This window comes from Pholcus phalangioides, unplaced genomic scaffold, assembly GCF_987345545.1.
Source record: "Pholcus phalangioides strain wild (caught in Gottingen) unplaced genomic scaffold, Ppha-v1.0 ptg000004l_1, whole genome shotgun sequence".
In the NCBI taxonomy this organism is placed as follows: Eukaryota; Metazoa; Arthropoda; class Arachnida; order Araneae; family Pholcidae; genus Pholcus; species Pholcus phalangioides.
Window position 1 is genome coordinate 17028248 of NW_028301597.1, and position 127435 is coordinate 17155682.

Below are 127435 nucleotides of genomic sequence, written 5' to 3' on the forward strand. Positions count from 1 at the left end.
GGAATTTTTAGGGACAATTAGGGATTTTTGTGATTTTCGTAAAAATTCGGGAGATTTAAGAACTTTTTGGGAGATCGAGCGATGAAGATAAAATTCGGGAGACTTGGCAGCCATTAAATGGCTATCAGCGCTTTATGTTATTGGGGTTGAAACTGGAAGCTGTTTCTTTTCCCACCAAATGTAAGTTTCAGGGGAAAAAAATTTTCACAAATATTTCCCATTCCAGAAGAAAAGGGTTTCTTTCAGGGAAAATTGCGGCCCCCTAAATTTTGCGGCCCGGTGCGACTGCACCTTTCGCACCTGCCTAAGTCCAGGCCTGCCACCCCCCTCTTACTCCTACGGATTTACGGACAGCCCTGCAGGATTCATGGTATCAATTACCTCCAGTACTACTTCAGACATTAGTCGAGTCCATGCCACGTCGTGTTGCGGCACTTCTGCGGGCTCGCGGGGGCCCTACACAATATTAGGCAGGTTTACCAGTTTTTTTGGCTCTTCAGTGTATGTGCTACAAGCTCCCTTTGAAGAGTAGACATTTTTTCCAAAACCCATAGTAAAAAATGTAAACAGGTGCGTCCACCCTCCCCCTTCAAAGGGTTATTTTATATTGAGTTTACATATTTACTTTCATCGGACGTTTTTATTTAGGAAATTATCTCGCAACATCTTCGTTATCATCAATGTTATCCCCTCCCCAAGGGGGCTCGTGACCAACACTTTGGAAACCACTGTATCAAGGTAATTGAGGTGAAGAAAAGAAAAGCTAAAAAGCTATATGCCCTAAAGCAGTGATTTCAAACGTGGGCGTTAACGTCCCCTTGGGGACGATGGAATGTTCCGGGGGGAGGGGTAATTGAAGCTACGGGTATAACATAGGATTCTATGGGTTAGATTAAGTTGGAAGTGATGGGAGAAAAATATTTCTGAAGAAGGGGGCTATGTGACAAAAAAGGTTGAAAACTATGTCCTAAAGCAAGTCGTATCTTAAGAGCGGCAAAATTTCTAGGACCGGCCCTGACCAAAGGTATATGCCCTAAAGCAGAATGTTTCACATGGTTCTGGAAGGATCCCTCATCTGACTGGGAAAAAAGTTCCCATTCATAGTGTTTTCTACACTTTTCCTAAAATTCTTCCCGAGATAGTTCTGTGACACCTCAATTGCTCTTCGGCATACGTCGCAGTTTTTTGGCGTATTCTGCTTTGGAGGCTATATGGTACTAGTAGACTAAAACTGGGGGGGGGGGGGTGTTGGTTGTGTGTACATAGTATAAAATAAGATTTTCAGTGCGTGCATGTGTACCTACCTCTCTCATCTTTCTATAAATTCTCATTTATTCAATTTTGAAGCTGTCCGTTTTAGCTTCCGTTCAGTATTTGCCTTTTGTATAGCGTTCCTTGGTGTTTTAAACACTTATCTTTACATTTTGGGCAGAAGTTGGAAACTAATCAAACGATTCGGCTTATTTTATTTATGTATACAATATTGTTGGCCCTATGCCTATACAAGAGAATGCGGTTGAATGAGACGTAGATATTGTTTGATATTGTGCAAAAAAACTATTGATAGTGGGGGAGTTGACAATAGAACTGGGAAGTTTGTTCCATTAATCGAGGAAAAAATGTCATTGTGGCAATGTATTCAAAGCAGTCAGTTGGAAGCAAAAATAGGTAAGAGGATTTCGGCTAGCGAACGTGATTCCGGAACGAATCGGGCCCGTAACTGGGCTGGGGCAACCGGGGCACTGTTCCAGGGCTCCGAACCAAATGAGGGCTGCCACAAAATGTACATTTATATAATAACCCTTTCAAGGCTTCCCCAGGACCCGATAATGCACGCTACCGTCCTGGAACGAACCATCTGTGTTAGCCGAGGTGTTTCGTGTTCTAGTAGGTGCTGTCATCTGTCTTCGATATTTGAACTGAATATGGTAGATGCTCCCGATTTTTTTAAATACATATATTTTTAATGGAAGTACAAGTCTTGAAACTTTGAGGTTCCGAATAATTCGAGGTGCTTGAAATTTTCACAATTCCTTTTCAAAACCCATCGTTCGCAAACTTGTTATATTTTGTGTAATTTTCTCCGTGAACGCAAGTAATTAATTCCATTAAGAAGTTCTTGATCCCTAGACTAGAGTCTCCAAGCTAGAATTTTACATGGGTCCCTATATAGTAAATTTATAGTGTAAAAAAATAGCATTCACATATCGCACCCCCAATCAGCCACTTTTATGCAGAATCCATGGGTCTTATGCAGAGTCCAAAGGCAATTGTAATAAACTAAGGGCCTTTCACACGGAGCGGATGCGTTTCCGGAAGAAGTTTTAAACAATGATTTACAAATGGAGCCTTTCACACGATGCGGTCAGGAACTCGGAAGTGTACGTCAGGATCCGGATGGCGTCCGCACATGTGAAAACTTGGTGCAGGCTCCGCACAAACATATTTTGTACATTAGGTTAAATGAAGGATATTCACACAACGCGGGTCCAGGTGGTACTAGCCCGGTAGAATGAAGTCAACTTTCATGTTTTGTAGATGGCTGATCGTCAATTGCGTCAACTGACATGCGAAAAAAGTTGAACTTGTCACTGTCCTCCCTAAGCTTGCCATAAATATCCTTAAAAACATCATATGATGGTCTCTGTTCATTAATAGGAACACATACATCTACCCCTCCGTTTCCTTATGTGATAAAGGAGATATGTTATAGCACAACCGTAACTTTCTTTTGCCCATACTTTACAATTTTATACCTAATGTAATAAAATAAAAGTTAAGAAAAACTAAATACACTTTTACCAAACAAAGCTATCCACGTACGGCGTTCACTATGTGGAAACAAAATCGGACTTGATAAGATGCGGGCGAAACGTCCGCAAATCATAGGCTGGGTGGGTGGGGCACGATGTCAATTCACCTATACGTATATGCATTCGATTAGTCTACTTTACCTTTGATGCTGGGGGGGGGGGGGGGGTGTGCAATGTCCCACGTTTTTTAGGCAATTCTTTTATTTCTCACACTGATGAAAAAAAATACCCACCCCTTAAAATTTTGCAAAGGAATGAAATTACTATCCACAGAAATATTTTTTAGCATCAGAAGAGACTGTGCAACTACTTTCTAATTGTGTTTTTGGGTGTCTGTATTAAAAGTTAACATTAATAACTATACAACCCCTTGCAACATGAATGACATACATATATCTGAGGTCTACACGTCATGAATACTTTTTCTAGTTAGAAGTATGCCTCTAGGATCATTGGTTCACCAGTAAAATTGGTTAATAGCTTTGCACCCTCTATATAAGTGTAAATTCTGAAGAAAAAAATTGCAGAGCAATGCAGTTGGATTTAATGAAAAAATATATAAAAATTTTGGGATGTATTTTTACAAATGGCTGCAGTAACAAACATTTAAGCACATGAGAAATTTTGTTTCTACAATAAATGAAGGGTATAAAATTCATAAAACTAAAGGAATTGGTATCGTTTGCAAAAAAGTAATTCTCACGAGGGGGGGGGGATTATTTGTTTTATACAGAAAAGAAATTTAGTTCTAATTTTTGTCGATAGAGAGCAATTCAAGAAAGCAAATCACAGGAAATATGCAAATCAGATTACTATAAAATGGAGAGCGTGGGATTAAAAGCTCATTTCCTGCATCTGGCGCTCGCATAAGGTTTTCATTGTATTGCTAACAATGGTGGATAAAGCACAACTGGTGAGGTTCTACCTCAATAATATAACGAGAGCTCATGTAATGACATAGTAAAGCCAGCAAATGGGTAGAAGAAATAGTTTAGTTAATGGAGCTCTCCAAAATTGCTATTAACAATAAGTGGCTTTGGCACAGACTTTGACCAGTCATGTAAAATTTGATTTTTGTTTACTTAGATGCCTTTTCATGTCACCACTCTTCCCTATTGAACATTACAATAAGCAAGTGATAATGTCTTAGTAAATGAAATAGAAATTTCTCAAGAACTGTTTTGTGAAAAGTTTTTTTTCACTGGCAACTGGGGTTTACATTAATGTATTTGCCATCTGTGGGTGAGTTTATACAATTTTTCTTTTTGCTGCTTTCTTCCTTGATCTGTCAAATTTTTCAAACAACTCATTCCCTTAATTTGCAGCTCTGAGCGACAGTCCAGCTATAAATACATAGCTGACTGAGACAATATTGAAAATATGTGTATGTTGCAAATGAAATAAAATCTGGAATAAACAAAAAAGTGTGAATGCTAAAAAAATTTTACACTTTGTCAACAAAACTTTATTTCACGTACGCCACACAAATTAATCATTCCATTGGCCACAAGAAATGCTAAAGATTCTCATCATCATCAATATAAATCAAATCATATTTTCACGATACATTATGAGAGCGGGAGACTGTGCATAACCTATAGAAACAATCATTCACCAAAAAAATAAAACACTTTCTCAGATTCACTGAATTTTTCCCCCCCTTTCTCGAACTTTGCTATAGAAACTTATTGTCTTTGCCAAAACGGTGTTTGCATAAGTTATGGAAGACATGACCCAATTCATTCTTCATCTGCTTTGCACTATGAAGTCTACAATCGAACACAGACATAGCAGGGGAGGGATACAATGTCTTGCTACTTCCATACTCAACGCATTGGAATGAATGACCTTTTTTTTTTTGTTAGTCATCGAATTTGACTTCTACCCGACAAACTGGACAGGTATGATTAATCTGCAAGATACATGAACACAAATTAAAATCACATAATATACAGTACTTATATGCATGTACAATAGTCGCCACTTATTACAATCACAGATAATGTTATCATTTGGTCTTTGTTATCACCTTTGCAAAGTATGGAAGAGACCTATTTCATAACATAGGAAGAAATTTGTTTCTATTCATAGGATTTCAGTTTGTTATCAATTTTTTATGTTTTTTTATGCATTCTGGAGCAAAATTTTGAACCAGGCTAATTTTTTTTTAAAGTTATCATCAACCTACAGAACAAGGGTGTTCAATCTTCAGGAGAGAGAACTGCTTCACTGATTTGAAAACATGTCACACACCACTTAAGTGATCTAGAACTGTACCACAAGTCTTTTAAGTGCTCCGTAAATGTACTGCAAGCAGCTGGAGTGAGACGCTACTGTGCTGCAGTGGGTACCTTGTGATCTGTAAATTTTTTACAAGTTACTTAAAAGATATAGAAATGTGTCACGGTACACTTAAGTGATCTGAAACATCACTGATCATTTAAGTGAGCTGTAAATGCCATAGGACACTTAAATTCTCTGAAACTGTGCCACAAGTCACTCAAGTTATCTGAAGGGGATAGAACAAAAATAAATATAGAACAGGTAGAGAGTAAATATAGAACAGGTCACTTAAGTAATGAGGAACAACATCAGGGGTCACTTAAGTGATATGAGAATGTGCCACAGGACACTCAAGTGACCTGCAAAAAAAAAAAAAAAATATGCCACTTAGTTCATTTTTAAAAAAGTTAGGTTTATATTGCAAAAATAGTCAGTCATAGTCATGTGCCACATCGAATGACTTTGGGACCGCATTTGTCCCACGAGTCATGGGTTGAGCATGCATGATGTAGAAGGCGAGGACATGTACATGTAACCAGTCCTTTGTTAACAAGCATTTTTGTACTTTGTTCACAATGTCTCAATCTGGTCATAACAGCCACTATGATCCATCCATATATATATCCGTTTCTCTCAATAAAGTGGAGGCAAATGGTTGACTAGATACACATTAGTTCTTTCAAAAAGACTTTCTCAAGGAATCTATGAAACACATTTGAAGGGACATTAAATAGTTCTATTTTATCTCCTCACAATGGCTTAATTAAAAATAGATATCTTAGCTTCAGGGAAAATTTCTCATTTTAGAACAGTATGATAAGTTACTGAAAAGAGTCACAGAATACAGCAACTTGCTTGAACATTTTGCAACTTGTTTTGTTTAGAAACATAAATGAGCTGTCCTGTTTCCTCATATGAAACAGAACGTATGGTCATCTGATTTGTATCCGAGTTTGTTTCAGATACAGTTATCAATCAGATTATTGTTATCAGAAACCTAAAGACCCGATGCCATCACATTATGCGGCGTGCCTTATACCTAATAAGACTATTCTTGCAACTAACCTACTCCAACTTGGAGACTGATATCACGTTATACATCACCATCTCAGAGAAAACTGAAAAATGCAAATAAACTTGCCCAACGCTTTCTGTGACTCATGATTTTTGGTAACAGAAGATAGACTGGATTTGCTGACATACCGATGAATAAGTCAGCAATAAAAACCAATATCTATAAGTGGGGTTCTCACTCTTTCCATCTGTGTGGTGCCCCCTTTCCCTAATCAACACTTATCTGTGGCTCCCCAGAGAGTTTAACAAATGATCTCTTCGAAAAACCTTTGTCAGCGCCATTGCTCTGAAGCACACAGTTTGAGAACCCCTGATCTATGGTATGTCATAAAAAAGAACTGATTTTAATTAGTACAAAATCCCATGCTTTTAAAAAAAATTAATATGCACCAAGTAGCTAAAAAAAAATGCAACATGTTACAGGCCTCAAACAAAGTATTTTTTAAAAGTATGTTTTTTCACTTTGCTTAGGTGCTGATTCCTAGACTCAAAAAATCTGTTGTTTGTCATGTGATGGGAGACATTCTGCTGCCGAAAAAAACGTCATACAAATCAAAGGGAAACTGGATTTTTAGGGTGACTATATGACCTTTTTTTTCTTGGGACATTCCCATATTTTCCTGTAATTTTGGTCCTTCCAACTTTTTTTTCATAAAAATTTTGTATTCACATTCTTTTCCACGTTTTCAACAAAGCCTACTTGAATTTTTATTCTTCACTGAAATCAAGCTGATTATTATGACTGAATAATAATAAATCTTACATATTTGTCACTAATTTTTTTTTCTTTTTTTTCACGAATTCTTATCTACTTTGATTTCTCACCATTGGCAGGTTGTTTTTTTTTAGAGATCTTAGCAATAATAGGAAACTTTGGAATCATATTTGACAACTGACTATTTTTCTCAAGAAAATATTGGGAGTTTTTAATAAATATGAAAAATTGAAAGACTCCGGTTTCCAACCAGATTTTGATAAAGCTACACAATCAGAAGCATTGGCACCTATGTGTTGGGCTGAACTGGGTCAAAAAAACTGTTAAGTAAAATAAAATAAAAAGTTAGTCATTGAACTTAGACTGCTGAAACTGGCTGGCAAAGCATTACAGGCATTATTCAGACAATTGGATCACTAAAACTTTTCTATCCTCCTTAGAACTTCTTTCTTCCCAAATCAAATTAAATTTATAGCAAGAGATTTAAATTAAACTTTAAACGAAATTGTAAGCTTTGTGTTCTTCAAAAGGAGAAGTTAATAGGTTAAATGGCATTGAGAACAATGTATCAGTTTAAGAGCTCTAGAATGCTTTCAGAAAGTAGATGGAAATAAAAATGCAAATATACATTATTGCTAGTTTAGGAATTATTTTGAGAAAAAAGAAATATGAAACTTCGCTGAATAAATACACTCACAATGGTGGAAAGAGAAGAGATTATGTTGTTTGTGGAAGTGCCAATTGTTTTACATGAAAAAGTCTATTTCATGTTTACCCTGTGATCCATTCAATCATATTGAGGTTTAAAAAAAATTCTCCAATTCAATCACAGATGTCTTCATGAAGAACAGTTTGGGAACCACTGGCTTAATGTAATTTATTTATAAGTAATGAAATAGATATTTTCTCTAGAAACAAGTGTTAGCCAAGATTCTGATACAAGTTTTCTAAATCAGTGTTTTCAATCTTTTTACACCTGCAGACTAGCAGAAATGTGGGAAATATTTTGCAGTCCGGCGAAATATAGATAAAAACAATTTTCAGACAGGCAAAAGATTAAGGATTAAGAAATTATGGACCAGCAAAACTAAATACGGAAAAATAATTTATAGATAGCAAAAGATAAAGTATAAAGGAGGAAGAATTTATAGATTAGCCGAACAGAAAAATAACAAATTTAGAGACAGTATTTCATGTTTTATGCATGGAATTATATTGGGGCTACATAGATTGGACAATTTTTTTTTTTTTGCAAACCAGCAGACAATGCCCATGGACGGTGCCGGTCTGTGGACCAGCAGTTGAAGAACACTGTCCTACATAATAAATAACTTTCTCCCTGTGCTCTTATAAGTATGAATACTACAAAAGTAGTCTCTTCTGACATTTAGAACATAATTTAGCTAAAAAATACAAATTTTGAGAAAATAAGAACTTTTTGAGCTATTGAAAAACACAAATAATCATACGATTAATTCAAAATACAGGGCGATTCAGAAAGAAATCAGATTTTTAAATTATATATATATTTTTTAATTAAAAACACAGTATTACTAAGCAATACAATCAATGATGTTAGTGTTTTTTATAAAGCTCTTTTGATTAAGTAGAATGGCGTATACAGTAGACTCTGAATTATCTGGCCTAATGTGGAGAAAGGGCAGGCCAAATAACAGAAAAGATGGATAGGTCAGAGTTCTATAAATACAGTCCCCCCCCCCCCCCAAAGCAGATGTTTTGCTATGTTCTGCAACGGAACTTCAGCTGACTGAAAATGTTCTGCAGCAAAAATTCTCATACACATAATAGCGTTTTTCTACACTTTTCTTAAAATTCTTCCAGACTGTTCTGCAACAGCACTGGTTGTTCTGCGACGTACGTCACACATTTCGGCACATTCTGCTTTGGGGCAGTCCTCTCTACCCAGCTGGTAACAAAAAAAATTTCATACGAAAGCCCGCTCTTATTCACATTTTCTGACCTCAAAGTACAGACAAGTATTGAATAAATGCTTGTTACGCACTTCTGAGCTTTTCCGTTTTAAAAATTTACTACAGAAAAAAGGAGTTCAAGAATAAAAATATTGCACATATTTCAAGATTAACTTTCGAATGTCTTAACTTAATTGCCAGAAACAAAATCATATGCACCATATAGCTTTTTTTACGGATCCCTGTGAGATCATTTTCATTTACTATTACAGTAGACTCTCGATAATACAAGGTAGAGAGAGAGAGAGATGGGACAGAGACCACCTCAGATAATCAAAAAACTCAAATTATCCAAAAAACAACTAAAAAAATACTTTCAATTTTTGTTTTACTGAAAATAAAAGACAAGCAAAAGCAATATCAGCATAATTACTGTATTTTTATTCTTGAATAACATATAGATTCATAGAATGTGTTTAAAAAAGTGAAGAATGTGAAAGGGTGCAAAGATGAGGAAGTAATTGAGAAGAGCTGGGAATGGGATTGATAGTGAACGACACTGAGATGCTGAAAGCTTTCAACTGCCTTTCCAATGATTTTACGCAAGCAATTTGAGGAAAATACCATTGTCATTGTCCACATAGTTTTAATTTTAGCTGGTCAAAATCAGTTTTATTCCATTATTTCTTAATGAATAGTTTATCATAGAGCTGCCATAGTATCATGCCACCCTCTTCTCGCAACAGGCACAACTAGTAGAGAGCAAGATATTGGGAAAAGGGGTCTAGTGCCCCGGGCATAGAGTTTACTGTTTTTCCATTCCAAATTAGAGGGAGGGAGGCACCAAAATAGACTCTGGCCTATGGTGACAGAGCAAATTTTTGTTTCTTGTTGCAGCTCTAACAGCAGGGTCTACAACTACTAGCCCATTTAAATTCACCTAATTATCACTTGATTATCTCATTATTTATTGATTATTATAATAAAATAAACATAATAGTAGAAACATTTCAAATTATTACTAAATCCACTTCAAGACGATGTTTGACTACATCAGGATAGCTAAAACCCAGGCCCGTCATTTAGGGCCCCCCCCCCCCCAGCTTTTGAAAATACACTAAAAATGGTACATATATATATACATTGTGTATACAATATGTCCATTCAAGAAAGTCTGATATTTTATTACACAAGTTACCCATTACAGAGCTGAGAACTTTTTTTTTTTTTTTTTTTTTTTTAACCGAGCACAACTCAGGTCTATCGCCATAGGCAATTTTCTACCTAGTGAGTTGTGCCGGAAGTGTAAGTGTGTGTACCTAACAGTCTGAGTGCGTATCTAGTGTTGTGTATGATTTTTCAGTGCTGCCATCTATATCTCAGAAGTGAAGTGAGTGATGTGTAGTGACTGAATATTTGTACTGTTTGTAGGTCTGTTGCTCTCTGTGGCGAGACATTTTAACGGGGAGATCGGCTCGCATTTGCGCCTCGAAGTTGGGAACCACAGAAAACCAACTTCAGCCGACCACCACTGTGGCGACGGTGGGGCTCGAACCCGGGTCCCCGCGATGCGAGTCCGTCACTATGACCACTCGACCACCACAGCGGCCAGAGCTGAGAACTGCTTAGTCCCTCTCAAACTGAAATTACTGCACAATACATACATACTATGTAGTATTTCTGGGGAAAAAAATTATAAGGAAGTTCGGCTCTTGGAAGGAAAAAAATAGAGGGGGGGGGGGTCTCTCAAGAAGTGAGGAAAATCGAAAACTTTGAGTGACTCCGATTATCTGGAAATATTAATTTTTTGGGATCAGATTTTCGAGACTCGTGCAGTGGTTATCAACATTTTTTGAATGGTGGAACCTTTTTTGATGTATAATTTCTATGGCAGAGTCCCGTAGGCCTATTTTTTCATTAATTTATCCATTACTGATTTATTTTTACTATCTAAAAATCATTATATTCTTTTTCAAATTCACTCTTTCTTTTCGAGTGGCAGCAGAGCCCCTGGAAAGTGCACATGGAGCCCCAAGGGCTCTGCGGAGCACCGGTTGAAAACCACTGCTCTAGTGTATTGCATGAAGGACACATTTAGTGTTGTGAAATTGTAATTTACTCCTTCAAATTTTTGATATGAAAATTATAAAAAACAACACATTTTGGATTTAATGGGGAGGCAGAATTGGCCTTCACTATCTTTGGTGTCTTGACCTTCACGAAAGAGGATCCACTACATCTAAAAGGTTGGAAAACACTTCTATACAATACAAGTACACACACTTTCAGTGAACAAAACATTGTAAAATGTGGCTGTTCTTAGAAAATTACTTAAACTTATTTTATGTTCATTGGTAAATGATTGCACAAATGTGAAAAGGTAATATTTAAATTTTATTAATGTATTATTGTTTTAAAACTAGGCCTGATGGTACATACAAAGGTCAATAGTTGACAGTCTATTGCAGTTAGCAGAAAACTGTGTTCTTCTGTTTGCATTATGTCAGTCAGTAATCATATCATCATTATTTGTGTCTCTCAGTATACTGTTTGGCATGCGTTGAGGTAACAAATGTGAGGAAACAAAACCTTAGAAATCATATAAATTACCTAGGATAATAAGGACCAAAACCTAGCAGTGAGTTAAATATTACAGCGGCTATAGAATTCTGCTTTCATTTGAAAGAGGCTATGAAAGATGGTGGCAGACAATTTTAGCATTTGACTTCCATTAGAACACGTTTTTATAAGAATTTTTATATCACCTTGGTATTATACATATAAGTAAGGGAAGTCATATTGAATATTTGTAAGAAAACTGTAATATCCCCTTTATATTTATGCATGTTTATCAATTTACATTAATTTAAAAAATATATACAGTAAAACATTGGTGAGTTGTCACGCTAATAAGTCATCCCTCGTTTAAGTCGTCATTTTAGTTCGGTCTTGTCTGGCTTCTGTAGATAACAATGTTATTAAACCCTTGGTTACTTGTCACTAATCTCAGTAACTTGTCACTATGGGAAAGTTGGGGAGAGGAATGGATGATTTCTATGGTTTCCTTCGAAGAAAAAGCTTGATACAACACTATTGAATGTTCAAAAGTGACCACAAAAGCCTTATATACCGAAACGGAACAGCTCAAACAAAGATAGTGGAGCAGAGGAAGTTAATTTTTCGACTAAAAAGATAGAAGTTCTTGAAACATTTGGGGGACTGTTTGAGCTAGACATAATTATCAATTTAAACAAAATATCTTTGTTGATAAACTCTCTATATTTTTTTTCCAGTTGAGAAGGCTCTCTAATATATGTTTTGCCCTGCCCAGAGACCCCCCTCCCCCAAGTCAAAATTTGGTCCAGTGTTCGAAATTAGTAGCATATTCATATAGTTCATGTAGTAGTTCATATTTGTAGCATGAAACTACTTATAAAAAATTCAAATCACTGAAATGGTGTCATGCACACATAAAACTAATGTGCATTAAACTGTGTTGTAGAGAAATGCTAACAATTCTAACATTTGCTCTGATTAGTGTAAATAAAAAAAAAATACTGGTATAAATCCAAAATTTACCAGTGTATTTAACTATGATAGTGAGTTGAATACTAAAATGTTTAAAAAGTTAAAAAATTGTTTTGTCTTTTATTATCTATAAATTTTATTAACATTGTAGTTCTAATTCATATTTTCACAATGATAATATTCATATTATCACAATGGTGTATTATTTTAAATTTATAATAATATTTTAAATTTATAAACATTGAAACTGACGGCACTCCGTTTAAGTTGTCACTCCGCTTAAACCATCATAATTTCTGGATAACTTGACTTATCGAGGTTTTACTGTATATCATTTTGAAACCAGAGGTCAATCATTTCTTAATCACCCTGTACTGTACTTAGGTTCTTATTAGACATCAAAACATGCACATTTCAAAAATTCAATGGATAAACCAATTTACAGTATTTATATTCCTTAAAAAGTACCATAGAAGAACATGGGAGCAGGGAGTTTTTCGAAATATAACTCTGTAAACATAAAATTAGAATAGTCACACAAGACTTACTTTTAGCCAAGGATCTATGCAAGGAGTATGAAATTCGTGAAAACATGGCAGTATTCGTAGCACATCACCGTTTTCATAGTCACACAGGCAAACCTGACATTCCTTATTGAGATCTGTTCTTTTGTGAACAATTTCGTCACAAGCTTGACTCGTTGAGGCACCTGATCCACCACTGTAAAACTTCCTAGTTGGAAGTCTATTGATTTCAGCTTTATGGAGACCTCTCGGTATGACATCTCCAACTGCTTCTGTGAGGTTCATCAAAGTCTTCATGGAGCAGAAACACAATCAAATAATTCACATAATTAGAAACTAGTATACAATTATTTAGTGCAGCAGTACATGAACTATGAGTGCTAAAACTCCAACTAGTATCAAACTCATATGATAATCTATTTTACCTCATAATCTGTCTCGTCATGAGAATAGGTTGGACCCAACCCCAATACTCTAGCAAATTGCCACATCCATGGATCACCAACACTGTGAGTGAATTGGAAACTTCTGGCATTTCTTCTCCGTCTAACAGCATCTGGCTAAAATTATAAAACAAGTGAAGTCAAGATGATGTAACCAAAAAAGATGACACACCATGTTTAAGATAAATTAACATTTATGGGAATGCACATTGAATAAAATTTGTAAGCACTTGAATGACGTTAAGACACACACTCAAACTGCACAGTCAGCAGAACTGTAAAAATTCTAACTCTATAAACTTGCAATGATTTGCATTTTGTTTTATGTGATCACACATGAAATGACCAGATTTACCCAGAAATATGTGAAGACACTGACTATATGATTATAAACTGAACAAATGGTGGTTCTATTTTGCCCCCTCCACACACACGCATATTATGGGATTATGCATAATCTTCAGCAAACAGAACAAACCTTACCCTCCGAGAGTTCTAGAAAAACTAATTCTACATTGTGCACTGCCTCAAGATCATCGATAAAGCCTTGGATGGGGTCACCAAAAGAATCCTCAATTCTGCTTGGAGAAAACTGTGGGTTGATTGCATCATTTAACTTTGCAGGGTTAGCTCATGAACAGAAGACACTATTTGCCGAAGATATTATGTCCTTGGGGAAAACACCAGACAGGTGGCAAATTAGGATAACATTCAAGAGCTAGTGGAGGATCATTACCATGAGTTGACACAGATGGACTGATGGATCTTCATTGCGTGCAAAAGCTTATGAATGGAACTCGTCTGAGAAAGAGAGAAATGAAAAGGAATCCTTTATTTCAAATGAAATTAGATCGGATGTGCAAAATAGGGCAAGTCATGAAAAATGTTATAGAAAAGTACCACCCAAGTAAAAGTATAGCAATTTGTTAGCAATGAATCTATCCAACCACAAAATTTCTCATACTTTCACACAGTCTAAAACAAGGTAAAAATAAGCATTGCATTGGTTTCTTTTTCAAAAACTCACAGAAAAAAATGGTGAGCCAGCAAATAACAATTAATCTTCCATTGTTTAGAGTGGGTAATTTGCAAAATTATGTTGTATGTTTACTTTATGGCGTTATTGTATTATTTATTATTGCATTATTGATTACGTTCAATTTGTATCAGTTATTTCATGCGAATAAATAATGACGGAATGAATTATATGAGTTTCGATTATGTCAGATGGAGAAATTTGATTTGATATACGAGTGATTTCAATTACAAGCATGTCGGGGGAACAAATTGTGCTTGCAAAGCAAAGTTTCACTGTACTTATATTTGCACTTTCCATTGTATTGTTCGATAACTAAGTTGAAACAAAGTCTAACAGATCTGATCTTGTGTAAAATGTTTCCCACAAATTGAGCGCCCTCAGCACCTATTTGAAAAAGTCTTTCTGAAGAGAGCAGAAAGACCATCAACATGATACAAAACATCAAAATTCAAGCATTTATTGTCTTCACTTCAAAATATGGAAGACAGATGGCAACAGCAGCAAGAACACCAAAAACAAGGACAACAATGACAATGTGTGTTAGGAGCCCACACCTATACCCAGAACACTCATTGTGGTGTGTACCGATTTGTTAGAAATTCTGCAGAGAATGTGTATGAGGTGCATGTGGCAATTACTACTACTACTACTACTGTCAAATAGTAGCATTAACCAAGTTCCACTAGGTACAGTTGAATCCTGATTTAACAAATCAGAAAAAAATCAACAATTTTGTTTGTTAAAGAGAGGAAATCACTAATAGGTAAAGATGTTCTCAATCTAAAACTATCAAAAAGTAATTTTTTGAAAAAAATTGATGTGTGAGGGTTTCATTATAAGGTGAAGATATATTGTTTAGTAAAATTCAATTGCAAAAGTCACCATGCTTGATGGCATGCCAGTTCTTCCTCTTCGCATGCGTCTGGAACTTGAAGGATGAGTGACTTGCATAATTCCAGGAACAGGTGGTGGTGGTTGTGGCAGATTTATCATTGGAACCCTGGGTCCTACATAATTATGGTCCATCCTATCAGGTCCTACAAAGTTGTGATCTACGCCACTGTGTTCTGCAGAATATGGACTTTCAGGAGGAGGGAATGGAACTGTTACCAGTGTATGCGGTAGATCGATAGCAGGACTGTCAGCATCACTTTCAGGCATATGCAGGAATGTTGGAAGTGCATTTGCCTCAGCATCAAATTCAGCCTGAAAAATATATTCTCTATTAATACAAAATTCTCTATTAATATTTCCAATACTGAAAATTTAATAAGTTTCACTGATTAAATAAAAATCAAAGATTCAATATTTTCTATGGAAGATAATTTGAAGAATATAGTTGTCATGCAACTTTCTTCCCGTTTCTAAAACAAAATATCTACCATATAGCTATTGTGACTCCATAATAAATATTTCTAAAAAAACTCAGAACCCGAAGCCATATCACTAGCTAGACTGTCCAGGAATTGCAGTAGATAGACCCAGCCAGAGGCATATGCAGGGAGGGGGATGTAAGTGGGCTTGTGCCACCCCAAGCCAACCAAAAATTAAAAGAAAAAAATTAATATGTGAAAAAATTAAAAAATTTTGGAAGAAAATCTCTTTTATATAGTATTTCAACCAATTTCTGTTAATTCAAATGCTTTTCGAAGGGTGCTAACAAAGTTTCTCTAGAAAAAATTTTGTGGCCCCTTCCAAAAAATGCTACAAACATCCCTGGACTTATCTAAAGTTTCACTATAAGTACAGTCAATTTGTGAAGTCAAACTGTGATACCACAAATATCTATTTAAGTCAGTTTTCACTTGTTCCAGAACTTTTCCGGTATTTTACTGTTAAAATTTCCCATTAACTCAAAGTTTTCGGGAATGAGAGAAATTTTAAAAATAGTACTTGGCAATATAGGATTTAGCATTTAACAATAGAATTCAGTAGATTCATTTGTCTGCTTGAAAAAAGTGAATGACTTTCTCACAGAAGGACGAAAAAATAGCACTTTTCAACAGAAAATAATCTTGTATAAACTTTATTTAATTTGTTTCATTTATATGCATATCCTGTCTTTATCCGTTTCCATAATACAGTATGAACATCTATAGTTTATTTCTAAATCTTCTCATTCAATAATTGAATACGATTCAATCAGAATAACTTATCTTTTTGATACTTTTGATACACTTTTCTTCGCGTTCTCCTAAAGTCATTCTTCTGCTTTTTCGAGGCTTAGCTCGTCCTGGACTGGAGTATGCTGTAAGGTTTTGGAGACCATACCTACAGAGGGACATAGACTTGATTGAAGGGGTGCAGAGAAGAGCTACGCGTGTCCTTATTGGCACACAGGGCTTGAGTTATGAAGAGAGACTTCATTTTTTGAATATGTTTACATTGGATGAACGCAGGTGTCGAGGAGATATGATCGAAGTGTTCAAAATTTTCAATGGGATGGATAGGATGGACCATGAACTTTTAGTACACCGCCAATCGACTGCTTTTACAAGGGGACACCAGTATCGATTGGTGAGGGACAATGCAAGGTTATGGTGTCGCAGGGAATTTTTCTCTAATAGGGTTGTTAATAAATGGAATAGCTTACCCCCGGAGGTAGTAATTTGTAACACAATTGGCACGTTTAAAAAGAAACACGATAAACAGGTTGGGGTAAATCGAGAAGCTCTATCCATTCTTAGAATAAGACAACCATAAGTATTCTTTATGGGCGTTGTATAATATTTTATCATGTGTATATATTGTTTATAATTTGCGTTAATTGCATTTTTAATTGAGTTGCTGTATTTTTGAAATATATGACATCCATATTTTTATGGGCATCTTTTTATCAGCCACCTCACTGCGCATTTTGCCTGTTGTGGCGTTGTATTTGTATTTCTTTATCTCCAGTAGTTTGACATGTTTTACCAAAAACAATATTCGTAAATAACACTGTAAAGATTTCAAAATCTAACTTTACCTCACTCTGAAATTGAAATTACCAATAAATTGAAGATTTTTGTCTGCCACTACATGATTTATGAAGATTTGACCGATTTCATACCTTGCTCTGCACACACGCTCTCTATAACCCACTACTATTTCACCAAACACTAACTCTGGCCATATCGCTATATTACAATTTACTGCCATTAACGAGTTGGGTTAGAAATGAAGGTGCCATGTATCGGTGGTCACCTCAAGCTTGTTAAGGAAAATATCTATATTCTTTCCCCGGATTGAACCTGAGACCTGACAGCAACCTTCACTGTGGTAGACAAGCATCTTACCACACCAGCTGGGCTCAAGCTCCCTAACTGATGTTTGTCCTTACCACCTACCTGGCTGCAAAGAAATTCTGGCAAGAACAACCCTCACATCTAATTATACAGTAAAACTTTATTTACCTCAGTTTTTATCAAACGAGCCATTTACTAACTGAAGCATGTAGCAAGAGTAAGACCAAATTCGAACAGTCGTGTTCCTTCCTTTCAGCATAAAGCACAACTGGTAAGAAGAAACCAGTCGAATAGATGTGATTTGAAAATATTTTTTACATAACTATTACATTTACCATTATGAATCATAGTTTGGTTTCTATTTTTTCATAAATAAACTTACTGGCGATCGACAAACGTAGTAAAAAAAAGTATGAACCTTTGAAATTTTGAAACAAAAATTTTTTTTTCAGATACAACCTATACAAATTATACTCAGTTACACTATTTAGCAACTTATTTAACAACAAAATATTTTCTAAACAAATTTTTGCCCACAAACTGTCTTTTTTTAATAATAATTTTTGTCGCACCACAGTCATTTTCTGCACACGAGGGCTAATTAGACCGGGACCTACAATTTATTGCAGATTCCGAATGGCAGGCTTGCTTTTATACTCATCGAGAGGTTGGTGCGCTAACCCCTCGATGGGGGAACTCCCTGAAATAGGTTTTTTTTTGGTTTTTTTTAATGTAAAATCAAATACTTAGTTGTACTAGGGCTGGACAAACCAGGAAAAAAAATTATATGCCAGTTAAATTTCATAGGAACACAGCATAAGCGAATGAAGTAGCTGGTTTAATAAATTCTGTGACTTTCAGCTACGAGTATAATAACACTGTCATCCTCAGAATAAAATTCAAGTCACAAATAAAAATCTAACTTCCCATAACAATCTGTTTAGTCACTATGGTAATGAGGTGCCAGGATACTTGCAGCTCTTGTTATGAGCTGCACAAAATTTTTATTAGCAAGACATTTTTTAGGAAACATGACATCTATAATGCACTGCTGTGGGTGCTACAAAATTAGTTATTTCCATATAGACAATTCCCCCCCCCCCTTAAACAATAGATTCTAATAATTATTTTCATTTTGTTACCGATAAGAGGTTACAACCTGCAACATTCGTGCATATCTCTCATCCTCTTCAACTTGTCTCACTTGCTCTACTGGATCAGGAGATGCAGATTGGGCTGTCTGCGCATTTGATAACGAATTACATCCTGAGCCACAAATTACTCGTCTTTGAGCTAACAGAGATGGAAATACTTCACATTTATGAAAAAGTTACCGAGAAAGTAAAACTCATAAGTAAAAATTTCAACAAACTCAACTACCAATACACAGCAGGTGTTTACACATATTCAGTCATATATTCATGAATTTAAATTTTAAAAAACCATGGTCATACATTATGCAAGAAGTGAAAAATAATCTGCCACTGAAAATTTTGCTTGTTGTGTAAAATTTTTTATTGGTACAGTTGACGCTCATTTTTACGAACTTGTGCAGACTTGATAATTAGTTTGTAAAATTGAGAGTTCGTCAATGGGAGGCAAAAAATGCTGTAAATAAAAAATGATTTAATCATTCACTTTTATTGATGAATTTAAAATAATCACTTATTTTTGTTTGCTACATCACAACATTTCGGTAAATAGAAAATTCTATGGAATTTGATGTAGGATAACATATCATGCAAGCACGAATCTTGTTTCTCTGAACTATTTTAGGAAAGGTGAAATACTGTGGAACCACTTGCATTAGAAATTTAGAAATTATTTTTTGCTGTTCTTAGACTAGAGTACCCAATGTACTTTTTGAAATCCCTATTTCTGTAAAACTTTACACATTAATTATTTTCAAAAACTCCCCCCCCCCCCCCATTATAAAGCACAATCTTTTTCTATTTTGTTGACATTACGAAGAGAAAAGTAGGTGATCAGCAGTTAGTCAAAACAGAGTTTGATCGACTCTACACTCAGAAATGACATTATCAATAAGCTTATGTATCATTCAATTTCCCGAACCACCGGTTTATCGAATCAATGTAAAAATAATGAATTACGTTGTCAACACATCTTCACTTCATTGTCACCACCGTCAAAAATCAAACACTCCTTCCTGGCGATTGTTCGTAAAGCACCTGCATGTTTGTGATGACAAAAATTGATGGAAAAAACACTCTACCTCTTCCTTTATTTTCTCTTAAGAAACATAAAAAGTCCAAATTGACTTTCTTTACTACAGTCGACGCTTGTTATAACAACCTCATGTTAAAGTAACCATTCCATTACAACGACTGGTAGGGTAAGTCCCAAATGGTTTCACAGAACAACTATCATATATGTTTACTTTCAATATAACGACCCTCCCAATATAACGTCAGTTTTTGACACGACGAGAGGGGGGGTCAATATATCGAGAATTGACTATATTACTTTTTGTTCAAATTACTTTTGGTTACAACGAACTCAACTCAGAGGCAGCTGGAAGAGTAAAATGGGGAAAAACGGTAGAAGAAACATGACTCATGTTTTTTCCATCATTTTTTCCCATTTTACAAACTCATGATGAGTTCGTGAAATAGGGAGTCAATAGAAATGAGAGTTTGTGAAATAGAGAGTCAATAGAAATGAGAGTTCGTAAAATAGAGCTGATTTTAACATTACAGCATGCTGTTCGGGACAGACAACCAGTTCATAAAATGAAGCTGAGTGACCTTCAGACTTTTAATACAAGTTCTTTCAAAATGCCAATCAACTATACTTGAATGGAATGTGAAGAACTGTACAAAAGGAATTGTACAAGGAATGAAAGGAAATTCTGCTTGAGATTTACAAAACCTTGAAATTATAGATATGTACACTTGAGAAATCAGAAAAACTGGTACACAAAAAACTGTCGAATGAGCATGCGGTTGTAAAAGCCTGCAAGAGGGACCATTGTACAGTTTGAATGCTGACACTTGCCGATACCCAAACATTGAACTCTGTAAAGATTGAAAGAAAAGATTGAAATCTGTAATGATTTAAAGCAGTGTTGAATGTCTATCTCATAAAATGATTCTTGTCAGTCGTTGATGATCCCGTCCTTTCAGGTTGTTTTTCTGTCCGCAACCTCTATCGAAGATTTGATGTTTTTCCGGGTTCCTTGCGTGAAAATTTGAATTCTATCTCTACCTTGAAAATCCTCAATTGCTGCTGTGACATATGTATTCGGGTTGATGATCCCCGCCCTTTTTTTGGGTCATTCTTGCGGCCATTGTTTACCAAATGTCATTTTGTAACTTCTAAGTCAGTGGTTATCAAAGTATGCATCTCTGCTCTTAAGAACATCACCAAACTTTGTCAATAGCATCGCTACAAGCTGGTAATATTCTGTTGGGTTCTTTGTTAGGCTATTCAGAGGAGCCACGGATACATGTTGCCCAGGGCAAGGGAGCCCCAGAACACTAAAATTCTAAGGACCTGTGTTCTAAGTCATTCTTGTGTTCTCATTTCATGATCGATTTTACCATTGAGCACCTTAGCTGACTCAGTAAACAATGACTATAAATGTTCGATTTGGTGCGTACTACCACCTTGAGAAGAGTTTGGACCACTTTTTTTAACCCATATATAAATAAGGGTGAATGAGTTTATTCAATTACCTGCTTTGACTGGATGAATTCTGTAAGAAATTTAATGTTATAAGGCAGTTATAAATTTTGATTAAAAATTGGTATAAGGAAAATTTCCATTTAATCAGTTTGAAATTCACATATTTTTTTATTTTAATCACTGATTTTTTAACATTAAAAAAATGACAGAAGGTTATACAATGTGAGATCTTCAATAGCTAAAACACAAAGAGAATTCAAAATTTTAACATACCCGCACCTCGTAAACAGCTGCTAGTACGAGGTGAGTCACTCGAAAATATAATGCTGACTTCGTCCTCATCGCTACTAAGAACTATAGTTGAACTGTTATTTCGATGCAATAGCTGGTCAGCTGTGAAACGGTTCATATCAACTCCATTCACAGACTCGCTAGTTTCTGTGTCTGAGTATGAACGAGCAGTGAAAAATTCCACTTCACTGCTGTCTTCTTCGGCGTCAAAGAGATCAGGATATTGGGATGCTAAATGAGAATGGTGCCGATTACCTTGCGACTTCAACTGCCCGGGTGTTACACCCGAAACACCAGTGGCCCTTCTATTGCTCATCATTCTTGGATGGGGCGAAATAGACCTACGAGAAGAACCTTTGTGTCTTGAATACCTTGGCCGGCCAATTAATGGACTGCTAGAAGTTCCATGAGTACTACGACCCCTATTACTACTTTTGTTAGCATTGTTATTGTTATGAGCGGAATTTATTGCTTCATTATGAGATGTCTCTGGAGTGGCATATGAATGTTCACCTAAAAAGTCAGTTTCAAAGTTATTCACCAGAGTGTGATTATGCGAAGCGTTGCATGGCTTTTTTAGCACAGCTGAACTCCTGGAATGATGAGGTGAATGAGGCATAGGGTGACTAACAAAATCATCATTAGAATCACTAGATGATAGCCTAGTTAATGGCTTTGTAGTATTAAATTGTTTCCGGCGCGGTATGAAGGGAAAGTCACTAGAATCATCACTGTCTGTAGATAGGAACCTAATTGGTCCACGGTAACGACAAGTCCAATCATTGTCACTGCTATCATCACTATCTAAAATCTTGCGACAGCCTCTACCAATGACTTTTCTAGAAGGCCGAACACCTTCTGCTGACTGACAGCCACCTTTCAAGGTTGTGCTGTTCACAGATGACCTAGAATCTTCATCACTTTCTGCATACCTGGCATTGTTACTAGTTAATGAACTTCCTGCATTGTTATTTTCATTGCACGCTAATCCAAACTTTGAAGTAGATGGTTGAGATAGAGCATCGTTGAAAGCAGGCTGTCTGCTTGATCTTGCAAAATTTGAAGCGTTTGAATCTGTAGTGCTACTAGAGGAACCAAAACTTGAACTTGGACCATCTGTACTTGAAGTTGGAATGCTGTTCTCAGAACGCTGATCTATCATTTCGCTTGGGCTCGAGTCAGCATCATTCAGAGTGAGCACTCTCAATGAATCACTTCTATGTTTTCTAGATGGATATTCACTATTAAAATCAAAGTCATCTTTGAACATGACATCCGAGTGGGAAGGATCTAGGTGCTCCATAAGACCATTTCTCTTTCTACCACTGTTTGCCCATTCAGAATGAAATAATCGACCACTTGGACAAGTTCGCTTTGATTTTGCTATTTGTTCGTTCTTGTCACCATTTTGTCGTTTTTTGCTTCCCATGAAATAAGGACTGAAAGGAAACCATAACAGAAAAGGAAAAACTGTCAGTTTGTTAGTATAAACTAATTGAAAGAAACATATTTTCTGGATTTTATGCCGAGGTGAACTCTGAAAGAAAAATCATCGTCTCCGCAGGGACTCAAACCCTGGTCCTCTTGCATCGGAATGAAAGAGGGCCAAGATGACTTTTTTTTCTAAATTCACCTTGACATAAAATCCAGAAAATATCCTTTTCCTTGATACATTGGGCTGAGAAAAAGCAGTATCTCTATAAATGGGTGCATGGACTTTAGTAGATATCAATCAATTTTTTAACATAAAAATGTCCCTTTTTTCTATATTTTCCCTAAAGCCTGCTTGAATTTTTTAACCTTCACTGAAATCAAGGATTAAAATTATTTTGCCAACTAATAAAACCATTTATAACGACTATAAATATGAATGTTGGAAGTTGGAAAAAAAAAACTCACTAATTTTTCATAACATTTTTACACAGAATTAATTTTTAATCCAATTTCAGATTTCCCATACTTGAAATCCTAACTTCCCATATTTTTCTGAGGAAAATGGTCAGCCCTGGGATTGCAAGGATTAAAAAAAAGTACAGTTCAACCCCATTATAGTGGCTCTGAGCTAACCCTGTTTAGTGCCACAAATTGTCAGTGAACAAATCTTCCATATAGGGATTATGATGTTGAAAACCTGTTTTAGCACCAACTCATGTATACAAAGTCAATGATTTTTATGATTTTGATTTTTACAATATTTTAATATATAATTTGATTTTATAGTTGGGAGCAATTAGAGATTCATGACAATTCATATTTGATGAAAAAAATAATTTCTCAGAATTAATGGAAATTAATTATTTAATAAAAAAAATGATCTCAATAAATAAAATTCAACAATTTAAGACTTTTATTTGACTAGAAGCCCTTGGGTCCACCTGTTAAGATGAGCGAATAGAGACTATACCAGTTATTGGGCATTGAGCTTCATGGAAATAATTTTTTGGCCCACAGTGTGTGAAAGGTTAAAAACATTTAGACCAGGTCCTCCCTCGACAAACACTCGTCTTTAGCAAACACTTCTCAATGACGGATGCTTTTTTAAAATTATGTCAACGGGCCTCAATGTATTTTGCTATCCATCAAAGGGCATTCTTCGTTAGTGGACAAAATTTTCCAGTCCCGTGGGTTTCCTTTATCACAAGTGGTTTCACTGTATATAGCTATCATGGAACAACAAGCATTACACAGACGCAAACTTCATGTGAGGTTCACTACACATGCACACACATTCCGACATGTACCAATTCATTAGAAGTTCTGCAGAGAAATATGAATGATGTGCATGTCTGGTTAAGTAGTATTAGGGAAGGGATAGGAACATAAGTAGGACCTACTTTAGAAGGGTGGGAGAACAAAAATAAAATCTCCCCAAATAAATTTTGAATTTTTAACCGTCAAAAACATTTCAAATTCACGGAAATTGATTGAAACAGCATTCAAAGATTTTTTTCTTAATATTTCAACTTTTTCACCTTTATTTTTGAATTTTGGTCATATTCCCCCCCCCCCTTTTTTTCATGTATGTGTCTCTTTCTTAAAGAACGGGGTATAGTGATTTTACAAGATGCTTGGGTGGGGCATATGATCACAAAACGTAGGAAACCAATGATTTAAAATGATTCCTTCAAACATCGGTTAGTAGATAAGTTCATAACTTACAAGCTGTTTTAGAAAGAAAAAAATTGTTTCTAACAGCAGCAATACATATTAGAACCATATGTTGAATTGAATTATCGATTCAATATTTTCGGGTCCTAGAAAAGTAAGAATATAAAATATTTTTACTTTAAAATTTGTATTAGCTCAAATAGTTACCTGGGAGTTTGTGGCATAGACCAGTGATCCCTTACATTTCCTTTGACGTGAAATCCATGTAGATGATTGCGTTGAAATGTTCTGGAGTGCCCTTTCCTGCTGTTGGAAAAATGCCTTGGGCTGCTGCTGTTGTCCTTGCTCCTCACAGAGCAACCAGCTTTACCCAATAGAAAATTTTCCCCTTGCGATGCTTCCTCATCTGAGCTCATTCTATTTCCTCATAAGCTCTCAAAATTCCTGGCATAGCTTACAAATCGTAATCCTACAAATATTTGCAAAACACAGAGTTTACATTCAATTAAACAGTTGCCTCATGCATAATGGGAATCTACTAGACTAGAAAATGATTCAATCCATTTGCAATCTATTCTAAATTTTATTACGAGATGACAGAACAATCCAGTTTTTAAATACATAAGTGAACGACTATACACTATCATGTTCTCATTTGTGATTGGCACCGCCATTTTTCTTTTCTTTCCTCCTCCTTTGCTCTTGTTGCAGGGTCATTTTGAATTCGACTCTTTAACTACAACAGCGAGCAACTCCTGCTAGGAGTATTTTCATCATTCTTTGCTACTGATGAAGGAACTTTATACAGTTCCAAAATGTGTTTAGCCATGGTTCCTTTTTGCAATTTTGGGTCAACACATGTTGGTCTTTCCCTAGTATTGTCTCAGCCAAAAGGTAATTCATTTCTATGGGAATGAGTCTTTCGTAGTGCATTTGCGATAAAGTTGAGAGTTTTTGCGTACTCAATTCTTCCACAGTTGAGCAGCATAGGAATATGAGGCATTCCTGAATTATTAGACACGATGCAGATGTGGCACAACTGAGAAATTGGGTTGATTGTCGCCATCTTCCTTTTCCGAAGACGAATAAAATAATGTTCATCAACAGTAGAGTTGGAAGATGTGAAATGATAAATTGCCACATGGCTCAGCAAATTAGATACAAGAAATTTCAAGCACCGTTGGCAGCAACTTTGAAAAATTAAGATTTAAACATAAGTGGTCACTCTATCATCCGTCACAAGCACTGTAAAAGTAGCCAACAAGTGAATAGAAATCGATCTGCTGATACTTTTCCAAAGAGTATGCATCGTTAAACAAGAAGTTGGAGTAGTACTAAAAATATGAACTTGCACCCTTCCCAATGTCTTTGTTCTCAGAAGGGATGCAAAAGGAAACAAAATCCTTCATGCACTCAGTTTTTACTCCAGCCTCCAGCAATGTGACATTTGGCAGAAATACATTTGTCATGGTAGGTATCTGTTGCACAAAGAAAACCAGAATCACAACAAACTCTGCTGGCTCAATTATTACAAGGTATGTCATGTATATACAAAAAAAAACACTTCAGTAGCAATGGATGCAACCCAAAGAAATACTAAAACTGCAAAACGTATGCATCGACTCACTATGCAGTGTTGTGCAGACATCTTATTAGACAAAACAAGACTCGTCCCAGCGAAACCAGAGAAATTTCTTACTAATGAAAGGAAAGAACATCTCATCACATTGCTTTGCAACACATTTCAGTAACACTTCATTGACGTAAAGCAGGCTGTGGAAGATGCAGATGTCTACATTACCCACACAGGTAAAAGGCTTACATCCGGGAAGGGACAGAGCCCAGGTCGTGTCTGGTCTGGCAGATATCTACATTGTAAAGACAGTACTTTCCAAGGCCTTGGCCAATAAACAAGTCGTCACCATTGGGGAAGATACTGACCTGTTGATGCTTCTCACTGGTTTGGCTCCTAATGTGAACAATTTGTACCTACACAAGAGTAAAAGGAATGAGTCTGCTGGTTTACTGTATTCTATTCCTCCTTGAAATATGATGAATCATGTTTGTTTTGTGTATATACCATATAATTGGTATTGTGGGAGCTTTTCGCTTTTCCTGCATGCTGTGAGTGGTTGTGACAACATATGTAATTTTGCCAAAGCAAAATCAAATGTTGAACTATACTAACAAAATCCTCAGTTAAAAGAATTAGTTTCAATGTTCTTACAACAACACTCCTCTGCTGAGGAGATAGCCAATGCATGAACTCACAAAATTTGGATCACTCCTGTTATCTACACAGAGATGCCATTGATACCCTTTGCCCAAATACCCGAAATTTCAGAAAAAGACTAATAAAAATTTGATTCACGCATCCTCCAGGACAAATTCTTTCTTAGTTCAAAAAAAAAAAATTAGAGAGAAAAACCAACTTTTCTTGAAAAAGTGGTTTTACAACTTTGTATACTGTAATTTACTGATATACATGTGAGTTGAAGATATTTAGTTGTTTCCCTTAATGAGGGGCTGTGTACAGAATTTTCAAATTACAGAGTTTCTATTCCCATGTGGATTTACTCCCCTTCAATTACACACATACCGGAAATCATGGTACTTCCACAGGTATTTGCCGGCATTTAAAGACAGCATCTACACGGCATAACTTTGCCTTGTTCTTACAAGATTGTGACTGCACATTTTTTGAAAAATCATAAAGGATTTGGAACACCTGTTCAAAGTAAAACATGTTCTCAGAGATGGTTGAAAAAAAATCTGTAAAACTCTACCTTGAATATCCACAGTTCTGTCATCTAGCTGCTATGTGGTAGTCACCGTTTCGCATCGCAAAAATAACGGGCGAGTATGCAGAATCGGCTTTTGAAGGGGCAGAAGGATTTTTTGCACAGAAATTGTGGGTCACTAACGCTCAAAAAGAATTTTAAATGAACAGTATAAGAATATTTTTTTCTAATATTTTAATTTTCTACAGAAATATTTTCAATTTTTCATTTTCTTGGGGAAGTTGACCTCCGGCCTCCATACCCCCAGATTTTGAACAGGTGAAAATCGGGGTTTGGAATCTGTGATTGCGCAGTGGTAATCTGCTAAAAATATGATTTTTTTAAGGTTTTCCAATTTTGAGTAGGCTATGCCTTTGAAAAAAGCTCTGGCTGCCAAGACAATCACACAGCCCTACAACACAAATATGTATACATTAAATTTCAAATCCACGCATTACCTATTTGGGGGATAGATGCAAGGCTGCAACTAGGATGGGGAGCAGACAGGTCTATTGTTTCCCCCACCCCGGGCTCTGGATAAAAGGGGGCACAGAATTCACCCTTTATAACTGCTTCTTCTACATTACACAGGGTGCTAAAATGTGTGCCTGCCCCATTTGAAAAGTATCTAGTTGCGGCCCTAGATAGATGGCACCATCTACTGAACACAAAACACGCTAAATGCTGGGGAAACACACACACACTTAACTTTCTGACATACAGTGGCGGATTAAAGTCGGTCGAGGCCCTGGGCACAAAAGATAATATTGGGTCCCCTAAATTAGGAAAAAGTGTGAAGTTTTGGTTTTTCCGGATCCTTCAGAAATGCGCCCACCATTAAATCCGCCTCTGCTGACATACCTCTGATATTCAGGTGTGAAAATGTGTGGCAGTTAACTCTTTGGGGAAAGGTGGTTTAAAAATTGTCCCACCTTTTACTTAGCTTTTTATGCATGATGGGATATATTTTAACTCACCTCGAAAAGTTAGAAGTTACTCAGTCATACAGTTTAATATTTTATTTAAAGTTTTTCTTTCAGTTGGCAATGCTATGCTGTAAAAAAAGGAGTTATTGAAATGTTATTTTTCTTATTTTGAATAATGTTTTATGTTAAATAATCGAAATGAATGTTTTTTCCATTTTTTTTATAATAAAAAAAATTCTGTGGAACTAGGGTTTTTATTTTCTTTAAAATCGTGTGTCTCAAAGAGTTAAATGGCGACAAATCAGAGCGGTGGACCATCGAGGAGGCAAAATAAAATCATTCTACCAGAAAATCGTTTCGCAAGGAGACACAGGAATTAGAAGAGAAGTGTCTGAGAGAGCCCCAGTACTGAGAGAATCTCATTTGCTTTAAATTTAATAAGATATTATTGAAAGAGCTCAGATCTTTTCAAAGAAATGAAAAATCAATCAGAAGGGAATTTATAGATTGATTTACTAGCAAATATAAATGCGTGCCTCTTAACTTTTAATTACAGAGGATCCTGCTTACACCGCTTTACCAAAAACAACCAAATAAAACACGTTTTAGGCAGGAAAACATTTTAAACGGGAAATCTTAATGAGAATTACTTAGAGTTGGGACCATAAAAATAAGTCGCCATACTAAGTGGAAAAACATTCTAAATGGAAACGTTATAAGTGGGATCAACTGTATAGGCTATTTGGTATAGATTTACTACATGTGCTACATTCTATAGGCTATATTAAATTCTCAGTGTTTATGGGCTTCTTTGTAAGCTTTTCCCACCAATAGACAATGAAAGTTAATGAACCTTTGGATAGAACATGTTTTTGTAAATGAATTATTTGACTCAAAGAGACACCCCCTCCTCTTACGGTAAGGGGGTGTCTCTGTGAGTCAAACGGTGGGCAAGAACATGGCCCACCGTTCTGTCTCAATGAAGAGAGATAAGCTGGTGATCAAAAGCCCAGGACATGATGGAAAAAATTCATAGATATACCAGTGAATTATGGAGGGAACGGGCGGGGGTCACTTTTTTCAAGATAATTTTTTTCGAGAGGGAATCAGATTTTTTGAAGACCCAGGTAAAGTAAGAGTACAGCAACATCTCTGCCCACATTTCATCAAAACTGCTGCCAGCAAATTAAGTCTTACATGACTACCACCGACACAAGACACTGCCAAATAGATGCTTCCTTCCGAACATACCACATAGTACAGAAGTGATTGGGGTTTGAAAAACAACCTACCAGGATGGATTTAAGCTAGGTAAAAAATTCCTTTAGCAAAAAAGCAAAAATAGAGGGATAAACTTTAGGAAAATGCTACAATGCTAATGATTTATCATTGGATGTCTTCTCATACCTCCTGTATGCATTTTTGCAAAAGCAGCTATTACTTCTTTCGCATTCTAAGATTTTCTTTCGCATTTTGCAAAAAATGTGACCATAGCTTAAACCCTGCAACCTACAAACTGGGGTTGGACGCTCACAGATCAAGGGCTCGATAAAAATCCTGCACCTTAATCCTTAGTGAAATATATATCATGTTGCTGCAAGAAACAGTGCCATGGGGCTTCCACCTGTCAAAAAGCAGGCCTAAAGTGTTCAGGTCCTAGCACTTTCTGTAGTGGCCAGTCATGTTAAAACGCTCCTACTCTTATTTTGGAAGACAGCGACACAGATGAAGATGAAGCTCTGGATGTTTTGGAGCAAATTGAGGGGCTTGTCACCAATCCTCCATTCATTCCTATTACAGTAAACATCAGGGTTTAAGCTACGGTTGCATTTTTCACTCCCATTATAGTAAACATCATTTACATTACAGTAAACATCAGGGTGTAAGCTACGGTCGAATTTTTTGCAAAATGCGAAAGAAGTGGTAGCCACTTTTGTAAAAATGTGTACAGGAGGTACGGAATGAGTAGACATCCAACCATCATTACATTAGCATTGTAGCATTTTGCTAAAATTTTTCGCCCCAATATTTATTTTTTTTGTGAAAGGAATTTTTATCTTAAACCCTGGTAAGCATAATGAGTGACAACGAGGGTCATCCATCACCAGGATCTTCAAAGTGAGTTAAATTATACTGCAATGAATCAAAATTCTTGTGAAGTGAGATTGCAGTCAAATTTAATTTTTTTAAAAGACAATTATTACACCATTATGTAATAACATTTAGTATTTGATTGCATTTGTATTTGCCTACTTTTGAATTTTGTGTTCACATTGAAAATTTATTAATATTTAATGTTTAATTGCGTAATAAATTAATAGTATTTAATTCTGCATCAATATTTCTGTGATATGTGCATATTTCGTAATTTTGCAAAAATTATATCATTTTCACTGCTCTGTAATTTGATAACTATAGCTCGCAAAAAAAAGTCATAAATACAAAAGTTGTAGTAAATTTTGTCTTCTACAATATTTTCATTACACTTTATTTTCCGATGTATATAAACAGAAATATTGAGTAAAAAGTCAGAACATTGACATTTTTTCAGTATAACTCAGTTTGCAGGGCTTTCATTTCTGCAAACTTGGCTTTTTGTCAGTGGGTTTGGCCCTCTACAACATATCCAAAAATTAGAAATATTCAACCTATTGTGAGGAACCATTTATAATTTGACTGGGCTAGGGCTATAATGCATTTATCATTAGAGTCATGCTAGTTCTATCTTCTGGCCGGTGCTGCCAAACGTCTTCCATATTTTTAAGTGGAAATGATAAATGCTTAAAATTTCATGTTATGTAAGTATCATGCTAAAGGTCTGTCAGCTTTCTGTGAAGAGACTTTCTTCAAATAGGAAACCAGCTGACATTCGTGCCTCAAAGTTGGAAACCTAACTTCAGCCAACCACCACTGTGCCGCCAGCACAGTTTGAACCTGGATCCTCAGGATGAGAGTCCAGCACAATGTTCATATGACCACACAGCAGCTTTGGTATAATCAAAAACTTAACAATAAGAAAATGTACAACACATTAATTTTCGGGGGTTCATTGTAGTAGACAGGGCCACAACTAGATTTGTCACCCGGGGCAAGCTGGAAATTTGGCGCTCCATGCCAGAAATCAAACCAGGTCCTCTTACGAACTAGGCAAGTGTGCTACCATGTACACCGCTGAATGAATGAACAGCACAACTCTATCGCCGGACTTACCCCATTGGTGACATCTCTTTCAGCCCAGTTTCTTGGCATTATATGGAACACACCATATACACCACTAGAGGCATGACCCTGCCTTCCTTATTTTATGTATTAGCACGAAACGCTGAATTAGAGGCAATTGGTAGTCTCTCTCAACTTCAGCAAATGCACCCTCTCCCCCAGGTGGGATGGTTGAAAGGATGCAACAATTTTTTTTCAGCTCAACACATCAAGGAAATAGACATTTTCTACATAAGCGGAAACCAGCCTGAGAGCACATGCACATTAGCGACAAGTGGATGTTCATGAATTGATAAATTATGACTAGGGGTTGGCATCAAATGTTTGCCCGAGTTGTTACATCTAGTAGTAGAAAAGTTCATTCAAAAATCCTGGTCATTACTGAAATATATTTTTTTCACTTCGAGTTTTCGGATTAGATTTTTTCCTCTCTTTATTTGTGTTCAAAATTGATATTAAGCATTCATTTATTTCCGGAAGGTTGCCTTGGCATGAGCCTTCACGACAACCGATCCATTTTTAATTACTTACATTTTGGGGGAAGGTCATGGTGTGGTGCATGTGCACAAAATGAAAGCAAAATTGCATCGCAGTAATAATATTACAGATGTGATATTTGTTTTATTGTTTTCAAGGGATACTGCAAGCACAGGTGACATCATTTAATCAAATCTACAATCTATTGATGAGAGAGCCCCCCTATAATACCTCTTTTATAGACACCTTACATCAAATTAAGGTATTTTCTAGGACCTACACATCGAATAAACATCCACTGCCTCATTTCTTTAGAAGATCAAGCGAAGATAGCCGCTGTGGTGGTCGAGTGGTTATAGTGACGGACTCGCGATGCAAGGATCCGTGTTCGAACCCCACAGTGGTGGTCGGCTGAAGTTGGTTTTCTGTGGTTCCCAACTTCAAGGCGCAAATGCGCGCCGATCTCCCCGTTAAAAAGTCTCGCCACAGAGAGCAACAGTCCTACAACGATAAATCATTCAATCATAACACTCCACTCATAGTTAGAAAAACTGGTGGCAGATGGCAGCACTACACATAACAAGCATTACACAGAAACAAACTTCACGTCAGGTTGCACTACACGTACACGCACATTCCCTCATGTACCGATTCGTTTGGGGTTCCGCGGCGGGGGGGGGGGGGGGGGGAGCTGGAACTAGAGGGGGGCGGCAAGTTTTAGGTGGAAACAAAGAAAACGTATAACATTAACGAATTTTAAATTGGTAGAGGGCAGCAGGGGGTGTGGGGGGTTGCATGTGTGGTGTAGTAGGTAGGGCCTCCAAAAAATGGCTCGGGGATCCATGATGTTCTTAAGTCAGCCACCTCGTTGGGCAATTTGCCTGTTGTGGCGTTGTATTTGTATTAAGACCGTGACATCACTGCAAGTATTTTGTCATACATCGGAGAGATAAACATCCGGCTCCATATACATATCTTCTGCCTATCTGAAAATATGTCGCAAAAGTGCTCTGGAACCGTGCTGCAGTTCACTCCAGTGAAATGGGAAAGAAAAGTAATCTGGTCTCTACTCAGCTGCTTTTTACAAGCCACAGTGAATGAAATAATGAAGGCAGGGTTGTGTCTCCAGTGGTGTAACCTATATGCAGTGCCATCTTAACACACGGGCACGGCCCGGGGACCTCAGAAAATTGAGAAGTAATTAATTTTTCGAAAATTTGCAAAGTAGGACCTAAAAAAAATCACTTGGCCCAGGGGCCCATGATGCTTTCAAGACGGCCCTGCCTATATGGTAGCCAGGGCCATAACTAGGATATTTGCTGCTGCCCTCTACCAATTTAAAATTCGTTAATTTTATACGTTTTCTTTGCTTCCACCTAAAACTTGCCGCCCCCTCTAGTTCCAGCCCTAATGGTAGCACACTCGCCCAGTTTGCAAGAAGACTTGCACTCGAATTCTGGCAGAGAGACCAGACTTCTTTTCTTTCTGAGTTCACCCTCGGCATAATATCCAAAAACATCTATTGCCTCGAACTAACCATTTGAACGTGAAATTTGTTAACAAAGGGGAAAAAAGATTGGAATCTCTTTTAACATGCATCCGAATAGATGTATCTTTGAAAAATACATATAATTTAATTATTTCTTTTCTTCAACAAATAAAGAACATGCTTTTCCTTGCAACTTATTTAAGTTGAAAAACATTAAGAACAGAAATCAAAATCATTAAATAGCACCGATTTTAAAACAATATCATGGGAGTAATCTGAATAATCATAGCACATATTTAGATTTACAAACACATTAAAGATTTGTTTATAATAGGATCGAGTAAAAGGTTTCGCTCACTGATTTTGACAACATAATAACATCACTAACCTTAAAAGGTCATGGGTTATGATGACCCCCCAACAATTATCACGCTAAAGTTATGAAAGTCACCAAATCGCAAGCTAATACTACATTTCCCGACGTGATAATTACCCAGCAATTTCTACCACGAGCAGACGACGCATCTTTCCCCTGGAATAAATAAATTAGACCGCTTTTCGGACAAAAAAAAATGAATTCACCATATATGTTACCTATGAACCGACTCTTTTGCATTCAGCAGCAGAAGCTCAAAAATTTTTAGGCTCTATCGCACTCCCATTATAGAATTTGCCTTCATCGTAGTTTTGCTCTTCCTGTCCGTTGGGAAATCTGTCGGCTTCCGAAATATTATCAAATGTTGGTGATTTAAATCCCAATGCTCAACTCGGAAGACATAAAAGCTATTTACACGTTAGATGAACTGTCAGAAATTTGTAATAAATTTCGAAATAAGTTCTTCCTGAAATTATGGCAGACAGTTGGTTACGATTATTATCGTAACTTTTACGGTCTTTCTAGGGATCGTCTTGCTATTGATGTCCGTTGCTGTCAATGATCTCAATATAGTAGATCCCGATTATTTTGCGACATGTTTTCGTTACCCCAGCTCTTACTAATCCTCATCGAGATTTCCCGTTTAAAACGTTTCCTACTTACAACGTTTTTTTCCTGAAGGTTTTATGAAAAATGTTATAAGCGGGATTCACTGTAATAGCGAATCGTTTCTTCTGTATTACTTATTACTATACGAGTGACCAGGGCAGCAACTAAAATTTAACTCTGTAGCCCGGGGTCAGAATTCATTTGCACGCCCCTTCCCTGTAATTTTTATCAGGAAAAGGAAAACTCAGCGCCCTTTTTGGTCCAGCTTTCAACGCACCAGGGGCGTCGGAAGTGTTTGGAATCTGTAGGTGCTCGTCTTGAGTTTCATGTAGACAATTTTGATTTCCGAACTAATTCTGGAGGTGCTCCGACGTTACTGCAAGGCACCAGACCCCCATTCGCCCACCTTAGTTGCGGCCCTGCAGGTGACAGATGCACTGTTACGGTTCCGAAAGGAAAAATGAAAAAAAGAAAACATGCCAGACATATATACAGGGCCACCCTCATCAGACGTGGGCCCCGTTGTGAAAATAGTAGCGCGACTATAGGTGGGTGTCTGAACAATTTCAGGATTTCTGTCATCCACGATTCCATATACAGCGGATCCCACTTATAAGGTTCCTTCATGGCCCCCCCACATAGGGGGGGGGGCTGACAGGGCTCTAGCCCTGGGGCCCGGGACGTTTATCATAATTTTTTTACTTTTTCACGCTACAAATTAACTGCAGAAGGGCCCGTTAAAAGTCCGACCGAGGGTCCCGCAAAAGATCCCAGCCTAGGGGCCCCGCTACAGGATGTGGGGGCCATGGGTCCCTTTTCAGAACGTTTTCCCGCTCGGAGTGACTTACTTTCGTGGTCCCAGCTCTTTCTAATACAGTGAATCCTGCTTATAACAATTTTCAAAAACCGTCATAAAAAATCATTTCTATTGTGAGAATCTCACGCGATAGAAGTGAAACTTCTAGGTTTGACACATGACTAGATTCAATTGAATTTAATTTTAATTAATTTAATTTAGAAATTTTTAATTTCATTAAATGCCGTAATATTCCCATAGTAAATGCCATGTGTGGCAGATTTGTTCACTAAAAATTTTTCTGGTGTTCGGCTCTAAATCAGAGGTGTGGGGGAGGGCTTTTATCGAGACTGAAGTACAGGACTCTAGTACAGGAGAGTGAAGAGTAATAAGAAAAAAAGTAAAGCTCTCTCTCTCTAGATGTACAGCGTAAAAATAAGATTTTACCAATCATGCAACAAATTGATATACTCTCTTTCCGCATTTTAGTATCATTTCAACAAAAATAGATGCAAAAGAATTGTATATTGTTATAACAACCCGGGGTTCGTTTTTATCAGAAACTTTCCCGACACAGGAGTACAATACAAACGACGACAATATGACCGAGCAGAAAACTAGATTTGCTTCCGAAGGGAGTCCCACACATAGGGGTCGCACCAACCTCTCGGTGAGTATTAAGTATTAAAAAAACCACATGTCAAATAAAGTGCAGGTCCCTGTCTAACAGGGCCGGTTCGGGATATTTTTCAAGTGTATTTTTGTGATAAAAAAACCGCCTCCCCCATCGGCTCCAGGGCCGTAACTACGCTGGGGCAACCGGGCCACTGCCGCGAGCCAAATGGGGGCCTCACAGAAAATGTATATTTATTTTGTACATTTTTCCTTTTTTAAGGAGCCCCCCCCCCCAAGAAAATGCCTGTCCCGAGAAGGTACACTATGGCTCTGATCTGCTCCCTTCAGCTGGACCGCGTAGTTCGCAGGATTCAAGGTCCGACCTTGCGGTCTAACAAGCCCCACGTTTGCAGAAAATAACAGTAGTTAATGATCATAACAAAAATGATCAAATGATGAATATAAAGTTTGTGAGACTAAAATAACGTGCGAATAATTTGAGAATCTCCCCCTTCGTAAAGCTCACTATTTCATCGTAACAATGCGCAAAGTTACGATAAAATTGTTTCGTTCCCTTATGTATTTGGTCGGTTTTTTTTCCCTCCTAGCGTCCTCTGTCGGTATATAATAACATTATCCTGATGGGAGGAAAAGAGAGCGAGAGAGCCCACCCTCCTCTCTTTTTTTCTCACGATATGTTGGACAACAGAAAGACAATTCCCAGTTCATACTGTTGCGTGAAGTGTTTGTGATCTGTGATGGTGATGAGTGAGTGCTCCTTCTCTTTATCTAGGTTGGGTTTTTCTTAAAACATTTCGATGCTTCCGATCACGTCCCGGTGCTCTTCGAGCCGAAAAAACAGAGAGAAATCTTTCGAATTTATTGTTGTGTACGGATTAAACATTGTGTCTGTGAAGATGCCTTCCTGTTGGCCCTCGGTGAGTTCATAGTTATTCATTGTGTTTGAAATTTGTTTTCCATGATAGTTTTATTCTTGCGAGAATTCATGTTGTTTTTCTTCTTTTCTTTTAAATGCATCACGTCTCATAATTTTCATATTTTCCCCTGCAATGAAAAGATATTTGTTTATATTTTTTTTTCTTAAAAGACTCATTTTTTTTAAATTAAAATTATTTTGACAATTATAAGCAATGGAATTTACCCTTTTATGCCATATTAAAGGCTTTTGTACTTGTTCATGTTACAAATACTTCATAATTTGTTAATATTTCATACTTTATTGCAGGGTTGTTTGGTTTAAACCACGTTGGTTTAAACCATGGTTTAAACCTTGGTTTTAACCAACTGGTTTTTTTAAAAAAACCACTTTGGTTTTTTTCAAAAAATCAGATAAAAGTAGCCTAAATATAATTTTTTTCCCTTAAAAATATCATATTTGTTCATTATTAGCCAAAATGTTTCATTTTTACCTCATTTTATATCCTTGGGGTACATTCTGATGGTATATCTTTAAATGACATAAGATTTTATAAATGGTTTTTTTCAAAAAGTCTCATAAAAGTGGCCAGAATATATATATATATTTTTTTCATATGAAGTATCTTAGTCATTTAAAGTTATATATAAAAGCCAAAACTTCTCATTCTTACAACATTTTCTAACCTTTGGCTACATTCTGATGCTCTATCTTTAGCAAATTCATGAATAAGGATTGCATCACACATCTAAATGTAGTGGTGTATTACATATCTCACAGGGTTTCTTTTTCCCTTCACAAAGAAGCAGCTACAGTAGTGACACCATCATGCTAGGGGCCGGTGGACCTATAATCCAATAAAGACACCAGCTGTCCTTAAAGGACAAAGACTAGTGTACTAGTTGTTACATTACCTCACATACATTTTCATTCCCATAAGAAGTAGCACATCTCCTACTGTATATCTCCAAGTCTTAATATTCAATAGTTGTTTTTTTATACTTTTACACACACACTGTTAAGCCCAGTTAATCAAGGTTCTACTGTATAGTAGTAACAGATTTATAATAAAATAATCAGCTATATACAGGGTGATTATAATTTAAGTTTTGATTCCAAAACTATACAATAAGTACTGATCGGAATGACCTGAAAATTTGCATGGATACTCCTGAAGCAATGAACGTTTCTTTCGCAAAAGAAAAAGGTGCAAAATGTGCAAGTAGATGATGCTGTACTTTGCCAGCAGTATAATCTATTTTGTGCAACCACATCATTTCGGCACTTCCACAGCATCAGTGTGTGGATAGAACTTCTATCAAGATGCACATTGCAATACCAGCAAAGCAGCTGCTGAAGACCCATTTTTACAGGATGCACCTTAACCCTTGCAACTACTGGCTGTGGGGATACCTCAAAATGTTATAAACAGCGGTCAGATTGCAAACTTTGATGAATTGTAATCTCCCGCACATTCTCTATATGTTAGAAGTTCCTCATTCCTCAGGAATATGAACGGGGGAAAGGGGGCGCGTTTGGTTTAATAAAGCTGAATTGCAAGCACATCCACATTATGACCATGGCATATTCCGATTCTGCTGTTGAACAAGAATTTTTGTGCTTTCAACCTCATAGCCAGAACACGTGGTGGACAACATATTTAACATTTTTTGAGTAAGTTATAGTTATTTGTTCCATGTTCCATTTCTCCATGAATTATGGACTCGTGCAATGCTATAATTAAGTTATAATTTTGCCTTGACTGGCTATCGTTTCCATTCTGCGAGCAAATTTCTCACATGTTGGATGATGTCATTAATTTTACATTTTTAAGTATTTTTTCCCCTTTATCAAATAAAATGGAATTTTTTCAGGAATATTCATGTCAATTTTCAAGTCATTCTGACAATCGCTCTTTTTTTAGTGTTTTGAAATCAGAACCTTAGTTATAATCACCCTGTATATCGTAAATCATCGTTAATTAATCTGCATTATTTATGCATCATTAAATGCATTATATTCACCTAATTTTTATTACTTTTTGCAAAATAGCTTCGTAATTAAGTATACTGAAAGTAACTGGAGAAAAACCTTTATATATTATATGATTAATAATAACATTAAAAGAATTTTCGAACACACAGTAATCCATTGAGTTAAGCAAAAAATAATTAAATGGCAAAAGTTGGTTTTTGTTAAAATTTAATAAATATTTATTGATTAATTAGCATGGGAATAGTGTTAATTACATTAATAACAATTTCATTTTAGTTAATTATTAGAAGTTTTAATGATTTTTCAGAAATTTCATTGTTTTTAATGTTAATACTACTTAAAACAAAAAAACCGGTTTAAACCAAAAAAACCTGGTTTAAACCAAAAAAACCCGGTTTTTTGGTTTTTTTCAAAAAAACCGGTTTTTTTACCAACCCTGCTTTATTGATGTACGTAGCACATGAAAAGAATGTTATCATGCAAAAAGATGAATAAATCTGTAAAAAAAACAAAAGATAAAAATATGGTCTGTAAATATAGACACAAAACAACTGATTTTCCAAGTGTCATGGATCCCATGGACACAGTGTTAGTGTGAAGATATGTTGGCCAGGATTTGGCAAATCACAAAAAGCCTAGGCACCAGAACAAATTTTTTTGCAAACAAAAAATTAGGATTGAAACCAAAAAACATCATATTGGACCTGTTTTATTGGGAACTTTTTGTTCCCGATAAAACAGGTCCAATGTGATGTTTCTTTTGACTTTTCTGGGGCACAGTGACTATCTTTCATGCTGGCAGATATCCTGATATAAATTCCAAACATTTTGTTCTGTTCTCAGACTGCAATTTAGTGACCACGGAAAGGGAATTATTGTAGGCACCAATATTAGTGTTTTTGTCAACTTGGTACCAATCTGTCAAGCGCTGAAGTAGGCTACTATGCCCAAGCTGGAGGACTCCTCTGGAACCTCTCTAAGGACCCCCTTGGAGAGTTTGTTCCAGGAACCAGTGTCTTATTGACACAAATGAACAAATATGTGTGGGTATGCACTTAAATAACATAACCCAAGCCATTTTATAAGAAAATACCTATAATACCAGGTGCTGCCCATTTTTCTCCATATGCTGGCAGTATTAAAGAAGTGACAAATCATTGTTAAGCGATAAACATGTCTTAAAGGCACTATTAAGCCAGGTTTTTTCAAAGAGCAGGTTTCTCCACTGTGTGTAGCATAAAAATGCTAATTGATTAAAAAAATTCAAGTTTTTTAACCAATCAGCATTTTTATGCTGCATTAATGTAGAAATCATGTTCGTAGAAAAGTCTAGCTTTATATGGGAAATGTGGTAACCAAAATAAACATTCCAAAAGTCATTGTTGAGGCCCATGAATCTGATAGTTGTTACCTGACAGTTTTTTGCCCATTTCAGGCATTTGCCCAACTATGACAAACTTTTAATGTAGTATATTGTTTAAGTCGGGTCTTGTTTGTTATACATGTAAAATTTGGCAGAGATCAGTCAAAAATTGTAGATTTACATAGAGAGCGCACACAAACATACAAAAAATCAATTATGTGTACATATACATATTTTAACAGGTGGGGCCACTTTAAAGAAGTGGCATTCAACAGTGTTGTAGGAGTCATAATCATTGATCGAAAAACACAAAAAAATCATATCCCGCCATAGGTGGAGATAGACTTGGAAGTCTGGGGGGGGGGGCATGACCATTATTGCTGGGGAGCAAGATGATGGTGTCAATTCATATATACATTAGATCAGTCGACTCCACCTTTGACGCTAGTGGGGCAATGCCCCCCCCCGTATCTCCGCTCATGTATCTTGCTAGTGAATTTTCCCCCCACTAGTGGGACAAAGAGAAAAGCTATAATATTTAACATACCATAAAAGAGCTTGGCATAATCTGCATTAAAATTTTAATGACTCAGATGCAAGGGTCATCTCATGGTAGGTGGAAAAAAGTTTTCATCGCAATTTTGATCTGGAAACTTTTACTACTACTTGAATAATTAAAATTTATTCATCAGTTTTATATGAGCTACAGAGACACACAGTTAAATTCTTTCTCTCTCGTCCCTTAATTTCAAGTACTACTTTTTGAAGGTTAGTAACTTGAATTTTCCCTTTCTAAAGATTCCCTGTCCTCCCAACTCACCAATGTACCGTTTCCCCCACAAGTGGTGGATACTTCCCTACATTCATCTCATAAACATTCTTCTGAAAAAATTTATGCTAATTGCAATGTGGGTAGATACCTAAGCATCTTTCTGATGGCAAGAGTTATGGGTGTTTTATATAATCGAGAAGTGCTGCCATCTATCTTCACATATTGGAAGCAAAAGGAGCAGATGCATGAATTTTCGTGTTCTTATGAGTACACTGGAACCTTTCGATAAGGAACACACCCATGAGACTTTCTCCCCCTTCTTTGAGGTGTCCTTCATTCAGAGGTGAATTAGTTCTACCGTTAAGAGAAAAATTTACGTGCTAACTCACACAATTTCATAGGAGTCGAGGAAATTGTTTTAAGAGAATTTAATACAAATTAATCTATTCTGAGACTTTTAAACTCTGCTTGGTAACCACTAACCGTGTCTACTTGAATGTAAGTAGAAATTCTGAAGTATCTATATATATATATAAAATTGATTTTCTGTTTGTGTGTGTGTGTTCTATATACAAATCTACAATTTTAGATCGATCGTCGTCAAATTTTGCATATATACCAAATGAGACCAGACTTGAACGATAGGCTACTTTAAAATTTCGTCAGAGCAAGGCAAGTGCCCCAAATGGGCAGAAAACTGTCGGGCAACAATGCTTTCTCTGCCTCAACAATCAGTTTCCGAACGTTTACTTTGGTTACCGTGGTTCCCTAGCAATGCGTTTAAGACGTGTTTTATGCCTTTACAATGGTTTGTCATTTCTTCAATGTTGTCAGTATATGTATAATATTTATACTTTTATAATGGTTTGCCACTTTATTCAATCCTCCCAGTTATGAGAGCTTTTTGAATAGACGCCATCATCAGCATCACTTTGAGTGTAAGGTAAAGGATGATCCCCCATAGAAATCAGTGTTAAAATGCCGATTTTAATGTAGAAATGCGGAAATTTGGTGGGGTTTTTTCTGTTACATCAATAATTTTAAAAATTGTATTAAATAATTGATTTTTGAAATATTGAGTTCGCTTAGAGATAGACATACGATTAAATATGGAGTAATTAGCCCCGGACCTACTTTCGAGCTGGATGGATATTCATGCAATAACATTGATTTCAACTTTTTATTTATATCTTCTCAAGCATGAAAATTAATGTCTCTGCGAATTGTCTTTTAATATTCAACTGCATAAATTCATAGTTTTGGTTGTTTTAAAATTAATTATGGGCCCATAAAGTACATCAAAGAAATTCCACAGTTTTAATTAAGCATTTTTTGAAGCAGAAACAGGCAAAGATGAATAACTTGAAGTTCAAAGGGGGGAATCGAAATACCTAGCACCCTTTAAAAAAATAAAAATATATATATATTTATTTTTTTGCGTTTCTTTAAATCTAGATTTGTTTTTTTCATGAGTCGCGTAGGAAGTCGCCATATTGGTGAACTTGGACACGGTTTGCAATTCCCTCAAAGAAAGAGGGAGGTATCACGTGATCCAAAAAAGCCTCATTGAAAAAAGTTAGTAGCTAGTATTTTACAAATTTCAATATCCAATTTTTTTATGCTCAAGTTGAGCACCTATAAGTTTAAAACACTTCTAAGACCTCGTTTTAGAGGAGAATGCGGAGCAACATATTATATACAGCAGAACTCTTATATCCAAAATAAAGGTGGACTGAACCAATTTCAGATGTGAATGAGTCAAGACTTGACGAATTGAGAAAAAATTTTAGGTGCCAGCAAAATTTTTTAGGAGTGAAAAATTATTTTAATCTTGAGAGAAATGGTCTTAAATAATATTTTTTGATTTATCCGGTACTTTATATCCTTTTCCTAGTACAGTCATGAAATGAGAAAATTTTGTTTCATTCACAGACTGCAATTTAGCTATTACATGTACAGAAAGTTTTAGTCACCAATACCAATTTTATAATCGCCATGGCAACCTGGTGGCAGGTATTTGTCAAGCCCTGGAATAAATATCTCAGTAGACCTGCAAAAGAATTAAAATAAAGACCTGTAAAAGTTATAGCTAATAAGATGATGAACACTGTAGAAATCTGCTTGATTTACTTTAAAAATTCACATAAATGTAAGAAAATTAGCTTGAGAGTGTTTGCACTGTTCGTTTGGTCAGCAATCTTGCTTACTTCTCTCAGCCTGCATGTTTCTTTGAATAGTCCTATTCACAGGCAGAAAATTGCATTGGTTGTTGCAGATATGTGGATCTTCAACTTCAGGCCTAAATAATATAATTTTCATTTCTGTCTACATAATTACAATCTATAGTCAATGCTAGTGCGAATAATTAGGAGAATCTGCATATGAAGTATTTATATTTGTGGTGTAGTCACTTCAAGAATGAATTAATAGGAGAATCTTATACAGAAAGAGGTCACTGGGTATCAGAAAAATCAAGAGGACACAAAGATATTATTTTGGACCCTTCATCACGAAAAAAATGTATGCTTTGCTCCAAAGAAATTTGGTTGGCATCTAAATTATTTCTCAATTTTTCAACCCTTTTAATTATGCACTGAGCTGGGCCTGATTTTCACTTCAGTAACTGGGGCTTTAATCCACATCCCAAAAGTTAAATACATAGCTTATTATTTATCCTACTAATCAAATATTTTTTACCATTGTCATGGGACCCATGCGTTCTTTGCTCAGGAGTTTTTCTATAAATAAAGTTCTAATACTGAGGTAATGGGAGGGGGGGGGGGGTTGGAGACCCCTAAATAATATTGAGTCACAAAAAAGTGTTCCAACCCTTAAATAGTTTCTTATCAATATGAAGACTTCTCATGTAAAAAAATTAGCAATGTACAAAGTTACTTGTTGCATAAACACATACATTAGTATTAATATTTCTTGTCCATGTATGAAATTTTAAAGTTCAACCAGGGTACTCTTTTTTTGAAAATCTCTTCCTCACTCTGTTTAACAGCAGGCTATTGTAGACCTATCTATATATACCCATGTTCGAAAATGACTTATGTTTCATCAAAGTATTGATTAATAACTGAAATAGGTGTGTTTTTTTTGTCTTTTTTTATGTAACTTGTTTATTCGTGTTTTTGAAGATACTGGGTACAGATTTGAAAATTCTGTTCAAACATTGGGAGTTTTTCTAAAAAGAGATTTTATTTGTCAAAAAATTTAATTTCCATCTGGACATTATCATAATTATTATCTTTTTTGTTTTGAATCCTTCAAATAAGTGCTTGCATGATAAAAAACTAATCAAAGTGCACATAGGAAAAATTACATGTTTCATTTATTTTATCTCTACGTCTAATGGTTATTACTCACAATGCAGCAGAACTTGCACTGAATACCTAGATGATAGCCACACACATGATTTCTTTGATTAAACACTTCTTTTTAAGTCATTTCTGAAAACATTCTTTTTAAAAATTTAAAGGAGTTTAGGCCTAAATCATATATGATAATTTTTGATTGTATTCGTCAGTGAAAGATTTTTACCCTTGAGCCTGTAAGTTCTTGATTGCTGTTTATCACATAATAGACTGCTTGATCAAGTTAGAAAAATGTTACTAAATTATTTTTAAAAGTAAGATCTGCTCGTGCATCACCACATCTTTTCCCCACTCCGCAAATAAATATTTGTTGGAAACCATTTATTAATTTTAAATGATGAGCATCAATTCATATTTCATTCTGAATATCACTTAGTGAACTGATGTGACGAAGTTTCTCATGTGATATTCTCTCATATGCAGGTAGTTCATATTTTTTAGATTTATCAATTCCGTAAAATTTTCTGAAAATACAAAGTAACGTATCTATTCGAATAATCACCAAACTCAAGCTCTGAAGTTATTTTTCTAATAGCATAACTGCCATCACATTTATAAAGATATATATATGAAACTTGTGAGCTTCTGTCAACATTTTAATTTGAAGCATTAATTTAATGACTCCATAATTTAATATTTATCAATCAATACAACCCCCCCCCCCCTCGAAGGTAGTAAATGCTAACACAATTGACATGTTTAAAAAGAAATACGATAAACTTGCTGGGGTAAATCCAGGAACTATCCCTACTTATACAACCATAAATATTCTTTATAAGCATTGTATAATATTTTATCATGTATGTATATTGTTTCTAGTTTTTGTAATTGCATTTTTAATTGGGTTGCTGTATTTTTGAAATATATGGCATCCATATTTGTTATGGGCATCTTTTTCTCAGCCACCTCATTGGGCATTTTGCCTGTTGTGGCATTGTATTTGTATTTACTTAAAGTTATCTACATCCTCATATTGTTTTAATAATTCCTCAGAGGCCTAATTACTTGATTTGTTAATAGAAAATCTTTATCTGCAGTAATGGTGAAACTAAAAACCTGACGTTTAGATTCACATTTGAAACCAGGAAAATTGAAAAGACAAAAAAAAATATTTTTATTTTAAATTATTCATTCAGTCATGCCTCCCTGCATGTCACAAAAGATCATCATTAGTCATTCTAGTAATTTTTAAAATTAGAATATGTTCTTCAGGAAGAGAAAACCATTAGTTTCAGTAAGAGTTACTTATTCCAGGGCTTGACAAAAAAAAAGAAAAAAAAAGAAATCTATAGGTACCAACCAAATATTTTTGGAGCCAAGCCTATTTCTTTTGCCCGAGCTTGTAGATGTCAATGTCAATTTTTTATTTGCTATTGGGGGGCCTGACTTCTCTTAAAAATGATTCTTGTGAAACGTTCAACCCCAAAAACATGTAATGACTGACAATTTTAAGTTTTATTCAAAAGATTGTGAAAATTGTATCTTAATTCTGTGATCAATCAAACATGTTACATGTTTGCCTTTTTTTAATATTTTTGATTGGTGTTGTACCTTTTAATTTTCTTTGCAGATACATAAGCTCTATACAAAAATTCTGTCTTTTTTACCAACCTAAACAAATCCTGAGCTATGGTGTTTCGTGCTTTAATGAATTGCATCATATATTGAATTGAATGGTTTTTAGAGGTTGTGTACCTGTGTGCTTGGTACAGTGGTCAGAATTATGACTGATTGTATCTGAAAGAAATATTCTAATCAATTTTCACACGGTATTTTCTGCATCTTGTTCTGTATAAAATCGTTTTTGTGGTGAGCAAAATTTTAATATCATACATGATATTAGCCCTCCGTAGTCCTTTGTATATTTCAATATAGGCCTACATAGTAAAAAATCCCCATTATATCAATTTCTCTTCTCAATTCTTTTGTATTTTAGAATATTATATTTTAGAATGTGCATCTTTTAGTGTCATTTCAGTGCAAAATACAGCTAGGTATGTGTGTGTGCAATACTGTTTTTTTTTTACGTGGAAAGAGTTGATTCCTTATCAGGTGCCATTTTTTCGGAGCTGCTGAAGTTTTTTATTTTTAGAGATTTATAAAATCGCACAAAATTGAAGGGATTAAAAATGAAATTCTACATAAAACTTGGTCAGTTTTGCTAAGCAAAGATTTTATCTGTTTATAAATAACAATCAAGGCAAACTGTATATTTTATACCCTTAATTAACCATCTTCACTAATTAAAAAATCTGCTCTGATTAATTTAGTTGTGTTAATGTATTGTTTTAATTGAAAATATGGTAAATAGCGCCAATGTACATTTGTTTTTGTCAATATTTTTTTCAGTATGTTTTTATGGAGGTGAACCATAAAGGGTCAATTCATGGTTCTTTTTTTTAATGTCAAGTTGCATGAATTACAAACTTATCTTTGTTTTAAATTTTATTTTACACATATGATACTTATTATACACATGAAAAAGTAAAGAGTACAGTTTTATTAAAGAGGTCGTCTATGAATTCTATTGGATTCATGCACTTATTTTTATAGTTTGTCAATCCAAACACTTTCCAAGAATAACTTACTTATAGATTGAATACATATCTTGATTCGCAGGGAAAATGTAAAATATTTGGCAAAATTCACACACAAAGGGAAATATCTAAATATTTCATAAAAGTCAGGGAAGATTTCTGTGACGAGAAAAACAAACTCTGAAAAACATTGGGAAGGTTAATATATATATATATTTTTTTAATTATATTCATTTCTTCAAGGCTTTCGGTCAGGAAAAAGTCAGGGATGATTAAATGATCAAGCAGATTTCGCCAAGTACCGTGTATTGTTTTTGAATGGGATAAGTTTTTGAACTAAATTTTCACGAGCTAAACAAGAATTTCCTTTCATTCCAGACTATTGTCTCATATTTAATTGTATTATAACTGAACTTAAGGCCCAACTAGAAGAGTGCGAGAGGATCTAGTGCTGCTGGCGCTGGACCAAAAGAAGAGCAAATTTTATTCTTTTACGTTCAACATCTGGGGGGGGGGGGGGATTCTGGCCCCGGGTGATGGTGTAAATTTTCGTCTCAAGTTTGCGGCCCTGACTTGACTATTGATAATCGTAATTCAGTCATAACGTAACAGTGATTGGTGGATGCTGCTCAAGTTAAGTGTGCTTGAAGTACAGAATAGTAACTGTATGTAAAGATTTTAAGTGTTTTTCAATTAGTACTTTCGCCAGGGAACCCCCCCCACCCCCACTTGATTGAATACCGAGGGTAGGATTTTTTATTATTTTGCTGCTCGGGGCAAACGCATGAATTTGCCTCCTCTACCAATTCAAAATTCGGTAATTTTAAAATGGTGTTCTGAATATTCACCTGAAATTTGCCACCCGGGGATATTGCCCCCCCCCCACCTCTAGTTCCGACCCTGTATACGAGTAAAGTCATAGTCACTCGATTAATTTTCATTCTGCTCTGTTTTTCCCACGGATCGCTCCGCACTGACCAATTTTTGAAAGCCATTGATTTAGGGGCACCACAACAGCTTTATGGGGAAACAACGCTTATTAAATATGCACTTGAAGAACTAGACCTACTTCGAAAGATTTAAATCAAAAGTTTAAATTTGAATGGGCTTCAAATCGGAGTGAAACCAACATTGACAGTGTGAAACAGAACCGAATTAGGTGGACAAGATGAGAAAACAAAAACTGACATTGGTCGGGGCGGGGGGGGGGGGGGGCTTCCTGAGGACAGCTCCAACGGAAATTATCGAGAAGGGGGGGGGGAGTGGGGTTAAGAGAAAAATTACAAGCACAAAATACAATTCTAAGCGCAACTATAATAACTGCGCCATTGGATGTCAAGATCAAACAGTGTAACGACCCGATAAGCAACTACAGGTTAAGAGACCAAGAGAAAAACACAAGAGCCGAAAGGAAGGATGTGTATACATACACACATCATTTGAAAGGATAGTCACGTACTTGAACAGCAACAAACGCATCTTACGTTGGGATGGATGGATGATGAGCGTCATTTTTCTGCCTTCCGCAGAGGCAACAAGACGACGATGCTTGATTATGTGTCTCATCGATATTTCGTTCCCTCAGGATGTTTTTGTTTTCTTCTTTTCTGTGTTTTTGAATCGAGCTACACTCTGATGGAACAGAATCATAATCAAGTGCACTGTATATAGTTAGATTGAAAAAAGAAAGGAAAATCACTGGGTTTAATAAGAAGTTAGTGCCAGCTTTCTTCTCTGGAAAATAAAACGATGAAAGAAAGAGGCTTAGAATTTCTTTTCATACATTTTTTCCCTCTTTTATTCTGAAACATGTACACTCGTGTGCAAAATTAAGAGAATTCGCATATTGTGTCTATTTTCACAAAAAGGAACTGAATCAAAGATACTAATAATGCCACCTAAGAAGTATGCAAATATTCAGTGTCGAATACGTAACCGTACACGTGCGTGTGGGCGGAGCAGTGACCACGGAGGGGATGATGAGGGCACGAGGCGTTTTCCACAATTCGTGTGCTCGTACTTCTCGGTGACATTTCCTGTGTTTCTCGCAAGAGTTTGGTAAATTTTATAAGCTATCAGGTGAAATGAGTAGCCACAAACGTATGGATGACGGAATGAGATGGAGAATCGTCGGTAGATTGGAGGCAGGGCAATCACAAGTGCAGGTGGCTGCAGAGCTCGATGTTACGCCCAGTGTCACCTGTAATTTGTGGAAACAGTTTCAGGACACTGGATCCATATCGAGAAAACCTGGACAAGGTCGTCGAAGAGCCACGACGACCAATGGGGATCGTTATGTGACACTTTCTGCGCGGCGCCACAGGACTGATACAGCATCACCGCTCTCTGTGCATGCTGCCACTGGAACTCTAGTTTCACGGTTTACTGTTGCCCGAAGGCTTTATGAGAGAGGGCTTCATGCCAGAAGACCCCGCTGTTTGCGTCCCGCTAATTGCAGCACACAAGAGAGCACGTTTAGCATGGTGCAGACAACATCAGCCTTGGATCAGACTTCAGTGGAGTACCGTGCTCTTCACAGATGAGTCGAGATTCAGCCTGGACATTGATTCTCGACATACACTCATCTGGAGAGCCTGGTACCCGATACCATCCCTCCCACATCAGGGAAATGGACCGCTGTGGTGGTGGAGGTGTCATGGTCTGGGCAGGCATCATGTTGGACGGCTGCACACCCCTCCATGTGTTTGGCAGAGGCGTCCGTGACTGCTAGGAGGTATAGACAGGAGATCTTAGAGCCCTATGTTCGACTTTTCAGGGGCGCAGTTGGCCCTCGGTTCTTGTTCATGGACGACAACACTCATTCACATCGGGCTCACCTGGTCAAAGATTATCTGGAAAGGGAGGATATTCGGCATATGGATTGACCAGCCAGATCTCCTGGCTTAAACCTTATAGAACATGTCTGGGACACTCTTGGGAGGGCAATTGCATCTCGCCATCCCCTCCGAGAACCATCCCGGAACTGAAAACTGCGTTGCTGCAAGAGTGGGACCGATTGCCACAGGGACTCCTCAATTGTCTCGTGTCCAGTATGCCGTCGCTCTGTGTGACCTGTCTGACTGTGAGAGTGAACCATACCCCCATATTAGACTCATTTACGGTTCGACCTCGCAACGTGGATTTTGGACATTTCTGCAGTGATGAGCTTTACTGACAATCATGCGTGCATACTATGACTTTTGTATGGTACATTTCTTTCTCTGTTATAAACTGTGTATTCGTACCAAATTTCATTTAAATCTGTCCACTAGTTTTTTCAGAAATTCGATATAATGTGCTAATTCTTTTAATTTTGCACACTCGTGTGCAAAATTAAAAGAACTTAAGAAATAATTAAGAAATTAAGAAGCGCGGGTTTTCAGAAAACATTATTGATGCGTCCATGTTCTTACGTTTTAATTGTGAAAACAAGATTAATAGCTTGAAAAATTTCAGTGCTCGACCAAGGGCCGTATTCACCGACATGGTTTAAAATTTAGTCACATTGTTTGGATAAGAGATGAACATAGATTGGTTAAAAACCTGAATTTTCCCAATCCGTGTCGATCTCTCATCAAAAAATTGTGACTATAATTTAAACTTTGTTGGTGAATACCGCACTAAGTATTTTACATATGTCAGACTTTTGCATAACATTTTAAAAGAGGTTTACCTCCCATGGCGATGTTTCTCAGAGCCGGCTCCTAGTGGGCGTCGTGATGGAATGGAGATATTAATTTTTGTGCTTTGAAGTGGTTCTTTTATGAACGAACAATACCTTTTCTGTAAGCCGCAGATAAACGATGACTTGAGGAAAGGAGCCGCAAAAGTTTAATAACCACAGCCCTATGGTGAGGAATTTGTACTTTTACTGTAGATATGTTACGGTAAATGTGATGAATGTAATAACCGGCCATTATGCTTAATAACCGGATTTATCACATTTACCGCCCAACAGATATACAGTCGAATAACTCCCGTTATAACCAATACCGTTATAGCGAAAATCTTGTTTTAACGAACACTTTTCTAATTCCCAAATACGTTTACATGGGAAATGGAATTTCTTTATAACGAAATTTCTCGTTTTAACGAAGTGTTTTCTCCTCTTGACGTTGGTTATAACGGGATTCGACTGTATTCCATACCTCCTCTAAGCAGGGCCGTCTCAAGAGCATCATGGGCCTCCGGGCAGAGTGATTTTTCTGAGGTCTTACCTGGCTAGAAATGTTTGTCCCTGCCATTTCACATGCTTAATCTGAATAACTTTAACCAGATCCCATTTTCATGAGGCCCTCGGGTGAGCACATGCCTTAAAACGGCACTGCTTCTGATCCTAATGTGAATATTTTTGAAGTTATCTCTGCTAATAGAGTGGGAATGAATTGCTACGTTCGTAGCCAGGTGAAAAGGATATTGAGTGAAGGGGTCTGGTTCCTTCCCTCTTCCAGCAACAGGGAAAAATGACTGACATATATGGAATTTCTGGCTACTGTCCTGTTTTACATACATCCAATTCCTGATATGTATGCATAAAGACGGGTCAGATGTGAGTACGACGGGTAAAAAACATTCAGGTACTTTACCTGACCTTGCGAAACCTTGAAAAAGTCTATAAATGACGAAATTGAAATCGGGAATGTGGTAACAGGAGCAGAGAGAGGTGTACGTCTGTAACTAGTTCACTGGACTCAAACGGTAGCAATTTTTTATTTCTTGAATCGGATTTTTCCATTGTATTCTTTTAGCGATATCTACTGGCTTGAGAGTGTAGGCTTTTTGTTATGAACTGCATCCCACGCAAGGGGAAAACCGTGACATTGTCTGCGAATAGCTGCTACCTCAGTTGCTATCCAAAGGTTACGGTTATGAGGTCATTCCATCCTTTTCGCCCCCGATCTTTCTCTTCTTTACCTGCCATCAGACTCGTGTATATGAATGTCATTTTTGATTTGTTCGTATTATATTGTATATAGATTGATCTTTGGTTTTTCTTCTTCTATTAAATAAAAAAAACATTGTGAATAACGTGTGAGCCTGTGTTTCACATCGCTATCTCATAAAAACAAAATCGTAATTGCTTCGCCCTCAGTTTCTACCTTTATAAAGTAAAAAAAAAGTTTGAAAGAAAATGGGATAAACAGTTATGCGACTTTTACACAGAGATCATTGCTAACATCATAGCATTTTTTTTTATATCTTGATTATTTAAAGACCCTGTAAGGTAATATGTACTGTGCTTTATTTTGTTTATTCTATAAATTCTAACTAAAAACAAAGGGTATAGAAGAGTGTTGTAAAATATTCCATGATTGTAGGTGTGATTAACCTGTAAATTCATTGGGTTGCACTACGTGTTAATTTTGTTACAGTCATAAATAAATGCTATTCAAAAACGAATTTCCACAAATTAAATTTGTGAAAAGGAAAAAAGACACCGCGCTTTAGATACATTTAATTACATTAACGCTAATAATTTCACTTCTGTCCAAAATTTTAAGGGGTAGTTTTGTAAAAAGAGGGGTTTTTAATGAAAAAGACAAGTATTTTCACTCCTCAACGAAATTTGGAGGAGTAAAGTTGAATTTTGATGAGTGAATCACACATCCAGATGCGTATTGGCGAACACTGCTGTAAATAAACACATCGGACATAACTGTTCTCTTAGAATTGAAATACTCAGATTACGGCTTAAAACTAAGTACAGAAATGATTTTTACTTGTTTTTTCAGCAAGCAAGTTTTTTTCCCTTCTGCTAAAACAAATGGTGTTTATTTTTTTTGTTAAAATGGTGTATTTCTTCCAAAACTTGTCCACTTTAGATTAAAAAAAATATTCCCCAATTTGCAAAGGCTTTATTCATTGTGTCCCGAGAAACTCACACGTGTGACTTGTTTAGTGGGCTTCCCTGGTGTAGTACACGAAAGTTTCATCAGCCCGAATGAATGAAATATTCGTTGAGAGAGAGAGAGATTCATAAAACATTCAGCGCTGTTTCAAAAAAAAAAGTAAAAGAAGACATCAAACCACACATAGCGGAAGTTACTCACACAACATGATTAATACTTCAGAATGGGGATGATTGCACATCTTTCCACCTTATTTCCTTGACTGTTCTCATAATGATTATCCTGTGATCCTTTCTGTGGAAAACCACAGGTTCTTAACATTTCAGAAAGAAGTATTTTTAACACAGGCACGGTATACATAAGCGTGTTCTCGCTGCGAGAATATTTTCGGACGTACTGTATTTTAATGAACAAAAACGTCTCTGTATTGACCAAAATTTTGATTTTGCTATCCATAAAATTGGATAAAAAATTTTCATCATTCCTATCAGATATGTTTTTTACTGTATGTTTTGAGAACTTAAAAGGGATCTCGGATGTTAGAAAAACGTTCAGAAACGATCTTCCGTAATGACTAATTCCCCTCATCTCCAGAGAGACAACAGACTTAACATGAGTCGACATCCGAACTGCTAGTTTAGCATCGGACCTATCTATAGGACTTTCATCAAGCAGGGATTACAATCGTTTCAGAGTACATTGTGTAATTGCCTGTTCGATCTGCAAAGAAAAAAAAAGCAGTTCGTGATTTCATAGTTCGTCCATTGTTTCGCTGCAAACTGTAATTTTAGTTGGCCACATTGTACATATACAATGACAAGCGTGAAGCACCGTCAAGGTCCCGTTTTCAGGGTCATTTCTTTCATCTCCACAGTGTTAGTGGAAGTTAGGACAGTAGGAGGTTGTTGGATGATAAAAGAGGAAACAAATCTATGGCATTTTGTGTGTGTTTGAGACACATTTTTAAAAGCTATACAACGGACTTTTCTGACAGTGATCTATCCATGAACATGATAGAACAGTCTATTTGACATAAACTAACATAGATCGTACTTCTATGAGCTCTGCTTATAAAATTGTCTCACCTCCTATCAGTATTTTGATGCATAATTCAGTGTGATTTTTCGATTACAACAATTTACATTGACATAGAGAAGTTTGCTTCCCAAAATGGGTGAAATGGTCCCTTGGAGGAGGGGGGGGGGGCTGGAACAGACTAAAGGCTTTTACTATGAGTTGAAATGAATTAAAATTCCGAAATTAATGGAAAATAATCCCATAATGAATGAAAATTTGGAACCGATGAAAAGTCAAAACAAATGAAAGGATTGAGCACAATTTGAAATTAATGAATAATTCCGAAACTGCTGAAAATTCATATTTAATGAAAAATAACTAGATTAATAGAACACGAATTAGTGAAATTAATAATTAAAATCGAGGGGTTTAATGAAAAATAATTCCTGCATCGATCGATGAAATAGCGGAATTAATGAATATTCGGAAATAAAGCCAAATTCAGAAATTTAAGGGAAGTTATTTCGAAGGCTAATTAAAAAAATAGAAATGGATTTCTCTAAAAACTAATGGAAATTCAGAACTGATGACAATTCAAAATGTGAAAACAATCGCACAATTAATACAATTCGGTGTATCAATAAAAATTCCGAAATCAACGAATCTCATAATGAATTCCGAAATTTCATATTGAATGAAAATTTAGAACTAATGAAAGAACTATAAAGACGCGTATACACTAGCACGTGGATCATGCAATGAAAGCATTCGCAATTGGTTGTTCAGTAATTTGTACGGTGTTGTGAACGATTGTTGAGCTGTGCTTTTTTTCACTGGACCCACCCCTGGAACGTAACCCTCTAAACTCTCAGTTTTCGAGGGTTACGCCTGGAATCGGTTTTTTCACCGAACACAAAGGGGAAAGAAAGGAACACAAAGGAAGTTTGTGTACCTACATGAGCGGATTAGAACTGCTGCAGAGGGTCGTCCGTTGCAAGATCGGCGCGCTAGTGTATACGCGCCTTTATGCATCCAGAATCGCTAGTCAGATTATGCTTTCATCAATAAAGAGCACTTAATTTTTTGCACACCAGTGTAGCTTCCAATGGACGGCCGGCCTAAGATAATTGTTTGAACATTTGTCTTTGAAAATTAAAGCATAAAAACTAGTACATATTTGCAATTTTACTCAAAAGATATTAACCTTTTGAGTAAAATTGCCGATCCTTGATCTACAGCTAACGGTTCCAATCCTTCCCCACACCACTTTTTTAAGTATGATGAGAAATTAACAAACCCAACTTACAGTTACAATAATGTAATTCACTGTTTCCGACTTGAAAAAGTTGTTGATTTATTTTCTTTTCTTTATCGGACATAAATCTCGCGATTTATCTGTAAATCTCTATTTTAAAAAGCACAGAAACATTTCTCTGCATTTTCTCCACCTCGTGCAGTGTTTTTTTTCCCCGGCAATTAGGCGAAACGCGTCTTTTTCGTTTGAATGCGTCACCGTTGAGATTTTCCATTACTCAAAGCGTTGCATTTATGGTTCTATATCGTTGTTCACCTTTTTTTGTGGCCTCATCTTTTTTTTTTATTTTCTTTTTCCAATGTTTGTTGTAACTGGTTAACACGCTTTCACCAATTTCATTGCAACTACGCAGTTCGGTGCGCAGCACCAGCGACGCCCTTCCTATTCATTTTCTTTTTTTTTTGGTGAGGAAGGAATCCCTTTCATCTGTATTTTTTCATTTCGTGTGTATGTTTACTTTTTCCGATTCGATTCCCTGTAGATGTTTTCGAATGACATTCGTTACATGTGTGTGTGTGTGTGATTTATCGCCTTTTGCATGATCAAATCGAATTTAAATCAAATAAAATCGAGTTTAAGGTCGTGAAAAAGCGTATTTTATGGATACTAAATTTCACCAAAACACCATCAAATTCATAAAGATTATATTTTGGTTAAAGAAAAAAAAGAAACGTGCCCAGGGAGAATGATTGATTATTTTTTTAGTATTGTACATCTCTGATTAAATGTGAATTATAATCGATTGTTAATTTAATGATTTTCCTGCCTTGGTTTTTTTTTACAGTCTCGCAAAATAGCCGCTTTGCGGTCGTGCTGGACTCTCATCGTGAGGATCCGGCTTTGAACCCAGTTGGTGGCATAGTGGTTGTGAAGTCGCATTTCTGCGGCTTTCCAACTTGGAGGCGCGAATGCGAACAGGTCTCCCATTTGAAAATGTCTCTTCGCCGAGAGCAGGCAGATTTTCAAGATGATTGATACTTACATAAAAATGGAATTTAAGCATTTTCCATCTTCACTTCAAAATATGTAAGGTAGATGGCAGCACCAACAAGAACTCAAAACCATAATATCTCTGACAAGATGAATACATTAGGGCCACGCATTTATATATATCAAACAACACGTTCCTGCATGTACCAATTCGTTGGAAATTCCGCTGAGGAATTTGTAGCAGTTAAGTAGTCTCGAAAAATACCAAGTATGTACATTTTACTGCAAATGTGATAAAAATCCGGGTATTATGCATAATTACCGATCGTTTTCGTAAGTTGAAATGGTACAACGAATAAATAATTTTTTTTGAATTGCGGATTAAATTTATAGTATTTTTTACAAACCCTAGCTCGTGTTGGTAAATATGAAGAATCTTCAATGAATTACTTGAATTTATCGGACCAAAGTGCACAAAGTGAGGATGTAGTTTAGGATGATGAATTCGATCAGTAATGCTGGTCATGTTTCCACATGCTGATAAATGTGGAGAAAGCCAATATTTTGCAAGACTGATAAAAAAAATTTGTTTCTTACTTCGTACTTATTTTATTTTAATTTTTTTATGGAAAAATACGTGCAGTGGACCCATCACATACGGAGAAACAGATAAGCGGTTGAATTTAAATTATATTCTGCATGATTTTTTTCCATGTTTATCAAACTTACCTAACTTCATTTCGGGATTATGCATAATCACCGGTAAAAGTGGTGAATAAAAAATTCATCAAACGTACCGAGACAATTGTGGTGGTTATGAATATAATCACCGATTTATCAAATTTAACGTAACATGCATTTTTCATTTGAACTGAAACTATAATTTTTTTTGAATTCATGGAAAAAAATGTCAGGTCTTGTGTGTATGTGTGTGTTTGATGAAACAAAACAACATGATCTCAAGGAGCTCAGTCGAAATTTCTGCTTGCGCTGCGCTTTCCCCTCGTTTTTTTTTTTGTTTTTGTTTTTTTGAAATCGTTTGATTGACAGTATTAAATATAGCAAGATTTTCCTTTTCATTCGTCTTCACTGATAAAAGGAAGGAAAGAGACTGGCATTTTCCTCCTTTTGTTTGTTATGCTTGACATGTTCTCAGGAATAAAAATTTTACCGAGAGACAGCGTATGAAAGGGTGAGAGAGAACCATAGACTTAAGATATAAATAGACCGCGCACGCTATTCATAAAACTTGTCGAACGTGAAGAAAAGATGAGCAGTATTGTCGGGGAAAGAACAGGTTCTGCGCTATTACATTTGGCGCGTTTTCGCAGAAGCTAGGATGTTGCTGTAACGAAATTTGACTCAATTCGATCAAGTTGATGAAAACTTTCCTTCATTTTTTCAATGAATTTCACTCATTTTTATGTGAAATATTTAGGGAGTATCAGATTTGAAAAAATAAATTCTATAAAATAAACAAATATTGGAAAACGGAATTTATTTATTTTCCATTAAGTGATAATTCTTAATAATTTCTTAACACATGGGTTTTTAAATTTTAATTGAATATATAATATTTGAAGGAAGTGAATATAAACAGTATAAATTTCATGAAATAAATTTTTTTGGCACAGTTTTTAATAGCTTTCTAAATATCTATACACACACAGGAAACAAAATATTGTATACAACAAATATATAATGTTTATGTTACTGTAAATTTGATAAATCCGTAGTGCGCGTTATCTTCAGAAATTATGCATAATAGTTGGTAAATATATGCATAATTACCAATATTTTTAGTAAGTTTGATGAATTTCGTAGCATTTATCACTTTTTACGAATGAATCGAATAATTCTCAAAATGAAGTTAGTAAGTTTAATGAATATGGAAAAAATCCATGCTGAAATATCACTTTATTTCAACAACTTAGTTCTGTCCGTATGAGATGCGTGCACTACACATATTTCGCCATAAAAATTAAATTAATAATAAATGCGAAGATAGAGAGAGATTTTTTTTCATCGGCTTAGTTCATGTTGGCTTTTGCTGTATTTATCAGCATATGCAAACATAACCGTTACGAAGAGGGGTAAAAATACTATTATTTTTAGAGGTTGTTATGCATTTTTATGCAAAACTGCAATTGTCTAGAGGGGGGGGGGAAGTTTTCCTCACATTCTATTTAAATAGAATATTTTTCATAAATTTCTCCATCTGAAAAGCATATTTTCTTCCAAGTTGAGCAAAACTCGAATGAACTCACTAGCTCGCCAAATCTCGCCAAATCTTGCGGAGACGTATATTTCAGTTAAAACTTCATAAAACTCACAATTTCAATCACTTATTGCCAAAAATTCTATTAAAACATTTAATAATGATTCATGACATTTGAATTTTACCAAAACTTGGAACTTTAATTGAATTAAATCCAAAATGGAGTCGTTAGAAACTGAGATTACGTCAGAAATCCATTGCATCGTCAATTTAATATTCCAATTTTTAATTTATAAGAAGGGGAATAAGCAAAAAAGTATTCCTTTGTGAAAGGATAATGTTCCTCCTTTCCTAAACCGTTCAGAACATCCGAAAGCTGCACACGTGGTGACCATTCTAATGAAAAATAAGACAGCACTTGGAGATCGTCATACGAACAGCCATAAGGAAAGCATTGCCAGCGAGATTCCCTGACCAGCCTTTCGACCGGAATCACGTGACTCCGGATCTTTGCTTCACATTGTAACCCCTCGCGCGCACTCTATAGTATTATTACTCTGTGGAGAGAACGTGTATGCATGCAAATTTGTAGGAGGAAACAGTCGAACGGGACCCGTGTTTGTGTGCTGGAAAGAGCGTCAAGCATACTCACACGCAGGATATTTGCATTATATAGAAAATACGTACCACGGGATTTTCTTTCGCGTAGGGTTCTATTAAAAATCTACGAATAAGAACTTAATGTGAGCGTGTTGAGTGCTTTCGGGCTGTGTATTTGCGACAAACGATTGGCACCTTGTCTCCTACTTGTTAGGGCTATATTTAGTTCCTTCAATCAAAGGAAGAGCTTTGGAGATATTCCAATATTTTAATGTCATATGTGCCGTTCTGCTTAAAACGAACATGCTGCTTTAATCTTCGTCTCAACCATGGGCGTTCCGGTCACTCAGAACGTCATCACTTGGGTGGGGGATGGCGTCAAGACAGCCAGAGGCGGATTTAACGGCGGGCGCCCCGAAAAACACAAACTTTACACTTTTTTCGAATTTAGGGGGGGGGGGGCGGCAATATTTTCTTTTGCGCCCGGGGCCCCGACCGACTTTAGTCCGCCACTGAAGACAGCCCCATCCTTATATATTTTAGCACGTAATTTCATAACTGAAAGAAAAATCACTACAATCTGACTGCAGTCTGGGTACCGAACACTACCTCGAGAACTTTTCACGAGGCGTTTTGTCTTTACGTCGTTAGATGAGCTTTGCGTCGTAGGGGGGAACAGGCTGAATTTTAGGAATCGTCGCCAATACCTTCCCTTGTCGTCCGCGATCCCAAAAATTCAGTAATTAATATTAAGCGAACGTTGTGAAACTAATTAAATTTTTTCCCCTTATGAACTATCTGCCACTTCAGCATACATAATACCAAACATGGCCTCCGCTTGTCACTTCAGCAGAATTACAACGGTTAAAATATTCGATCATTACACTTCACCCACAATTCGAAATATAGATGACAGGCAGCGCTAATTTCGTATACAACGGAAGATACGCATGCGGATTGGTTAGATACACACACTTCCGGTGCATTTCTTTTATTCAGAAGACACCAACGAAGAAGGCAAATACACGAAAAAATACAAATTTCCTATTACATTTCGACAATATAACCAATATTATACTGACACGGGGATCCCATTCGGTTAGTTACCAAATCTTTACTTCCTGTTACTCAGCAGAGAAATTACGTCTGTTCAAGCCAAACGTCGTGGTGAGAAGGAAGCTGTGGACTTACCTTCATGTAACTCTAACGCAACGTTCCGATTGGATGTTAGTGGATTGGAGCTATAAAATTAAAAACTGAGTATTATAGCGGAAAAGACTTATTTATATACTCCTTTACAACTCATTTACCTCTGAAAGGGAGGGGGTAAAAAGTATTAAATTGCCTAATGGCGATAGAATGGACTTGTGCTTCGTATAGAAGAAATGCACCCCAAGAGTTTGTGGAATTTTTATTCAATATTTGCGGTATAAAATGTAAAACATCAAGAATTAAGGCATCTGTCATTTTTCACTTCAAAATATAGAAGACAGATGACAGCACTACTAGAACACGAACACGCATAAATCTGACAACATAAATTAAGTTATATTCCTACACTCCGAGTACACGTTTCGGTCATTTGATAATTTTTGTCGCACCACGGTCATTTTCTGCTCACGAAGGAGACCGGCAGCTACAATTTATTGCCGATTACGAACCGAGACTTTTTTATACTCGCCGAGAGGTTGGAGCGCTAACCCCTCGATCTGGGACCCTTGTGGTAGCAATTTTTTTTTCTGTAGTCACGTCGTCGTCTCTGTTGTGCCCCTGTGTCAGGAAAGTTTCTGACAAGGACGGGCCGGGTATCGAACTCGCGACGCCTCCAAACATCCTCTGGTACTTAAAACGAGTATCTTATCGACCTCTCTGGGCTACTGTGCCCTATACGTTTCGGAATGTTCCAATTCGCCAGAAATACCCCAGGAGAATGTTTACGAAGTTCATATAAGGTTAAGTAGTAGCAGTGGTGTAAAATGTCATGGATCTGCCCTAGACGGACGCAGGGTCCTTTGGGAAACAGCAAACTTAAATATATATTTGTGCATTACTTTGTTTTATGATGCTATTTATATTGTGAGGTGTGCTTTTTTGTTCAATAAATGTGGTCTACACTTTTCCCGTATTTTTTAGAAATCTCAAGTAGGCCTATTTCTCTTATCCTCTTCACACTTGAGCCAAAACTGATTATTAAAAAGAATTTTTTTTTTTTTTAAATTACAGTAGACTATGGACTATTCAGTCAAATGTGGTGGAAGGGTGGACCAGATAACATAAATGTACTGTACGTGTGTGTGTGTATAACATTATGTACTGTACGTGTGTGTGTTAAAGGTATATTGCAGAAAAAAGCAGTAAAAATATTGTACATATTTTTAAGATAAATTTCATAGTGTCTAACATAATTGCAGGAAACATAAAATCGTGTACCCTGTACAGTATGAAAACATACACTTTTAAAATAAACAAAATATTAACGTCAGACGTAGGCTTAGTTCTTAGGCTGGTATTACACTATAAAACTTGAAAAATGTAACCAATAAACACATCTGTTACATTCGGGCGAACTTCCAATAGGCGATCGGCCTATTGGTTGCATTTTTCAAGTTTTATAAACGAACTTTTATCAAACTTTTATAGTGTAATTCCGGCCTTACAAAGAATTTTCCAACTTACTTCATTGATAAATGATAACACAAATTGATCACACTCACAGTGCCGTGGAAAGTAAATTGTTCATTATTTTATCACGGAGGTATATAATTATTTTTTTTGACTAGGCCGGATAGTCGAGAGTCTACTGCAATTTATTTAGGTGGATATCTTCACTAGGACTATTTGAGTTAGGTATATATGTTTACTTCAGGTCTCAACTTGAAATAAGAATCATTAAAAACTGAGACATTCAATGACTTACATGTCAATGTCTTACACTTACATAAACTGGTAGGTATTTTTTCAATGGTAATTTCAGCGTAACAGACAGTACTTTTGATTTTCTTTAATCAAAAAAAAAGCAAAGATTTTTCATCGTGAAGAAAAATGCTGTTGCCGAGTTTCTTTTTTTTTTTGTTTCAAGGAAAATCAGTGCGCAAGAATTCCTGATAATGTTTGAAATGATATCCTCTGTGAAAACTACAGATTGAAATTGTGTGAACGATGATAACGTACGCTCTCTGACAGCGCAATCGCGGAATGCTCTTTTTCCTTCTTTTTGTTGTTGTTGTTGATGCAAGGGGTTACTGGATCAGTCCGTTCCAGTCTCGGTGAATAATTGTTTGCACCGTGTTACGAAATTGAGAAATCGTGATATGTTCCGTTTGCCTATTTCTATTGCTTTTTTTATGAGTTTGTAGTTATTCCCCCCCCCCCTTTTCCTCTATTTTAAGTCGGTTACGCATTTTTGTACTCATTTTTCTGTTACCTAGGTATTATAGCTTTTTATTCGGTAGCGGTGAATCCACGAAAGTAACCGTTTGTTTCTTTTACTACCCCCTCACTAATAAATCAATTTCTACCCCATTTAACTAGCATTAACTTCTCCCAGTAATCTCTTCGATTCATTACGCAAAACCGTTTGCTCGTGTAAATGGCACCGCAATGAATATATTGTGTAATGGATCCATTGGTATTCGGTGGCCTTTTGCATTACTGCGGTATAAATAGCTTTCACATATGGTTTATGGGTCTCTGAGTGTCGGACATCAGGGGCGGTGATTCCAGTAGCGGTCGCCCACGCATTCGAGTTCAAAAGTCCCGTTTGGATTTCACATTCATTGCGTATTTGCATACGTCAACTCCAAAGCTACGCTTTTATTCCATTTTTTTTCCCTCTCGTTTGTGTGTATGGTTTTGAAATCGATCCATTCCGTAATTTATATTCTACTTGTTTACGTTATCAACAGTAGTGTTTTCTGTGGCAGTAACTACCATTTCGGCGCAGCTGGACATAAACTACATCAACTGCGAGAACCCGATTCTATCTTAAATTACAGGATCCTGCATTTTACGGGTTTTTTTTTTTTTTAAATTCTATTTTTTTGTGAAGTAAACGGCCATAATATTAGCATGCCGTGTGTATTCGGATGAAAATAATATAATTCATGTCGGTAATTACATTGCACTACCCCCGTAGTTCGTTTCCTTTAATCTTTTTATCTTGCGCTGCACGATCTAATTATGTATGCTTTATCGAGTGTTTCGGGCTGTGCTGTTCATTTCTCCTATTTTTACTTAACATAGAATGTGTGTGTATGTGTGTTACTCATTTTCCGAATCAGTGATTTTTCCTCGGAATTTCAGCGTCACGTTTTCAATTTACGTTTAGTTTTTTTTTCCCGATAAATTTTTGTACAAAACGACAACCGTGGTGACGGCTGCAATAATGAAAAAAAGTATTAAAATATATGTAAAAGAAAATCAAGATGACCTGTTACGATAAACACTCCCTTATCACCCTATCACCAATTTCTAGTAAAATTATTGTTTTGCTTCGAATTATGTACAATGGTCTGAATTATTAAACTGCCCTCACAACTGGCCGATTTTTTTTTTACTTGTTGTAATTAATGTTTTTCATTTTTTGCTTCTATTCTTTCTTCCTCCCTCCGGATACATTTGAAAGGGCGTGGTGGCCCTTCTTGATAAGAAAATTCAAGTTCCTAAAGATCCAAACCCGCTCAGTCCTTGCCAGAATCTTTCCTGACACTGCGGTATAATTTCCAGTGTGGAAAAAAGATTACGACACACGGCATATTGCTATGGTGAAAATCCCCATTTACAGATCGGTTAGTGCACCAACTTCTTGGTGAAAGATTTGGAAGGCAGAATCAGGTAGCAGCTGTGGGTCTTCGTCTAAAAGCTCGTGTGCATAAAATGACCGTGGTACGTAAGAGATTATCAGAATTCACAAACTTTTCATGTAATATTTATATCTGAAGAGAGAAGACGTACAACCGATGAGCCGTTATATTATCACTACCAGTGCAACACGCTTGGCGGAGACTAGGAGCCCCACGCTGGCTGCTGATGTGCTATGATCCGTAACACATAGTCAGATTTAGCTGGCCAGAAATATTTTTTATCGAAAAAGTGATGTAAAGCTTATACAGTAAAACCTGTCTTCAACGAAATCGCAAGGGACCGATTTTTTTTTCCGTTGAGCACAGGTTTCCGTTTAAAAGAGGTTCAATTGACATAATGTGTAAAGTTATGTAACAATCTCGTATGTAATTGAAGTACGGTATAATAAAAATAAATCACTTGAAAGTAAACTAATTAATTTAAATGTACATAAAATAATGTATATTATTTACTCTATAACTATTACTAAATATTTGTTTTCACAGCATCTGTATGAAACTTAACCCCACACTGTTCTTCATCTAAAATGACCACAAGTACGTTCTTCTTGATCTTCTCAGAAATTTTCAATGGGGGCGTCAATACGTCAATATCTGTCTTGTCAGGTTCAGTTTGTACATTGTCGTCTATATTCATGTAATTCCTCAGCACTATGGCCGTAACTAGGATTATTGTGTGGGGGGGGGGGGGGACGACATGATTTTTTTTTGCTGCCCCGACCACTGCAAAATTCGATGATTTTCCCACGTGAAATCTTCCACCTAAATTTTGCTGCCCGAGCAATTTCCCTCCCCCCTTCGCCTCCCTCTAATTCCGCCCCTGCTCAGCACTTGCGATCATGGAAAGCAGTTTGCATACAGTTTTGTAAGTCATTGTGTATCATATTGATTTCTTCCGTAGAAAAGCCTGCTTTACCGAAAGAATTAGTCAAAATTTCAGAAAGCAACTGTTTCACTACATATGGCTTCTCAAAAACCACAGCATCAAGTACGGTAACGGTATTTGCAAATCCAAGGGTGGGTGAAGTAGAACTCGCATTGGCAAGCAGTCATTGCATTAAAAATTTCGATAAAAAAAACAAACGCTAATATTTTGTATGATCTTTAGTCAATTGGTCGCGAAACAGTCGAAGTGTTTGTGTGAAATTTTCCGTTAAAGGGTAAAATTTTCCTTCCCGTTTCCGCGTTAGACAGGTTCCGTTTAATCCAGGTTTTTTAATGTGTATTTTGGCATTGAAATCACGGGACAACAATTTTTTTCCATTCAAGACAGGTTTCACTGTATTACATTAGTTTATCATATTTTTGTACTTTTGAAGTAGTTTTTCTTTACTAATATATATATATATTTTTTACATACAGAGTGTGTGAAACCATTTTAACATGTAAGACTGTTAATTACAGTGAAACGTTACTGATTAATTCTTTGGGGTGCAATACTTACTATCTTATTTATCAATAAAACTGTATCTTGTCATACAAAGTAACTAAAATTTATGATGACACAGTGTAAATTTTTTCAAAAATTGTAGATTTATAGTGTTCTTAGCTTTTTCTTTTCTCTTGAGTGTTTTGCAACTTCTGACATCGATAAGAAAAATTAAAGTTTATTTTTAAAAATTGGCAATTAAAGTGAAAGTGCTAGAAATAGTGATCTCGCTAATATTTCAGTTTAATTCAGAATTGCAGTATATTTTGGGAGAATTAACAAAGACTTAGATTTTTCTTTAAAAGTAGTTTTTTTTGTCTTTGTCTGTCTTGGGAAGTCATGTTTTATCTTACTTTTTGTTCTTCTGAATAATAATCTTTGTTGATAAGGTAAACCTCAAGAAATTTCAGTTTCTTATCTAAGTTGAGCAAATGCTTGTTATTCATAAGATCACAGAGGTCTCGTCTTGACATAATTTTCACTCCAGATGGCCCTAAGGTAATGTTTGTCCATAAATAATAAAAATAGCCAATTATATGTATATTAAAACAGTTATTTTCCAGAATTTCTTGGAAAATTTAACATTTATAGAAATACACATAGATTTGCACCAAATGTCTTCAAAACTAGCGGTTATTAGTGGCTAATTTTTTCAAAGTTATTCACTACATAATTTAGACGCTCAATTGAAGTTAAAAAAAAAAATCATCTTTTGGGGGGGGGGGGAGGAAGTATAAAAATTTTTTGTAAAATATATATCGAATTAACAATAAAAATTGGCGAAAATGTATATATTTTTGCGAACACAACTCTGTTCTATCGCCATGGGTAATTTACTACTTAGTGTGTTGTGCCGGAAGTGTAACAGTCTGAGTACGTATCTAGTGTTGTGTCTGTTTTTTCAGTGCTGCCATCTATATTTCAGAAGTGAAGTGAGTGAAGTGTAATGACTGAATGTACTGCTTGTAGACCTCTTGCTCTGTATGGCGAGACTTTTTAACGGGGAGTTCGGCTCGCATTTGCGCCTTGAAGTTGGAAATCACAGAAAACCAACTTCAGCCGACCATCGTGGCAAAAATATACGACATCATTCATATCTCCTTATGTTATATTTTAAATGAGCGAATATAAAGAAGTTCATGTTGAATACAAACTTGTGGCCTTTCAAAATCCATAATTATTCAGTATCAGTTAGAGATGTAAGGTGAGAATATTCTAAAAGATTCTATAAAAATTGGAGAATAATCAAGAATAGGCATTTTTCTTTTAAATAATGAAATTTTTTTTTACTAATTTTTTTTATATTATGAAATATAAATCAGTTTTCATTGCCTGAAACATTTAAAACAAAATAATTTTTGGCATAATCGCCCCCCCCCCCAAATGACAACTTTTAGTTCGAGAATATTCTCAGAATTTTCTAATGGTCATGATGAGAGTTTTTAAAAGTTTGGTTATGAAGATTTTAGAAACCTTAAAAAAATATCTTGAAATTGGATAAATTTTCAGAAATAAGTTCAAAAACAAAAGATTGAACCAAAGGTGGTTGATTGATAAAGGCAGCTATTCTTATAATAATCACTTTCATTCTAAGAAGCTACAGAACTGTTGATTTCTTCAATGTACATACACTTAAATTCTGTATCATTCACATTTCTTTTAAAAGTTGTACAATTGCAGCCATGTTGATTTAATTTTCTTGCTTTCAAACTTTAATATTGGGGCTACAAACTTCAATATTCCCATCTTCTTGACGGGAGAGAGACGGGGATTCTCTCGAAGAACTACTATTATAAATTACTAGAGAATATTCTTATCGACAATGATGAGAATTATATATTCTCAAGTTATTCATAGTGGTTATTTATTATAATACATGTTATTACATATATTCTTGATAACACTCTCTGGAAGACTTCTACGACTGGAGAATATTCTGAAGGACTATTGAGAATAATTCTTACTATTTTCGATAATATTTCCCAGTAATTTATAAAAGAAGTCCTTCCATGAATGTTCTCAAGAATATTATATACAACTATATTATAAATAATAAGATTATATTCTCATCAAGAACTTATAAGAATATCTCTAGTATCAGTAATAGTTTGAAACACAAGAAAAATAAAATAAAATAAAAAATAAACACACACACACAGAAATATATGTTATACAAAGTCGAAGTTGAGATATTAGAGATGATGACCAATAACAGCATATAATCAATTTACTGCTACAAGAAAGTTTGAACAAAGGCAGTTGGTTGTTGATTTTCCCACTATTTGCCTTCACTGTTAGCTACATTTTTCCCGCCTCAACTGCGTTTAGAAAACGGACTTTTGTCCAGCTAGATAGGAACAATACCCTTATATGCGTTGTTCTGGTTATCAGCGTTGTAAAAGCTGGTGATTTGACGCAGCGTGGTCCTTCGGTCGCTGCGAACAATGAGTTGTAGTCGACTCTGCCTGTGATAACAATTCGACGTCGTGGATGTTAGTTTTTTTTTTCTTCATCTGTACACCACCTTTTTATATATTTTCACATTGAAGGAATATGAACAACACCCCTCACTTAGATAAGCTGAAATGGACGTTCCTAAATACTGGCTGTCACAATTTATTCTTTATAAAAGCCTGTTAAAAAAATCATTTGCTTTATACCAAAAACCATAAAACGCGTATCAAAAACATGATACTGTACGAGTGTCAAAACAAGTATTTTTTTTCTTTAAAATCTCTCCGGATTCCAAGGTTTGCGATGGTTCAGAGACATTTAATGGATAACAATAGAATAGGGTGACATATGCCACGCCTACACATTTCCATTTCCAAGAGCTCTCATTGAAGGAGAAGGGTGGCCTTAATTTAATGGCTCATCGATGAACATTCTCATATAAAAATGTTTCTTGTTTTTCTGACACGACTTATATCGTGCCACTGTACTCGTGTCAAAGCTACTGATATAAATATACACACATTTATATCAGTAGTTTTGCTCACAAACAGGACGTAAATAATGCATTTGTCTTCAAGAAGAGTATGAGCTCTGCGAAAAAATGGCAAAATGAGAAATTTACGATCCCCCCCCCCCACCCCTCTCGACTTCTGCTCCTGTGGCGAAAAACTAATGATGTTTATCTTTTGGTTTCAACTCAATGGCACTGTGTTTCATGTTCAATTTCTGACAGGAAACTGAATGTATCGTAAAACATTTATGAAACATTACGTTCAGAAGATAAGAGGCTTGGTAGTGTGGAATAGTTGCTTATAGATATTATGTGAGTGCTTTTCAGTGATTGCTGTAAATGACACCCTTTTTTTTTCAATATTGTAACTCTTATGTCTCGAAAGCCAGAAATAATAATAACCCTTATTGTTTCCGTAGCGCCATAACTTTGTTTCCCCACTCCAGCCTGCAAATTGATCGTTCTGATCGTAATCCTATCCTGAGCTATTATACATAGGTTACTGCCAGGCCCTTTTTGGTTGAAAGACGAGGAGGTGGTTTTGATGTCGAGATTGTTTTTTAGTACTAGCAGCCGGTAAGGCTCATTTTCACGTGACACAGCTTTGATGGATGTCTGGCGAAGCAACCAATCGAAAGGAAGAGGAATATCCACAACTCCTTTCTCGAGTTCATTTCCTTGGAGTCTTTTGGATGGGAAGCTGTCGTAGTGGGGGGAATAATGTTTGTTTCTGTCAATTCACCAACATCTATACACAGACGCGCGGTTCATATATACACCCTTCTGATGGGAAGCTCTTTTCTGTTTTGAGGGGGGGGGGGTGGAAGAAAGCAAGGCTTATCTCCTCAAAAGTGCAACTCTGAGAAGGGGCAGATGGTATGTGAAAAGCGCTGTTGATGGCAGTTCTGTGAAGAGGGTTGCCTGAGTGAAACCGATTTTATGAATGCGACGCTGCTTCTATATTCTATGTGTGGGCGCTAGACTTTTCAACAGAACCCGGAATCCCTGTGCACTTTTCCTAGAAAACCAGAAGCTCCACGCTAGGGGTACAATTCAGTGTCATTCGCCAAGGCAGAGAAACCTACTTATCTTTCAAACAGGTACATGTTTTCTCTCTCTCATGAAATAGTACTATGAATTTTGTTCTTCGTTGTTCGTAACTTCTAGTTGACTTCTCACAATAGCAAAGAAGATATGATTATTTTTTAATTGAACGGAAAACCCAATCCAAGCTTTGTTTATTAGCTTGCAATAAGGCAGGAATCTTCAACCTGTTGCTTGTGAGCATCGTGTTGGTCACAGGGCCGACATTTCAACTTTTTCCAGTGAGGGGGTGGCAAAGAACATGTACTAAATGCATATTTATGTGTATATATACCATTTCTGGTGTATTTTCTAAAGCCGGAGGGGGATCAACGACCCCCCGAAATGACGGGCCTGGTTGGTCTGAAGAGTGCTGAATGATTGCTCCCGATTTTGCACTCGTGTGGCCAATTTATTTGGCAAATCATTATGCTAATTTTAGTTTTTTTTTGAGAACTTTTGTGATAAATATATAAATAAATACATCTATTCCTAAGAATTTGCATACTAATGCTTCTCTTCTTGATGATGGACAAAGACTGTATCACTCAAAAAGAGAAAAGGTGAGTTTTGTTGAATAAAAGTTTTTAAATGGTTATATTCAGATTCTAACGTAAAATTTGAATTTAATAATGAAAGATATGACGCAGTCTGAATGGTGTTTTGAGCATATGAAGATGGATGGGAGCAGGGCCGCAACTAGATAATTTGTCACCCGGGGCAAACCGGCATTTTGGCGCCCCTTGCCATGTAGAAGAAGCAGTTAAAGAGGGAATTCGGCGCCCCTTCTGGCACTAGACCCGCTTGCTCCCCTATAGTTGAGGCCCTATATGAGAGTTCGGCTGGTTCCTTGGGAGTGGCTAAAAAACTGAACAGGAAAATTTGGTGTCCCACTTCTATCAAATATTATATACTTGAATATTAACTTTTTTCTGCTCAATTTTTTTTGTAAAATGTATTTCATCACGTTCACCATAAGACAGACTTATATATTTGCATGTAAACTAATTATATTTTTCTGCATCTCCCGCACATTTATAAATGCAGATTGTCCCAAGGGTGATATCCGGTTCTCATCTATCTAATAATTCATGTTGATATATATATATACAAGGCTACAATATTATTACTATCCGATTTTTCAGGACCGCTACTAGGAGCAGGTGGGTCTGGTGCCTCGGTTGCCGGAGGGGGGGGGGATGCCAAAATGCGTGCTTGACCCAGCTTACGTAACATCTAGTTACCCTGAATTTTTTATTGCAACGTTCACTATTTTAATTGAGCTAGTGTGATGGAAATTTTCTGTAAAAAAAAGCTGACAGTGATAGCTTTTTCCCTTTAAAAATCTATAACGAAATCAGCTTCGTTTAAAAGAAAAAAAGAATCGATTGTCTACTCGTGAACGTAAGAACGTTGTGAAAATACGTAAAAGAGCTTGTAGAAAATGATTGCATAATATGGGAAAAGAAGTCAGTTGGAAAGGATTTATAAATCGTTACGGTGATACGAGTGAAACAACTGTTTCTTGTTTAGCGAAATATACTTTCCTCAGGAGAAAATATTATGGTAATTTTCGTATTGAATTTCAATGAAACGAGTCTAATCTGCGTGAGAACATAACGGCTTAGCGATTTTGCTGTAGCATTTTATTATAGCCATTTCTTTTTATATTGCGTTTATCTTTTTTTTTTTTTTGGGCCGTGCCGAGCATTTTTTGTATAGTATTTCATAGCATTAAAATTGCATCAAGACATCGTACCGATTCTAAAATTACAGTATTATGGAGTTTTTATGAATTATTTGATGATTGCATCGCAACGCTTATATTAATGTAGATTTATACGTTTACTTTAGGTGAATGTGATAAATCGGATCCATAATCTCCGGTTATTATGCATAATCAGTTTGATAAATTTTCCTACATTAAACTTTTACCGTTGATTATGCACAATTCCCGTATGCTGGTAAGTATGATAAATATGGAAGAAATAATGCAGAATGATTGGTGCAACTACACATATTTGACCATAAAAATTAAAATAAATGTTACAAGACAATAAGAACGTATAAATTACTGTATTGTAATGTTAGCTTTCTTCCACATAGACTGAAGTTAGAGCGAAATGTCCGGTAAATTTAAGTAATTCATCGACGATTTATCATATTTATCGATACGTGTTGGGGATTAGACACAACTGCCGGTAATTGCGAATTCTCAAAATTTGTCAAATTATCAAAATGACCGCTGATTATGTATAATCACTATTATAAAGTTTTATTTTACTCGTGGATGTTCGTACGAAATATTTTGCAGCGATTTTTACCATCAGTACTGATTTTATCGAATCAATGCGTTTAATGAAACACGGTGGGGGTGTTCGAAAGAAGAGAATTTCCGAGTTTTTAGTTCGTGTGAATCGAATATCGTATCTACTTTTTCTCGTAACTTCGTGTTGAAATTCGAATTATTTTTTTTCTTTTCCATGGAAATTGTTTATCGCGAGGAAATAATTTTTATCTGGTTGTGGCATCATTCCGTATTCTTAATTCATTGTAAGCTAATTTCGTGCGGAATTTTTCCATTTTCAAAAACATCATAGGCGTTATTTTCTCTTATCTAATAGTATGGAAATAAAATTCTTCGCTGACATTCATTTTTAACACTAGGAATTTTTTAAAAAAGATAAGAATAAAAATTCTCATTTTCACGTGGCATGCATTGAAACATTCCAAATGTCGTAAGAAGGTGATAGCTAAATTTAGATTGCGTTTCCCATTCAGCTGTTATTGGTTTTCGGTTGGTTGGTTCAAAGGGTTTTTGGTTGTTACGCCTCTTTCATTCTTCCACGTTACTTCTCCCATTGCAGAACAAAAAAGCAAACGGTTGCAAAACTTCATAAAAAAAAAGTACGTGTTTTTTGATAGAATTATAATTCAAAAAAAAATGAAATGAAATTTATGATCTCTTTTAATATATCATAATGCTAGGTTTTGAAGAGGAAACTATATTATAGGCCTAGTGATTAGGCCTTTCACCGAAACAAAATAATTTTCTTTAATTTACTCTTCATTACAAATTATATGTCTGTAATGGAGATTTCAAGCTATTAATTCACCTATCTCTCTCTATTCACCAGCAGGCCATTCACAGAGAAAACATTGAGAGCCCTAGAAAAGAAATGGATGACTGTATAATAGGGGTCTTCAACACGTGACCCCACAGGCTACGCCGACAAAAAGTCTAACGTATTTAAGGAATTTATAGAAATGTTGGGAAAAAAACCTTAATGAAAAATGTATTCTAATATTGGAGGAAGAAGTGTAAATTCACTCTTAGAAAACATCTCGGAACTAATGAGAGATAATTTCATAATTCGTTGAGAAAAAGAAACCATTTTTTTTAAGAATTCTTTTAAAAAAGGGATTTTGCAATTCATGAAGATTCATAATTAATGTAAAAAAAAATTTAACAATCACTGAAGCATTTTTAGAATTACTAAAAATCCATATATTAATGAAAAAAATAATTTTAATTGGAATTGATAGAAATTCATTTCTAATAAAAAATATATTTCAGAATTAATGAAAATTCATATTTGATGAAAAAAAAAAGATCAGAATAAATAAAATTCTCAAGTAATGTAGCTCTACCTTTTTCTTTTTGAAACTGAACCCTTGTGGGGTGCACCCGTTAAGACATTACTGTATAAATCTGGATGCCCTCAGTATGATTTGTTGGCCCTAGGGCTTCATGGATTTTTTTTTTTGACCCGGAATAACTAAAAGGTTGAAGCCCCTGGTCTTGAAGGTTTGGTCTGATTTACGAGGCTCATAATGTATTATAATGTGGAAAAAAAAATTATTTTCTATCATCTTTTCAGATATTCTGTACTCGTATTAAAGAAACGTTCCCGTTTGTTAATTTGAAGCAAAAATGTAAAAATCCGACCATGAAAGATACTTGTATTATTCGAAATATGCATACACATTGGATTTCATAATTCTTGGGGTGTAGCACAAAATAATAAGCGTGTTTTCTTCCTGGAGTTGATGAGCTAAACACTTTTTCAGTCCGTGTTGAAGAGAGAGCAGGTGGCTCCTCGAAATAGCTTTAGCAGCTCGTGAACTCTTGTGTTTCTGGAAATATGTTACGTCTGCTGTCGCTCCTTTCCAGAAGTGTAGTTGGGGAAGACAAGGGTAAATAAAAAAAATGTTTCTGTTAGATGTCTGGTTTTCTTCAAGACTGCTAGGGCGAAAAAAAGAGAAACGCTATTTCATATTCATTTCTCACTTTCGGCATGTAGGTTGATGCACATTTTCAGCTGTGCACATTATGCAAGAACGCTACAATTTGGACGCATTTCGGAATAATCACCTCAGTACAACTACTGTTCTATGACGTTTTTAATTTGGCTTCGTAAAATTGGAAGGGTTAAGGATAGGATTCTTGATCTGTGATGAGATTAATGACTAATTTTCGCATTTCAATAAGCGAACAATAGGCCTTTTTGTTAGAATCAAGATTAGTTTTTGAAACAAGTGTTCAACAAAGTAAAAAAAAGCTTGATCTTTTCAGCACAAAAATTTTCATCCATTCATTTCTATCATCCTGTTGATGGCGGAAAATTAAATGCCAAAATTTCTGCGTTTCTACTTCTTGAAAATATAACTAGGTAGCCCAATCAATTTGTTTTATTTATTTTCCCGTATCGAAGCCTATTTCAGTTGAACTGAGGTTTTTCTAATCATTCAATGGATATATGAAATCAAGGTAGCCACATAAGTTTGTCTCCAGCTTGAGATTCCCAAACCTTTTTAGCTCTGGCCGAACCCTTATGATTTTAAAAATACAGTGAGTGCCGTTTATTAGAATCACGGATAATGCTATCATTCGTGGATGTTGTTGGTATTGTTATCATTTTCGTGCGGAATGGAACAATATCATGACATGGGAAAACGTTCATTTTTAGTTATCAGGACTTCGGTTTTTTTATTCATTTTTTTCAGCGACAGTTTCTGAAAGGCTACATACTTTATATACATTATGAAGCTAAAGTTGAACCAAACTCTTTTCCTATGAGTTGTTATTATCAATTTAAAAGACTGTCAGAGACTCCCTTATTGACAAAAATTTCCGTACTTGGTTCACAATGACCTAATCGGATCGTAATAGCCGGTATGATTTTATGTAAGCATAGCACTGCTTTTGCAATGGCTTTTCTACAGTTGAGGAATGTATAAGGTAAAAAAAAAAAAACATTCCCTTGTGGTCAGTTCATAGTCAGTTTCTTTGAAATGACCACATTCACATTCAACCGAAATATTTTCACAAGAGATCTATGGAACGTATACCGTACATTATAAGAAGTATCGTAATTCGTAATACAGATTTGATAGTTCCATTTAACTCCTCACAATTTCTGAACAAAGAAAGGAAATGGATTTTAGCCTAGGGGAAGGGGGGTGGTCTTGTTTTAAAAAAAACTGAAATAAAATGTATGATTCAACATTTTGATACCTGTTTATGTGAGAAAGAAAAACGTAGTTGTCCTATTTCCATGCGTCGAATTTTTTTCATATATATATAGTTATAAATCGATTATTGTTATTAGAAACCCCATGTCCCGAGATGTGACCACATTAAGCGGCGTGTAGTGTAAGCACCCTTGCCTGTCCTCAAAGCACTTGGATTGGAATCCCAACCCTATCACTAGTTTATAATTTTGCGTTGCCCTCAAGAAATATCTCGTGGTGCCCCTGCACACCCTTCCAAAATCCTCTGCTCTTGCTGTGGTTTCTGCCATTTGTATCTTTTGAATAAGAAAAAAACAAAACTCGACAATAGCAAGATCAACGTGCTTCTATAAACATAAAGAAAAATCTTTTCAAGTAAATGGAAGATGATTTAAAAGGAAGCTCAGCCCTCCCCCCTTCCTCTTTTTGTTCATTGAATATAGGGCAAACGAGGTGGAAAACGCCTTTTTTCACGCGACATGCATACCACGATGGGAAAATATTATGATAGTTTTTTTTATCCAGTGTTTTTTTCTGCTCTGATTCTTCCTTAATCGCATCTTTATTTATTCATTCGGTCCGTGTAGCGTAAAAAGAGTATAAGAAAACAAACACACACCATATATATATATATATATATAATCGCGTGCATTTCAGATGTACCACTTTCAAGTTTGAGTAGCTCGTGAGCTCTCACGGATCATTAGCTTACAAATTGTCATTTTAATATTCCCGATATGAAAAAAGAAATGTTTCTTTTTTTTGATATTGAACCGAATTATTGAAAAATATTTTTATTATTATTATCTGAAATGCATGCAATTCTTTTCTAATGTCTTTTTATTGTACTTTATGAGCTCGTATTAAGTACGTCTACAATTGCGAGAAATTTTTCAAGCGTGGAAAAATTTCTCTCCCGAGAAGATAATATGCTATATTAGTAACCGCAAAATATCTCATCATATGGTTTAAGGAGATTCGTTGAAACAGCGTATTTTGTGTAATTTCACATTAATGTATTACAAGTCATTATTTGGCTAAAATAGAATCACGCGTGTAGACGAGGTCGCATGCATCTCTATCCCTGATCTATCCAATCTGTTGTTAATGTTAGAAGGCTATCGGCCTTTAGGGATAATCGTTTGCTTAGCAAACGATAATCCCTAGACTTATTACTGTTGTTATGATAAATTTGTTGGTGTAGTTATCAATTGTATAAAAGAACCCAGTTATTGATGACAGCAATTTTGGTGCCATAAGAAACTAAAACAAATGAAAAATCATTTTAATCAGTAAAGACCTTATTATATGTCTAATGCATTGAGACAAGGTCGGCTGCTCATATAGGTCGAAAAATAACAAGTGGGAAAACAAAACAAGAGGTTTTAACTGCTTTATGCAGTGGACACATTACAGACCTCATGGCTCAATCTCTACTGTCTCATCAACGAATATTTTCCAAGAAATTGGAAAAAGTTTCATTAAAAAGTTAATAGTGTTCCATGTTAGTCTACGTTTAAAAAATTGATATGGGTATTCCGAAAAATGTCTAAAAATTTCGAAACACGCCATGCTCGGACGCTCTTCGATTTAAAAAAAAAAATCATAATTGTATTGATTTTTTCATCTTAAAAATAAAAAAATCTACATTTTTTTTTCCTTCTCTCAACCAATTAAGAAATAGATGTGAAGAATCAGTTTGAATAGACGGACCACCCTGTTAGCTGAATCCGGGTTCGAACCTATCATCAAAAGTGAAAATATCGTAAATTAGAAGCTGTGCGCGCATTGGTTCGAGCCCTGTTAATCATACCCGCGGGCAATAATGTTATGGTTTTTATCCGCGGTTCGTTGCCATAAAAACAGGAAGCTTTGTCCGACGCGCGCTTTCGTATTAATTTTTTTTCCTCCGCCAGATTTAACGATCAGCTATAATATACATAATTTCAAAAAGGTGATGATAAAATAAACCTTTCGTTCTCTCAAGTGGTTGTTCCCCCCACCCCACTTGAAATTCCATAATAAATTTTAGTGACATTTGTAAACTTTTAGCGTTGTAGAAAGCGAATCAAACTGTTCAGAGTAATTTTTCTAGATGATTTCCCATTTGGAATTGTTACTCGATCACTTCCAGAGAGTGCCGATGGCGGGAATTGTTAAATTTCATTTTAAAAACAAAACGCCTTAAATTATGAACGCAAATAATGAACACATCCAGATACTATTAAAACCGTATAGCTATTTTTAGAAACATTGTATTTTTTTAATTACTGTTTCCATCTTGAACCTCTCGATGTACGACTTCTACTTAACCGTGCACGCACCTCGTAGACATTCCTCTGTGGAATTTCTAACGAATTGGTTACATGCCTTACGTGCCGGATCGGGTTGAGAGTTTATATATATGCGTGGCTCGAAGCGGTGATTCTCAAAGTGTGCGTCGCAACAGGAGGGTTCTTTGTTCAACTATTTTGAGCAGCCGCGGTTGGACGTTGACCAGGGCAAGGGAGCAGTGGGTGACAAGAGTTTGAGAACCACTGCTCTAATCTATTTATCTATTTATGTTTTCAGAGTTGTGTTTATTTCGTTTTCTTGTTGCTGTTGCCTTCCATATTCAAAATATGGAAGGCAGAAGGAATGAAGATAATAAATTCTTGAATTCACGTTATATAATATCGTGTTGAAGGTTTGCTTGCTCTCTGTGGACTTTCCCAAATGGGAGACTGGCTCGGATTCGCGCCTCGAAGTTGGAAAAGCGTAAAAAACCAACTTCAGCCGACCAGCACCGTGCAGTCAACGGGGTTCGAATCCGTATCTTTACGACGCCACACTTCCGCACAGCGGCAAAAATTAAAATTAATAACCAAAATAATAAATAAATAAAAATGTACCGGTAAATCTCGATGTACTGTAGTATTTGTGTGAAGAAATCATGTCAGACTATGGATGCAGGGCCGCAACTAGATACCTCGTCAGCCAAGGCACTCAATACACTCATTTGGGCGCTCCCATGTAATTTTAATAAAAGTAGTTAAAGAATGACTTCGGCGCCCCTCTTGTCCAGGGCACCGGACCCACCTGCTTCCTCCCAAGTCGCGGCCCAGCGCTGATGACATGTCAGCACTTATGATTCCCTCAAGGAGCAAACATGTTTTGTGACTTAAAATTGAAAGGAATAACGATTTTTACCAAAAGTGTTCATTCGAAATTGACGGCTCGAGTAAACCGTGTGACATGATGAGATGAATAAAAATTAAGGAACAAATTTTTATTTCAATAAAAACATATCGAAATTGTGTTTATTTACAGTATTTGTAAAGTATTTTCTAGCTCTCACGGTCACTAAGTCTTTATTTCTGTTATTTTATGATTCTACGAATGAAATGGAGGAAACTTTATTATTATTATTTCTGTCTGCCCAACCAATGAATGAGCCGAATCAATTTGCCTAGATCTTCATCATTACCCTCTTTACGTACTGGGTCAAAAGGAAGAAGTTTTGATGTCTTTGAAATAGTAGTCTTTGTAGTTTTCGGCTGCATTCTTCAGCGAGAGCTGTCTGTTCTTCCTTCCACGTGACCTCTAGTGCATGTGTGTGTGTGCCTTAAAATAGTTGTGCCGTTTAAAAATCATGAGGTGGTGCTATAGTACGTATCTGCTGGCCGCCAGCAAATTGGCTGCTGCAAAGAAAGGGGAAAAGACGAGAAAACAAGATTCTTTTTCTTCTCTCCTTCAATCTCTTTTGTGCCCGAGGGCAGTGTCCTGTGTTGTTTTTAGGAGTATATCTCTCATATACCTAACACAAAAAAAGAGGATATATATATATATATAAAATAAATATATTTTTTTTTATTCAACCCTATATAACTGTGTGACGAGTTCAAAAGAAGTCTGAATTCGAACGCGCCATTTCCGCGTTTGTTCGCATACCTCTAGAATTTTATCGACATTGCTAGACACGTGTCTAAGAATACACCACACACATATGAATGTAGTTATAAAATTACAGTCTTACAGAACCATTCGCCTTTCATACATGATAACTTTATATCTGTAGCTGAAAACCAGATGGACTTGAGTCAAAACCCTAATTTTATAATTGAACCAAAAAATACTTCTTTTCCCTTCCATTGAAACCCTCTCACAGGCATTGACGAGATATCTCGTTCATTGAAAGACTTATTTTAGTAACGACAAGCTCAGATATTTCGTACAGCTGATTGCTCAATGGAAAAACGCTATCACACCCCCCTCCCCCTACTTTGCATCTGCTGAAAATCTGAGAAAAGTCTACTTTATAATAAACGGATATGACATTTTACAGGGGGTTTAGTGATTGTGATATGCCGGTTGAAGGGTCAAGCTGAATAGAGTGTTATTACAGTTTAATCATTTTCTGTGACAAGAGATACCTACTGATACTTGGACGACATTTAGAAAATAGATGGAATGAAACGACTTTAAAAAACCCTCTTTTATTCCTCTGACTCTGGTAGAGATTCTCATTTCCGATTTTCTTTATAAATATAATCGATTATAAAATAGATAATCGATTATGAAATCACCTGTTTTGATTGTATGCTGTGATAGGGAAAACCGAACCTAACTTGTAAAAAATGAAGAAGTGAAAGCATAAACCAGAATATAGGCCACGGGTTTCCAACTGACGTTTCGCGGAACCCGTTACAGCCTTTTAGGGGTTTTGCACGATCAAATGTTATGGAATCTTTAAAAATTCCAGAAACCGGAGAGCTTTCAAAGAAGAAAACTTTCATGTTACTGATATTCGTAAAGGTGTTATTTGTTTTGAATTTTAACGCGATAGTGTCGTACAGAAGAAAAAAAAAAGCCATACAACTTGGATGACTAACCTAGAGAGTGTGCAAGTATGTGAGTGACCAAAACGATGACCTGGTGATCGAGCGGATGAAAACACGTGAACGACCGATTGAGTGACTTTAGCACAGAGGCATATTTACTATTTACAGGCAAGAAAACTATTTACCGCCTCCGGAGGGGCTGTTGGGTTGTGCAGGACCTCATCGGAAGACCCTAAATTTATGTGGCCCTTGTGTTAATTTTAATTGTTCGAATTTCCGCATGGAAAAAATGAAGTAATTGTCCAAGCGGCACCTGCTATTTATCATAGCACCTGTCCTCATTGTCGTGGAGTGCCTATATGCCACCCGAGCAGGTCTTCCGGGCCGTGGTTGGTGGGCCCATGCTTTAAGACGGCCCTGTGGTAGTTTATTAAAGAATCGCGCAGTATCTTCCTTCTTCAAATGAGAAATATACAAAATGCATGGAATGACTATCAATGCCTTATAATAGCACCCCCAACCCCCGAAAAACAACACCATTGTAAAAATGTATACATATTAATTGGTTAAAAAACAATTGTTGTTCATTGGCGTATTGGTGCCATCTATTATAAACATGCAAGGGACAAGCTAAAGATGTGTGTGCATACGTCGTCATGTCCAAGTTTAGGACCAAACACCACAGAATTATACAGTACAGTATTTTATTACGTACATGTGAGAAAGTCTCTGGCGATTCGATACACATCCTCAAGGTGCTCCTGGAGTACACTGACGTACTCTTTCTTATGAAAAGGACATCTGGCGGTCGCCCAAACAGCAAGTCACTTTGTAGCCGAAGATCCTGTCCCATGAGCTTCTGTGACGGTGAGAATCCAGTGCTCTCATTGACGGCAGAGAAGCAGTAACTTCGAGTCTCATTCCTGTTGGTGGTACTTCAACGCGAACAACGAGAGGTGATCCAGGATGGTTCTGTGGAATCCCTCCATCATCACATCGGATTCCGGATGAAACGGAGTAGAACGCATCTTTTCCATTCCCAGAAGTTTGCACATCCCGAGGAACACTGCTGACTTAAATTTCTTCCCTGATCGGAATAGATCAGCATGGGGACTCCGAATCGACACCCAATTCTGCACCAACACTTGCGCCAGCGTCTCGGCCTCTTCATCGGGAACGGGAAATGCTTCCGGCCACTTGGTGAAGCAGTCCATCACCACAAGTATGTACTTGTTACCATCGTGGGTTTCAGGTAACGATCCTATGATGTCAAGGGCGATTCTCTCGAACAGTGCACCAACACTGTCACTTTGAAGAAGTCCGCTTCGAAGGTCCTTTTCGGGTAGCACAGGTGTCACAGTTCTCACACCACTTCTCCACATCGGTCCTGGACTTATCCCAATAGAATCGCACACGAATCCTCTGTTGCATCTGGTGATACAGAAATGTCCATCAGTCGTGCTTCTGTGCAACTCTTTTAGAACTTCCACGCGGCATTTGGGTATGATGAGTTGCCATCTGAAAGTCCTAACGGCGGTAGAGCATGCCGTTTCTCATCTCCAAGGAATCCCAGAGGGCCCAATATCTCTTTGTGGTCGGACTAGAAGAAACGACGTCTTGCCACGTTGGTTTGCTCCCAGGGGATTCCTTCCAGTGTACGACCGCTCGTATGTCAGGATCTTCCAGTTGCGCCTTTCGGGTGTTCTCGTCGCTCCAAGGATCATCACTGATGTAACCAAATCCTGAGATGTTAGCTGTCTCACTGTAGAGCCTGCAGACCCGTATTTCCCTTTTACCTTGAGACAATGACGGCAGTTCCGTGGACATGGTCTCCTCGATAAGGAGCAGGCATCTCTCCGCGATGCACCCTTACGATGCCGAATCCGTCTCTTACGGCTCCCCGTCCTTCTTAAGAGAACGATTCCGATCATACCATCGTCCACGCCCGCGTCGTGGATTTCTGCTTCTGGAACGGCCATCGCTTTCGGTGGAAAGACTGCCGTTACAACCTGCAAGAAGGACGACGTGTTATTCTTTCACTGTGCTCAACTGGTCACATCGAATGTCTGATGTGAGTTCATGCTTCTTCATGTCGTCGATGACCGTGGCAATGTCTCTTGCTTCCAGGCATCAATGTCATCAATATCCATCACTACTGTAGTGATGGACACTTGGTTGGAGTTCTTGACGTCAGCGATGGAGGCGCTGACGGCGCCCATCATCGTCATCAGCTTTTTGATTTGCTCTCCCACTTCGTCTTCCTTCATCCATCCTTGCCTTCACCATTCAAGTCCTTGCAGCGTCGTGCTTCTGACCAATTGTCGCCGCGTCGCTCGTCGTACCTCTGTCACCAGATTCGTCCCGTCGCTCGGATCAGGGTTCTTCGCCGAGGACTTGAGGATAAGTAGACACTCACAGGAACGAAGATTCGAGAACAAATAAACAGTTTTATTCACATAAACTAAAAGTACTGCTAAAACTACAGCAGCCTTCCGAACGTCTTCTCTCTTCGAATTCTACTGTCCGAATCCCTTTAGAGCAGTGATTCCCAACGTAGGCGTTAAAACCCCCTTGGTGGCGATGGAATGTTCCAGGGGGGCGGTAAAAGCTACGGGTATAACATAGGATCCTATGGGTTAGATTGCGTTGGGGGGCGATGGGAGAAAAAAATTTCTGAAGAAGGGGGCGATGGGACAAAAAAAGGTTGGGAAACTATGCTTTAGTATCGTTCTTCTATTCTAGCAATCGCATGCCACGCGAACCTTGGATGCGTTCCCCGAGTCTCTTCAAATTCCTACCCTTTGTAACAATGTTTTCTGGAAGTCATGTTTTTTTGTTGATAAAATTTTATTTTTACACCTTTATTGGTTATATAAAGAAAGTCACAATTTTTCAAATTCTGTGAGCAGAGAAACATGCCCGTGCGCTGGTGAAATAAAAGAGAATGTGTCCCCCATGGCCCCCACAAGGGGTGGGCTGGCAAGGCTCCAGCCCTGGGGCCCGGGACGATTTTCATTGTTTTTTGTTTTTTTACGCTATAAATCCATCATAAAGGGGCCCGTGAAAGTCTGGTCGGGGGCCCGCAAAATATTCCAGCCTAGGGGCCCTACCCTAGGATGTGGGGGCTATGGTGCCCCCATCAGTTAAAAAAAGTTAGATGGTTCAAAAGAATATTTTTTTATGAAAGAATAAAAAAAATTCCTTTCTCCGCGAGCACCTTGTGTCTGATCACGGCCCCTTCCCCCATCGTGGAGCTAGGCCTTCCCTAAGACAGACCTTCGGTGGGGCCGCCTCTATAGTAAATTTAAAGTGTTAAGAAACAAAATAAGATTTGTCGGCTCCCGTGCGAGAATCCTGCTCCGAATTACCCTGGGGGGGGGGGGGGCATGGTGCTTACTGAAACCATTGAGGATAGATGCTTGATCTCGTATTCAGGAGATATTCACGGACAGTTCAGATGAGCAAACCCGTACGATTCAGTGATTAGCATCATGATTATTTCATTTAAAGCAAATAGTTTTTTTCTTCTGGTGATGGTTATAATCAAAGCTCTTGATTCGTGAATATTCCTTCAAACAGGCACACAGGGCTCCTATTTGGATAAATATTCAACTTCGTGAACCCCAACCAGGAGTTCACTCGAGCGCGGAGCGGAGAGACCCATGTCTTCATATCCCGCAGTAGGGTCCCTACGCTGTGATCTTTGGTGGGCCCCAGGTCGGACTCTTTACGGGGATCCTCTCTTATGAATTTGTAGTGTGAAAAGAAAACTAAATCACACACACATCTGTATCTCTTGGCCTCCGGGGCAGGAGCCATGCTGATGAATATCTATTCTTTCAACCTCAACCATTCTCCTCCACACCGTATCTTCTGTGAAGAAAACTCCTACGCTAATGCCTACCCAAATGGCAAATGCCGTCGATATCGATAATTCATTTATGATATATCAATCTTCAAATGTTTCGGGTCAGTGAACTTCTTCGGAACGATTCCTTGTGTCTTTCTTTTCTTCTTTTATATCGATCGATATTTCTTTCAAGTTGTGGAAATTGAATTGTAGAATTGGAGGTTAATGCATAAAACAATGTATGAATTTTTTAATTTTTTTTTTGTTCCAAAAAGCAAATATATGAATGAAATTAGATGAATCTCTAGATTCAGTGCTTCCCAAATTGCGCCAACTTTGTCAAGGGTGTGGTGCCAAACAGATGATATTGATGCACGTCTGCTCAACTTGAGGATAGAGTGTTTAACCGATCAATACAGTTACTTTTTCTTTCATGGGAAGAGGGCGTTTCAGGTATGAGGTTACTTCACAGTAGAGTATGGGTGTAGATAGTCCGACGATCGGTGGTCTCAGGGGAACATAGTTGCATGTGAATTTCATATTCTTCCTGTGGCAGTGCCTCTGAAACTTTTGGTCACTTGTGGTTCCATTGCAGGGTATCAGGTAAATGAAAAATGGTTAGGGAAAGTCAAGGTAAATGTTAAAATTTTTCAAAAGTGAGGGAAATGTTCTGTGAAGGGGGCAAAAAAACGGAAACTCTAAAAACGAATTAAAAATTTAGCAGGTTAAGATTGTTAATTATACAGTATGTTTTTCTTCCGGAGTTTAGGTCAGAAATTTTTGAGTTTTGTTCAGGGAAGTCAGAAAAATGATCTAGTAGATTTTTCTGGGAACCCTGCCCTGCCTCCAGGGCCCGCACAATTTGGGGGCAGCACTTTTAGGTGGGAACACAGAACACCCTTAAAAAATTATTCAATTCTGAAGTTGTGGCGGGGTGGCAAAATCATGTTTGTCCCAAACGACAGAAATCCTAGCTACGGCCCTGCCTGCCTGTCAACATTTATCCGCGGTTTCCCAGGAGCTAGTCCTAGTTTACGAAAAAACCACTCAGAAGCACAGAACTGATGCTCATGAATATCGCTAGCTCGCCGTGACACATTTTGAGAGCCAACGCTCTGTGCTGTCAAAAAAAAAATATCTTCATTGTTCCCAGCGACCTGGAAAGTCAGGGAAAATTAAAATATTTCACAAAAGTCAGAGAAATAGGCAAATATTTGATATAAATCAGGGAAAAGTTCAGAGCCCCGAAGCAGAATGTTTTGCGATGTTCTGCAACGAGCCCTCAGCTGAATGAAAATGTTCTGCGGTAAAAATTCGCATATACATAATAGCGTTTTTCTACACTATTCTTAAAATTCTTCCAGATTGTTCTGCAACAGCACTGGTTGTTCTGCGACGTACGTCGCATATTTTGGCACATTCTGCTTTGGGGGTTCAGAGAAGGGAGAAAAACTTAAATTCGTAAAACAAAAATTCAAAACTTGGAAATTTAAGGTTTTGAGTTGAAATTCTTTTTCTTCTGGAGTTTTGGTCAGGGAATGATCAAGCAGATTTAGTTGTGAACCCTGATCTCGCCACTGAGTAGGCCTATAACTAGGAAATTATCGTACATTTTCCAGGAAACCTTCTGGTATAGTGGATTGAATCATTTGAAAATGAAATTAAGGCTGTCATTCGATTTGGACATTTTCACAGAGAGACTGTATTACAACCCTACCACGAAACAGAAAGTTCTATTAATTCAACAACTTCTCTTCTAGAAATTTATTTACTAAAGTCTTATTGAGTCAATTAAATTTACCAAAGTGTTTCTCCTTACTTGTATATTATTTCCTAACTTCACTCGGCAAAGCATGGATAATGTTTGGAAGAGATGCTGCTTACAGAAATATCGTATAGAGTTGAATTATTAAATGTTCGTGCTTCGGTAGTTCGTCATAAAATCCGAAGCAAAAACAGACACAACATTTGAGAAATTGAATTTTCTGGATCTTATTCCGAAACTAAGTGACTTGTCTCCTCCGGAAATCGAACCTGGCCCCCCCTCCCCCTTGCATACCGGCCAAATGCGCTAACCAATATACCAGAAATACTTTTCAATTCCTTATAACACGCATTAGTAGCGTGAAGCGCTGAGTGGAGACATAGCAGCCTTTTTAACTACAGCAATTTTCGCCCTAGTTGGCGATTTGTATTAAGAAATGGTATCAAAATAAATGTGTCTTAAGAGATGGGGGTACCATCTCTTAAGACACATTTATTTTCTATACAAAACATTTCTCCTCTCTATCACATGTCATGCTTTTTTCCTTCTTCGCTAGCAATTCTAAAAAGTAAGTAAATAACAAAAACCTGTTGGACTTGTAATTTGTTAACCATTCCAAAATATTTTTCAAACATTTTGTTTCTGCGTACGTTTGAAGCACGTATTTTCCCCGATTCTAGAATGTGAAATCCGATTCTTCCCCCCCACCCTCCAAATTGGTTGACTGATCGTTTGTGCGGTTCTCTCTCAGAAATTTGGTTGCAGCGAACCTCGAAAAATATGAAAATCGGGATTTAACGAACTTTATATAAAGAATTTCAATCGGTGAAATCGGTATTTTCCGTTGTTCCTAACTTAAAAACTAAAATGATAGGCTGCGAATTATTATCATGGAGATGGAAAAGAGATTTAACAAAGTGATGGGGGGGGGGGGGAGAGGGGAGGTATGATTCAAATCCAGTGGCTCACTGCAGTTTATAGCAATGGTTCTCGAAGTGTGCGTTCCGACTCCTAAGGGCATCGCCAATTTATATCAGAAGTGTCATGGCGAGCTGCTCACAGCTCTGAAGTGGTCCTTTGTTAAAATATTCTGGGGAGGATAAACGTTGACTGGATCACGGAAGTCACTAGTGGCAAAAGTTTGATATCCACTGGCTGTCGAAATGACTCGAGATTGGGCAGGGGTGCCGAGTATGTCCGAAATTTCCAATGGTGACGCGAACGTAAATTTTTGAGGAATTCTTGTTGTAGCAGACATCTGAGAGAAGTGGGAATCTTAATTTAAAAAGATGATTGTATGAAGATTGTTGCTTACATGAAGAGAATTAGAATCATTTCGGTTTAAAGGAACATTTAAACCAGTCGTTCTCAAAGTGTGCGACGCGGCTTCTACCAACATCTGTTAAGTGCTTCGCGAATAGTTAGTATATTGATGCGTGTCCGTTCAGTCAGTGGCGCCGGGGTTCGAGCACGCACCCATGGAAATTTGTAGAACGGGTCCGAGTGCCCCCAGAATTAATTCGGAAATCAAAATCTCTTACACGAAACTCAAGACGAGCACCCACAGGTTCGAAACACTTCCGACACCCCTGTGTTCAGTACTTTAAAATGATTCTTTTCTAAAGTATTCTGGGGAGCCGTGGATAAACGATGAAAAGTCCAAGGGTGTCTCGCCGATGGAAAAAGTTCGAGAACCATCGAAAATACGTGAGTTTATAATTTGGAGAAAAAAAAAGGAGTTTATGAGTCATCCGTATTCTTTTAATACACATATGATCTTGAAATTCATTGGGAAAAAAAAAGAAGATATGACTAGTTTTTGAAGAATGCACTATGAAAACTTTTAAAAGGACAAGGCATTGTATTGATTTAATAATAATCCATCTTTCAAATACCTCGTGATAGTACATTTATCGCCTCGCGCGTGACTCTTATTGTGAGGTGACGACAGATTCAAATGATAATTCCAAGGATATTTCCAATACAAAATTCCAAGAAAAACTTCTATCGACATAGCTTCTGGCCCATGTCCAAGGTCAAAAACACTACCTAGCCCCGAACCATATACGACCCTGTTAGCTGGCTACAGTCAGTCAGGTAATGTCTTATACTTTTTTTTTTCCAAGTGCACATGCATAAGCGCAGATGGTACATATCTTTTCCCGGCCCGTTGACTCTTCCATTGTTTTCTTTCGCGGAACGTGATCAGTTAGTTACCTGTGGTTATCAGTTCCAGGGCATGACGTATCTCGCATGCGATTTGAAAAGATATATATATATATTAGGGTATTTGTCTTTCATAAATTCTGTTTTATTTCAGGGTTGTCTGTATTCCAACCATCCTGGCGCTTTTTTTCCCCGCCGTGGTTTTATCTCTCTTGGTTAGTTTTCTTTTAATGATAGAACCGTCGGGAATTTTACTTTGACTGTCGTTGGAAGAAGTTATTTTCAGACGGTTAAAGAATGATCTTCACTATGGATGCAGTTCTATCTTCATGCAAAAGTACTAATTTATTGAACTCTGTTCCAGTGCGAATACTTTTTTTTTTGTGAAATACGAACATTTCAATAAGTTTTCTTTGTGAATCAATGGACTTGCTTTGAAAATTCATCGAGGCTGAACTCGCATTCCTGATGATCATGCTAACTCATCAATAAAATTCCATTGTTAAAATTCTCTTCCCTCACAGTGGTATTAGTGGATTCCCCCCCCCCCCCCCACTGACGGTATTTACATGCAAGGGGAAAAAAAACGGAATATTTCAGAATTTGATTCATGGTGTTTGTTTGAACTTCGTTGAAATTTATCCAGGAGTATCGGAATTATGGGCGTTATATGTTTACAGCGCTGCCCCCATCCTAATAATTGTGTGTTGGGGGGGGGCTGCATTTTTGTGTTTTGTAATTGTGGTGTTGCGGTTCTGCCGCGTGCCCCCCACATCTTGGATCGAAGCCCTTAGGCTGGGATCTTCGGCTGGCCCCATGACTGACTTTCACGGGTCCCTCTATAGTGAATTTAGACAGTGAAAAACAAAATATTGAGAATCGTCGTGGGCCACAGAACTTCAGCCCTGTTAGCCTCACCCTTGTGGGGGACCATGGGTTCTGCCTGCTGTCTGTAGAGATACTTTTTGAATTCGAAATTGGCTCACATTCGTGCCTGCAAGTGGAAGACATTGAAAGCCAATCAGGAGTCGAGGGATCTGAGACCGTATATTGGCAAACTCGGATATCACGACACCTCAGCTATAACGTCTATATATGGCTACCGCTTGCGGGTCACAAACTATTGTAACTTGTTGTGTGCATTGATATATTCTATAGGAATACCTTTCGGCCCGTGGGCCAGATGTTGTGCACTCCCTTAATTGCATGATGTTTTCATGATAATAGTGCATAATAACATTGGCAGAATTCCCTGACGGATCCCTATCGATGTGTTTATTTTTTTTAATCGGGTATCAATAGCAAACTATAAGTACTGTTTCTGGGATCGGGACATCTATCTATGATCAAGCCATGCAAGCGCTATCTCTTCAAACTTTGTCTTTCATTTGGTGGGAATTTTGGAATTCACTTCAAAGCTAACTCCAAGGAATACGTCAGAGTAAAAAAAACTCGGTTTTATCGTCATTTCAGATTTGCATGGTGTGTTCTGCATCCCATGTACAAATACCTGAACTGGAGGTTTTACAAACGTTGTTTTTAACTTCATTATTTATGTTTGAGTGGAATAACCACTTCATGATCGTATTTCATCATTACAATTTCATATCAGTATTTTAAAATCACCAACCTCGGTTTTAACGATATTTTCATACTCCCTTGAACGTAACATGCTAGTTTGATTGTGTTTTTTCCCCCACCAAGGGTTTTGTTCCCATCTCCGCGTATTTTGGTTCCAGTTGTTTACAAACATACTTGATTACACCATACTCTTGGACTAGGTTGGGCCATCAATCACACGATTTTTACAGGTGCGTTGACCGCATCCACTGGCTTTCTTCCTCCCGCGCACATGGCACCGTGAGGCTTTTGAAGAACGATATTAAAAAGAACTCAAATGAAAATAATAATAATAATAAAAAGGAAATGAACTTTATTGTCAAAAAGAGAAACTGTTAGTCTGTGCTATGCTCTTATGTATGTTACGCTCTATGGGTCACATTTGTCGCACGGCCTTTCCGCTTTTCTTTTTTTTTCTTTCAAATTCTCTTTTCTCCGGTGCTGTCAAGATTATTCGAATTTATTCAAATGAGGACAACTATCACCAGTTCTACTGGACAGCAGTCAAAACAAGCCATGTTATTCTATGCCACGATGGGAAGTTGTCGAAATTCGGGGAGGAGATAATGAAGAACAATCATTCCGCCATTGCGTGATAATCACAATCGAGAGGAGAAAAAAAAATACCGTTTACTTTTTACCGCTGCTCATTGTCACATCAAGTACAAAAAAAAGAGGAGAAGAAAAAGAATACTTAATAAGAAATTTAGAGAAAGTTATAACTTGAATGAAAGCACATTTACTGTATGTATATGTGTGTTTATACGTGTACTTAATTCCCCTCAGTCCTATAGATCTCGTATCCGGCCATTGTTTCAGAACCAAGTTTTGTTTTGAGGGGTACTACATACGCAGCATCGTTAACAAAGAAGGAAGTTGATATGCGATTTTGTTTTTCCTTTTGATAATAAAGGCACTAACTTTTTCTAGATGGCATCTCTCTTATCAAAAAAACAAACAAACAAAAGCTTTTCAGTCATTTCTTTATGTAGCATTTAAAAAAAAAAAAAAGAAAAAGAAAAAAAAAAAGATCGTCACCTACCATTTCAAGATGGTGAAGAGGGAAAAAAAGAAGTTGTGAGGATAAGCGATTGTCCCTCACGGCCATTAATTACTCCGCTGTTGCGTGCATAAAACTGATATTTGGTAATCTTAAAAATATGGGAGTGCACTGTTTTATGGTGCAAAGAACAACAAAAAAAGAAAGTGGTTGTTTTCAGCAGATAGGGCGCATCTTCTAATTGTACCCTGTTATCACCTGACAAAGATTTTAGTTTTTTATACTCAGACACTTGTGTGGGGTGTGCGCAATAATAGTCTTATTTTATCAAGGGCTGAATTGTTTGAAATAGTCTGAAAAATAGAATAATGTATGTTGATGTGTGTGAGTGAGAAAAAATATTGAAGTTTAAAAAGTCGCATTTGGTTTTTGACAACTGAAGTTCCTATAGGATTTTGTAAATTGAAAAAAAGAAAAATTTAGTATGTATGTAACCAGTTGTTCCATTTTCATGTGCATTACTAAAAGCATCTACGGAGGTAAGTGAGGATAATAGGGCTTATAAAGTCCTCAACAAATTAACAGGCATTTTCCGAAAACTTTATTGACTTAAAAAAGTTATTTAGGGCCATATTCACCGACATGGTTTAAACTGTAGTCACAATCTTTGGATAAGAGAACAACATAGATTGGTTAAAAACCTGAATTTACCCAATCCGTGTCGATCTCTCATCAAAAAATTGTGACTATGGCTTAAACCATGTAGGTGAATACCGCCCTTAATGAAGCAAACTTTTGATTGCAAATTAAATACAAAAAAGAAGTATACGTCACCAAGAAAATAAATTTTATAAGCTTTAACTAAATTTAAATAATGAACCCAGAATTGAAATTTTTGAAGGAAATTAAGATGCATGTTTCGAACAGATAAATCCTTTTCTTCTCACTTTTTTAAATAGAAATTGGGGGGGGGGGGGGTTGCCCTAGAGACCAGGTTTAATGAAATTTCTAACAAAAAAATTGATACTCGCATATGTGCAGTCAACACAGCATACACCTGACCATAAAACAAACCTATGAAATATTCAAAAGTAACATGACAGACAGAATTTTATGCAGATTGGAAATCACAATGAATGCAATTGAAAAAGCAATAGAATGTCATGATCAGCGAACTGAAGTTGTGGAATAATGGAACTTGAGACGAAATACAAATGTATCAAAAGAAAATAACATGATTTTCCATATGACACTTCTGGCACAATATCGCAAACTGATGCAAAACTAACTACGTATCACCCAAGCAAGAAAATATTAGGTCATGTGTCCAAACAAATAGCTACACAGCGCAAGAGCACCAAATTTTGAATTCCATTCGAAATATAGAAAAAAAATACAGAACATTGGCCATATTACCATCAGACACCTTACTACTCAACCATGCATGCACCTCGCACTCATTTTTTTGCGGAATTTCTTTTATTTTGATTTCCATATTTTCAAGTAAAGATTCTAAATGCTTGAATTTTCATATTTTGTAATTATCATGTTGAAGGTCTGCTTGCTCTCTGTAAAGAAACCTTTTCAAATCGGAGATTTACTTGCATTCACACCTCAAAGGTGGAAAACTGCAGAAAACCAGCTTTTCAGCAGACCGACCACCATTATACCATCAACAGGGCTCAAGCCTGGATCCTCACGATGAGTGTTCAGCACAACGCCCACCTCTGGTCCAACACTAGGGTCACAATGGGTGGGTGGGGAAGTGTATTTGGTGCCCCAGAGGATCTATTAAAGAGAGAATCAAATTCACCCTTCAACTGCTTCTGTATTACATAAGGGCGCCAAAGGGCATACTTCCCTGATTGACAAAGTATCTAGTTGCAGCATGGCACACGACACATTCTAGTAGGTATGCCTGTACAGATACCTCAAATGAAGAAAATCAATCGGATTTAAAAAAACTGCAGCAAAAACCGGATCGTCCCAATACATGTTTTGGGGGCACATTATTTTCATGCAATCTCGTATGAGAGCAAAATATTTTAGTGTTTAGTTTACTTTCAGTTTTTTCTGACTTATATGTAGTGTGTATAAAATGTGAAAATTTCCTTTGTTCTCACACTTATTTATTTTTGTGTTCGCAGGTTCAAATGCGGCAGGGCCATGAACCTAATGAGAGCAGTGCTTTCACTTATTTACTACACCAACATCTGGGTTGGTAATAATACTTACTGACATTTATCCTTGTCATGGAGCTAAAGGTATGGGTAGATGGCATACAACGAGTGGTTTGTGGCGTCACAGACTCCTCGACATGCCAGGATGTAGTATATGCTCTAGCTCATGCAACCGGGCAGACTGGTCGCTTCACGCTAGTGGAAAAATGGCGAAACAGTGAGAGGTTGCTCGCACCCCACGAGCAGCCTCTGAAAGTGCTTATGAAATGGGGTGAATATGCCAATGATGTACATTTTGTGATGCGTCGATCGCAGACAGATGCCAATACAAAGTTTAATAGTCAAACAAACAGTCAGTCAGCTCAAAATAATAAAAGACAGCATGACTTCCTTCACAACTTCACTCAGAATGTGACCAATCAGAACCCAAAGCAGAAACATGTGTCGCCCAATAACAAAGAGATCAAGAAATCTTTGACTTTTAGTTGTGGCCATGCGAGTAGTGGCAGTGTTAGCAGTGAGAATTCTGCTCCCATCGTGAGTTGCAGCAGCAGCAATAGTAGCAACAACGAAACTTCTTCGCCATCCAAGGTAGAACCGCCGCCTCCACCGCCACCATCATCTGGAAACTCCATAAAAAACAGAGACGGCAAGTCTCGCCAAGATTTACCGAAAGGTGTTGTCAGGGGCATACCACAAAGACCTAGGGATAGCGAGAGTCCCAGCTCTACAACATCAAGTAGAATGGAGAGACCTAAACATCCTCCTCCATATGATGAGGCTATCTCTAGATCTAGTGGTCGTTTTGCTCCTAGTCACCTGTCTCTGCTTTCGTCCACAAACGTACAGGGATCTACAGATGAGGAGTCTCCATCCAGCAAGCGGCGTCACCTTGCTACAAGGACTGAGACATCTCATCAGGGTAACAACCAGACTCACATTCCTCCCAGGGTCTTGGGTAACCAAAACAGGGAGACAAACACATCGGAACATATCATAGGTCATAGTAATAGCCATGTCAGTACTAATACATCTGTAGAAAAGTCGCCAAATAAATCTTCAGAGAAGACTGTTTCCTCGCCGCAGAAAGGTACTTACATAGAAGATGTGCAGAACACCAAGTCTAAGAAGGCTATATTGAGCCGCTTTGATAGTGAGAAACATATCTCGAATGAGGATAACAAAACTATCAATGTGTCTCTGAAAACAAGTTCTGGTAACATCGAAGAAACGAATCGAGATCCTCAATACCAAGATCTTATGAGACTGGTTGCTCTTCAAAGAGAAAAACTGGAGAACCAAAAAGCTGAACTGATGCAATTTGATGCTGGTTAGTGAATTGCTGTTGTTATTATTATTGAATTTAGTTGATGTTGTGATGATGAATGAAACATGAAGTGCTGGGTAGTTTCAATGGTTAAACTTTACTATTAATAGAAAAATTGAATTTATTTCGCACACCCCCGAACAATTAAATAGAAAAATAAAATGAATTTTTTAATAATGTGGTTAATTTAAAAAAAAAAATCAGTTTGATAACAAATTAACTACTTAACTAACTAATCAAATCAATTCAAATTTTGATTGTATCAAGAATTTCTTGTCTGGGTAGTGCAGTACACTCTCGCTAATCCAGCACATATCAGACCAGGGTGTGTCAGATTATCAAAATCACCAGATGCTGGAAGTCAATCGAAAAAGCCTATTTATATAATATAAATTCTTCTGTGCACAGACATGTAGCAACATGTTTTCCTCTTCTATGCTTGAAGAAAACCCACTGAAAAAAACACCGGTTTACTGAATGAGCTGGGTTATTGAAAGTCTACTGTACTCAAAATTTGATCTAAACCAGTGATTCCTTAATGTTATGCAACAGCACCCTGGGATTATCAGCGTTAGGTTGATAGTGAAGTAGGAGGGAGGGGGATGGATTTTCAACTCCGCTGGAATGTCACACCACTTTTACCACCAAAGTGCCTCAAGATTTAGGGATGCTGTGGTGTTTGAAACTTTTTACACTCTTAACGGTTATGAAATGAAAAAAAAAAGTTTGGAAGTTCATGCTTTGAACCTGGATTAGAAACATTGCTGAGAAGCTTTGATATGATGCAAATTACACCAAGGTTAGCTGGACTGAATGTAAAAAATTCTTATCATTTTACAAAGTATAAGTATATAATGTCTAGCAATATATCATGTGGTAGGTGGAAGCACAGAGAGCAGCAGATCTACAATGGTACACAACTATTAAATCATTAAACTTCACTTATGGTTTGACAAAAAATGGATGGCAGCATTAAAAAATCACACACAACACTAGATACGCACTCGAACTGTTAGGTACACAAGCAAAGCTCATTCTGTAGTAAATTGATCTTAGCAATAGCATAGGAATTGTGCTTAGTTTGAAAGAAAGGTATAGGTGAAAGGCACCTCTCCTTAGCCAATAAACATCCCGCTTTATTTGTCTTATTCTATGAAAACTGAACCATTCAATGTAATTTTCCTATCTTGACAAATTTGCTGCAGTTGCTCTCATAAGGTGAATCAACACTATGTATCATTGGGTTTCTTCAAGAATATTGCATCAATATGCCTGGCTTTTTTCACTTTTCCAAAAAAACACAGTTGCAACTACATTGCCAAAACTTTCTATCTGCCATGCAAGAGAGATTTTGAAGGCTGGTAAAAGTCTTGTTGAATATATTTTAACAAAAAATTAATCCCATCTCTGCTTGTTTGTCTCGTAACCGGTCATACTGTCCACATTTTACAAGACCAAATCACTATAGGACAATGCATAGTGTGTCCTAGTGATCCCTATCAGGGCTGGACAAATCACAGAAAAAATCTTTAGATGCCGAAAAAAATTTTACCTGAAGAAAAAGGTCAAAAGTAGTTCTTTTGACATTTTCAGGGCATAGTGATCCTCTTTCAAGTTGACAGATATGCACCAATAAATTTCAAACATAAAGTGCCAATATAAATTTTTTAGTCGCCATGGTGACCAGGTGCCTAGGCTTTGTCCAGCCATATATATGTATATGTGTATATATGTGTGTGTGTGTGTGTGTGTGTATATATATATATATATATAATGCTTGTAACTTTATTGTGTGAGACAATTTTCTTCATTTTCAATGTTATTTATCATTTGTAGATTTCCAGCAACCATATAGCTTTATGCTATAAAAATCTTGTGTCTTCTATTTTAATTATATATTTTTTTCTCTCCTTTAGACATTGTGTATTGGGAATCAAGGCTTCAAGAGCAAGAGGAAAAATTAAGAGTACTTCAGGAGGAAGTAGCCCAATTAGAAAGAATGCAGCATGAACAAGATGGTGAACTTGTTGATCTGGACCGGCGGCCTTTCAATGAAGAGGTTGAAATTGGTCGTCAGGAAGAACGCACCTTAAGATCTGAGCTTACGTTGGCTCGATCTCAGTTGGCAAAATGTGAAACTGAGTTACTCCAGTGCCATCAGCGCATCCGCCTGTTGCTGGAAGAGATAACTGAAGAAAGACGCTTACAGACACTAAGGGAAGAACAAGAGAAGAAAGAGACAGAAGAGCAGGAAAATGTGTTGCAGAAGCAGCTTGAACTCCTGCAGCAACAACTCAAGGAAAAAACTACTGAAGCTGAAAGTCAGGTACACCATGTTTCTGAATTTGCCTTTGTTGGTGCATTCTGAAGTTTTTTTATGGATAAGAAAAGTCATGTATGCTCTTTGATTTGCTGTGATTACCGAAAATATAAATTGAATTTTTTTTTCTGTCATCTCAAAGTAAACATTTCAGAGATGCATCTGACTTCATGCACTCTTACTTCATGAGTAGAGAAGATAAACATTATTTTATGCTCACCAGCTAGTTTCAATAGTTTAGAGGACATTCAAGTATTGCATCAGCATTGATGGGGGAGGGGGTTTCCAATTTGCTGATTTCTGATGGCGGGGGGGGGGGGGGAAAGGGATTTGAATAATGCTTACATCACCAACCACACTTTATGAAATTATTTTACTGGCATCTTACTCGGTGCGCCAAAAACGAGAAAAACCTTTCGATAGTTTGTGGGCACTTGAATTAACATTCCCCCTCTATTGATAAGTGTCCTGCAGAGCCACTTTAGTGATCTCTAAATGTTTTGTGGATCCAGTTGATCTGGAAATGTGTCCGGGCCGCTTAAGTGCTCTGGAAATGCCTCCAGGCCGCTTAAGTGCTCTGGAAATGCCTCCAGGCCACTCAAATGCTCTGAAACTGCCACGCATCACTCAAGTGATCCATAATTATATGCCGTGGATCACGCACTTAAATAATCTGAGAATGTGCCACAGATAACTTGAGTGATGTAGAACCACAATGGAGGCCACTTAAGTGCTCTAAAACTATGCCACATATCACTGAATAAAACTCTAAATGTGTCACGGATCGCTTAAGTGTTCTGGAACTGTCCCTGGCCATTTTAAGTGATCTGAAAATGTGCCATGGGACACTTAAGCGATCTGTAAATGTTCCGCTTAGTTCATTTTTACAAAATTAGGTTTGAGGAGGGCAGGCCACATCAGATAACCCCCAGGGCCATATTTGGTTCTCTGAGGATGAAACCTAGAGGATGTATCTATTGATAAAATGTGGAATATATGTATAACAACAGCGCTAAAATAGTTTGTAATGTAATTCTTCTTTTAAATAGTTATTGCAATCTACCTTTTTGTAACGTTTGTATAAACATGTAGATGATTTGGTTGCATAATTAAAACCAAAATATATAAACCAGCGTTCTGCAGAATGTCCCAATAAAAGCATCCCATGCAATGAACATTTACACAAAAGTGGTCTTGAGAATTGGCCATATAAGATAGGAATCTGTATTAGTTTTCTGATTTCAACTGTTTTCTGGCAACATTCAGCACACTTTTATCCAAATTTTATTTTGGTGAATGTGTTTGATCTTTTTGCTGATGTCTTTTGTATATCTTATGTTTGTATGTAGGTAGCAGTTTGTGACAATGACATCATTGGTAGGTATCCTAATCCTCATTATGGATTCAATACCATTGAAGTACAATATACAGTGAAACTGTCATGCCATTTATAATGATAATTATGCATATAATGATATAACTGTTTGGTCTGAGAGATTTCTCATAGCGATAACATGCACACTAAATCAAATTCTGTCTTTTGCGATAAATCTCTTATAACGATAATTTTCTCTAGTCTCTTAGAAAACTCTTGTATAGAGATTTCACTGCATACATATTTAATGAGGTTTGATAAACATTTCTATATATACATATATATTCACCTTCATTTCAGAAAACAACAACAAACAAAGTTCATGAAGAACTTCAAGAACTTGAGAAAAAGATATCGGACAAACAGCAAGATCTAGAGAAACTTTTGGAAGATATAAGGAACGCAAACCTGTACTCCCTGTCACTGATCCCTGCTGAAGATGGAAAATTCATCGCTGAAGGTATTTAATTCAGCACCAGCAAATTAACTGATTGATTAATTTGATTTGAATCAAAACCTGCATGTCTAAAACAAAATTATACTTTGTATTGCTTGTTTTTGTGTTTAAAATAATATATTGAAGCTGTAGGGATGTTAAGATCTTGCCATCTGTATCAAGTTCAAATAAACTGTCAATAATATGTAGTCGTTTATTTCTGTAGAAGAAATATATTTTAGATGTATATGGCTGGATCTCAGTAAGTGCTGCTGTGGTGGTAGGGTGATCATAGTGGTGAACTCATAACACATGGACCCGGGTTCAAACCCTACCAGTAATGGTCAGCTGAAGTTGGTTTTTTGTGGTTCCTAATTTCTAGATGCGAATGTGAGCCAGTCTCCCCATTAAAAAGTCTCGCTACAGAAAGCAACAGACCTACAGCACTAAAAATATTCAATCATTACACTTCACTCATAGTTTGAAAAATAGATGGTAGGTGGCAACATCATAACAAGCATTGCACAGAAACAAACTTCATGTCAAGTTCATAACACGCGCACACACATTTTCCAGTATAGCCCAGGTCGTCTTTGACCACCTTCTTCAGCGACAGGCCACGTGATCTGGTGAGGAGGAGGATCTCAATAGTTTGATGCAAGTTTTTAAAGAGACAAACCAGTAAAGTGTATAATTTTTTTCGTCCCATTGATGCTTGGTAAATGAAAGAAATGTTGATAAAACCTCTTTTCAATGCTTTTACTGCCTAACTGAATGTTTATTGTTTAAATGTAATAACATTAGCCGCCTGGCAGTCGAGTGGTTAGGGAACTAGCTTCTCACTGTGCAGGTCTGGGTTCGAATCCCGGTTTGGGCATGGATGTTTACTAACACTAACAAGTTCCCTGGATGGATCATGCTGATCCCTTGGGAATACGTGAGGATCACATCTAAAAAATAATAATAATAATAATTTAAAAAAAAATTTTAATTATATTAATTACTAGCTATACCCACTTCACCAAACACCAACTCCGGCCATATCGTATTGCAATTTATTGTCATTAATGAGTTAGAAAGGAAGGTGCCATCGATCGGTGGTTGCCTCAAGCTCATTAAGAAAAATATCTTATCTATATTCTTCCCCAGGTTTGAACCTTGGACCTTGATGGAAACTTTTATAGTGGTAGACAGAGATCTTACCACCACGTCACTTTTGCACTAGCTATAATACCCGGTTCTTTCCAGGTTTCCTTGATATACTGGCTGCATAAGAAAAGTGACAAACCATTACAAAGGAATAAACATGTGTGAGATGCATTGATAGAGGAACCACTGTAACCAAAGTAAACATTATGAAAGTCATTGTTGAGGCTCCCAAGCCATTGTTGCCCGATGGTTTTTCACACATTTCGAGCATTTGCCCAGATGTGACGAACTTTTTAAGTAACTCATTATTTAAGTTGCCTTAATATGCAAAATTTGATGATGATTGTCTATAAAATTGTAGATTTATATAGAGAACATACACACAGACAGAAAATATATATATATATATACACACACACACACACACATACAGTTGATGCTCGTTATAATGACTCTAGGTTATAGTGACCATTTCATTACAACGACTGGTAGGATAAGTCCCAAACATTTTCATATAATGACTATCATATACGTTTTCCTTTCGATATAATGACTCTCCTAAGATAACTTCTGTTTTCAATGGGAGGGGGGGGGGGAAAGTCATATCAAGCATTGACTGTAGATATATTTCCTAATTTGATAATGAATTTTTACACAGGGTGTCCAGGCTAAAGGTATCAAGATATCAAAAGTGATGGCTTGTAGTGGGAGAAATCACCCTCACCCTTGATATTCTGTAAAGTTTAATTGCATCAAAGAAAGAAACTCTTCAAGTGTATTTACTGGTTAATAAGCCTCAGTGTGAACATCATTAGTAGCTCTGCAGATATCCAAACAGTATTCATTCTTTTGCCTAGTGCTTAATAGCCATTTGGGGGTTGTAATTAAATCAACTACTATTAGTATAAAATCAATTGCTGCAAAATGCCATTTCACATCATGTGAGATTCCAGATTCAACTATACCCTGAAAAGTCGAAAGAAACAATATTTTAGGCTTTTTTTTGGCACCTAGTTTTTTTTTCCAATTTTTCTACCCCTCTGTAGATTACAATAAAAATATCCAGTGAATACAATAAAGACTTTTCCTAAATAAAGTATGATACACGCATTGCATATACATTTTAAAACATTTCAAATGTTACTCACTCAAATACAGCTCTCTGGACAGTGACTGATTTGTATGACTTACCTGCGTGGTACACACCTACAGTTTCGCTTGCACAAGTGTAGCTTGTACAAGCATGCATGCATGATCGAAAATCATTCAATCTTCAAGCCGCTTGTACCATATTTTCCTGTGTATAATCTGCAGTAGTGCATAATCCGTGTGCAAAATTTGAAGAAAGGAAAAAACCATGTATTATCCGCAAGATTAAAAAAAATAATAATAAAAACTGGCTTGTGTTTTAATAATCAATCCATGGATACACTAATTAAGGAAATTTATTTATGAAACAACAGCATTATTTACACGCAAAACATAATTTACAGTTCAATCAAAAATCGTCAAATTCAGACTCATCAGAATACTCATAAGGCTGATAACACCATTTTCTGTAGATTGTCTGCAGCAGTAGATAATCCATATTTTTTCATGTTTAACCACTTTTTAAACAGATAATCTGCAGATTATATGGAGGAAAATACGGTACTAACCAAAATGCTTGTGCAAAATCCTCCTACAGATGCTCAAGCATTGCTTGTACAAAAAGATTGAACATGAATGCTTGTCTAGCTTGCAGTAATGTATGTAGCTGTTTCTACACTATACATAAAGCTCTAGCTATACCCTAAGGAAGTAATTTTACATATTGTCCAAAATATAAAATGTTTTGGGCATGTATTATTTTTTCAGAAGAAAAAAAATAGGGATTCTTCCTGAATTATATCTATTTGTTCCAAGCTTGACAATGTAAGTCAAAAAAGACAGTCAAGGTAAACTATAATATTCCAATGGCGAATGTTCACCTCTGCCTTCCTACTTATGTCAATAATAAATTTTTTTCATTGAATTCCCAGGGGGGAGGGTGATTGGCCACAACTGCCTGTGCTTCAGACATTCATTTTTTCACCACATTTTCTGGTTCATCAGGACTGCGTTATAACTGACTAATGGGAGCTAAAGGTTGTCCATTTAATGAAAGTCTGATTTAAAACAAATAATCTGTGTAGGAAATGTAATGCAATAAAGTATACATCAATTAAAGTACAGTAGCAGATATAAAAAAAAATTATATCTCAAACAAAAACAGTTTTCAACATAGGTTGAATTGAAAAAGAAGTATACACTGAAGAAAGTACACTGTATCTGTATTAATCTTAATTTTTCTAGCTGGTAAGCGGTAAGAGTCATGCAGTGCATCTATATATATACAAAACAAGCATCAATGTTTAATCACTTGCTTGGAAATGTAAAACTCGTCACATAAAAATAAGCATCCTTTACTATTGCAATTTTTTCAACTATCTATTATAATAATGTCTGTTATAATGAAGTTCTACTGTATTTACTAATTCGATTGAAATTCATATAAAGAATGTTTAGGTGCATGTATGATTTAGTAGTAGCCATTGTGAATTTTCTTTGTGGGCAAGGTGCCTTAAAAATGTCTGAGTGATCATGGTCAGCTGATTACCTTGAGACAGCACGCTTGAATCTTGATAGCTGAATCTTCTCATGCAAGAAATTAAAAGGAGCAGTAATTGATGATGAACAATCTCAAACACGTACATTTATTATGTTGATATTACATTTAGGATGTTTGTCATTCAAATTTACTAATCATGTTATAAAATTATTGACAGTATTTTTTTCTTCTCAGGTAATTTCTGCAACAGACCCGGTAGCACACGGAAGATCATTGGCTCACCAAGGCAACTCGAAAACGCTGTTCCAACAAATAAGAACCCTCACGGTGTCTGGGTATGACTTTCTTCAGATTGTTGATCAGTGATTAATCCTTACTTCAGTTACAAAATTCACAAGTTGGTTACCAATTTGAATATCTAATTGTTTTCTTGAAAAAAAAATAAATAAAATTAGCTTACTTACACAACATGTCAGTAAAATAAGTTGATTGTGATACATTGGAAATCTCAAAAGATTGCTTATATGTACTTAGTGTGTTCAGCGGTTAACTAGTGGAACGATTGCAGTAGATTTCCAAAATCTTTGCATGGCAATAGCTTGATGTTTTATCTTGTTGTGTTTCTCGGTAACTGAAAATATAATTTCTTTCAAAGAGAATTTATTAAATTTTCAGAGACTATTTTTCAGTGTGTTATGTATGCTAAGTTTTATGTACGAAAATGCATTCACATGAAGTATTATACACCTGTACTTTAGTTCTGCATAATTTTTTAAATATTATTAATAGACCCTGTGCCATTTTGTTTTTACCTTTTTTGTGCTTTGCGTTTATTTTAAATGTGCTTATTATTTCATGTCAGCATACAGAAGTTGCATCTCCATATTTGTGTATAGAAAAAGCTTCTATGTGTGTTTTAACGTGGTGTGTTACCCCCCCCCCCCCCCACTAATGTAAATTATTATAACTCAATATGGAAAAAATAACCATGCATTGTATATGTTACAGTTAATGTGATAAATTGGTTATTATATGTAATGCTGGTTATATATTACACACACACTTACCAATAGTCTTGGTAAGTTTGATAGATTTATCTCACTCTTACCTGCATATATGATATTTTCCTTTACCTAAGCATCGTTGGTAAATTTGATAAATAATGAAAACGCTGTCACTTTTACTACAATTATGCATATTAACCAAGTGTTGTTGGTATATTTGATAAATACTTGAAATTTATTGCCTTTATCTGTGATTATGTACAAGACCCCAACTACAGAGAAGCGTGTGGGTCTGGTGCCCCCAGGCACTGGACCAGAGGGGGTGTAAATTTCACCTTTTAACCTCTTTTTCAACATTACAAGGGAGAGGAAAATGTGTGCTTGCCCCAGCTGATCAAGCAACTAATTTCAGCCCTGATGATGCATAATACCAGGGGTCTGTTTGGACTTTCTTTTGCAGTCTTGTTTTTGTGAAAAGGGGTCATTAATTTAGTGAAAATAAGTAATTTTGTGGAAAGTAAAAATAATCTAGTTTATTACAAAAGAAATGGAATGCCAAATTTATTGTTTCATTAATTTTTATTTTATGAAGGGTCCATTTTTCGGGTCCAGAATATTTTCTGGGAAAGACCTAAATTTTAACTAGACAGACCTCTGAATACCCAAGCGTAATTGGTAAGTTTGATAAATATGAAAAAAAAAATCCAAATGAGTCTAGTATGTGTGATTATTATAGTCTGACCCCAATGTAATGATAAAAAATTTTACAATCATACCCAGATAAAATGAAAATGGCAACACTGCGCATAATAAGCATTACACGAAACAGATTTCACATTAGGTTCACAACACATACATGCACAGCTTTCAGCATCGCCCAAGGCCTTTTCACCTGTTAAAATCTATTTATTGAGACAGAGCGGCTGGCCATGATCTGGTTAGGAGGAGGATATAAAGATACAATACATGTATGAGCTATCATGTATAGTATATCATGTCTTATAAGATTTATCATGTTTACCAATGACGTGACGCTTGTGTACTATGCATAATCACTGATAAAAGTGATAAACTTAGGGAAATTTATCAAGCATACCAAACTGCTCAGCAATTGTGCATAATAACCACATTTGTCACATTTACCATAACATATACAATCTTAAATTTTGTCATTGTCTTAGTTCATTGGAATGAACTGTTCACAAAATTCTTCCCAGTGAGTTGAAATTCGAAACGTTGGTTCTAATTGCATATACATTAAATCGGAGTGCTTCTTTGGGACATTTAATTTTACATTATTGTTATTGGGTACAACAGAAACGGCGACATGGCCGCAGAAAAAATTGCTACTGCAGGGTGTCCCCATCGAAGGGTTAGCGCACCAACCTCTCGACGAGTATAAAACACAAGCCTGCCATTCATAATCAGCAATAAATTGTAGGTCCCGATCTAATTAGCCCTCGTGTGCTGAAAATGACCATGGTGCGACAAAAATGATCAAATGAAAAAAACTAAGACTTAACTTTTAAATTCAGAGCTAGAACATAGATATCAGTGTTATGTTGGCATAATAGAATCTCAAATCTCCGCTGGGCACACTCAAAAAGTTACAAGAATAGGCTGTCTACCCTTTTTTCAAACCAGGCACAACTTCAGTATATCGCCATGGGGCATGTGTACCTAACAATTTATGTTTACATCTAGTGTTGTGCAGAAATTTTGAATGCTGTCATCTACTTTTCGAACTATGAGTCAAGTGTAATACTTGAACATTTGTACGGTTGTAGGCCTCTTGCTCTGTGGTGAGGCTATCTTCCTAGATAGAAAAATTAATACAATACATATTATTTCCCTCAGAATAAATATTTATTTTCTCAAAAATGAAGAAATGTGTACAATCCAAAAATAAAATTTCTCAACAAAAACCAATCTGATTGCTCTAACAGATTTAGTATTAGCCTTTTAATGACCAATGTTCCCAATTAAAAACATTGATTTTATTGCCCTCCCATAAAAAAATAATGTATATATTTTTTGTTTTTGTGAAAGTACTTGGTTTTTTCCCTGAAGATATGGAATTCAAAATTTACAGTATAGACTTGTTCATTAGCCAAGTTCTTTTGTTACAGATAAACTCCCTTTGCCGACCACCCCTTTTATTGAGGTGGTCGACTTATATATGGGGCAGTGTTTTAAGGAGGAAAATTTCAACAGTTTTACGAATGCACCTCCTTCAGCAAGGGTGTATCAAATTCAGCCTGAAGACAATAGGGGGATGCAGGGAAGGGCAAAGAGAGGCAATTCCTCCTTTCAGTGAACAACTTGTATTATTCACATTATATCTGCCTCGGCAGGGAAGGGCAAAGACACACATTTTCCCTCCCTTCATACGCATCCTTAGGGATTTGCCCTCCACCCATTCGATGAGTCTGTACCCACTTATGCTCGCAGCATAGGTTTCACCTTGCCCACAAGAGCAGAGTCATCTTTGAAGCATCATAGAGCTCTTGGACCAAGCAATGCACCCAGACTTCTCCTCCCCCTCCCAAAAAAAAGTTGGACGCAATTGATGGGGGGGGGGGGGTAATTTCTATGCAATATCATCTGAGACCCCCTCACTCACCAAGAGGTCTCCAGGTGGGCCCATGCATTAAGACAGCCCTGTTCATTAACTGAAAGATCTGGAAACTAGATATTAAACATTAACTAGGAGATCAGTAAGAAATATTAATTATTGGATAATGAAAACCAATCTGAATTTGATTTGTAAAAGGGCAACCTTTCAAGTGTGTTGAAGTAATTTTCACAAACTATTGTTACATGTTCCAAGTGCGAAAATTGTTTTTGTAAGTTTTCTGAAATATTTAGAGCTTCGTTTATAGTATTAAAAAATTATTTAATTTTCCCAAAATTATCTGAAGAGCAAAAAAAAATTGAACGAATGCAATACACCAGATTAAATTTTCGCTTCTGTGAATAAAACAACAAACTGTGCACATCATTGTCACAAATACAGTTGACAATAACTCATGGTAAAAATAGGAGTATTTGTTGCCGATTTCAAGTTGAATCTTTAAATTTGGAGACTTGTTTGTCAATGTTTGTCTTTGTTTGCATTTGTCAATTCTATTGTACCTGATACCTGGCAGAGGATTAAATATAAGCCAGCTTATAACTGTATACATTAGATCTTTAAAGTTATCTTTTCGGTTAGATATAATTGAAAATCATAAATCATATCCTAAGAGTTCATTAATTGTATTGCTATTTCTATTTTATATCAAATTATGCGTGTAAATGACCATTTATAGAAGAAAGCATTGGCTTTCCAGTGAAAATTGTATCTAAAAGTGCATATCTAATTAGAAGAAAATATAATAGCTTAAAAATAAAGGAAATTTTACATTGTTGTGTAAATCAAAGGTTGAATGTATAAAATTTAGGTGAACTATGGTTGTAGAGAATTTTATGAATGAAGATATATACAAAATTTAAATATTCTTTAGAAATTTATGGGACCAACTATTTTTCAGAGAGTTGTTAGAATATATTAGGTAATCGAGTAAAATAATAGATTTTATGCACGAGTATAGCTGTAGCAAGTGTGTGTGTGGGTTTTTAACGTTGTTAAAGTGTAGTTTGTATGTTACTTTTAGAAACTGGAATGTTTTATTTCCTAAAATTCCGAAATTCTCCTTAAATGATTAGTTTTATGAGAAAATTGTCAGGTCAGCTGTTTGCACTTCGGAAAAAAAAACAAAAAAAAAACGGCATAACATGTCAACTTGATGTGAATGAATCTCTTCGATATTTCCAGTGATTTTTAATATTTCTCTGTAAAAATTTTAATGCATAAGAAATTTATGTATTACTTATAAAGTAAATGTGATAAAAGTTTAGCTGAGGTTATGTTGAGTTTAGGATGCAAGATAATGTGAGTGAGTTGTAATATAATTTAGGAACTCTTGAAGTAATATATTGCTTAATTCTGAAGCAAGGCATTCTCTCCACTACCATAATTTATTTGTTTAGTTTTCTTATTTTAAAACTTCTCTCATTATAGCGGTGAATTTGTACTTATTTTTCTTGCATAAAATTTCAAGTATTGGATGCTTGATAATTTTCTGATTGAAGAGATAGTATAGCAGTGTTGAGACACTTAAAATTTATGGAATGGAACACCATACAGTGGTTTCGAGGCTGGTGCAGCCCCATTCTTCGGTAGGAAAAAAAATTGAAGGAAGTGGTCTGTTATAACATATAATACAGACTAGGGTCACTAAATTCGAAAACTGGGAAAAGAGGACCCCTGCACGCACACCCTTGAAAATGTCACTTTTTCCAACTTCCACTACAGATGGCCCCACTATACTGACAAAAAAACCAATGCTGCCACAAATAGCGATCCAATAACGAGCAAATAGCAATCCATTTCCCTTCACTAATAATGAGTTGTTTCTACTTTCTGCTCAATTTTATTGCTTTGCTCAGTTCAAAACAAGAGGTTTTCTTTGGCAAAGAATTATGTCTTTTGTTATATTTATTCATTGGCCTTTCTGAAAGCTTACATATCTCTACCTTGCACACCTTTACTTCTTCCCCACTTCAGTACACGGCACTAGCTGTTGGTGAGCAAACAATATTATTCTCAAAATGGATGTTGGGGTTTTCTTCTTCCAGAGCTGTGTTTTGAACTGTCTTTTTTTATGTTAGACAGAGTGGTTAGAATAGCATCTGCCTTGCTTGGAGGCAACTTGGGTTCTTGTATTCTGAGAAATGACTGTGATTGGTTAAAGTGTGTAAAGGTGCATGGGAAATAACACACAAAATTCATATTAACAAAGAGTTTGTGTTTCAGAATAAAAAAAGTTCCCAGAAAAAAAAGAAAAATAATTCTGAAACCTGGGGAATGGGAGGAAAAAAGAACAGATTTTCTAAAACGTTAGAGGATGCTTGAAATTAGATCATAAAGAAGGACGTCTGGAAACCCTGGTGCAGACTACTGCTTCTAAACCGCAACCCGCACAAACACCTCATTTTCTACATAATTTCTATTGAATAGATACATGTCAGAATGTGTGTGCATGTATTGCAAACCTAACACTTAAGTTTGTGTGGAATGGTTGTTATGTGTTGCGTGTCAAGTGTTAGTGTTGTATAGTGTTTCCAATCCATGTGTTTTGAGTGTCTCAACTTGTATGATACATTTTCTTTCTGCTGAAAAGTTATTTTTCTTCAATTTTCTGATTGTTCAATCATCAAAATCATATTTGACTTTTTTGTCGTAATAAATCATTTTCAGTGAATCTCTTTTTACTTATACATTATCATTTATTTCCAACTGCTGTATATCATCCTGTTAGAATCCTCTATTTTTGGAATCTTATCTTTTAATATAATATCATTGTTTATGTCCACCACAGACAGTTTGATGGTTACATTGAAATTCTATGTATGCGTATTCATGTTTTAGTTTATATTAGAACAATGTGCAAGAAAATTTAAATTCTCTTTTCATGTTAGAATTTTCCTAATAAAAAATATACATATTGCAACCATGATTGTGAAATGCGGAGGCATTATCTGAATGAGTCAGAATTAGTTTTCATTAAGAAAATTGAAATACTCTGTTAATGAGCATGAAAGTTTATAAGAAATTACGTACATTTTTACATTTTCTTCTACATATTGATACTCTATTTATTATTCTCATTGAAATTTCTGTATGGTTCTAAGTAATCTGATGAGAACTTCAGCAATTTATATACCTAGTACTATATATATATCTCCAAATATAGTTTGGTTGGAATTTAACATGTCAACATGAAACTCATATTAGTGATGGTGTTTGTTTATATACTTATTGACTTAAATTATCTCATCTCAATGACAATTATACAAACAATGTATCAAAGATTTTGAATCATGAAAGCATAAGATGGTCTCAAATGTTTGCAAAATTCTGCAACATATCTCAGAATAAGCAGAACTGTACTATCACGATGATATTCTCTTTTTTTTTTAAGATAATATTTTATGTGGTCGAGTTCACACATTTTGTTTATTTTATTTTTTTTATAACTATTTAAGTTATGGTCCATTATGATGCGGTGATATCTCAAGCTAAAAGAGATTGATTCATTCCTTAAAGATTCCCCTTCAAAGCAACCTTTCCCATTCCAAGTAATAGAGATCATTTTAGCTAGTTTTGCATCACCCCATTAAAGTAGGGCCTCAATGCAAGCTGACATGAACCAGACCTACCTCAGATTATAAAGACAAGTATAGAATTTGGGAGGTTTAAGATGTTTGTTCAATCCAGAGTCTTCCAAACTTATGTCTCGCCTACCCCTTCCCATCCTTAGCAGAAAAAATTCTTTTCTAAGCCAACCTATAGGGTCCCATGTTGTGTCTGCAGCTTCTTCGATACCCCTGTCCATTTTGTCGTACACTTTAGGAAACAATATTATCCAGTAGTTCTTAACCAGGGATCCTTGCAAAGGTTCCAGGAGGCTGTTAGCTTTGACGAAAAAACAAGCAGCATTGTGTGCTGAATATCATTTGGGAGGAGGGGAAATGATTGGCCTTCCTCTTATTGGCACAAAGGATCCATGGAACACAAAATTTTAAGAATATCTGGTCCATATATAGTCTCTACCTTTAAAATGTAGAGCTTTTGTTACTTTCACCAGCATTCTGTATCAGCTTTTGATGATGCATTGTTTTTGCTAACTTAGTCATTTTATTGCATCTTCATTGCACAAAAGAACTGTGGATAACCCAAAACTTAGATAATAGTCATACTATAGTGCTACAGAAATAAAAATCAATTAACAAGATTCAGTAACTGTGCATTCCCAGGCTTGAGAAAAAAAAAATGCAGGTGCCAGCCACAAATTTCTTTGAAGCCAAGCATGATTTTGTACTCAAGAAAAACTATTCTAAATAATTTTTCTGACTTTTTCGGAACTTTGACACAGGGAAAAGAATGTCAAAAAGATACATTAACATGATATTAGAAAATTTGGCGTCATTCATAGACTCCAATTTAGCAATCACATGCAGAAAATTTTAGGAGCCAATACCAATTTCTATTCGTCTTGATGACCTGGCTTCTGGGATTTGTAAGGACCCCTGGTATATTCTATGCTGAATGAAAGTTTTGCTTGCAATATACAAACATGGTGCACAGTTCAAAGTTTGCCAAACACTGTCAGCTTTGACTCGCTCAGAATCTTTGCTAGAGCTTTTATCTATTAAATTAGTTTTTATTTTATACATCAAGCTTATGATTTGCATATTTGCTCTCCAGTTAGAGCATGTTTGATGAATATCTTGCGTTCATTGTTTCGATTACCCGCTGATTGAAACACTCGTAACTTCAGGTAGTTTTGTAGTTTGATATAGTAAAAATCATTGTGTGGACCACCCCCCCCCCCCCATTAATTCTATAGCATTTCCCTTCAAATTTCATTTCAAAAGAATAATAATGAAAGCATATGCTAAACAAATTGTGTTGAATGAAGATAAACGTAATCATATCAGCATAATTATTCATTCACATTTCTACACATGATATAAATACTGTGAATTAATGTTATTTGAAATTTAAAATATTTTCTTGCTATTTATGTATTTCTGAGTTGTATTCATTGGTAATGAGAAGAACCTTTTTAGTTTGAGCAGGTATTTAAAGAGCCATCTACAGCCATCATATCAGACTTACTAAATAGGATTTTTTTCATGTTTTATACTCATAATAATTTAAAACTGAGTTGTGTTTTGTCATAATCACTCTATATTTTATATTTGTTGTACAAATACAAGGAAATTTTTCTTTTCATATTTAATTTTACAAGCTCATTATAAATTTTGTTCTTTCTTGATTAGTCGGCACATTTTTTATTTATGTGTCGAATTGATATAATATGTCATAATTATGTGTTTCAGATGTGCACCTTGGATTTAGTTACAGAGGGCTTGTTGCATTTGTTGTTTAGATCTTATTGTTCCGTATTTTTGCCCACTGTGCCTACCATTGTGTTTGTATTGAACTTATGTGTCTATATGTGTATATACAAAGGTATACATGTCTGCCATAGCTTGCATTTTTTTTTTTCAATTGTATAGTGTTGATGGATTGTTGTTATCCGCATTACCTGTATTGATACTGAAAGGTCGAATTTCATTTCCTGTATTGTCTACTGTGTGATGTGTTCAGGCTTAAACATACTAATATAGTTTTGAAAACTCAGTTTTGTTGTATAAAATAGATATGTATTCCATGGCGTTGCAGCTGTTCATGTGTTGGTCTAAATTCTTGTTTATTTTATTTTCCAGTGATGTAGACATCAGTTTTAAAAATGTTTTATTGAAATAAAAAGCTTTAGCTTATGTCTCGTATTTCTCATATAAGTTCCCTTTTTTTGTCTTCCATATTGATTGTCATATTTTGAATTTTCCTAGATTCATAGGTGAGTCTATTTTCTGAAATTCAAAGAAACTCTTCCTCAGTATATACAGGGTATTTATAACTAAAGTTGGTGTGTTTTGAGCTATCTGGAGCCTTAATTAAAGAAATTTTTGGAACGTCTTAATGAAGGGGATGAGGGAGGAATTGAGAGCAAAAGAATCAGTTCTGACATTCAACACCACAGCGTGTTTTCTATGCAAATTACGGTATGCATGCTGTGTTTACAAGGTGCATGTTTGGTTAAGAAGAAGGAGCACGCATGTGCTGTAAATTTCGCTAACAAATGTGTATGAGGTGCGCATGTATGGTGAAATAGTGCATGTGCTGATTTCTTTTTTGTCAAACGTGTTACCAAACTTCATGGCATGTTATCTAAATACATCTCCATTCTCATTCCTCCAATAAAGAAATTATGGCGTTGAGTTTACGAGACTTTGCTGTTGATACTCTTTTACGAACACAGTGATGCTGCATCAAAAGCTATGCACAGTGTTCAAAGGGGGCTTTAAAAATTCTCTATTTGTTATGTAGACATCATCAGTTCCGATTGGTTAGGGCCAGGTTGTGGAACATTGCTTTGCAATTTTTTCAAACAGGATTGTTGATAAATGTATTTTTATTGTTATCGTTGCTTTACTACAAGGATTCTTAACCAGTGGTCATTAGAGCGATCTCATGGGTTTCATGAGACTTGGATGTGAAAACAATTAACAAATTGCTTTTACATTGCAAAAAAACTGAATATTATTTTGGAATGGGGTCCATTGACTTCATCTTACTGACGCTAAGTATCCATGGAACAGAGGTTAGAAACCTTTTTCCTTTACCATAATAAACGTCATAAAAAAATTGATTTACAGCTAGGGAAATTCAGCAGCCCTCTATTCTTAAATGAAAACCTTAGTTTTTATGGCTTTTATATAAGAAATTAATTTGTTTTATAAAATTTAGTTACTTCCCTATAAAGATTAGGAACCTCTTGCTGAAGTGGATTTGTACGATTCATAGGGTCGTGACCGATCGCTCAAGAGCACTAGGTTATTAGTAGATTTGAAAGACCCATCTCAGAAGCCACGGAGATCCAAGTTGGGGTCGAGATCAAGCTCAGTGGATTTGAAAGAATTCGAGTTGATCTCCCCGTTAAAAATTCTCGCCACAGAACATCAGGCCTACAAGAATACAATTATTAAATCATTACACTTCACTCATTGTTAGAAAAATTGATGGCAGCAAAAATGGGTTCATTACACGTCCATTCCAACATGTACCAATTCGTTAGAAGTTCTGCAGAGGAATATGAACGAGGTGCATGTGTGGTTTAGTAGTGGATTTGAATGATTCATCTCTCTTAAGCCCCTGCGACCCAAGCTGAGATAGACTCAAGCATTTTGCGGCCCAGTGCAAAAATAGCTTGGCGGCTCTCTGAAACGGGGATTCACGATCCCTCAGTGTGAATGAACAATATCCTGATGCAAGCCAGGTTTACAAAAAAAGCATTCAACAATGAATTTGGACTATAGTGCCTCCAGACACCCAAAGACTGGGGAGGAGGCTTTCTGTGCTACAGAGCGTACATGCGTTAACTCATAATTATGCCTCCTTCGTGTACTTTTCAACATTTTAAAAGAATTCAGCACCCCCACTGGTCCAACACCCGGGCACTAGGTCTACCTGCATTCTTATCTCTTGGCTTGGGTTGGGGAATCTGTGAAAACCTTAGCCCAGAGAGAGGGGGGATTTTAGAGGTGTTGGATGGAATTTTAAACTATTTCCTTTTGTCAAGTCAAGTCAGAATGCATTCAATATTGGCGGATAGTGGTAAGATTTTTTTTTTTTGGAGGGGAGGGGGGGGGGCCGCAGATTTCCAAAAATATACCACCATCTATCGGTGATGATACGTAGTCAAGTACATGCAGAGCCATAACTAGGATTTTTGCCGCCCAGGGCAAACATGATTTTGCCATTTCCCACCTATTTAAAATTCGATAATTTTGTATAATGGTGTTCTTTGTGTCCCCTAAAACTTGCCACCCCTAAATTTTTCCGCCATGGGCAATCGCACTCTGCCCCCCCCCCCCCCTCTTGTTCCAGCCCTGAGTACCAGAGCCGTCTTAAGAGCATCATTGGCCCCCGGGCCAAGTGGTTTTTCTGAGGACCTACCAGGTAAATTACATAAAATTTCAACCAAATCTAATTTTTGTGAGGTCCCCTGGTAAGGCCCATGCATTAAGACGGCACTGCTGAGTACATGTACTATTTACAATCGGTAAAGTATTGCATTGCATTGAGAACTTATTGTTGTTTATCAAATTATTTTTCATATCTTTATACCTGTATTTTGCAGTACAAAAATATAGTAATTCTCTATCACAGTGGTTCTCAACCGGTGCTCCGTGTGCACTTCCCAGAGGCTCCGCGGCCACTCGAGGATAATAAAATAAATCGGTAAATTTGATAAACAAAAAAAAAAGCATAAAGGGTACCGCCATGGTGCTTTGCATCAGTCCGAGGTTGTGAGCGGTTCTATCTATCTATCATGGGATAATGTTGTGGTAATAATGTGATTATTACGTGTGAGGGAAAACAATAGAATTTTGTCTGTTCTAAAAGAGAGAATTCTTAGATTACAAGAGTTTTGCTGCCATCTATCGAGATGCTGTGAAAGCATTTTGTTTTAAGTTTAGCTTTTTGTCTATAGATAGCAGCACAGTTTCAATGTGACAGCTGAAAAAAAAATTAATTTAAAATATTTTATTAAAAATTTCATTATTTGATTCAAAATTTCAATATAAACTTTTTATTTGTATTTTTAGCAAGAATTGTGGTACTCGGAGAATTCCACAAATGATTTTTATCCTTTTCTCCTGAAGGAACGACTACTTTTTTGTACAAATGTGGATAATCCGTTGATTTTATACTTTTGATATCGTTATTTCAGGCAGATGCGCCGACATGAAGAAAACACTGAGGGGCCTGAAAGTAGACACTTGTCCCATTTTCCGGGGCTTGAGCCTTTACGCAGGAGGAGAATTGGTGGTTGCATTTTTTTGCATTTAATTCAGGGCCGTCTGAAGAACATCATGGGCCCCCGGGCCAAGTGGTTTTTCTGAGACCCTACATGGTAAATTCAAAAAAATTTCAACAGGATTCCATTTTTGCGAGGCCCCGGGACGTGACCGGGTGGGCCCATGCGTTAAAACGGCATTGATTGAATTATTGGAGATGGCCTCAGTCCAATGTCTCATAAAATTTATTTGGGTGGGGCTCAAACAGCCTCAGCCGCATGGCCCCCGCATTCTGAAGCAGGAGGCTCCCAGGCTGGGATCTTCGCCAGCCCCCTGTCAGACTTTTCACGGGCGCCTTTCTATAGCTAATTTATAGTGTGAAAAAGCAAAAACAATTTTTCAGTTGTACGTACTGAGACATATAAGATCTCATAATAATCGTACACACAAAAATAAACGCTTAACACTGTATGTTTCATTCGTAATTGTCGGTAAATATGCAGCTGGTGAGGACCACTAAGAAAAAATGACGGAGAAATATTCGTGACTTTTTTGCACGCTCTTATAAGCCTCAGGTAATTCAGAAAATGAAAAATAGAAAACCCTGCCATCGAAATAAAATCAAATGTTATATGTGCCCGCTTTACCATCCAAGTTTCATAATCTTATTTCATCAGATACTTTTTCTCTATGTTAAAAATTCAGTTTTTTTAACCAGATTAAAAAGAAATAGATAAAGTAATGCTCTTTTGTGTGCGAGAATGGCTTAACATCAAATCAAGTCTGATTGTCAAAAATTAAAAAGTCATCAGATGGGTCATACTTTTGAATCTGTCACAATAGCTGAAATTTAACTTTCAAAGCTATACAGGGTGATTATAAATTCATGGGGCATACTTAGGTGACAAACATGGAGTGAATTCATGGGTGATGTAAGACTCCTAAACAAATATTTTCTGTCATAGAAAGTGTGGTTGAATCGCAATTGCAGAGGCGGTAGAGGGTGTTTTTGAAAGTGTATACAACACGACACTTCACCAAAGGGTACATAAAATATATTTTTCTGATGGATTTTTGCTGCAGTAACCCCGTCATCAAAAGTCAGCAAAGACGAACTCTCCCCCCCCCCCATCTCATAAATGTTGACGTAATACTTGAATGTCCTTCAGAAAAATATGATATTTGCTTCTGGTGGAGTGCTGTTGAACACAGTAAAACCCACACTCTATTAACTTAGCTATTGTGATTCACACGCTGCAATCAAAAATGCTTGTTTTTAGGCATCTTATATCACCTCTTGAAGTTTGTCCCATGAATTTAGAATCACCCTGTATAAGTCGAATTTATTATGAGATATTACGTTACTTTTGAAATATGAATGTTTAAATTATTCCGTTACGCCAGTTTTTCGGAGACAAAGCTGATTCGGTCAGATAGCTGATTTATGTCATATTCGCGCCAAGAAAAAATTGCTTTGATGATACTTTTGTAAAATAGGAGATTGTTTGTTTATAGGTTATCGTTTCTGTTCCTCTGGACTAACTGAAATAACCTTTCTTCGAAATTGAACTGCCTCGTTCATTGCACGCACACACAGGTGATCACTACTTTGTATGACCACTTCACGGATGCCATCTGATGACGATGATGCATGATGACCGCAAAATGAAAACAGATGGTCTGATATGATAATTTAGACCGATTACTGGTAAGTAAACCGACCACAAAAGAAGAGAGGAAGACCTCAAAGGTGAAAGTCTTGTTCCCAGAACTTGACATTCCTTTGCGGTTGCGGACACTGACTTTTTTTTAAATATCTATATCATTTCTACCTTGTACAAAAGATGGCAGATAAAGACTAGACTTTGGCGGTTTCCATTCATTCATTCATTTACTGATCCTAAAAAAACAGTGAAGAAAAAAAGTGAATTTCAATCCCTCTCTCGGAACGATGAGAAAAATATTAGAAAGCTTTTTTTTTTTTTAACCGAAGACAGGAAATGTAGAATACTGGCCATCCCCCTCCTTATATTTTCCTTTTTCCCACCGATTCAAACAATTCTACGTTAACTGCTACCTGCCGATAAGATACAAAGAATAATAATAATAATAATAAAATGAAATGAAACAGACAAAAACTAAGAAAAAGAACAAAAGGAAAAAAGCCGCGCTGATAACGCGCCGGGGGCCAATAACTTGACTTATAGGCTCGGCATTGATCTTGATTTTTCAAGGGATTGCCTCTCTTATTTTTTTTCTTAATCTTTTCTTCTTTTTCTTATACACACATACACGTATGTATTTTTATTTTATTATTATTATTATTATTACTATTATTCTTTTTGCTAGACCGGCGTATTTAACGAGTCCGTTTCGGTTCGTCGGTCGGACTTTGGTGGAATGGAAAAGGGCTCTTTCAGTCTCTTAACACGAGGCCTTTCGTCAAACTGCTGTTGGGCCCGATTCTGGAAACGAACGTTGTTTTTTTTTTTTTCCTCTCCACTCTTGAACATGGTTCATGAGTCGCTGAAAAATCCAGGACCCAAATGGAAAAGAAAAATGGCTAAACGCGCGTAAAAAAAACACATAGAGAGAGAGAAAAGATAAATAAATGAGAAAATAGAAGAAGAAAACAATAAAAATAGAGCTCCACCCTATCGTATTTGTGGCTTTTTATTTCAGCCGTATTTTAGTAGCGATGAGAGAAGAGGACAGAAGCAGCTTTTTTGGCAAACGAGTGTTTTGAAAAGACCAACGTTAGGTTTAGAAGAGGGGGGGTTCAAAAGCCGCGCTGGAGATGAAAACGGGGCGTCGACAAGAGGAAGCTGTCAAATTGGTAGAAAAGGAACCCCTATTATGACTTGATTAATGACATTACAGGGGGTGGGTGGGATTATTATTATCACTGTATAAGGCTTTCATAACGCTTCTTTTTTTGTGACTATGTGTATGTCATTCTTTTTACGTATCATTACGGGTACTGAAGTAAAATAACGACGCTCCTTTTTCAAGTTTTTCTGATATCTTAGGAGGAAAACCGTGATGCAACAATTTTGGGAAAACAAGGACCTTGTCAAAAATTTTAATATTAGTCATAGGTCTGCTTTTTGTTTTTTCGGACAAATCTCCGAAAATTTACTTGCCCGATCGGGCATGTAAATTTACAATAGATGCCCGAATATATATCATATTTTTCCTAATCAATAATCAAAATCAATATTTTACATCCCTGAAAAGCATTTTTACTGGATTTACTTAAGAACATATTTCATATTTATACTTTGTTATATTATAAATCCGAAAAACCGCGTTAAGCTAGGACACCTGCTGTCACCTATTGAATAAAAACAAAACTATCTGTTATAATTCTTAAAATGGTTGGTGGTTTTAAACCATGTGCAGAATAAAAATGAAGAACATGCAATATGAAACTGTAATTTTTTTAAATTTTTATTCCACTTACCGGTGTAAATTTCATGCGCGAAAATACCGGTTAATGTATTTTTGGTGTTTATAAATGTAATTTTAGCGTCAAACATAAAACATATTAACGGAAAATTTAGCACATAAAGCTTAGATCGGTATGAAGTATATAAAAAAAAATTATGTTTGGTATCATAACGCATTTTGCTCATTTTCACGTTGTACACCGGTTCAAAACCAGCAACTAAGTTTACTTAAAAAATTATAAGAGATAGTTTAGTTTTTTTCTTGACAGGTGGCAGCAGAGGCCCCATATTTTTGTGATAGATATTTTTACAGTTAATTAAATTAATTTTTTATGTGGAAGTGAAATACGGTGTAAATATTTTTTGAAATTTTAGAATTAATCACAGAATTTTTATCCCTTCTGGACACTTTATATACTGTATAATAGGGTCATACAATATGTAACTTTTTAAAAAAATATACATATTTTTTATGTGGCCAAGAAGTGTTATATAACTCTGCTATGAATACCACCAGGATATACTATTTTGCTGGAAGTGAAGTTTCCGTTTTCCAGAAAAACCCAGTTACAATTTATGGGGGGGGGGGGGGAAGGGCATGATGACACCGGGCTGCTAACTGTCATGACCGTGAAAATACAGTATATCGAAAATATACGTTGACTATTGACTACACATTTGCATCATAGCTGCCGAAGAAAGCATTTCTGTTTTGAACTTCACGAATGTGTGTAGGAAAACTTGCAATCGTCGATGGAAAAACTCAAAAATGAAAGTATTTAATTTTTTTTTTTTTAAATATTGCTCACGTTGGTCATGTGGTCGAAAAAAATACATTTCCGGTCAAAATTTTTGCATGCCTTGGTCATGTTGGGCAGCATGATTTGTTCAGCTTTGCTGTGTGTGTAGAGAAAACATTTGGGAATTCTTTTGTTGAGATAATGTCTTTTAATTAGGATTTTTAAAATGAATATACTGTTGGAATCTATATGAGAATCTGGGGAAAATGTTATCTATCACTTTACATACAAGCTTTTGGCAGCAAATTTGGATTACCCCTATTTGACGAATCGGCGATAAATCTGGTAACTTCGTCCTAACCTAAACGTAGGTTAGAAAAGGGGGGGGGGGAGGGAAAAATATCTATGAAAGGAAAAAGTATAATAGATGAGAGGTTTTTCAGAGTCTCTTTTCGCCCTCATCCTACGTGTTCTCTTTCACACATATTGTAGTAGAAAGATACATTATCTGTGTGGGAAAAAAAATCATTAACAGAATATAGAAAGAAAGGAGGGGAAAAAGCAACATCGGTTGTCAATGTTACTATAAAGATTCGCGATGGTGAAAAAAGAGGAAAGAAAACCACATAGAACTTGTTTGGATTTTCCACTGGCGTTCGGACGCAATATTACGTCTGTGATCCTAAAGGGGTTTAAAAATTCTAGGGTTGGAAAGGAAACTCACTATGTCGAATTTTACAAACCTCGGAGCCGTCAAAATGTAGATTAATCATTCTATGACGAGTGTAAATGATTTAGCTCTAGTTTCGATTCTGATAGGAACCTTTCAGGCTAACGTTGAAGCCAAAATGCATGATGTCTACGCATTTCGAATATGATTGCAAACAGATAGAACGAGTACATGTCGATATTCGAGCAGAGCACACAGTGCGATTAGGAAATAGTCGCATTCACGTGGAAGTCTCCGAAAACACAGCCTACCTGTAGTTTTTTTTTTCAAATTTCGTGGCAATCCAAACTGAGCACAACTTCGGTCTATCGTCAATGGTAATTTGGCAATTATGGCAATTTACTGCCGACTGAGTTGTGCCAGAAGTGTGAACGAGTGTGCACCTATCAGTCTGAGGGCGTATCTAGTGTGCGTTTGATTTTCCAGTGCTGCCATCTATATTCAAACTGTGAGTGAAGTGTGATGATTGGATATTTGTATTGTTGTAGGCCTGTTGTCTCTGCGGCGAGACTTTTTAACGGGGAGATCGGATCGCATTCGCGCCTCAACGATACAAGGCGGAAAGTGTATCTGAGTGTGTGAGTAGCCTCAAACGTATTTCTGTTGTTAGAGTAGTGCTAGTTTCAATTTTTTGCTAATGCTGCTATCTGGCTTCCATATTTTGAGTTGGAGATATTAAATTCTTGAATTGAATTTTCTTGTTATGTAAGTAAATAATATCGGTCTGCATGCTCTTTGCAAAATTTTTTAGTGCTGCCATCTGTATTTTAAATTACAAGCGAAGTGTAATGAGTGAATGAGTGAATATTTGTTTTGTTGTACTTCTGACGCTCTCGGCGGCGAGACTTCTTAGCGGCCCGTATTCACGCCTCGAAGTCGGGAACTACAGAAAACCAACTTCAGCCGACCACCACTGTGTTGTCGGTGGGGTTCGAACAACGGTTCTTAGAAATTTTATTGCTTGCATCAGCCAACCTGAAAAGATAAATAAAAATAATCAAAACGCTTGTTTTCTTATTGAAACGCTGCAATTATCTTATCCACGACACGTATGATAAGACAATCCCCGTCTTCAGATAAAAACTGTACTCTGGTTACGCGCCAATCAGATAAGCTCTTTTTTTTTAATAATAACCATAATAAACGATGCTAATAATATTCGTTTAATTCAGTTTTAACCGCTACAGAAATGGAGAAATGATGTGTCCAACGTATGCTACAAATAGCTTCTGATAGCGCTTCATTTGTGGCGAAAATCTATCCGACATTTACGAATATTCCGAGGAACAATGGCTGCAGGAATAGTAGCAATAATGGTGATGATGATGATAATAATAATATAAATTTCTGGCTCACTTGGCAGCTTCAAGCAAAAATGTTCTCCTTGCAATATATCCTACTTTTCCTACCATGTTCCAGGAGCGGAGTTTGGCTTCTCTTTTTGGTTATTTTTTGGCAAAGGCTTCCTTTTTGACTTCTCGATGTTTTAAAAGTTGGAAAATTGGACGACTGCCCTCAGACATTTTTCATTCGTGCGCTGTTCCCCTCCCCCCCGAATCCCCACCCTTTCTCGGCCACATACACATTTTTTTCCCCATTTCTCCCCCTTGTCTGTGGGTATTCAGTACTTCTACTGAGTTAAGTATTCATCAGACAAATGGAAAAAAAGGGATAATGGGAGGAATAAGAAGCCATCTCTTCCCTCCATCTTTTTTTTTTCCTTCTCCTGAAGCCATTTTTTACCATGGGTGATCATAGGATCATTGCCCTGTGGGTCGGTTTCCCACTCATTCAATGCATACACATTCATTTTTTCCCCTCTTTCTTGAGGTAAATTTAAAGGAATATTTGAATACGCAAAGGGGAATTTTAAATTGAGTTTACTAAAAATAAATAAATTAAAAGCTTTTAAAATGATTATTCAATGAAACGCTATCTTGTTATGCAATAGGTCTGATCTAATGTAAAGGTGACGAAAGGCATATATACAGTCGAGTTAGCTTTTAACCACATACCCCCTTGGTGATTCGATAAGTGTATGTTATAACGTATGTATACAGTGGTGGATTAAAGTTGGTCGAGGCCCCGAGCGCAAAAGAACATATTGGGCCCCTTAATTTAGAAAAAAGTGTGAATTTTTGGTTTTTCTCGGGGCCCTTTTGGAAGTCTGGGCCCCGGGCGCGCGGCCGGTACGCTGGCCGTTAAATCCGCCTCTTTATGTATACGTTATAAGCAAGGTTTTGAAATTAGCTTTTATAGCAGTTGTATATACAGTGTGCATAGCTAACACCTGGCACCGCAAATTATTGGTGAACCGTTGATTCTAGAGGCCTACTTCCAATTAGAAAAAGTATCCAAACAACAGTTGGACCTCAGATACGTCATTCATATTGCAAGGGATTGTATAGTTATTGAAAAAAAAATTAACTTTTTATACGAACACTCTGTGCTTAAAAACTCAATTACGAAGTTGTTGCCCTATCTCTCCTGAGGGGAAAATGAAAAAACCACTTCTACGTTTCTAAGTTCAATATTCACTGACGTATTTGATTTCAAAAATCGGATGAAAGTTGGGAAAGAACGGTATAAATAATGAAAAGTAGCATTGCTCGTTATTTTTTGGTGTTCTTTACCAATTTTTCAATTTAAATATATCAGTGAATATTGCACTTAGAAACGTGGAGTTTTCTTTGTTGGCCTCAGGCGAGACAGGGAAACAACTTTCTTATTGCCATAATTTTTTTTTTATTTTAATAACTACACAACCCCTTACAACGTGAATGACGTACCTGGGTTCTACATGTTATGTGGATAACTTTTCTGATTGGAAGTATGTCTCTAGGATCAACGGTTCACCGCTAAAATGCTAAAAGGGGGGAATTAAGTAATCACCCTGTATATATTGAACTGAAAAATACCAAAGTTCCGTAAGTTAATGTTTCACCGGGGAAGACGTGACATAAGTATTAAATATTTAATTCAATAACTTTTTAAAGCTCAAGAAATGAAAAAAAAGGCGGAGGTTTTTTTTTATCATATGAATAATAATAATTGTCAAAAAGTTATCATGAAAAGTCTTTTTTAAGGAATTTACCAAAAAATTAGGAAGCTTTTTAAATGGGGTCTTTTAAATTTTACTCAATTTTGATTGATGGTCGGCAAATTGTATTTTTTTAAAGTGAGCTTAATTGTTCTTCCGTTAATTATGCGCGACATTGATCGATCAAGAGCAAAACACAAGCAAACGTCGTGTTTTAAGTGAAATAAGCTTCGACCAACTAACCTTAAGCGATGTTTAAACACCGTTAAAACTAAGTCATCAATCTGTCTTGAGAGTAAGAAAAGAATGTAAGAAACGAAGAAGCTTTTTTTCTGTTCTGAAATCTTATTTCATCTTGTTAAGACTTGGAAACGAACGAAACACGTACTTTCTCGTTTGATCCAACAGTTACGGCTCCAAATTGGATTTCGTTGTTTGGCAATGACGTCGTTCTAAAAGAGCTGCTCTTCCATCACGTAACTAAGTTTTTGATGCAAAAGAAAAGAAAAATTTAATCAGACATAGAGACAAAAGGGCAAAAGGGGAATTCAAATTTCATAAAAGATCCTCGTGGCATAACCTTTTACGTAGTACGATTCAAATATATGTTGTCGATCTTATTAATCGCGATACTAGATCTTTCCAATTTTCAGTAGCTTGATTGTGTTTAAATTCAGTGGAAATCAGTGTTCTTAATTGTTTCTACCGAAATCTGACGTTATGACACCTTGCATTATTTTTTATTAAAGTTCATATTGTGCGGTATATCCTATAAGTTGAACATACAGTAATATATTTCATAGTATGAGTTTTTATTCACCAGAAATTTATTATGCGAATTTTATTATTGCTATAGCAATCTAATACTTTTCGCTTTAAGCGAAAACATTCCTGTCATGAATTCGAAATTTTGCTAAATTGCTCTTGAATGTTGTTACCAGAGATTGTGTTAGCTCGCGTCGATGTTATTGTGGGTTCGAAACCGGTTTGGTCTAACGAAAATGTAATTTTGTTCCCACGAAATTTACTGCCCTCTAAATTTTGCCTGCCAAAGTAGTTGCCCTCCCCCCTCCAGTTCCGGTCCTGACATCAGAATAATGGTAACATCCAATCAACACTTCAATAAACTTAAGAAACAGATAACGATTTGATTAATTTTCACGTACAAATAATTTTGATGCCATTGAAAAGGTAAACAATAACATTATAAAAAGCAATTCCAAAGAAAAGAAACACGTATTTTAATTTATTTTGTTCCCGGAAGGGGGAAAAAAACGATAAAAAGGAAACGGAGAGAACATAAACAAATAAAGTACAAAAGAAAACGATGACATTATAATTCGTTTTTCTTCATAAACCGTTTTCAAGGAAGAAGAGCCTATAATAAATACACAAGAAGAAGAATATTAAGTGAGTGTGAATTTTAAAGAAGACTTCAAAAAAGATTGTGTGTGACGTGTAACAATTGCTTTTTAGATTAATCATGACAGGGTAGATTTAATTTTCTAATTGCTTCCACTTTTAGATTTTCTTCTTTATTTTTTTGTTACTGGAAACGATCCAAGGCCTTGTTTTACCTAACAAAGTTCTTTAATAATTGAAAACGGGGAAAATAAATTATATTTCGCGAACACCTATTTTTCGGCTTGAATCCTATAACACGCGGGCTTCTTTTTTTAGTTTCTTGGCTATTAAATTAATTCCTACCAAACGTCGGTTCTTCTTTGTTTTTTTGTTTTTGTTTTGCCCTGTTATCGTGAAGAACATCGCTTTTTCGGGTAAAGGAGGAGAAGGTTGACTGATTATATCGCACGAACAAAAAAATAAATTAATTAAAACTTAATAAATTCCTGAAATAGATTTAACGAACGAGGGAGGAATAAGATTTCAATGGAGCATCTGAATTCAGGGTTTGTTGTTCGAAAAGCTGTAAATATTTTCACCATCAGCTTTGTTTTTTTAATTTGTAGACATGAGAAAAATTTCATCGATATTATTTTAATTTATCAAAGTTAAATTACCGGAAAAACACACGCATTAAATTCGAAGTCGTTATTAAAAATCCTTGGGTGCAGTCGTGTTTGAATGTTGAATCAGAGAGAAAGAGAAAGAGCCTTGGAAATTGCTGATTGCAAAATATTTTTGGGAATCCGTATTTTAGAACTTATTGAGCTTCAGGAGCCGCGCTCGAATTGTTGATGTTAATACCTCACGAGACGTAGGATTAAGAAGAAAGCTGGCGTGATGGTAAAATTGTAATAGATTTTTATTTTTTTCCGAATCCCGACTTATATTTTATTATTTCTATAATATAGAAATGAAAAAGTTGAAAAATAATATTTTTATTTCTACTTTTTTCCCAACCTTGAATAAAAGATAAGATAGCTGGATAAAATATAGAAAGATATATTTATTTTATTTAGAGCCGGAATATATCAATTAAAATTTTTAAACTTTTTCATGAAAAATGTTTAATCGATTAATCGAAATTTAACTGACGCTGTTGCATTGAAACATTTTGAAATTAGCATCTCATTCAGACCTGATGGCTGAATTTTGTAAAATTCCCAGAGATTACAAAGTGTATATTTATTTTTATTTATTTCCCTTTTTTGTGTAGCCTATCCTATATTGTTTGTATCACGGTGAAACCTCGATATAACGATATTCTGCGTTCCAAGAAAAAATATCGTTGTAATGGGATTATCACACATTGTATCGATTGATTGGCATCATTGTCATCACGTGCCTCCAAATTTATGCTGTTGTTGGCATCTTTTCTTAATCTTCGTTGTTAGTACCATCAGAAAATGTGCTTTAAATAATTTATTAGTCGCAGAAATTAATTAATTAGTTGATTAATGAAATTTATTCAGATGCATTGCTCCCGTAAAGGAGTTTACCGTATTAACCTTTTGTGTCTTACAGAGAAAGTGGCAATACCCCAACAGCTTTATTAACATTTTTGGTGATCATGTGGTTCAAAACACAGATATTATTACAATCCCTTGGAAGAATGAAAACAAGTGAGAGAATAAAATGAAATTCGAGATTATTTTTGACTGAAATATAAAAAAATATCGTTGAACCCATGTTTCAAAATCTCTTAAAAATTATCGGTATAGAGGGATTTATCGTAGTAGAAGATATCTTTGTATCGAGAAGTATTTAACATTAGGCTATAGGTAATTTCAAATAAGATTTGGAAAAAATATCGTTGTAGAGGGATTTATCGTTGTAGCCAGGTTTCACTTCATGTCTTTCCCTGCGTTTTGCTGCAGTTTTTGCATTATGTGTGTATGTCTTTGAACAAAAAAATGTCCACCACGCGTAAAGCAATTCAGTATGCTTGTGTGTGCTGAACCAGGAATTTCCTCAATTTTATCTTGTAATTTTTTCAGCAAATAAGTCATTTTATTTTCTTAATAATTTCGAAACTACTTTCAATCGTCACATTGTAGCTTGTTTTCATCCCGCGCAAAACCGGTTTGGAGGTATGGCTAGTGCAGTGCCGGCTATTTTAATGGTCAATTTTGCATAGCCCCCCTTCCCCATAAAACCGGTTTTGCGCAGCTCGAAATTGCTCAGTTCCGGTGGGTGTGGACCTGGCTTAAACTGCAAGAAATATTTAGTATAATAGGTCTTGCTCCTAAATCGTATTGAGGGGGGGGGGGGGGCACGGCCGTGTTAAGAGCATCATGGGCCCCCGGTCCAAGTGATTTTTTTTTGAACCTCTACCTGGCGAATTCTCGAAAACTTCAACCGGTTTTGATTTTTGGGTGGCCCCTCTTCTCTCGAGGCCCCCGGGCCGTGCCCGGGTGGGCCCATGCGTTAAGACGGCACTGGGGGGGGGGGGATGCCGATGTTTCCCGAATACGAAAATGATGTTCGCAGTAGAAAGAAGTTTTGGCCTTTTCTTCTATAGAACTCTCATCAAACTCACTTCGAAACAGTGGCGGATTAAAGTCGGTCGAGGCCCCGGGCGCAAAAGAAAATATTAGGCCCCATAAATTAGAAAATAATGTGAGTCGGGGCACTGGGCGCGCTCCCGGTGCGCCTGCCGTTAAATCCGCATCTGCTTCGAGACTAACATTACGGTAGCAGCAGATTTGTTGGATTGACTCGCATTTCCCCGTGCTGAAAAATTTAATGAAAATATTGATTCAGATTCAAATATGTTCACACTGCTATGGTTAAGAACATAATTTAAGACATCTAATAGGTTTTGTCACACAATACACCAAAAGCTAAATTAAAAACTCTTAATGAAATTTTTACTCGGATTGATCAAGTTGATTAACCGAAGTAAAAACTTTATCAGTGATTAACAATTGAGCAATTAATTCAACCAGCTCTAATTTGTATTCAGTATACGTGTCCAATAAATTCGTAGCTGTAGCTTTCGCTCGTATTGGACAGGTTGTCTAATCAATTCGGTTTCAAAATTTTCAAAAATTGTGGAAATTGATATGTTTGAATGCGGGTGGCGAAAAAGTTGTTCTCACGAAAGAGGGTTTTTGTATATAAAAACTATTTCAAATTTTTGTCGATAGAGGGCGCTGCACAAACTCACATAATTACTTCACAGAACCTTTCTTGAATCGCTTGTGTCCAAGACGTTCGTAAATTATCTGCCGGCAATCCTAAACTGAGATAAAACAACTTTACTAATAGTGTTTTATCCACCAATGTCAACATGTATGAAACTCTATGCAAGCGCCAGTAACAGGGAAATTCAGAAATGAGCTGTTGATCATACATCCTGCATTTTCTCTCTTTGATTTGCATATTTCCAGTGATTTTCTTTCGTGAAACTTCCTCTACGACAAAAATGTGAAATAATTATTTTTTCTGTACCGAAAAATCCCCCCTTCGTGACAATAATTTTATCGCAAACACCCATTCAAATTTTATAATTCCTTTGATTTTTATGCATTTTCAAACTATTTACATATTTATGGGATACCCTGTACATTTGCCATACATCAGATGCTTGGAAAGTGTTCAAAACCATGAATTGATGCCGGGGGCTGCTCGATCCCATACTAAACAACAGTTTAAAATTAACTCGAGCATTTGCACAAACATATTGATCATTATGGAGCCGGATTAGAAAGCGCTGTAAATTGCTGTGAAAGTATAAACTCGGTGGCCAGGGCTTTTCATGCGAACGACGAATTCCTATTGTGCTCCTATTGAATGATACATTACTGCAAAATAATTTTAAAAACAAAAATTTATTTTATAAATTTTGCATTCTAATTTTATTTATCAAATTTTTGTCGCTGGTGAAGTAATTTTGATGTCTTGAAAGCTGAATAATGAACTAAAAAATTACTCTAAAGGGAAAAAATTACAAATTTTGTTTATTTTAGGAGTTTGATATATATATATACGGGAAGTTTTTAGCATCGCGGCGGTTACGCGGTTAACCGCGCGAGGATAATATCCTCTAGCAATCGTAACCGATAAAGTTGTTCGGATCACGTGATATTTATCTTTCGACAGTTTGGGATGGAATTAACCGCATTTTAGTTTGGATCATATCCAGTTTGATAGCAACAATTAGTTGTTTATTTAACTATGATCTGTGAGAAAATATCTGAATTCAATAATTAAGATACATGATGGAGATTCACAACTTTTTCAACTATCTAACATAAAAATATTTATGTTAGATAGTTAGATTATAGTTAAAAATATTGTTTCAAAAAAGAAACTT

General features: G+C 36.4%; 2 protein-coding genes across 6 annotated transcripts; one reads left to right on the forward strand and one right to left on the reverse strand.

Moving 5' to 3' along the window:
• Window positions 1-4255: 4255 nt before the first annotated feature.
• Window positions 4256-34193, reverse strand: LOC149086618 (uncharacterized). 5 transcript variants are annotated; one of them, XM_089231006.1, is made up of 8 exons: window positions 34095-34193; window positions 24829-25090; window positions 21496-22952; window positions 18737-18870; window positions 15233-15556; window positions 13294-13428; window positions 12893-13159; window positions 4256-4725 (listed from the first exon to the last, which is right to left on the reverse strand). In XM_089231006.1, the coding sequence occupies exons 2-8, from the start codon at window positions 25035-25037 to the stop codon at window positions 4675-4677; spliced, it is 2577 nt and encodes an 858-aa protein (XP_089087132.1). In that variant the 5' UTR covers window positions 25038-25090; window positions 34095-34193; the 3' UTR covers window positions 4256-4674. The 5 variants fall into 5 exon arrangements, with proteins under 5 accessions (XP_089087132.1, XP_089087133.1, XP_089087128.1 ...); XM_089231007.1 differs by having other exon boundaries at window positions 21502-22952; window positions 34107-34187; XM_089231002.1 differs by having other exon boundaries at window positions 34107-34187.
• A 2347-nt stretch (window positions 34194-36540) lies between these two features.
• Window positions 36541-102969, forward strand: RASSF8 (ras association domain-containing protein 8). Its single transcript, XM_089231009.1, has 5 exons — window positions 36541-36846; window positions 92043-93405; window positions 95319-95728; window positions 97398-97557; window positions 101507-102969. The coding sequence occupies exons 2-5, from the start codon at window positions 92148-92150 to the stop codon at window positions 101611-101613; spliced, it is 1935 nt and encodes a 644-aa protein (XP_089087135.1). The 5' UTR covers window positions 36541-36846; window positions 92043-92147; the 3' UTR covers window positions 101614-102969.
• Window positions 102970-127435: the final 24466 nt, after the last annotated feature.

What these genes read in the sequence shown, in the direction of transcription:
- RASSF8 (XM_089231009.1), top strand. Translation starts at nt 92,148, where the DNA reads ATGGAGCTAAAGGTATGGGTAGATGGCATACAACGAGTGGTTTGTGGC. An exon ending in CTACTGAAGCTGAAAGTCAG is followed by an intron (nt 95,729 to 97,397) that starts GTACACCATGTT and finishes CCTTCATTTCAG; the next exon opens with AAAACAACAACAAACAAAGT. An exon ending in TGGAAAATTCATCGCTGAAG is followed by an intron (nt 97,558 to 101,506) that starts GTATTTAATTCA and finishes TTTTCTTCTCAG; the next exon opens with GTAATTTCTGCAACAGACCC.
- LOC149086618 (XM_089231006.1), bottom strand. Translation starts at nt 25,037, where the DNA reads ATGAGCTCAGATGAGGAAGCATCGCAAGGGGAAAATTTTCTATTGGGT. An exon ending in TCTATGCCACAAACTCCCAG is followed by an intron (nt 22,953 to 24,828) that starts GTAACTATTTGA and finishes GTTTCCTTTCAG; the next exon opens with TCCTTATTTCATGGGAAGCA. An exon ending in CTGGCATGCCATCAAGCATG is followed by an intron (nt 13,429 to 15,232) that starts GTGACTTTTGCA and finishes TTATAATTTTAG; the next exon opens with CCAGATGCTGTTAGACGGAG.